This window comes from Strongylocentrotus purpuratus, unplaced genomic scaffold, assembly GCF_000002235.5.
Source record: "Strongylocentrotus purpuratus isolate Spur 01 unplaced genomic scaffold, Spur_5.0 spur5_scaffold_9, whole genome shotgun sequence".
NCBI classification, from domain to species: Eukaryota; Metazoa; Echinodermata; class Echinoidea; order Camarodonta; family Strongylocentrotidae; genus Strongylocentrotus; species Strongylocentrotus purpuratus.
In genome coordinates, this window is record NW_022145615.1 from 10,987,844 (window position 1) to 11,103,253 (window position 115,410).

Here is a 115,410-nt window from a genome sequence, read left to right on the forward strand (position 1 = left end):
TTAGCGACCCCTTCGCATGACCAAGTTTTTATTTTTTATATTGCCCGATTACCCATTATCCGATTCAATTACCAACATTTTAGTTGAACGTAGAAAACTCGACTGTGCATGGCAAATGCAGTGTGGGAAATGTGACCAATACAGAACAAGATCGTAGAGACTTTCGAGAAATCAACTCAAGGAGCAATTTCAATACCCTATCCCATAGAAATCAAGTTCGGATTAATAATAATAATAATAATTGGATTTATATAGTACAAGGCGCTGATTACATCATCATCTAAAGTCCCTCTGCACTAGTTTGGCATGGAGGGATAAGACCACCATGCAAGGTCACTGACAGGTGGTTATCTCATCAAATCAGCTCTCAATTAACATAAGAAAAAGAGGATCATGTGGGACCAATGGTCACCGATTAGGCATTGTTTGCTATATAGAGGGCGCAAGTAGCTATAAGTAGTGCAGTGGTGAATTAAGAGTTGCCGTGTTCCAGTTTGATGTTCACTGACCGACCGATTATCATAGTTATGACTACAAAGAGAGCGCAAGATTCTGTAAATAAATTACAAACATGTACCTATAGAAAACCTTCCACTTCAAATCGTATATGGAGGGGTATAGACAGTGGCGTAGAATTATTCCACCCTTTTGAGTTTGAGGTGAGGGGAGGGGGGGGGGGGTGGGTCTTGTGTTTTGGGGAGGGGCACCTGTTTAAGTAGGTGGATGTAATTAAAAGACCTCCGATTCCAAGGAAGAGCATTTTTAGTGGGAGGGGTCCTATTGTTTTCTTTTCAATTCCTTTCCCCTTAATGGTTACTTCCTTGTTATTTTTTACCAACTCACTCGGGAAGGGGGCATCTTAAGGTTAAACATCCCCTCGATCCTGTATCTAGATCAGTGAATCAGCTCTTAACCAAATCAATTCAATCAGTTATAAATAGTCACTATGTGACCCCCTTCTCATATGAACTCGAGACCGGTTTAGTCTATACATCAAATTAGATCACAGGGGCATTTAGAACACCTTTCATTTTGGGATCAGTTTCTTGACATACCGTGATTAGTATAATGATAGAGGTTACTTTACCTCCCTTGAATCGACGCCCTTTATTATTTCGCAAGTACCCAACTGAACTAGTTAATAAGGGTGCATTCATTCTATAATTATAATAATGTTGATTGCTACGATGAATTTTAAGTTTGATTGTTATGGGATGTTACTGTAAATAGCGAGGGAAATAAATGAATACATTCATAAATTACAGGTCGCCCCGTCCCCCGGCAAAAATTTAAATAACCGAGAAGGCACCTGATTTATTCATTCTCCCGCGTAATCGAACCTGTGCACTCCCCCCCCCCCCCTCTCCCCTTCCCCTGCGAAAGAATCCTGAACCCCCACTGATGAATGTTTTAATCATGTGAGCTTTGCAATCATTCATTTATCCAATAACACTCAACTCCTGTTCTATTGTTCTCGATTCTCCCATTTTGCGTTGCCATGGCTACATGAAACACTGCTCTCATTAAAGTCATGACTTTGAAACGGGGTTGTATTTCAATCAAATGTTTATAAAAGCGATGATTTGTTGAAATTATGAAATGATTAAGATTTGAACAGTCGCTAGATGTTGTGTGATACGATTGGAACGTCGAGCGTTTTAGAAATAAAGTTCGATCCCCCAATAAAAACGTAAATAGATAGGTAGGTAGATAGATAGATAGATAGATAGATAGGTATAGGAAGGTTAGTATGTAGGTGGGAAGATAGATTGATAGATAGATAGATAGATAGGTATAGGAAGGTTAGTATGTAGGTGGGAAGATAGATTGATAGATAGATAGATAGGTAGGTAGGTAGGTAGACAGACAGATAGATAGATATATAGTTAGATAGACAGACAGACAATAAAGGAATAAATCAATCAATCAATAGATAAATTAATTGATAAATAGATCAGGAATTAACGAATGAATGCATGAATTAATATTTACACAAATTAAAAGAAAAAATTAAAAGAACGAGCACGATCTATCATCAAAAGTATACCGTCGTAAAACGGAAACTCAATATACCGATCTCCCCAAAACATATTCATTATGAAATGACCTTGTATACATATTAAGTGATCGAGGTTGCAAATGTAAATTAATTTTCATTTATAGAAGTGATCAATAATTCAAAGGCGGCTTTTGCACTAAAGTATTGCTTTTTAGATGACTAACCAATCATACTGACAAAAACCCATTTAACCTAAGTGATCCAAGTTAGTTGTGATAAAAATGAATAGCAAAGTGAGAATATTTAATGAAAATCATAGGGTCTCATTGTTTTGGGGGAGCCTATAATTAGTATCATATTGAAGAATACGTTTTCATTTTGTAATAGGGCTACGTAGATGTATACATAATTGGAAATAATGTAAATTTGGTAGAATACTGTGTTTAGCCATTTTTAGTCTACATCAGTTGAGAAAGAAGCATTTTCAATATTATTTGATATTTCATGTTTAACATTATTTGATATATCTTCTCCCAGTTGAATTATGTTGCTACGAAGTGGTTGTGGTAGTGGTGGTGGAGGTGGCATGTACCCCAATTGATGACATAAAAGCAGGACAGGGAGACATATAGGATAGAGGGGAGAAGAGAAGGAAGAAGAAGAAGAAGAAGAAGAAGAAGAAGAAGAAGAAGAAGAAGAAGAAGAAGAAGAAGAAGAAGAAGAAGAAGAAGAAGAAGAAGAAGAAGAAGAAGAAGAGGAAGGAGAAGAAGAAGAAGAAGAGGAAGAAGCAGAAGAAGAAGAAGAGGAAGAAGCAGAAATGAAGGGAGTGCAATGACAGGTAGATCACCGATCACGGACCCTCCCCTCCTTTCCTCGGTCGCTTCACTCAATGACATTCTCCTCCACCGAGTGATGCTATCACCCCCTGCCCTCCCCCGCATCTCCCTTCATGTTCGGACATCTGTAATTTTACTATTCCACATCCCAAACGCATTCCACAAGAAATTGGTCCCAAAACTTGCCCGAGATTTGCCCGAGATTGCAACAACATATTTATACATGCACCCCATAATTCCCACCTTCCAGCATTCAATAGATCCCTGACTAAAATGAGTGTAATATTTCATTTCCACTCAAATTAATAATTGAAAGTTGAATAAATTAATGTAATGGTCTATTGGCTCAAATTGCCCTAGTCAATTTCACAACATGAATTTACCAAAGTCAAATATAATACAGCTAAGTAATATAACCTTTCCTTTTTGTTTGTGTGCGTGAGTATGTGTGTGGCTTATACATTGGGCTCTAGCTTTGACGCCACTTCAATGTATTATTCATTACTATCCAGCTGACTCCATTTTCCAGATAAACAACAAGCTTCCATAGACTACCAAAAGCTCCTCAGGTAGCATGCTCTTTATCATTCCAGGGTCCCATGACATTTCCATATGCCTAATATGTGGAGTATACTGCCCTTGGAAAATGTAATTATGTACATTTATATAGTTACCATGGATCATTGGAGATTGTGATATGAATATGTGTAGAAATGGGGTGGATTTATGTACAAACTGATACCTGTTACAACTATATTGTCTACCTTCTGTTGACATTTTGTCCTAGGGTTTGCCGTTCAGCAGAAATACAGGCAGATATTGGAGGGGGGGGGGGGAGGGAGCACATTACTGGTTATCTAACCCTTTTAAAACCCAATTTTGCATACCTGTTACAACTATATTGTCTACCTCTTGTTGACATTTTGTCATAGGGTTTGCCGTTCAGCAGAAATACAGGCAGATATGGGATTATGGGGGGAGGGGGGAGGGGAGGGAGCACAACTGGCTATGAAACCCTTTTAAAACCCAATTTTGCATTTTTGTTTTAAATGATAAAAAATTAACATACAATGTGCCCCCAAAATGTGTTCTTGCACCCCAACTCCCTTTCAAAATTGAGACCAAAAGAAGTATCTGAAAATGCCTGTCAAAGATTTTTCAAAACTTTGCCCCTTCCCAATTTTTGAAACTGTAATACAATCCTAAATCCATCCGTGAATGGGGGATCATAATTGTTTGGAGGTAGTTGTCATAAGGTTTCAGTCAGGGAGTCATAATTGTCTACAATGTTATTGAGGTTATTTGTGAGTGGCCCAAGAACTATATTGGAAAGCACTGTATGATCAAACAATTACAAATAAACTTTGAATAGCACAAGTAACCTTGCCAATTCTCACACAACAAATACATTTCAGAAATAGCATTTAGACACAATCATGTGAATAATAATTTATTTACAGTCATTCATAAAACATTCTTTTTTATTGCTAACATTTGAAGTTAAAGTACACTCATTGAGAATCCATACACCATAAACATGCATGAAGGTTTATCTGTTCAGGGCCAGAGGGTCATTAGCTCTGCATTAACATATACAAGTTAATGCCCTTCTGGCTCCAAAAAGATGTTATATAAATATCTCTTTCAATGTCTTTGACATCATCATACCAATAATAGAAAATAATGTTAAGACAGCTTTATTAATAATAATAATAATAGCTAGTTCTTATATAGTGCTTTTCAGGACCGAAGGCTCTCTCAAAGCGCTTTACAGATATATATATTATTACCCCGGTCATAGGATTCAGGCTTACCCGCACACAATGTATGCACATTCTCCACTCCCTGGGGAGCATTTCAGCCAGGCGTCTCAAACAACACTTTGATGCTTTTGCAATTATCCCATAAATATATGTATCTTTTTCTTTCTTTTTTCTCCATCTTTTGGAAAAGCAAACCGGCATCCATATTACACCTGTTTGCAAGTCCTTATGCCATTGTTAAAACCAATTTTCAGCCAGCCTGAGAGATTAACAATCTACCAAAACAAATATATCATTATTTCCTGTCAAACAAACAGTATATTCCTATGAATCCTCCTTTGTTTGAAAGGTACAAGACCAAAATAATATGACTAATTCATCACAACTTATTGAAAACAAGTCCATGCAAACAGATGGCCAATACACTCAACATGATATATAGCAAAATGGGTAAATAAAAAGACGAATTATAATTGTAAGATCTGTAGATGTGTACTGTGTAATGACAAGTGCAGCTCCTGTCCTCTGCTTTAAAGGTACTATGTCCCTTTTGCAGCCAACCTCAAATGCTGTAGAACTTTGCAGGAATTATGAATATGTCACGTATGTCCTATCTGTGAAATTTAAACGTTAGCAGTGTCCTCATATTCAAATTATGCAAGGAAACCCGTTTACTTGCTAGACTTCACTGTCAGACACTATTGAGTGACTGACTGGCTTTTTTTTTCTTCTTTGGTAATAACATACATGAAAAGAGTTGTAAAGGGTACATGAGCATTTGTCTATATCAATAACCCACTTCTTGTGATGGCCAAGATTAAACTGATTGATCTTTGCGCAGCATAAAACGTATGACCATTCGGTACAATTGTCTGAAAATCAAGACTATTACTTTTGGGCTCTATAGCCCTAAAGTCGATTTGACAACTTATAGTCATTATTTTCCCACTTGAAGACATTTTCAAGCCCCACCTTTTTTAGGAAAGTTCTAAATTAGTATTATCTTTCAAATGCAGTTGGAATTTAACTTTTTCATTTTTTTGGCCGGCAAATGGGACATAGTACCTTTAAAGAGGAAGTTGAGTATGGAAAAAATAATTTGTGAGATTTTTCAAAATTCTTTTTATAATACTATGGAAGGATATTATAGAAAAGATGTCCCCTCAAAAAGGATGGCTCTTCAAATGTCCTCATATTTGAAATATGACGAGTAATGTCTAAAGTGTTAGGACCAAACTTTAATACCACATGTAGGTGTAGTCCCATGTACCTCTTTCTGTGTACAAATCATGTGACTTGCAGCAAGAGTGAACCAGTTTTCATCATTTTGATTCCGATACCGCAAAGTATGCATCAATTCTTAAGCTACAAAATCAACCATTTCCGATTTAACAGAGTTTCTTTCACAATGCAATTGTGCAATTAACAACTCTACTTTATCTTTCAAGATCCTTATATGGAAGCACAGCTAAAGCCAATGTAACATTAAAACGTGTAGATCATGGTTTGAGTACCTGTAACCTTCAGGAAGATTTGCACATTGCAAATGTTGCTATTTCATTCTCTTACATAATTGTATTATACATGTACATCTGCATATTCAACAAAGAATCATTTGTACAGCCAAGGGCGCATAATACTTGCACTGGTTTTGATCTTTCTGTGTATTTTGTGAAATAACTTATGGTTTAATAAAAATCAAAAGATGATGCATGTATGTGCTGAATCTTTGCCACAACTTTGCCACTGTGAAAGAGTGAAGAGATGGCTTATTCTGCCAGAAGGACTGTCAGCCTCTTACAGAAGTTCAGATATGTTGTTCGTGTTCAATTTCATATCGCACAACACAAGAGATGCGACCATCCAAGACATCCTTCAAAGGTTGAACGACTCGTGCTCTGGCGACAATTGCTCTGCCATCTATATCCTACACTAATACAGTTCCTAACTTCCATCCTAACCCTACCCCTAAAAATCCAATTGCAACCCTAACCATACCCCTATATATTGATGAAATAAAGCCTGAAGCAATTGTCGCCAGAGCAAATGTAGAATCACCCGTCCATAAGGGTTCAAGTCATCCTTCTAGGGCTACAGCCCACTGGACCAACAGCATATGAGGCAGACAGCCCATGAAACTGACAATGTCCGACTCATATGCTTTCTGAAAAGTCATCAGAGTGTTCAGGTGACTGATGGTGATGAGAACAATGAGCAGAATAAACAGGGGGGTGTTTCACAAAGATCCTAAGTTGGACTTAACATTTATGGAAATCCATTAGCATCTACAATTTTTTTTTGTAAAAGTTATTTTAAAAGGCATAGAATGTTGATTCAAATCATTCATATTTTCTATTATCAAGGAGATTTCATATTCTTGATGTGGAATTTATAAAAAGTCTAAAATACTTGAATTTTCGCTTTTGAATATATTTTATTTTAAGGCTACAGATGGCTCTCCATAATTTGAAAGTCCAACTTAGAGTTAAGTTAGGATCTTTGTGAAATACCCCCTGGGCTGTGAATCTTATGTGACATCTGTCTCCTGAGATGATCTCCCTTTTAGGTCCTTATTGATGGGTCTCCTGCCCTCCTGGTGTAGGCAACACAATCTTGATAATCCTGGATTTGGAAGGCATAGCATCACAAGATGTTGACAGTCTCTACTGCTCCTCCAATTCTATGAGGACTCCTCCGCAGTCCTTGGGGTGCAGGAACATGACCGGTTTGCCATGGGCGCCGATACGGGGCTTCTTTCCCAGAGGTCTGATGTTGTTCTCTTTCACCGTCTTCACTGCTTCCTCTATGTTATCCACCTGTATTTTGGGAAGAAAATGTTGAAAAACAAATAAGAATTATATATTTTTCTGTGTTATAGAAAATTATCTCTCAGTTAACAAACCGCTTTGGTAAAGGTATATTGGTGAAGGCTGTTGACTCTCATACAGAAGGTCCTGGGTTCAATCCTTGCTCAGGGTTTACATACATCCTGAGACAAGGTGTCTTACATGATACACATGAGCTCCTCTCAACCTAGGTGAATTAAATGGGTACCTGTTAGAGTTTCAGGTAATAAAAATTGATGTGCCCTCAGTTACTCTGGGTAGACCTGGGCCCCCATCTTGTATACAATTGCGATTGATGTACATATGAGATAGGAGACTGCAAACTTGCGATTTTATTTGAGAACTTGCAATTCATTCAGATTAATTGCAACTCTTTTTAAGACGGGGCCCAGATACTATTTGTGATAGAGATAAAATGGAACATCTAAAATGAAATAGAAATGTTTATGAGAAAGAAAAGAAAAATTATTTGAACTTAAAGGTGATAAGTACACAATACTGGCAAATGTCATGAATTCAGCAAAAAAATAGATATAAAAGGACAATAAAATGTAGGTTGGGGTAATATCTGTCCCCCTGGACGAATCTGTTTTCCCCATCAAATACACAGTTTTTCTTCAGGAAATTTCCATTCTCTCTCTCTTTCTATTTTCTTTTTCTTTTTTCTTTTTATACGAGTGGGGGGGGGGGGGGGGGTTGAGATTCATCAACACAAAAAACATTACCTATAAACTGAATAATCAGATATCTCATCCATGAAATATTCAAAGTTAAGGGATTCTGCCACAACAAGTAATTTTATCGAGGAGGAATCAATCCTGAAATTCATCACTGGAATCGGGCTTTCGAACAGAAGAAAAGAGTGTGCCAATCGATCGTTCTATTGTTCGCAACATTGCCTCGTTTATGATGACTTTTGGCTTTTTATCTACAGACTATTGTGAGACAAGATTGCATGAAATGAAAGGGCATGTTTCAAATTTGAAAACCCTAGAATTTTCTGCTTCTTTTCAAATATGTACATTACATTTGTTTTGTCTTGACAGCCCAATCAGTGCAGAATTATGTGAAATGAAGACATTATATTTAGTAGCTGTAGTAGTACTAGTAGTTGGTATTATTGTAGTAGTAGTGGTGGTTGTGGTAGAAGTGGTGATAGTAGTTATAGTAGGAGTACTTAGTAGAAGTAGGAGTAGGAGGAGTAGTAGTAGTAGTAGTAGTAGTAGTAGTAGTAGTAGTAGTAGTAGTAGTAGTGGTAGTGGTGGTAGCAGTAGTAGAAGTAGTGGTAGTAAAAGTAGTGGTGGTGGTAGTAGTAGTAGTAGGAGTAGTAGTAGTAGTAGTAGTAGTAGTAGTAGTAGTAGAAGTAATTAGTAGAAGTAGTAGTAGTAGTAGTGGTAGTAGTGGTAGTAGTGGTAGTAGTAGTAGTAGTAGTAGTAGTAGTAGTAGTAGTAGTAGTAGTAGTAGTAGTAGTAGTAGTAGTATTGGTAGTAGTAGTAGTAGTGGTGGTAATGGTAGTAGTAGTAGTAGTAGTAGTAGTAGTAGTAGTAGTAGTAGTAGTAGTAGTAGTAGTAGTAGTAGTAGTAGTAGTAGTAGTAGTAGTAGTAGTAGTAGTAGTAATAGTGGTAGTAGAAATAGTAGTAGTAATAGTAGTGGTACATGTAGTAGTGGTAGTAGTACTAGAAATAGTAGTAGTAGCAGCTGTTAACTAGTAATAAACGTAATTTCCTTTCAACATAATTATTGAGAATACCTTTCGAAGAGTTAAGCAAAAATATATTATCAACTTTTAGATCAATAAATATTGTATCCAATTACGCGGCTTCAACATCATCCTGTGAGTGATTTGAAAAGAATGAAAGGCAATTCATATCATATCACTGGGGCGTATCAATAGGATTGGTGGACTACAACGTGTTTGTATCTCACAGCTGCGTCGTCCTTTGTTCTTCTCGAGCTTGTACATTCGAACGATGCACGCATACAGGATAGCGCTTGGCCGAGAAATCAGCCAGCGGAGGTGCAGAACCTCGGATGCTTGCTTGCCTACTTTCAGTTTCATTATCTCCGCAGCAATATTTGTGTTGCTTTCCAGAATGAGTGGATGGGATACTGATAAGAAGGAACAAAGGACTTGAAACAAATCAGGAAGTTTCTGGTAGAAAGTGATCATTCTAGTGTGTCTGTCCAGCTCCCAGTTTTAATACCTCTTACTACATGTACATACATAACATGTGCAAATCCAGAGTTGGACACTAACAGAAAGTAGTTAAAAACTTGAATATCATCACACTTCATAAGGCTCAAAAGTTCTTACTTTTAAGACAAAAATTAAAAGGAAAATTGTATTAAAAAAAAAGAAATTAGATGGATTGGTGCAAAATGAATAGCCGCTTACTTCAAAGTTGAAGGGAATTTGCAATATCAGCTGATTTGGTACATAATGAAGGACATATAGTCATGGGTGCCATTTTGTTTCAAATCTATAGTTCAATACAGAAGTGCAAGTACAATTAGGTTGTCAATTTATTTTTCCCTATTATCTCTTGGAGCTTATAACTTGTCCTAAAACCCTGGCCCCCCCTCCCCCCTCCCCCCCCCCCCCACTCAGTGTTATTTAGGGTACGCATATGCGTGTTCCCTCCTTTTGAAAACACCTCCCTAAGTCCGGTGTGTAAAGTCAATACGGGCCAGATTTTTGTGTACTACCAGCTGGACTTTGGTGCGTGGAAAGTACCCCTTTACCGGACATTTTGGGAAAACGGATGCGGTCCCTCCGCCCCCCGAGTGAGAGGGCCGGGCCTAAAACACAATTAATGTATAGCACAATAGTAGACTACATCATAAGAAAAGCAATGGACATGGTTTGTCATGTCCTATGAGAAATGCAATGCAATTAACACACAAGTACACTGTACATAACATTTTAGATGTTATAATAGTTTTATCAATTTACTATTCTTTTTTAAAATGCACGATGACAAAAGGGTAAAAAATATTATAGGAAGTAAGGTCACATGGGATGTGACACGGGTAGAGAATTCAATCAGAAGCAATTCCTCTCATACTAATTCCTTAAAATGTAACACTTGCATATTAAAGAAAAAACAACAACACTTACATCTATTTGTAATGTGATACAAATACAATTATCATTATTAGTCATTAAAAATGAACATTAACCTTTCCCCTTTGATAGATTATATATTTTAAAGAAATATCCACAGATTTTCTATTGCAAATTCCTAGAGAATTGAACATTTCAGTAAGTTTTGTAGCCAAATTTTAAATAGTACCTGTAATCATGCTTTTAGGAGATAATTTTGTTTAATTATCCTCAAGAAGAACTATTTGCTAAAGTTGGTGGCAGTGGAATGAAAATGGACAAAACAAGGCTGTCATGAGCAATGCTGCAAGTCCATAAAATTCTTGATAGTTCATGAATAAATAGGAGCTCATAAAACCTGCAGTTCTTTGCAGACAGTTTTTTTCCTGAAAAATCAGTACACTATCATATTTCTTTATTTAAGAATAAACTTGAAGAATCTGTGTTCTGTTATTGGACCAATGCCATGAAAACATAAAAAATGAGAAAGTATTCTTGTCTTAAGCACGGTACAAAAAGTGATAATCTTATAGTTTATTGGGAGAATTCGTCACATGATCTAAGAATGCCACATGTACAGTCTGTAATTATTTATCTCTTTTAAAAATCTGTGAATTCTCTATCCACCCTGCCAGCATTTATTTCAATGAGTTTAAACTGAATATGCCGCATCTCACCACATAGTAAGATGAATTATCACTTGAACTCGCAATAGGACTGTGCAATGTAGTTTGTGGTTTACCCATGCCGAGGTATACCGTTTGTTTTTTCTCCATTAACATGTTCGCCTTTGAAATCTTAAAGGTAATACAAAGTTTTGGTAAATTTTGAAAATTGGCTGGATAGTGATTCTTTACAATTTTGATATATCGGGATGCCCCTATGGATGTATTATAAGCACTCAAAAAATTAGCCCCTAAAACACTTCTGCTTTCGAGAAAAATTGAATATACAAATTTACCGGTGCTCCCGGTAAATGTTGATAAATTTCAAATAGTGCCTACGACCATACGATGGTAGCTGCGACCATGAAAATCTCAGAATATGTAGCTGTGATATATATATTCCAAACGGTAATAGCAAATCGGTCAATTTTATTCAAAGAACATCGTTTTATAGCTAAATTAATATATTGACCTTGAGAAGGCGCTAAAACATAAAGAGTTTATTATTTAGTATTTCATCACTTTAGACTCGATTTCATCCGCGACAACGATCACTGAATATTGTGGGATCGTCTATGCTTCCAATATGTTCATTTGAACCAAATTCATGACCCCATACCAAAACTTTGTATTACCTTTAACTTATGCCTAACATTGCCAGATGCGTAGGACACATGCCCCCCTCCCCCCTCCCCCTCCCCGCCCCCCTCCCCTCCCATTCCCTCATTCCAACTCCTGACCGATAACATTTCAAAATTAAAGTGGGGGCTCATGCACATGCAGGCAATAAAATCTGGATCCAAAGAAAATGGTTAGCTAGTTTACTGTAGACCTCTATCTTAAGAATGAAGCAGAACATTCCCTCTGATTTATTTTCAGTGAAACAGAGAAAATTAACCCTGCCTCCCCCCCCCCCCCCCACCCCCGAAGGAGCCCTTGGTGAAAACTCATTTATCAGTGGGTTCCATAAACTGAATTGAATTTGCTTGAAGAGGCTACAAAACAACATTTCCCCCTATATCCCTCAAAATTTATTCCCTCTCCTTTTCCCCAACATATCTTAAAGAGACAGGTATATGAAAAAGCTTCCATAAAAAAAACTCACAACCTGTTTGGAAAAGATTGGAAATGCAGAGAGTTTCAATAGCCAGAAGACAAATCATTATCCATGCATATGCACATGCATACAGATAGCTTGTAGTGCAGTGCAAACCATATTCATATATGCTTTCATATTCCTCAAATAGAATAAGTGAGCTCCTGGAATTTTCAGAGTTCATTCTTAGGTTAGACAAAGCTCAACCAGTCCAGTGAAGAAGAATCAACGTCAATAGCTTTTGTAATTTTCTGCTTTCAAAGAATTTGCCGACTGCTGCTCTACACTGCTGCTCCCGCGGTATACAAAGTTGGGCCAGATAACCGCACAGCGCTCGGCTGAATAGTATCTCTTTTCTTCTTCCATAATGACTCCACACAACAAAACGAAGCTATGCATCATCCAGTTTCAATTTCGGTTGACAAGTTTCAATGCTTCGTATATGGTGTGGAGGGGCCCGGGGAAAGCTAGGCCTTGGTTATTTGTGAGAAAATAGCACGACTATTGTGTTTTTGATCCATGAAATACAGTCCCTATATCCTTGGAATATTAATTTGTGAGGCCGACCTTTTGAAGGGGGTGAAAGAGCCTTTAAATGGACAATATCTTTTACATTTGATTGTTCACTTTGAGGGTCTTTTCTCCTCATTTCTATAACTATCTTATCATTATTCATGCTTGGCATGCATAGTATTCACAATTGGTGATGATATGTCATAAATGTATCTCTACAGCTTCCTGGCAAAAATTTCCCATCAAATTTCTGAACTCAGAAAAAAGCTAAAAGAAGGCATGGCTATGGGTCTTGGGGGGGGGGGGGGGGCTGTTAAGGGCTATATTTGCAACTATATCATCTTCCCCCCTTGCTCTCACCTGAATTTGCATGCATTAAATATCTATACTATACACAGGCGGAAGAGGGGGGGGGGGGGGGGCAAGAACGTATCATTTGCAATAACTTTAAAGGCAATATGTCACAGATTAAACAAGAATTTTGCTTTTATTTAAATACTTTAAATTGATGAATAATCCAATTTTTTGTATCCCGAAGCTTTTCTGCATGCTGAAGGTAGTTATTCTCAAAGTATTTATACCGAAGTGAGTATATCATCTGACCCTATAAACGATATTTTATTTATTCATAATTTCTTTCAACATGGTAGTTCCATCCAGTTCCACTGAAAGCCAATAGACCTGCTTTTCAAGAAAGCCTGCATATCTGGATCAATTCCTCACATGATCTAAGAGTACTACATGTACAGTCCGTAATTATTCATCTGTTATAAAAATCTGTGAATCCTCTTATAGATTTTTTCTGTTTTCTCTCAACCCTGCCAGCATTATTTCAATGAATTTAAACTGCATATACCCCACCTCATCATATGGTACCCTGTTGAAAGAAATTGTGAATGAATAAATTAATAAAATATCTTTTATAAGGTCAGGATCATACATTTCAAGAAAGCCCTGCATATACTGATATACTGATCACTCTAAACACAGTGCACACAAACCCATTCCATACATATTTGAATGTATGCGCTTTACTGTATTGGCAGGAATCAAACAAAGAAAGTTTGTAATTTGTTACATTGAATTATTGAATGATAAATTAAAATTAAACATGTTACTCAATTGAAGGTTTTGAAAAAGATTACCCAGTATGTGGTATAGTATTGTATTGATTAATTTGTCATGAATGGCAAGGCGTGATGGCTCAGTGGTAGAGCAGTGGTCTCGTAACCGAGAAGTCCCGGATTCAAAACCAAGTTGATGCAGTAGTGCTATTTGGCAAGGCATTAATCCTCATTACCATGTCCCTTGGAGAGGACTTAAAGATTGGTCCCCTGGTTGCTTACTTACAAGCACATACATGCTTTCTTAGCAGTACCGTAAAACAAACAAAACAACCAACCCAAACCAGCCAACTCTTATTTCAGCATGATATCAATGTTATATTAAATTTAAACAGGGAAAATCTCACCCCATTTATACTTTATAAACAGTACTAACAACACTTAACACTCAGTGGCCTCAGTCATGATAAAATTTTAAGAGACAAAAGAGAACTGATATATTTATTGAGGTAGTGAATTGTCATAACCAATATGGTACAGAAAGTAAATTGCTAAATTGAAAATTAAACCAACAAAAATCTTTAGATACTTTTATGATGCTTTGTGATTAAAGAATTTGCTTTGGGGCATTCTGGCAACTTCTGGTATATAACCCCTTGCCCATATGTCACCTTTTAGGGGGAAAACAAGAAATATAAGTGATGAAATAGACCATCCGTGACCCACAACCCCTTTCCCAAATTGGCTTCTCTACTGCTGCTGCCTACTTCTCCAGATGACAAATCGATGTGGATGGTTGCTGGGCTGAACTGCGGTCATGAGTGTTGATGCAGGCAACTGCTACACCTACAGTTAACAGCTAAGTTTTTCATACCCCTTGTAAAGGTTTTATGTGTTGTTTTTATTCTTCGTAACTCAATAAAGAGAGAGGTGGACTGGTTGAATTACGACCTTTGTTGAATACTCTGAGATGTGAGCTTTAATATGTCACATTCTCAAGAAACATAAAATAATTCAACTTTTCACATAGTTAGAAAATTACAAAACTTGGTAAGGGTATGAATAACTAAGATGTTAACTGCATGTCATGCTCTTTACTGAACAATATACTGTAAGACACTTTCGAGAAGCTTTTGTGATAACGGAAAGCCAGCTTGGGTATGCTGGTGACTATAAGAATCCCTACCATGTGTCATCTCTTAAATTAGTTTTGTTAAAGTAGAAGGAAAAAAAAATCAAGGATCTAATATAAATGTCCGTGACCCACAGCCCCTTCCCCAAATTGGCTACTCTACTGCTGTCTATTTCTCCAGATGCCATTCGCTGTGGATGCTTCACAGGGGTCAGGAGTGGTGATTCAAGGGACTGCTGCTATCCGTTCATGACCCGCAGTGTGATGGGTCTAGCAAATGTGTCCTGATCAGCCCGAGATGACTTAACTGCCTTGGTTGGGGGCTAGTCTACAAGAACAGCCCCTTAGACGGTGACCCCCACCATTTCATTGAAGGTCATGGTATACAATGCTAGACATACATGGGGCTTGAGGCAATCCCCCTATAAAAAGCTGCCAAAATATTGAATCCCCTCAAAATATATCTTGATTAGTGTTTCTTGGGGATGGATTTCTAGGGAGATAATTAGGAAAAAGCCCCCAGAGAGGGAAAAAATGATGGGTCACAGTACTACTGTGTATGATATGGCATCTCGCCAACAAGGAGTTCATTCACAAGCATGTCCATGTTGTTATAGGATTAGCATTTTTTCATTATGAATATGCCACGCAATCAAGGCATGTTCTACTAGCTGCAAGAAAGACAGGCCCTCCCTGCCCCTTCTCGATGTTTAACCCATTTCTCTTACATACATCCCTCTTGGTTGGTTGGATGCAACATTGCCTGCGGCCTGACTGACGAGGGGGCTTTACAGCCTAAACTATGCTGGTAGCATGACACACATTCTCCCGCAGGGTCAAGTATAAGTGGCAAGGTAGGTAGGGCCTCAGGGTACGAAGGGTCCCTGCAACTGCTGTGACAGCTAGGCCTGTGAGTCTTGGGCGCCACCAAGTCCAGGCTTGGTGTCGACACACGTAAGGAGTCAGAGAGTATTGCCCTAAATATAAGCATCCATTGACAATTTTGGCGATGGTGATGTAGTCATCACATGATCATCTTCGCGTATTACAATGCACAATTTTTGTTTTCTTAGAAAACAGAATGTCACCTTAAGACAGTTCTATGACACATGATCCGACAAAAATTGTTCCATGGTCAATTTCCTGCATTCATAATTTTTTTTACATCAACCCTAGACTCAGCACGACACCTAAATCTATATCTCTGACAAAATCAATTCAAAGCGTTAAAGAATGAATTTTCCACTGAATTTTCAGGTCTTTTAAAGAGGAATAGTGTAGATGTTGTAAAAAAAAAAAAAAATCCCCAAATTAATGACATCACATATTATAAACTGATATGAGGTTCTTCACAACAGATGAATTTCCTTTCAACCATTCAATTGATTCATCAAATTCATACAATATTGAAATTCATATACTACAGCTTTGCTTATAGGAAAGACCAAAAATATGACCTTCTATGTCATTATGTAACAAAGTATATGAAATTCAACATTTGTTGTATTTGATGAATATTTGATAAGAAACCCAAATTTTGTAAAAGCACCTCATAATATAACATAATATTAGTAATGTAGTTTTTAAAATAAAATGTTGATAATCTCTCTCTTCAAAATAAAAAATTCTCTGGAATCGTCAGTCCGTAACGCTTAAAATCGACCCAAAATAAAGTCTGGTGTGAATGTTGCAGGAGCAACTATCAAAATCACACATAGAAATAAGGACAATCATAGTTTGCAAGAGACCGTAGCTCTAATAATGTCATGTGCAATGAATGTTTCCTTTTGCTTTCAAATATTCATCCCAATGAAGAGTAAGCAAGAGAATAGTAAATTCAAGTAAAATTATAATAATAATAATACCTTATTTATACTTATTTATACTTATTTATAGAATCATTAGAATGTTATCTACATTTATGAGCTGTAACAAAAAGAAAAGAAAAAGAAAAAAAGTAAGTCCCATTTAAAAATAAAGGAGTACCGGTAAGTAGAGACTTCTGAGAAGATTTAGCATTTAATGTAACCCATGAATCTCCTTCACTTCTATCATTTAATATTTGTTTAAGAATGACAAAAACAAATTCACAGATGTGTCCCTTTTTTCCCCAAAGAGATTCCCTGACAATTTGACTGAAACACCCCCTCCTACTGCTGGAGATGTGCTAAGTGGGTTGGTTGTATTGTATGGGCAAAGAAAGGGAAGGTCTGAATCTAATCAGATAATTGTTCACAGCTGCTTTGATATGTATGATATCCCCAGCCACTGAAAACACCATCGCAGTTAATTAATTAGCTTTGTATGATCTATTAGTGAGCTATTAAAATCACCATCAAAAGGCTTTCTAAACCACCCGAAAAGAGATTCCCAAACTTTAATAGAAGAATAAAAAAACAATATATTGTGTCACTCATTTGTTTGTCTGTAATTTTTTAGATAAATAGATAGATAGATAGATAGATAAGTAGACAGTTAGACAGACATTAAGATATATGGACATGCAGATAAATAGATGGCTGGATAGATAGATATATAGATAGATGGATAGACAGATAGATATGTAGGTAGATATAGGATAAACAGATAATGGATGGATGGATGATGGATGGACGGATGGATGGATGGATGGATGGATAGATGGATAGATGATAGATGGATGGATGGATGGATAGATAGATAGATAGATAGATAGGTAGGTAGATAAACAAATAGATAGATAGATAAATGAACAGATAAACTATCATAGAACACTATAGGAGTTACATGAACGAGGGAAAAAAAAACCTAAAGCACAACTTGATTAGGGTATGCCTACAGTGACATATTCCTGGATCACAGAATATTAATACAATTTAAACGGAGAATACAAACACTAGCTAACGTGGCAAGACCAAATGGTAATGATAATGGTGTTGTTTTTCAAAGACAAGTACATGCATAGACCTGATGGAGCTATTTTTTTCCATATCTGGTACATTTTACACAAAATACAAAAACTGACCTTGTGACCTCGTCCAATGTAGTTCAACATGTCTAAGTTAATCATATCAGATCAAGCATGAATACACTCCACTTAATCACCTTCACTGAGTGCAAAATGAATAAAACCTTACTAGTACACACTTCTAAGTGTTTCTTTTGTAGTAAGCCTAGGCTATTGGGAAAATATTGTGTGATGACTTGAAATGATGATGATGATGATGATGAGCCTTGAATTTTACTAAGGTAATTCTACATTTAAAGGGCGATCCAACCCTTGTAATAAATTAAGTTGTATGAAGGCAGAAAAATAAGATCAATAGAATGGCTTGAAAGTTTGAATAAATCGGACCAATAATAAGAAAGTCATGAATGTTTGAGATATGAGATCACTAAATCTAAGCAAAGAAAGACTTGAAATCTGTATACCTATACAATATAAACAAAATATTTATATTAATAAAAATATTTTAAAAAACAAATGAACAAAAATTAGTGGCTTCTAAAGACTTAAGAGTTTGTGGGAGACTTGCTAACATACAAACAAATAATGTGGACATGGACTCCACCCATAGACATTGTTATTTGACTTTTCAGAGGAATTTTGAACAGCATACTTTCCTTGTCTGAAGATAATTAACTAGTCTATTATGGCAGCTCATCTTTTCCTTTTTTAATCTTTAAATATTAATAAAAATCATTTCACCTTTCTGGGGTCAGGATCTTTCTAAAGACAGAACAATATTACAAGTGAACATTACCTTCTACAGTCCAAACAACACATTTTGTCAGGAGTGAGAATAACTAGTCATTGTCACATAAACAGGTTATCATACCAATAAGCATCACTAGAATCAAGATAAACTGAAAAATTAGACTACAATTTTAAAAAAAGATGCTATTCTATTCTAAACTGGTTGAAGGAAAAAAAGTATCACAAAACGCACAAACCGCATAGAAAATCGTCAATCTTTCTTTTTTTACATTTTTTTTACTAATATTTTCTGGATGTTCTATTCTATCACACCTTAAAATAATTTTGAAAATATAATCTATAAAATCGCCCCCAAAAAGTACAAAGTACAGAAACGATCTACCGGTATATCAATGCAGCACCGTAATTTGCTTTGAAATTTCAGATCTAGGTATTCATGAAGTGATGCAGGATCTTGTTTACAAAAATTAACAGTTCTTACAATCAATCTATTGTAAGAGATACCATGTGGGGATATCAGTTCTTAAACAAAAACTGTAACCATTGAAAGAAAGTAGTAAATGTAAGGGATTAATAATTGATAAATGTCGTAAGGTGATGATTTATCTCTCATTGACATCCACCTGCTTTTTGTTATGTTAAAGGGTACTGATCAGTCTACTGGTATATTTCTTTTGATCTGTATCTTCAGGGTTTCGTATTGATATCCTAAATTCAATTATCGATTAAAACAAAAAAAAATTCTGTAATTAAAGGAAAAAGTAACACGCCATTGGACTGTTCAATAAATTTGTGTTTAATGTGATGCGCAGGGAAGATCCTATATTTCTATACAGAGGGGGGGGGGGGGGGGGGGTGTTTTTAAGGATTTTAACTGTACATAAATCAAGATTTTAGTTGTTGTTCCTTTTTAAATACACAGCATGAAAGACAGAAAAATTACAGAGGTTATATATAGTTCACAGCCCCATATTCATCGCAGGTACATGTAATTCGTACTGGTATTATGGAAAATATCGTTTACAAAAGTGCAATTATACCTATGCATTAAATTACCAACAGGTTCACCTTGTATTGTAATTGGAAGCAATAACTAGACCGCAATTTGCATTAGTTTTGCATTGCCACACAATGAACAGGCTGTTCACTAGGCCAGGCATTGCATTACTGAAATGCAATATTAAACTAGTATACACAATGCATGCACTTGCAATATAGTCTTTTTTCCTTCCGATTCCCCATTGAGCCATTGGCTCTAGGTTAATCATGAAAAACCAGTGAATTTTCAATATGTATACACTGGCGTACAATAAAAATGGAAGGGAACCATAAATAACACAAAACAAAGACGAGAGGCAATGATTCGATCAGCTAATTAGCATGGATGTTTTTCATATCTGCGCAATTTAAGGGCTAAGCCTATATCCCCGGCCTGGAGATTGTGTGAGAGAATTATTCGTCATCTCCACAATGGCGTGCAAGGGCAGTGAGGGACGAAAATGGAAATTACATAGGGGAAAGTACAGTGACCTGGTTCACCTCGCCCCGTTGAGATGCATGCTGGTAGAGGCATGGCAGTGCTTGGACACTAGAGGACAGCATGCTGCTTACACAGTTGGCTTGCTTCAATGTTCATGTGAATCATCAATATTTAAAACCAAACAAAGTTCCATTATGCAAAAAGGCAATAGAATTAATCATTCTTTTGTCATGGATGACCATTAGTAGGAATAGAAATTAATCAAATAATGTCTTGCAAACCTTGAAATTACGTGTATCAAAGTGGAGTATGAATTGGTCATTAGATAAAAGCAAGTATGATTCATGCCTACATAGAATGACACACTGGTGATTCATCAATCATTTCTTATGAATGAATACAAAATTCCTTGAATATCCATCAGAAATAGATGTCTCATCTAAAATAAACACTTTATTGTTAGGATGACCAAATGTATTTTCTTTTGTTTTTAATGTTTTTTTATACACTTGTTATATAGGAAGGCGCCTTGAAACTAATAACAGAAGAGTATCATTAAGCTGGAATAAAATAAGTTAATTGGGAAAGCTCTGTTAATTGTTGGGAACACAATAGCATAATACATGGTGCTATCTGTATGGAAGAAAAAAAAGACTCAATATCAGGGGTGATAGTGAGCACTAAAAAAAAAAAAGGTTTTTTGTTTTCCCCTCAACCACGCCCCCCTTGAGTAAAAAAAAAAAAGAGGATTCGCGGGGGAAAAATGGCATCTAACAACATTCCCCCCATTCGAGTAAGAAAATTGGGAAACAATTGGGGGAAAAATAGGGCAAAATAGGGAAGAATAGAGAAAATAAGAGGGAAATTGGGAAAATATGGAAGAAGAAAAAAAAATTGGTAAAAAAAAAAAAAATCTGGATTTTTTAATATTTTTTATTTTTTTATAAAACAGGAAAAATAAAAAAAATTGGGAAACTGATTTAAATCGGGTTTTTATCAGGCCTGCAATATAATGGATCTTTATGATGAATCAAACTACAAATAATGAAGAGCTGCCAACCTTGTGCAACCAAAGAAAAAGGAATTTCAAGCACAAAAAAAGAATTCATTAAAATGAAACTTCCAACCACGCGCGACACACTTCCAATAACATTCTATTCCTCATGCTGTTATTTCCATATTAGGACCTATAGTTTATTACAAGTAGGTATTTTTTTGTGGGTATTATCAGTGTTTCATTCTTTTTGAGAATATTTATGCCTTTCACAATTTTTTTCTCTCTTTCTTTTTCGTTTACTATTTGTAAATTTGTACTGTTCATAAATTTCTATTGAAGTAGTGATCATCATTTTAGGGCATTTGTTTGATATGCAGTATGTGCAACAACAAAAAATAATAATAATAATAATTTTTTTAACATATCTTATGAAGAAAAAACGTACTACCAAAAATTTGAGGGAAAAGTGAATAATTCCGAAAAAAACGTAATGGTAGGCAGCTCTGAATAATGATATATTCTCTAAAGATGGACCAGCATCGCTTCATACTGATAGAGATCTTTCTTTGTTCAATGCCATCAGGGGTCTATCAAGGTCAAAATGTGTTCAAACTACCAGGACTTAACAGAAGAGGAATGATAATCATGATAATATTCCCCATGTTCATACAGTACCAGCAGATTTTAAACTGAAAGCATGCGAAACCTCAAGCTACATCCACTAACAACGATGAAGGTTTACACATTACCGAAACGAATATTCAAAGTTTAAAATTACAAACTGCGGGTGGGAAGGAATTATTTTAACTACAAGATAGCATAACCTTGAAGTTAATTGCCTCTGCACAGCACATAACTTCGTAAGGGGACCCTTACATGCTTCACTATACAAGTCACAACAATATTTTACGGGTAGCATTCTTGTCTGCCAACTATCAATGAGGATATCTTATAATTTTGCTGTACCCTGTCAGAAAATGCAGCATGTTAAAGGGAGTGCAGCTTGGCAGATACTGGTTAATGCCATCTACGTCTTCTTTTGCACAACTGCACATCAACGAATAAACTTGATTAAGGGTAGTCATCGACTCAATCTTTACATGGTCGGCGTTCGCGAAACAGACCAAACTTTTCCCAAGGCTTCGGTTTCGCGTATGTTGAACGCACATGATTGCTGCAGTTGGGTCGTCCGTAGTCGTATTATATGCGATTGGCCACGAGTCAGACCACACTCCCTTTAAGCACAAAACGGTAATCTGAAGTAAAATAAATACTGCATTAATTACTATTTACAGGTGCTCATTGGTATCCTCCACTGTCCTTCTGCAAGACATTTAGCTACAATTGACACTCTCCACCCAGGGGAAATAACAGGATAGCTGGTCAGACAAAGTTCCTTGAAATGCAGAGCATCATAATGTCATCCATGCTATTAAAGGTACTATGTCCCTTTTGCAGCCATCCTCAAATGCTGTAGAACTTTGCAGGAATTATGAATATGTCATGTATGTCCTATCTGTGAAATTTAAACGTTAGCAGTGTCCTCATATTCAAATTATGCAAGGAAACCTGTTTACTTGCTAGACTTCACTGTCAGACACAATTGAGTGACTGACTGGCTTTTTTCTTCTTTGGTAATAACATACATGAAAAGAGTGGTGAAGGGTACATGAGCATTTGTCTAGATCAATAACCCACTTCTTGTGATGGCCAAGATTAAACTGATTGAATCTTTGCGGAGCATAAAACGTATGACCATTCAGTACAATTGTCTGAAAATCAAGACTATTACTTTTGGGCTCTATAGCCCTAAAGTCGATTTGACAACTAATAGTCGTTATTTTCCCACTTGAAGACATTTTCAAGCCCCACCTTTTTTTAGGGAAGTTCTAAATTAGTATTATCTTTAAATGGGACATAGTACCTTTAAGCTGGAGGAATAACAGTGGAGCATCAGGAATTATTGTTGGTCCTTGGCCTTATTTGCTGTACATGTTATTGTGGAGTAGATCATTTTGAAACAATAATTTAACTGGTCACTTGTCGTCTGCTTGCAAGAAGGCCGTTACTGCTACTGACAATACATCGCTCATACAGCATTCTTGCTTGCAAGCGATGTTGTATATTACATGTTGGAAGAAATGGATGAACCCAATGAATGAAAAATTATATAATGAACACAATGCAATATAGATAAATGAATAAATGAACAAATGATTTAACAAAGGGAATAAATGAATGAATTGATAGATGAACTATGAATGAATAAATGAATGAATGAATGAATGAATGAACGAACGAATGAATGAATGAATGAACGAACGAACGAACGAACGAACGAACGAACGAATGAATGAATGAATGAATGAATGAATGAATGAATGAATGAAAGAATGAGTGAATGCATGAATGAATGAATAAAGAAATTAACAAACAAATGAATCTCTACACCCACCTCGATACAAATATGATGCATACCGCCCTCTGGCTTCTTATCCAGGAAACCCTGAATGGGACTGTCATCTCCCAGAGGGTGCAGGAGCTCTAGTTTGGTATTACCTAGCTCAATGAAGATAGTGTAGACACCATGGTCTGGCAGGGGCTGTTGATCCGAAAGATGAGAAGAACAGAAAGAAAGATGACTTAAAGAAAAATGTGCCTTGGAATCCTCAACAAACCAAATAACTTTGTTTTCATGAATTATTTTGATATAGACAACACCTAGTAAAGAAATGATTTGGTTATTTTAATACTTGCCACGTCAGACTGAAAGTACGACTTATTCTTTGAGAGTTGTCTAAATGCCAATGCCAATGCCATTCAAAGGCTTACACGTTACACCCCCACCCCTTCTCCCCAACAAACACTTATGACTAACAGGTTGTCTTGTTTTTATAAAGATGAAGATAATTCTAACTAGAAATCATTCAAAAGTTGGTCTCTTGAACTTTATGGTTAAAGATATTGTATATCAGTGTCCTATCTAATGCTGTGAGCATACGAAAGATTACCAGTTTTGTATGCAGGGACAATTAAACACAGGGTTCACACCCTACTCTTTGCGAGAAGTGTAGCGTATTAACCTGCATAGGGTGTGACTCTCCGACACACAGGGCCTCCAGTTTAAGTTTAAGTCCAAGGAATAGAGTGTTTTCTCCTGAACCAAAGCCTGTGACTGAATTTGAATAGATTCATCATTTGGACCTTATATACCCCCCTCCCCTGAGCGAACCTTACACTGGAACTTACCACAGTTTCACTGACTGTTGCTCCCAGTACATCCCTGTACATACTGGCTGCCTTTTCTGCAGATGTTGAAGTAGAGGTGAGAAAAGAACAGGATGAAATAATTTTTGTTTTTACTATTAGGTCAACTCTTGTCTTAAAAGCATAATGAAGTCCATTAAAAAAGTTCCTTACTACTAAAGAAAGGGGATTTTACACTTCATGCATTTCAGAGTCGTTATGTTGTCCTATACCAATTACCTCTAATAGCACTTATTTCCCTATCACCCCCTCCCCCAAGATAATTACAAAGAAAACACAAGAATACATGTGTATGTATCACCTCTTGCTAGCATTCCCTGCTTCAATAAATTATATCCTGGTTATTGTAAGGTCACATCCAGAATATAATGTCTGTACAAGTCTTATCATAACAAAACAACTTGGGACTTGCCTCAACCTCCAAAATTTCAGCTATTCTATATTTCACTTCCTTTACAACACCCCTGATATAACACCCTGGTATCATTCTCATCTCGTTCTTTTTACATGATGCCTATTTCATTCCCTTCCCCTTTCTGTCTTTTCCTTTCTCATTTTCTCCTTTCTCTCCCTCCCACCACCTCTCCCTTTCTCTGTCTCACCCCCTCTCACCCCCCCTCTCTCTCTCTCTCCCTCACAGTTCACAACCTCTCCCTTTCTCCCTCCCACCACCTGTCCCTATCTCAGTCCCCCCCCCCCCCCCCCCCTCTGCCATTCACACTCTTCCTAGATCTCTTTCCTCCTCACCCTTCTTCGTCTCATTTACTTTGAGATGTGATTCAAACTAAAGTTAACAAACCTAGATCAGGAACAGCAATAGCTACATGGTTCAGCTTTCCAAGTTTCCATAAATTGGACACACCATTATTACTTTGGTATCTCCTGGTTACCAGACCCAGTCCACCCTGTGAAGAACAAACAAAAATCAAAATTTTATATCACGTTACTAGAAACGAAAAATCTCTTGGGTAAACGCTGTAAATTTGGTGTTACTTGATAGCAATTTGAAGATTAAATGAAAGAAAGCTGAATATGAAACAGAAAGTTTTTTGTTAAATTCAAGATTTAAGAAAGTGAGTAATTCTGATTAAAAAAAACACTCAACCAGCACTCAACTAATATACACAAGTTTCATCTCTATTGTCATAATCTAGGGATTATATTCTTTAAACAATTTATAAGAAATTAGTGATATTATAAACTAAAGTCAAATTCAAGTAGACGAGCCTCTGGGCTATAATTTAATTCCACAAGACTCAAAATGCCTTCTTTCACATTAAAAAAAAAAGCAAACTGCATGAAAAATGCATGAAAAATGAACGAGTGTGAATAGACTAGTCTTAAGTCTAGATATACATTGCAGTAGACCCCTTCTATATTTTGTATTCTTTCATCAATATTCAACTTCAAACACATTTGTAAAATCTTTGCAGAAATGGGTCTTAAATGACATCCTCTTTCACATTATGATGAATTTACGTAAACATTTTGCCATCAAATTTGTTAGACTCCCAACACTTTAGAGGGGCTGAAATTTTAAGTTAGGGACTTTTTGCAATTTGCAATGTCAAAATAATTAACTTGGTCCTGACCTTGGACACATTTCCTTGTTTGGTAACTGTGAAAATTACATTTTTCTTGCTTGAATTTTGATGAAATTTTCGGCACACTTAGATTTCTACCTACTCTCTAGAATAGAAAAATTTGAGATCAAGCATAAGAGGAATATGATAGAAAATTATTATCAATTTAAAATGTCATATGTAGTGGGGTGCGCAGCGGCGCAGAGGTCGAGCTTCAGTTTCACATTCACATTTTATACACTTCACACTGCACTTACACTCACAGAAGACACTAATCTTTTTGTCTAGTTACATTCTCACCGAACATAACAACGATTTCGCAACGAGCATTGATCAAACTCGGCTTAAATTACAATTTCGTATTTTTAAGAAGGTATCAAAATAGCAAGACTTCAAATCTACAAGAAAATACTCACTCCAAGTTTTTGTAAAAACTTTGCCATGGAGGCTGCCATCTTGAATTTATAACTGAAGTATTCGATTTGTTTTCCTACTGTATCTGCAAACAGACTTTTTCCTCGTTCACTCAGAAATGTTTCTGCAGGTAGGGTGGGGGAGAGGGGCAATTCCTCGTGGTTGCATTGTAAACTCAAAAAAATTATAAAAGCATTCATTGACTTCAGTAAGCTAATTGAAAAAGCAGAAGCGGTCGAAATGGGGCGACGAAGGGATTAGCAAATGGAGCAAATGGAAATAATAACAAATAAGTTTTGTGTGTCATTTTTTTCATTGCCGCCGCCCCCAAGAGTTTGTTTTTTTATCATGTGGCCCCTGTAACTGTGTGAGTCACAATATTAATTCGGTCATAAATTCGTGTTCCTCAGTAGACTACCCAATTTCCACATTAGGAGAAGGCATTCAGGGGGGGGGGGGGGTACTCACATATTAAGACATAGTTACGGGGGTGTGCCGCTCTAATGGGTCACCTTTTGGGGGGCCATGCAAACACCCGAAAATTGTGAAAAATGACATTTACTTCGAGAAAAATCCCCCCAAATGACCCTTAAAAATGGGTAGGAGTTTCGGGGCGCTAGTAAGCGGCACACCCCCGTCCAAACCAAATCTGAGTACCCCCCCCCCCCCCCCCGCCCTTCCGGGCATTGAATGGCGTTCAGACACATATTTTAGTGAGGGGGCGGGAGCTGACACCTTTTGCAAAATACTAACTCTTCTGTTTGAAAATTTAAAAGTGCATACAATTTTAGACAAACTACTATGGGGCTACTAATGACCTGAACTTGTAATGGTAGTTGTCTTTATCTAATCGGGGGGGGGGGGGGGGGGGGGGGGGGCCGGATTAATATTTTTTGTATAGGGTGATTTTATTGGTCAGAACATAATATTTTTAACAAACTTTTGTTTCTTCATTTTCATAAACGTATTTGGAACATATGCAAAATATATGAATAATTGATAATCAGCTGATACATACTTTTTGTGAAAATACTGAACATAATAATACAAAATTGTGAACATAGCCAAGTGTATATAAATGGACATATTTGAAATAACCCTGTTCGTTATGATTCTATTTCTATGGTATACGCGCTATTGGAAGTTTTCCATAATGTCCTGGGGAGTAGTTGTCTTGGGGTTGGTATATGCCTAATTGTTCCGAGATAAATGAAAATCATGATTAGAAATTTCTTCAAGTAGCTTTGTTTAGAGAGAAAAAAAAAAGGAAAAACGAGGTATTTTATCATTCTGAGCAGTGAAACAACAAAATGTGTTCTCATGCTATATTTTCTTTTCGTAGTTTTATACTCGTTCATTATATTATATTGATAAAATGGCGGATTGAGAATTGTATCTTTATAAACTGTAGTTTGTAATTTCATTCTAAAACGATTATTTAGTTAGTTAAATTTATCCATTCAGTTATGATTTATGACTAAGTTTAGAAGTTATTGGAGAAAATACAAGCAATTTCTCGAAAATTTAGGTCTTCTAAAACAAATCTTTCAAGGAACTTACGTTTTAATCCGCCCTTTTATATGCAGCGAGAAAATTATGGAAATCGGTAATAATTCGTTATAGCTATAACATGAGAGTAATTGTTTCAAATACCAAGGAAAATCATTTATTTTCATAAAGAAAAAAATATATAGGCATAGATCTATAGCAGTTTATCGCAAGCGATTCAATTTCATGGCCGACTTTTGAGAAGAGAATAGGCCGAGAATAGGCCTAATAATATTTTGGATTTGAAGCTTTGCTTCACGCGGGCAATCTTAGAATAATTTGCCTATAGACGATACCTTAGACAAAATCGGGAAGAAAATCAATCGATTGGTTCAGTCAAATCAAATGATAAAGTTCAAGCCTCAACGGCCAAGGGATTCACAGAACTGGATTTTGTTAAATTCTCATAACCTTTAGAGCTGAAATAATCCAGTATGAAAGTCAAAGTCAAAAGTAAGTAAGAAAACAAGCCATATCTCGGTAGAATAAACTGTAGGAAAAGTGCTGTAGACCCTATCCCACTATTCTATCCCGGTTTTGATTGATTCGGATCGGCTGTCTAGTGTCTTCTGCTAGAGCTAGCGGAGTTCGGCCGCGCTACAGCCCGAGCCGCTCGGGCGCGGGTGCCGGGTGTGCCATGCTACTTTGCTAGGACTACGGTCGCCTCGCGGCTGATTTTGCGATCGAGGTAGTTAGTAATGGGTGGATAGGGTGGCTGGCCGCTGGGCCGTGGGCGGCCGTTGGCCGAGAGTAACCCCATAATAAAATGGCACTTAAATTTTTAATTTATTAGTAATAAATTAAAAATTTATTACGTTCCTGAAGAGTGAAGTAGACTGTCTCTAGCAATTATTAAGCATGGCCCATGCCCATGGGCATGAGTTGTAAGCATTCGTGCAGCTTCTTAAAATTGTTAAAAGTTACATTTGAGATGGTGTGTGTATTATAAGTTTGCCTGACTCAGTCACAGTGACTGTGAAGAGGAGTGTAAATTGCTATGTTTAAAACTTGAGCATTGTTAGAAAGTGGCTGAGGGTTTATTCCTTTTTAAAATCATTAGAGTAAAGGAGCCGGTAATCGGCCAGCTCCAGTTTTGGCCGATTGGTTGGATGCAATTGCAAGGTAAAATCGCTCTAAAATACATCGCATAATAGCATAACACATATCCCACACATACCATACCATGCCAGTGTCACTGAAGAACCACATTTGCAATGAAAAATATATCCTAAAATATCACATTTTAGCGATGTAATCGGTGGTCCCGCTACCCGAATCTGAAAAATCGAGTATTTTACGCGTGACTGTAAGAAATATGGGTACCATAAAATGAGCTTTATTTCAAGTATTTTTCAGATTTAGAGCCCGATTTTGTGCTAGTCGCAAGCTCAAAAGTATCTCATCGCATGTATTAAATCAATGCAGCCGCACACCGCAACGCACACACGATATCTCTGTCTAATTCAGATTCCAACTTCCGATCACCGCTGTGCCTGTCTTCGGCCAGGCGAGCACTCGGGAGCTCCGGCGTGGGATACCTGCTCCGCCCGCTTGTGCTGTACATCAGCGCGGAAACGCACGGCGCGCGCGAGCGCTTCCTATTGACTTTGTACATGCGGCCGTAAACTGAAACGCTCGGCCGATAACTGGCTCCAAAACAGTGAAAATTGAAATGAATATTGTCATGGCAATTCGTGATTTTTTTCTGGGATTCTTTTTTTGTTTTTATAATAATAATATTTGCTTCATGATTTGAACAAAAAATGAAATAGGAAGTAAAGGGTCCTAAAAAAAGGATTTTGTCTTAAGTGGCCGAAAACGGGCTCCTTTACTCTATACCCATTTGTTATAAATATAGGCAAATTCATGCAAAAAAATATATTAAAAAAATTGACTTGAAAACACATCAGACAATTAGTCTGAACCGAGTCAGGAGCAAATTTGAAGAAATTATATTTTTAAATGTTGTAAAACCAAAGATATAAGAAGAAAACTGACCAAGTATCTGTACTAAAAATCGTACATGTAAAATTGGTCGTATACATTCGACAGCTGAAAATGACGCGCACGGTTGCATTACGTGCGTTCTCGAATCCAAAATCATACTTCACACACACACTCTCGCCATACCGCGAATGGTCCTTCGTGGGGAGCTAGCCGGCTGAGAGTTTGCAGCGATACCAACGCAGCTTCGGAGCTCCGCAGAGCGCCATTTTAGCGGGACTCGGAAGGGTTCGCGTGGGAAGGCAGCGGCCTAGCTTTTTGCCCAAACAACGCTAGATCGGCTGCTGGCAAAATGAAAATAACTAAGATCGAGAACATCGTCGGTTTCTTAACTTTTCAGTGAGATAATTCTGAATTCTAATTGAGACTATATAATCAATTGAATCGACAAAGAAACCTCGGTAGAACTCTTATAACTATACAAAAGCTTGTTTATTTCTTCATTTGGCATTTTGTTTTCGACCATTTTTCGTGCGCGAGTCAATGCAAACTATGTATTACCAAACTTTCAACACGCAAGGAACGGGGAACACTTGCGGACCTTGTATCAAATTCGTGATTTTGAAGCAGTGTAGAATATTGGCGCTGCAATGCGCAGAAATATACTTGAAAGAAACTTAATAAATCATACCTGAATTTTCAGAAAATCGTATTTGTATTAGTGTACCTAGATGTGACTTGTTTATAACTCAGATTTTATGAAGATTTGTCGGGAAAAAATGTCGTTTGGTGGTCATTTCTAGGCTAATATTTAAAAAGTTACTTCAGTAATGGGCCCGATGTTTCTCTTATCACACTCGCATGTTATTTCTACATAGATTAAACATAGGATGGTTAAGGGTAAGACCGGATAACATTATAAAAAAGATATATCCTTCCAACCTCCCATATCCAAGTTTTGGGCTGATTATTGCCGACCCACCGCAGCAAGGCCATTCAGATTGTCGTACGCGAGCGAAGCGCCCTCTAGTGCCCCATGAATGTGCCTAATAAATATACTTTTCAGTCATGGGATGAAACTCAAGAATGCTTGATTTATTGATTATATCTCATGGCATAACCGTTGCTACGTAGACTATGTTTAAAACTTGATTTCCATTACTTTAGAAAGTGGGTTTATTCCTTTTAAAACGAAACCACATTTGTTTATGATTTTCAGTCATGGAATGTGCAAGAGAGCTAGAGGTCTAGATCTAGATCAAAATTGTGCAACTGAGCATTAAAAATTACCTTATTGTCTCTCTTTTTCAACAGCTGTTAATCTAGAGGCATGATGCTTAGAAAGTTGATGACCAAAGAGTCATGAATCTTGCCTGACTAAAAAGAGTAACAGAAGTAGTACTAGTAGATCTAGCGTATGTTCTCTGATTTGTCATCAATCGTGCAGATCGTTATGACTTAATGGTAGTGCAGTACATGTATGTTCAAAGAGGATATGTTTAACTTTGGGTTTTTCAACATAAACATAGTATAGTGCATGTATAGTGCATACATGTACATTGTACATAATCTACTAGTTCTGATTAATTCCTGTTAATTAACTGTCTCTTTGTATCTATTTTCCCCTTATATTCACAAACCTTTCTGTGTGGTCCCATCTCTTTACATTGGCTGATTGAAAAAAGGGTAAGTAGACCTATGCTTGATTGTGATCAAAATCAACCTTTGGGTGATTCCATACAATGTGTTCCTTATGACATATGACATTTATCCATATTCACTTTTCAGTGAAACCTGTATATAAAGACCACTCAGTGGAGACAAGAAAATTGGTTTTTATCTAGGCAGATGGTCTTCATGTTCAGGTTTCTTCAGTACCCACTTAAATGAGAAACTATTTCCAAGGGAAACAAAAATTATTGTATTTAATGCAGGTGGTCTTTCCATAAAGGTGGTCGCTAAAGCAGATTTTACTGTATTTCATCTAAGAATAAGAATATCTTGCTATGACTAATGGGAGTGATACCATGACACACCTTTTTTTCAATGGTCATATCAAGATATTCTTCATTTATTGGATAAAGTACCGGTAAGTGGAAAAAGGACTGTTGTCTTACAGGACACATTGCACAGAAGCCCCCCATTCCATATGTGTTTTAATGTTGAATAAATTGCACCACATTTGTATTGGCTGTACAACAAGATTTGATAGAGAAACAATTAACATTTAAATTATTTATTTTTTGGTCTCTCTAAAGTAACATTCTTGAACACTGGATCATCTTCTTCTATTTTCCTGTGGTTATGGACATCAAATTTGATTAATTGTATATGTAAATTTATACAATAAGATCTAAAAAAATTATTTAACAAATCATATCTAGCAACTTGTTGGTGGTTTCCAGGTGCTGGGTCACATACATATTATGTACATGGGCTAAATGCAGCATGGTCCGCAAGGTGTTTAAACATGTAACAACAACATTTTCAATTTTATTACACACTGTGTTTGAAAATCAGCAGCAGCTAAATAATGCTAATAACAAATTATTTATGAAATATTAATCTTAAAAATAAAATGTGTTATAAAATACTTATAGCACTTTAAGCAAGCCATGGCGCCCCACCACAAGAGACTTAATGATTCACACATGCAGTACCCGGGTCATACTCTTTGCAATTTTTTTGGTGTGGACCATCCTGATGTAGTTATTTGTTTGATTGCTTTTGTCTTTGCAGTTGGACAGCTGTGGCTACCTGGAGGTGGATAGCCAATGATGATAACTGTGGGATCTGCAGAACAGCCTTCGATGGTTGCTGCCCTGACTGTAAAATGCCTGGTGATGACTGTCCTCTTGGTAAGTCAAGTCACTGATTCACTCCTGTGGTAGGGGTAGAAATCTATTAGGATGAAGCAGGGAAGGTAATCACCAAGAACATGGAGGAGGGGGAGGAGGAGGAGGAGGAGGAGGGGAAAAGGAGGAGGGAAAAGGAAGAAAAAGGTGGAGGAGAGAATGGCTTTCGATTTAATAAATCATTGACACCCATCTATACCGAAGTAACCGTTTTGCTTTTAAGTTTCCTGCTTTAAACTTTCCCATTTTACCAGCATTTTAATAAATTTGTGCATTATCAAAAAATATATTCATATTCTCTTCCAAAATAGTTGAATAGTATGTTTGAATAAATTGTTTTAATTCCCATATGTTTGGTAACATTAGTCACATACAGTACCTCTCTCTATCATATTCAATCATATTAAATGTTTGATATGGATATGTTATGATCTTTGCAAATCACATACAATTCAGCCTCTGTCTGCAGTATAGTATTTATTCCCTCAATTTCATTCCATTCTATTTCTTGCAGTGTGGGGCCAGTGTTCCCATGTCTTTCACATGCATTGCATCCTGAAGTGGCTCAACTCACAGCAGGTTCACCAGCTCTGTCCGATGTGCAGGCAAGAGTGGAAGTTCAAGGAGTGAAGATGGAGACAGTTCTGAAGACAGTTCTGCAGACAGTGCCAGAGTCAGTTCTGCAGACAGTTCCGGAGAGAGTTCTGCTGACAGTTCCAGAGACAGTCCTGCAGACAGTTCAACCCTCAAAGACATTAGCAGAACTTGGTGAACACTTGTATGGATGGAAACATTCCCTTCCCTTCGTAAAGAAGATCTATCATGAGGTGGACGAGAAACTGGCACTTGTTATGACCACCAGGATGTTCTTACTACCAATTCTCACCCCGGTGGAGAGAGACAGTCAAATATGAAATGCCTCAAGAGCATGGGACACAACTGGTTCTTGGATGAGAAACTGGCACTTTTTATGACTACCTGGATGTTCTTACTACCAATTCTCACCAGGGTTGAGAGAGACAGTTATATATGAAATACCACAAGAGCATGAAACACATGTGGTTCCTGCTGCTACCACTGTCGTATTATAAGGGCTGCTGAGGAATGGTAGTGCCAAAAGCAATTAAGAAATTCTGCCAACCTAGTTTACCTGAACAGAGCTAGAGAGAACTATTATTTATAAAATGCCATTGCCTCATGGGGTTGATACACAAATGCATATTATTGCTACCCTGGTAGTGTTGAAGCCACAGTGGAATTATATTCTGACTACCTGGGGGTGTTTCACAATGATCCTAACTTGATTTTATCTCTAACTTGGACTTAACTTAACTATTATGGGAAGCCGTTAGCATTATTGAAAATATTTTGTAAGTTATTTTAAAAGGCATAATATGCTTATTCAAATCATTCATATTGTCTATTATCAAGTAGATTTCATGTTTTTGATGTGGAATTTACGAAAAGTCTAAATTACTTCAATTCTCGCTTTTGAATATATTTTATTTCAAGGCTTCAAATGGCTCCCCGTAATATTTAAGTCCAACTTGTCCAACTTCAGTTTGACTTGGGGTCTTTGTGAAACACCCTCAGGTCTTACCAGGGCTTGTTAGTACAATTCTACCTGTTGCTAACTTGCTGTAAAAGTACCCAAAACCATTCACAAACTTCATCTCGAACTGCTTGGAATTTTGATCATTTGTCAATGACCTGTGCAGTCAAAATGATATTCAAGTAGTACTGGAAGTGCCCTTCGAAGCATAGTGTGTTGAATATTATTTTAAGAAAAATAGTATTTTAACTTAACATTTGGAACGTCTATTTTATTTTTTTTTAATTCCTTGGATGTGGCTTTTATATTCACATTGGCATATTGTTTATTTAACACGTACAAGTATTAAATGGAAAGGATGTTTTGGTTCATAAGTACATGTATAACATTTTAACCTCACACTTGTTATACTTCACAAGTAATGAGAAAATACTAAATATGTATGAGCCAGAAACATAAGATTGTAAAATCAAAAGAAATATATCAAACTCTTGTATAGCTCCTTGCCATCCATTGTGTGTGTCATTTTGTGATTTTTCTTTAAAATGCGTAATTGAGAGATGTAATGTAACTTTGTAAGGTAAGACAGAGCAAAGGGGGAGGTTATAAGGGAGAGATGGAAGAATAAGAAAGAAAGGAAGTAAAGAGGGGGCATAGAGAGAGAGAGAGGGAGGGGGTCGAGGAAGAGTGTGAATAGAGTGAAAATAGAGGGTGGACAGAAAGAAAGACTAGGAGGGGCAAAGGAAGGAAAATATTAGACTTTGAGTGGAGTTAGAAGGGAGAAGATGAAACACTTTCACAAAGAGTTTCAAATACCCTATTGTATTGCCTTTTAAAAAAAATGATGTTATTACGTTAAAGGGAAAGTCCACCCTGAAAATAAGTTAGTTTTAATAGGAGTAGAAAAATGAGAGAAACAAGTCAGTGAAAGTTTGAACAAATTCCGATTAAAAATAAGGAAGTTAGGATTTTTGAAGTTGTGATCAATCAAACACAAATTGGCAACTCTATGACGTATCATGCGAGCTCAACTTCCATTTGCTCAGTACTAAAAAAATCTAAAATTTTCATTTTCCCTCAAGAAAAATTTCAACCATACATGCACCCTAAATATATAGTAATTGCAAATATGTTTCTATACTCCCCCTGCAAGGAACAAATATATATTCCGTCATCAATAACGAAGAAAACATGATTTTATGGAATATTATGCACAAAGCAAATGAAGGAGAGCTCGTATAATAAGTCACAGAGTTGCCAATTTGTATTTGATTGATCACAACTTCAATAATTCATAACTTTCTTATTTTCATTCAGAATTTGCTCAAACTTTCACTCACCTGATTTTCTTATTATTCTGCCTCTTTCGAAACAAACTTATTTTGGGGGTGGACTTTCCCTTTAATTAGAAGAAGAGAGAGGGGGTGATCCGACATTTCCTCTGGCGACAATTGCTCCAGGCTTTATTTTGTAAAAGTATAGCTTTAGGTCAGGGTTGAATTAAGTTTATACCGAGGTAAGCTGCTTGGTACATTGTACAACCGAAAGAGAAGGGGGGGGGGGGTGATTGAGGAGGAAAAGAATATGAGGAAGGAGTATATCGATAAAGTAAAGAGGAAACGGGAATAATATGAAGGGATGTAAGGAAAGATAGGGAACAAATGGGGGGGGGGGGGTGGGCTGATTAGAGGGATGGAAGAAAAGAGGGTTTAGCTTAGAAGAAGAGAAGGAAGAATGGATAAAAATTGTGCAACCTGAAGAGGGGAGAAAAGGAGAATGTTTGAAGAAGAGGAGGAGGGAGGTAATAAAAGGAGTGGTCAAGATTGAAAATAAAGGGAAAAAGATGAGGGGGGATTGGCTTGGAAGGAGGGAAAGAGAGAGAGAGAGAAAATCAGAATATCGGAAGAAAAGTGAGGGCGAAAGGGACTGGAAAAGTGAAAGGAGAAGGGAAGTCGGATGATTGAATGGGGAGACTTAGAAGGGAAATGAAACAAAAAGCTTGGTACGTGAAACTGGCAAGAGGGGGAGAGAGAGAGAGAGAGAGAGAGAGAGAGAGAGAGAGAGAGAGAGGGGGGGTAGGTAGAGAAAGAATACACATACATCATCGCTACAAAGATCTATATGGTTTTTATAATAAAATATACTTACTCGCATCTCTGATCGTAACTTTATGAACAGAAAAATCGTTATTCGGAAAACATCTACCCCCGTGCTAAAATTACACCTGTAAATCCATAACTACTATTTTAATATCTCCGCTTGACCAAAACGGTCTTCACGGAGATGAAGATAAATATAGTATACTTTTGTCTCTACAACTTCCGAGACATTGTCAAAACTATGAAAATATGGCTTTTAAAAAAAGTGACAATTTTCTTAAAGATTCAATAAATTGAATATAGTGATAGTAGATGATTCGCATCATCGCATGTATATTATTTAATTTATGACAGAATTGTGGCTGGTGTTTCGTAATGTCGAATTCAAAATTAATGAAAAGGATGTTTGATCTATAAGGAAATAGGCCTAGGCCTTGGGGGACTAAAGCACAATAGGGCCATTTAGAATGAAAATGAAGTTCAATAACCTTTTTTTGTTAGAGTAGTCGTTCATTATACAGTTACAATGCTAAAGAGGTCGGGCATTGACCCTTTATATAGTTACCGGTATAAACGAGTACAAGTTAAATGTTCAAAACAAGAGAAGCTAAACACAATCAGATGGATGCATAATAAGCCCAAAGGTTTTCAAATGATAGGTCATTGACCTAGCTTGCATTAAGTGTTCGAGAGTGGCGCGGTTAAGCTCTGTGGGCCGGGTCAACGCCTAAAAACTGCTTTTCAGAGAAACGTCTGGTGGTTGTATAAAGCCGTTTTAGGATTTTCTTCACGTTCATACAACATATAAGCACAAGGAGCACCACTCGTTTTCTGGACATTTTATGTATCCATGTACATTCAGAGATGGAAAAGTGTACAGAAAAAAGAAGGGCTTTTAAATTGAATTTGGTCCCCGTCGCTGAGTCGCTCGAAAATCTATATCTAGGGTCTATTGTCAATTTCGAAATTTGAATTCGCCATAGGTTTGATTTTAACGAGCGCCATCATTTGTTCGAAATATACCGCCCATACAGGCGCTAACGTAACCCATGGCATACATTACGTACCCGATGCTCTCCGCCGATCCGCAATATTGCAGATAGCGTGCATATAAACCTATGGGCGTGTAATAATAAACTTCTGTTCTGACGATAGGTTTCTAGATCTACTTCTTCTACGTTTTGATGAGCACAACATGTTCTTGCTGTCCCGTAGCCAATACTGTCTGATAAGCAGTGGATTTTATACCGCGTGTATTCCATGAAATTTGGATCTTCAAGAGAACTCAACCTTCTTGCATTCTGGTGAGTGATTTCATTTTAAATGTTCGCCTAAAAATAAATCATTCATGAAGACATGATTGATTGATAATGATATGGGGGATTGTCATCGACATGATCAATGATCAACCATCCAATGATCCATTCAGCTAGGCCTACAGAAAGTCAAAAGTCACTTACTGGCTTACTCTGTAGATTATCCCTCTATTCCTAAGGGAAGGGCTCTCAAATTGACTCTTAAAAAGGGCCTAGGGCCTAGTAGGACTACATTGTAGGTGCAGATTGCAGAAACAACTTTGTCTGGTAAATTATTCCTGGCATGGACATGTCGTGGTTGGACCATTGAAATTTGAGATTTCATGTTACCAGGTTACCGTACTGAAATATGTTAGATCTAAGACTTACGTGACTTTTGACATTCTGTAGGCCATATAAGTTAACGACATGCGGAATACCGCCCTGCTGACTCCAATTTCAGAAGGTTCAGAAGGTACACATAGACCCTACATGTAAAAGATGATTGATAATCGTTCATGATGATGATTATTATAGGCTAGACGGTAGACGTCTATGATCCAGGCAGGCTTTCTATTTATTATTGTTAATAACAATATTGTCTTTTCATTTTGGTTTCAAGTGTGTAGAAAAAGGCGTATGCACGAAGAAATTTGTGCATTGAGTGCTGTACAGTGAGTTTATGCACTCTCATTGGCCGATACGCATGAGTTGCTTTGAATTTAAGTGAGAGAGGGCCTACATGTACTTAACTTAAGCGCAACTTAAGTTCAATGGCAAAGTCAATACGTAATATTACGTCACACCATGGAGATTTTGACATGTCCTGCTTTAAACAGGTGACGCACTTCACACATTAAATTGACGCACAAATGAAATTACACAAACATAAAATAGAAAAATCAACGAACATTTAAGAATAAATTTCCAGTTTGTACCTTAAATATGACAAAAATATGTTCAACCTCAAAAACGTAACTTTTAAACTTACATGTAAGTGAAATACTTAACCTTTTAAGGATGCTGAAAAAACGTAACAAATAGAGGGTTTGACTGAGATATCATAATTTTGGTATAAAAAAAGAAGGAAAATCGCGAGCTAGCTCCTCGCACAAATATCTATAACATTGAGCAAATTGCAGCCAGTGATAGCTAATAAGAAAGAACTTTAATTCTAACACATTTCTAGCAAATTTAGGAGACCAGTGGGGCATTGCAATCGATTGCAAATTTTAATTAATCAAAGGTGCGATTTACATGACAGAAAATGCTGACTAATAAGTTTGCGATGTCAGTTCCGGCTGAAATGCAAAGATATGTGGTATACTTAAAAACAGTTTTTTGCATTGCCAATTTGATACTTTACAATAATAGTGATTAGTGTAAAAAAGACGTGCGTGCAGGGAGCTTGCTAAATTTAGCAAACTCAATGCATTTGCCTTCGTAGATATGGAGTAGAACTCCAATTCTATCAATTGAACTTTTTTTACCAAAAACTTTTTTCTGTGAATCTGTCATAATAATCCGTCTCTCTGTCCTTACCACGCGTGGGCCTAGCCATTCATTCATTCATTGGCTAAGCCTCGTAGGAATGCAAAGAGAATAAATCTTCTTTGAGAGAATTTAAATCCCTGTAACTTTGAAAAGAAGGTGCTTGAAAAGAGAGTTTAAAAAGGTAACTTACTGTTATGAGGTGCCCAAGCCTACAACTTTGCTGAGATTTGGTCAATTCATTCTTAAATAAGAAGAGCATTTTGCTTGCTTTTTAGAAGAAGAAAGAGTGAATGTTTTAGAAAAATCAAAAGAGTTTAAGAAAAATCTTGCAGACAGGCTTGGGAAAATGTGACATTTTGATATTATTCCCCCATTAAAGCCCCTCTAAAGTGTTGGGAGATCCAAATTTGCCAACAAGTTGATGGCCAAATTTCTCTTAAATTTGTATCATAATGTCAAAGAGGATTTCAATCATGTCAAGACACACTTCTGCAAAGATCCTCCCCCCCCCAAAAAAAATGTGTTTGACGACAAATATTGATAAAAGAATAAAAGAATACATATACATGTACAATGTACATGTAGGCGTATGAACAGGTGTACATGTAATTTGGGTTTGCTGTTGACTGTTGTACGCAGATAACCTAAATGTTGTATTCTTTCATCAATATTTGACTTCAAATCCCTGCACAATTGTGTCGTAAATGACATCCTCTTCCACATTATGATACAATTTAAGTGAAATTTTGCCACCAAATTATTGGGGCTCTCAACTTTTTAAAGGGGCTTTAATGCACATATTGTACATGTCATCATAACTATCAGACTTTGCTTGAGCACCCAAGCCCCCCCCCCCCCTGTCATTCAGGGTTGATATTTTACAAATGTGAGGTCTTATTTTTGGAATGTGAGTGGGCCCTATGTGCATGTAAGTTTCTGCAATGCTGAGTGTCCACAATAGGTTTTTCGAGTGACCTACATGTACATAATATCTTTCTTTGATAGTGCAAGGTTTTATGACTGTTTTCTTTATTTACTAATGGATGTTCTCAAGGAATTCACAGAATTGGAACTTTTTTTTTTGTCCCATTCTAAGATGAAATGTCTACAAGGTACTGTACATACATGTACTGTGCAACAATGTTCTGTATTACTTGCACACTGTACAGTGATCTGTGTTTACAGACCTGTACATGTACCTGTACATGTATACAAGGGCACAGGCATAAATAGACACTTTGCTATTTGTGGGAAAACCAGACGACCAAGGTAAACAAACAAAAAAATGGAAAAAAAGATATTATAAAAGCAGGAGGGAAAAGAAGAAGAAAACCTACAAGTACAGTATGTAATCAATCATGTCTTTTCACTTGTTGCAATTTGCAAATGTTAAATACATTTGTGAATGCATTCAACAGTAGAGCTAGCGGATCACATGACCTTCTAGATGAGTCACCTGATTGATTATTCATAAGTGTCAATCAATATACATGCAGTGTACTGTATTGTACGTGTCGTTGTGTGTTGTACACATGGTGACGTGTAGACCTTGTATTCTAGACACTATTCTGTACATGTACAATTGATGCCTTAATGATTGCATGGTGCTGGGTTTAATTTATCTATTGTAGTATGCATGCAGTCCTATTAGAGTTTGTTTATACTTGAGTGTTTTAGAGAGCATGGACAAATTAGTGCACAATCTTTTATTTACATGAAAGATGCCGTGACAAAATATTGTATTTGTAGTTCTTGAGATTTGTGTAGCTTGGTGATGTCATTCTGTAAATATCAATGAAATGTGGACAAGCCTGTACTCCTGTAGAAATATAATTGTGTAACACATTAATTTTCTCAGATTAATTTACTAAATAAAATACTTTAATTGTAATCCGAAATCCTGGTATTTCAAAATATACATGTTTGGCCTACACACAGTGGAGAGACATGTACATGTACATGTTGTACGTACATGTAGGCCCACAGAAAATATATTTTGGAAACCATTGCAATATACAAATGCATTATACAGTAAGTTGGGGGTATTAGGTCTGCATGCACAAAACATGTTTTCATGTACAGATAGGCCTGCAGTAGTCTCAACTACATGTACTGTACATGTAAGCCTTCTTGTATACTTCAATTATGTACATGTACATGTATGATTTACATGTACATGTATGATTTACATGTACACTGTACATGTATGATTTACATGTACATGTATGATTTACATGAAGATTTACTAATTGAGACACAAAACCTTGAAAATGGTTGATTTCCTTGAATTGTGTCCATTGTTGCCCATTTAATAAGGAGCAGTAAATTTGGCCTCTGTAAAATTAAAGACTGGAGGCTAAAATGTATGATTCACTCCAGACCTCACACTAAACAAAACAACCATAATATATTTCCCTGAATCAAACTCCCACACATGTGCTGGACACAAAACACGAAGATAAGTGTTTTTTTTAATGGAGGGGCCTACATGTATTGTTAACATCCCCACAAATAATGTTCCACACCCCCTCTCACTGTCTTATTCAGTTATTGCCACTTGTGTTGTACTCAAAAAAATATCAGAAAAGAGAAGACAAAATGTTTATTGTTTACACCCCCACAAGTCATTGTCCAATGCCCACACCCCCTTTCACTGTCCTTCATAGGGGATGCATTGAGTAGAATAGAGTGTGTGTGTAGATAAAGGGATGAAGAGGACAAAGGGTTTGTCTCCCACACAGACACCGGCTGCAGTAAGGGCTTGTGTGAACAAAGCCATTAAAGGCCTGCTTTTACAGTTAGTGTGAACAAAGCCATGGCCCCTTTTATCTCTGTGTGCATTATGGAGCCCATGAACTTGCATGTTGTAGGATGGGGTGCATTACTTGCTTTGTGTGTTTTGCTGGGGGGAGGGGGGGGGGGGGGTGTCTTATGTGGCCTCACCAGCTGGTCATAGAGATCTTTGTTTACTTTAAGTTTACATTACATGTTGGACAAACAATAACTTAGTAGTGGTACTTGGATAGTGCATGCATATATTGGCCACATGTCATTACTAACGTGGACCTACAGTGTATGTACAGCGTATCTTACAGCTTGTTTTTTCCTTGTGAGTAAAGCAGTTGGTAAGCTTATTTTTGTTAATGTTTTGTAAAATTGAAATATATTTCCATAATTATCAGATTAATATCATGACTTTCTTTGTAAATCTTCAAAGTGCACACTTGTTTTAATATGATAGTTTTACGTTTATGTAGTTTATGCACATTTCAATGCACATATTTAAGAATGTATTGATCAATGGGAAAACTGGTGAACTACCCATTATAATGCAAACTACTAATCCTGTTAATATTTGTCTCCTCTCACTATTAAACTGCGAACATATGAAACCATATGCTGCAGTGTGTGTTCATTGTACGCTATATACATGTACATGTACATGTACAGTAGGCCTTGCATCTATAGACATTGTCTTGCTCACTGTATATTGTGCATTGAAAATGCAGACTTTCTAATGGCATGTAAACAAGGTCCATGACGATCTTGGTCACCCATACATGTGCATGTACATGTACAATGTACATGTAAACATGACAGTACAACAACTCTGTAGTTAAACCATTTTTTTTAATGATAACAGTAACATGTACATTTAATCTTACTCTAATTTTATTATTGAAATGTCAAAGTCCTCTAAGATGTGATTAATTGGAGATACGCTTGTACAGTATACATTTTGCATGTAAACAACAGAAATTAGTAGTCTGCAAGCACAGACTCGGCTGTTTATTTGCAAATGCAAACATGTGTACATGTACACTGTACAATACTGTAGAGTACATTATGTAGTTATGAATGTGAAGGCTACCTTGCCTGAATAACTGTGTATCCTTGAAAAAAGGCATCAATGTACAATTTAGATAATGCACAGAACATGTCAACAAGCCATGAGCATATTGCAAACAACCCTACTTGTGTTTCATGGGTCATTTACATTGACTGTACAGTAATCTAAGCTTATTATCGATCGAAGGATACACACTTCACTGGAAATACATCAAAGAAAAATGGTTGTAAATTACATCAAGTTTGATTATAGTGTACGTGACTGTCGTCACATGGCTTTTACATGTACCTCTTGTCTTGAAACATCAGTTATCTCTTTTCGTGAGTCCAGATACTGTGTTTAAATACTGCATGTACTATTGACCTGGGGCAGTAATTATACAAACGCTTCAAGATTCTTATCAAATTGAGAAAAAAATTAGAAGTGTCCATGGAAATAGTCGTAAGTTTGTTGACCTCAGTTTACAATAAGGGCATTTCTGTCTACTTGTACATAGTAGTCGTTGTTGTCTGCCTACTCTTGACTACAACATTTAAAAAAAAAATTTGTTTACATTCTTTTCATTGTAGATTATTGTGTATTAATTTAATATATACATGTACATTAGGGCATGAATGTCCTCGGCAAGAAACTTCTTGCCCCTCTCAATCCAGATGTAGTACATGTAAATGGATAGGCCTACTGGGTAGAATTTATAATGCTTATTGTACATACACTGTATGTAGGACATGTAAGTGATGTAACAGTGTATGATATCATTACTTCACTTGTAGAGTTATAACAAAAAATACAGCACCCTTTTCAGGTTATGAATGTGAAATGTAGTTCATGAATAGGTTCAGAGTACAGTAACTTCAGAAATTGGACTTTCAAGATTTGCTGTTACAGAACTTTGTACCAAAATTATTGGCTTTCATTTTCAATTCAAATCAGGTTAACCGAAGGGGACTTGACTTCCTGGGGTGTTTATTTTGAAATCAAAGTGAAATACTTTTATGACAATGGGACATTTTTGGGATTCTGCTAAATCAAATTTGACACTGTTGGGTACAGGAGGTTCAGTGACTCTGTAACCCTTCTCTCTTTTAGACAGGAGTACAGGCATATATTTCAGGACAATCAATCATCATGCAGTTTTATAAATGAAAATACATTTTCTCAGAATATCTTATCAAATCTGCAGTTCCTTGCAAAGTCTTGAATGTTCAGTTTGTATTTGGGAATGGTTGTGCAGTTCATCATTCATTGTATTTTGGATACCGTTTAAACATGCATCTTGTTTTTGCAAAATATCCACTCTACAAATACAATGTACAGGTACACGTGTTTTTTAGCCACTTGTTTAATTTCATGGACTGATTCATTTGACTCTAACAACGACAGGCCACTTTTTGAGAGGGATTATTTACATTTGACACAGTTTCATAATTTTCCATCATAACATCACTGACCTTCATGTATTTAAGTAGGTCATTGTACTTTACCTTCACAATGTTCAGTTTTGAAGGTCATGGATCATTTATACAAACGTGCAAACTAAATGTCTTGGTCATAACTTAGGGCCAAGGATACTGTCATTAAACAATGTGTATTGACTGTATTCTTATCTCTCTGGATATACTGGTACATGTACAGTATAAATCATCGAGACTCTTTCTCGCATTTCTCACTTTTGCAGGTACATGAAGTTGCGATCACTGGTAAAGCATCGCTGTTGATTATGCAGTAGACTTCGGAGCATACATTCTGGATACCTAGAACTTGTTCATCATCACTTACTGATCAGAACCGGTCTCGCATAAAGACCAACCAGCAACCTGCTGTATTTATAGATTGTTTGTTATTTTAAGGTGAGTGGAGCATTTGCGTTGCTTCTGCTGAGGCACTAAGCGAGGCTTTTAAAATATTTTTGTATTGTAGTTAGGCTGTAGTGTGAGATTGCATTTGAACATGTTTTATATTGGAAGGTAATAATGTAGGTGCATGTGCATCCATCTAAGGCCAACTAAAAAAAAAACATGTTTAGCGTCCTGTTTTTTTGAAAAATAGGAAGGAGGAGGCCTTTTTTTTTCTTTCAAAATGGCCGCTCAGTACATTTTCCCTAAAAGTCAAGCTGTTTTTCAAGATGGCCGCCAACATTTTTTTTTTTTTTTAAATCCAGAATACAGTGTAGATCCATTTTAGCAGTGTTTTTCATGGTTTTTTTCTTTAAACAAAAAAAAAATTCCAAAAAAAAAAATTTCCCCCCCAAAAATAGAAGGCGGCCCCCAAAAAGGAAGCGGCAGGGACGCTAAACATTTTTTTTTTTTTAATGGCCTAATGGGATTTAATCTGGGATACATGGATAGTTTGATATTTTGTCCCAATGGAAATCTAAAGGGATGAATGGAATTCTTCCTTTTTTTTTTTGTAGAGGGATGATTTAATAAAAATATGATTTAATAAAAATTTGAATTTTTAAAATTCAAATTCATTTGAATCTACCGGTACATAAAATGTACAGTGTATGCCACACTTTGGCAGATTGACTTTTCCATTTTGAGGGTCTCTTGTTTTACGTACATGTAGGCCCGTACATGTACATTTTAGGACAGCTCCCTCACCCTGTTTTGTTATCGAATCTACTTCTCCCACTCAATTTTTTTTCAAACGGAGAGATTTTGTAGTTTTTGTAGAATTTTAAGAAATTTAAAATGTAAACAGCGTATTGTCCGTAAGCTTAAAGGCACTGACATGTCATTGGTAGGTCTGCATTCTACCATGGTTGCTTTTGGTTTAATACTCAGTCATGTTAAAGAAATTAAACTTCATTTACATGTACTGTACATGTACTCATCACATGTCTAATGGCCCATCTGTGTCTCGGAGTATGATTTCATAGGCAACTCATACATCTCTTCAGCTGTGTTTCCAATATCGTCGCTGTTTTCACGAAGTGACGGTTGTGAGAAAAAATTGCATTCACTTTGCGTGACGATTTTCCTCACTACCGTCACTTCGTGAAAACAAGGACGATATGTCTACCAGTACATGTATGTGTAGGAGCTTTTGCAGGGTGCATGCTGGGATACCTGAGGAAGATATCATTTCATTTGTAAATATAGCCATGCATACACGAAAGGAGAGTTAACCCTCCCGGCTGATCGTGCCGTGATTGATAACTTCGAACACACTCAACCTGGCAGCATTAGCATCGGATTGCTATAATCTTATGCTTTGCTTGGGTCATGTTTTCAGTTATCAATCATAATCTAGCATGCTGCAGTATTTATTTGCTTCCTCCCTGACAGTATTTTGTGCAATATTTATGATTTGATTTGATGTCCTTTTTTTTTTGTCCTGTCTTGTCTTGGCCCAGCCCAGGAAAGGAAATATGTGAGAAATTTGATGCTGTTTTTTTCACTGTACACTTAAAGGGAGTAATCAGCATTTGTTCTAATTCATGTTTCTTGCATGGCAGTCAAGACTAATTATTTAGGTTTGCCAATACAAGTCAGGTGTATGTATAAAATTCTTAGTAGACATTGATAATATTTATTGATTGGGTTTTATTTTTGGTTGCTGCTTGGGCCACAAGGGGATGCCAGCTGGGATTTTACTAAAATCCAGTAAACTCTGAATGATCACTTTTTCGGTACCCGACTCTAGAATGATTATTTCACAGCCTTGCTGTCTCCTTTCACTGTCTAGGATCCACCCTTGAAGTACAGTCAGAATCTAAACAGTCAACATGCTGCTCATTGTACATCAACATGATATTTTTAAAAGAACGATTTATGGTCGTTGTGCTCCAAATTTTATGTTCACTGTGATAAAAATAGCCCAAACAAGGACAGATAATGGATGATATGGTCCCATAAAATATACATGTACATTACAAGAAGTCTCTTTTTAGTTTTAAGGCATTCCAGAAGCACAATATTTACTGACTGCTCGTTGATGACTTTTGTTCTGTTGACAATGCAGAGTCAAGTTTCTCATAATAAATTGTAAACATACTGTACATGTTATTGTACATGAATTGATATACCGGCTCTGGATTACAAGCTCTCTATTTACGTGAATGGTCGAGGTACAAATTGTAAAATATGAGCATTGTTTAAATTCATATTAGGCACAGGACAATTTGCAAGAAGCATACATGTAGGCTCTGTAGGCGTCTAAAGAATTTATTTGAAGGGGGAGGGGGGGGGGAGGTACCCTTCAGATATTTTTGTGGAGAACTGCTAAAAAATTTGGCACCTCGATGTTCATTGTGATGCCATACAGTATTATGAAAACCTGGTATTATGAAAGGTAGTATGCATGTGTTTCTTGTTTACATTTAAATGAGTAGATTTAAATTATTTTAAATTAGTAGACTAAAGAAGGGTGCCACCCCGACCCCCACCCCCTCCCATGACAGAGCTGACCCTACGCCACTGATTGTACCCATGTGCAACGTGTTGTCCCCTAATGGCATCCTGATGGACGCGGCTTGGGAATGCATCCATTAAGAATCTCTGTTACTAGACAGCCTGAGTCTTTATTAACCTTGGAGCTAACAAGACCGACAGACTACTGACATGCACTTCACCACAAGCTAACAAGCTCTCAGCTCCTTACTCGCATACAGGGGGCCCCCGTCAAATGAGCAAGGGAAATTGCATTTTTTCAAATGTTTTATATACACATCCTTTAACTTTTTATTTTGATATTGACTAGTATTTTACGTTACTCTCTCTCATATCATCGGTCTGCACCCCGAGAAAAAAAATGGGGGGGGGGGGGGCATCACAAAATAGCACAGTACATCTGTACATGAACATATACATTATACACACATACTGTACATAAGGTGCAAGTATTACTCCAATCCATAGTACAAGTAGGCATGCGTGTGAATATTTAAAAAATACAGTTTGCTTTACGTGATGTACTTGCCTAAGGGGCATTTTTGACATTAATCATTTACAGTACTTACCTCATTTAAGAAATTATTTTGAACAAGAATCATATACATTTATCTAATACCCACTGTACATTTTAAATGTAAATAAACGTGTCTATTACAGTACACCCTGTTTATGTAGAGTAGTTCTCTTGACTAATGAGGTCAAGTGTTAATTGATTGTTTTTAGACTGCTTTTTTAGTTGTGGAATTATTCATGACCATTTTCAGGGACCTTCCTATTTTGCGTTACCGGTATTTAATATGCTTAAGTATTTGCCTTGAAGAAACACCCACTTGTCTTTGTTCCTGTGTCTGATAGAGTAAGATGGTTTGTAGCTGCGGCTCTCAGCGGTAGTCACATCTTATTACCCTTCTAATCAGGCATGCTCTTTACACCTTACCTGGCATGCCAAAAGGGGGCCTGTCTCTCGGAGGAGAAGGAAGATGCTTGAGTAGGAAGACGACATGTTTTAAAGCAAGTACAGGAAGGACAAGCAGCGGCATCTTTATTTTTCATTGTTGTCTTCAATGTCGCCATCATCATTATTATCATCATTATTAAATGTCAAAATTATTACTACTACCACCACCACTACAGCCATTATCCTCATCATCATTGTCATCATTATCATCATTATTGTCATTAACATTCATTAGCTTTTGTTTTTGTTTTTGTACAAAACCATCATCATCAACAACATTCATGATCATCATCAATTCATCATCATTAATCATCGTCAGTCATCAACTGCATTGATTCCTGCTCTTTTAGATTTTATTATCAGTTTTGCTATTTCGGCTTCATGATTTAAAGCACCGTCTCTGGTTCTCTGCTTTTTTTCCCATCGACCCTTGAAACTTTCAACAGTCTCAGAATTTCAGAGCGGAGGGTTGTCACTTTGTGTGGCTCTTGAAAGGTCCCTGGTATGTCCGATTTGACATCTCGGTCCAGGTTTGACGGACTGGCCTGTTCGGAGTGTGCTAATCAGCCCTCTTTATAAGCACTCGACTACAAGTAACAACAGTGGCTTGACTTGACTTGAGGGTGGGATTATTCAAGGTGTGGGAAGTACATGTACAAGTTGTGTTTGCATCACTTTTCAGATTTTAGCATGTTATCGAAAGTAGTTTTCTGGAAAAGGTACATTTACATGTACATGTACATACAACTGTAGGTGGACTGCAGATAATTAGAGTGGCTACTGGCTACTGTAGAATCTTTCTGAAATGTAAAAAAAAGATTAGGATTCAATTAAATTAATTAATCTTGCTGAAAACTACACAGCTGCAGCACAGATTTATATGGGACTGCTGTACACTACCATATGACCCAAACATTTTGTCAAAGATTTCAAACCATTTCCAGTCATACATAAAAAAGCATTTCCAAATAAATCAGTTTAATGTGATATTGGTGCAGTGCACCTTATATTTTTCCATGGGAATCAATTAATCTAACACATTTTTTATCTCACATTTACCAGAACCCAGCCTTCTCTTTAACATTGAATCTGAAAATCAGCATGTACATTCGATAGGTAGATTAATGTGCATCAGTTCATCCATGAGCAGTCCCTCCCCCGTCCTTTTTCAAGTTCAGCCATACACCATCGCACCTCTTCCAATTTACCGGAAATATATTCCTAGCACGGCTATTAGACCAATGAAGTGATGTTGAGGCACAGTGGAGCATCGCCGTTAACCCATTGGATTTACAGTGTTTTTCGAACACATGCGTTTTTAATTGAATCCAAATCGTACATCCTCGGGCTCAGTTTTCAACAGGTTTTATAATGATCACATCAGTTTTGTAACTGATGTTTATTGGACTGGAAAAGATACAGAAGTGGCGCCATGTAAACGCATCTGGCAAAAGAGGACAATAACAGGGAATGAAATCTAATGACTAGTGACTACTACATGTATTTACAATATGCATACAGTGTACATTTGTAATTGTACATGTACAGGTCTGTAGATAATTTGATAGACTATTGCAAATTGTTATCTTGTATTTTGCAATGCTACTCGATTGAGACACCATCTGGTCATTTTATTGGGAATCTCAGATTTTTAATATGATTTATATTGCATAAACCGGATATGATTATCAAGTCGATCAGGGCATGGAATAGCCATTTTTTCTTCTCTTTTTTTTAGTTTTTTTATTAATTTTATTTTTAGAAGTTGTGAGTATGAGGATTCCGAGGAGAATGACAAAACCAATGCTTTAGAAATATTTTTTTGACTTGAAAATCATATCCGGTTTATGCAATATAAATCATATTAAAAATCTGAGATTCCCAATAAAATGACCAGATGGTGTCTCAATCAATTACATTTGCTAACTTTCTCCGAAAAACAACTTGTTTGACATTGCCATGGGACATATACTTGGAACTATATTCCTAATGCTGTAATATTATTGAGCATAAAGTAAATACCTGTCTAGTAAATACCTGTCCAGTAGTGCGCACAGATGCAATTAGGAATCCAGAGTGAATTTTCATGGTCTGTCTCGTGTCTGTTATGGTTGAGCTGATGCTATTAGCTGGAACTTTTCTTTTGCCGTGGGATGTTTTTCAGCGTGGCTGCATGGTTTTCTCCGCTAGAGAACATTTCTCCTTCTCCTCTTATTTCTATGTCCTCGCTCATTTCTTCCCCAATTTTAGAATCTTAAGTCTTATGGTAATACATTTTTTAAGGGAGTGTGTTGTTGAAAGAGCAATTGAATTGCATGCATGGCTCTATACACATGAGTGGTTTCCCCCGGATGCCACTGACCACCTAAAATCCTATCTGGCAACTTAACAGAATAACAGTCCCTGACTTTGTTGCCCAGGAAACAATTTAAAGCTCAAACTCATGTTATTGTTTCCTGTGAATGTTCTGCAGATCACTATAATTTGAGTTTTTAAAGCTAACAGTATGATAATTACACTGTAGCCGAGGTAGCTGAATAGCAGATGAAGCATGCTACATTACATGTGAGTGGGAGCCCTGGCATGTTTAATATTTAAAGAGAAGGTTGAGTTCTGGGAAGAGGTGAAAAATAATTTGTGAGCGTTACTCATTCTTATTATGCAAGTGTGGAAGTACATCAGATAAGACATGTTCCCTGAAAAGCATGGCTCTTCAAATGCCTTCATATTCTAAATATGCATGTAACATCGTAAAAATCGGGGGCCGGCTTTTTACGCCACGTGTTCGTGTAGTCCCATATACATCTTTCTGTGTACAGTGTTTGTAACTTTACCAAGACTTGGCCAAATTTCTTATCATTTTGATGATTCCAGAACCTTGCAATACACACAAATTCTTATATGCTAGATGATCAACCTTTTCTGGTCGGTTCCACACCGTTTCTTTCACAGTGCAATCGCATGACCAGAACTCAACTTCATCTTTAATGCAAGAGGAGGAGACAAAGTAAACATGTGGTATAAAAAAAAAAAAAAGCTATTTATTTTGATAACTTAGGTTAAACTACACTGTAGACAGGTGTTGCAGGAATATCATGTTTATCAGGGGGTAGAAGACTTTTCCTGTATTAGTCAGCTGTAATTCTGTATATTATCAGGTTTTGTAAGCCTTCACGGAATAGAAACTACAGTGTACTGGAGCTTCTCTTGAATTCTCAGATACATATTTTTTTTCTCCAAATTTGCTGTTGTGGAGTTTTTATAACCTACATGTACATACATGTAACTTGTCCCCTGCTCCGGAGACTTTTTTTCAAACTGCCTGGGATTCATGTTTTGTTGCATGAACTTTTGCTCATCTACTGAACTGCCTTCCTATCTAACAAAGCCCTTCATGATGTCATGCACACATACATGTACCCTTGATCGTTCCTTGACTGTCATTGGTCTGTACCTGTGTAACTTTCAACATCCTTGAACTGTCTTGTGTATTATTTGATGTCTGAATCTCAAAGTCAATACAGCTGGAATCATTAGTTAGATCTGTAACTCACGGGAATTTCTAGAGAAGATTATGACTCGTAGCTTGTACCAGTGCACATGTACACATAGATGTTGAAGTACATGTACATTTAAATACACATGTACACGAGTACAGTATGTACATGTACCTTTGAACCTTTGATAGAAAGAAAGAAAAGAAAATAATAGTTTTTTTTTTTTAAAGTGAATATACCGGTATGTGTATGAAAGATCTATTTGTGCGTGCTCTTTCTCCCCCCACCCCCCCTCTCTCTCTCTCTCTCTCTGTCTCTCGCTAGGTTCCGTTTTGAATTGAGAAACAACAATATTATCTTTTACATGATACAAATGTACATGTACATGTCATTAAAAAATTAATTCAGGGTCTGCTTGGATAAGGGGTTGCTTCAGTAGAGGTATTGGCTTAATATGACCACAGGCAGGGCTCATAGCATTTGTAAAGAGGCTAGTTGTGTGATACTACAGTATTACTTGCAGTGAAAGCTAACAATTTGTTTAAATGCAGTTCGTAAGTAACACTTAGCGGTATCTACAGTATGTTTGCCTGGAAAGTGCTGAAATATAGTACCTGTAGTCTGCCGCATAGTAAGAACAAAAGGACATTAATGGAGTCAACATCTCTCTGTTTTATACTTCTGAATGCTTGTTAAGGTATCTGGTGTGAATTATGTTTAAATTGCACGGATGTTCTTACATGCAAGTCCAGATGTTTGAACATTTCAATTGCAGGCTTTATCCATTCGTGAATGAACATGCTAATCAATACATTTATATTATCCACAAGCACATAACCCTGCATGCTTGTACCAAAACAACTAATAGTTTTGCAGCAACACACCAAAGCACTGTGACCTTGTGAAGTGCATCTTTTGTAGACCCGCGTTTCAAAAGCAACCTGGAAGCCAGGCCATTATCCAATTGAACTGTCTGCACCATGCAGCCACAATCAATAGCTCAATGCTTGCAAAACCTTTCTGTGACCTATAAAAATGGCAGCAGCGTTATCAATGATGCGTTATCAGGTTTGCAATAGGGATATCATGCATGATACATGTAGTACTGGGGTTGGGCTTTGGTGCCGAGTTTTGTTTCCGAAGTATAGTCCTGCGCTGGCATTGCACGTGCGCTTCAAGTAATGAGATACACGTACATGTAGATATATTGGTGCATCTTCTATTTACACTCCCACATATTGTTTGTTTTATGACATACCTGTACATGTATCTTGTTACTTCACTATTCCACCTGGATGGATCAAATTTCCAATTGACGCTAAATTACAGCAGGATTAAAGTGTTATTATTTGCCAAGGCAAGTACAAGTTCATTTCCATTTTGAACAAGAAAAACACAAGTTATGTACACACTGTACAATGAATAAAATTACATAAATTACCAACATTTGACAAAGTATACAAAAGTATTTATACATGTACAACTGTACATCTTATTTTTCTTTGCATAACAAAAGACATCGTTTATATAATTCATAATTTAGTTGCAAGGAATTATATAATAATCATATCATACAATCTAAATCAAGAAGAAAAGTAAAAATGTTGCTGTATATTTATATGTCAATGAAAATGGAGGGATCCATTAAAAAGCATAATTTGTAGAGTGTGGACCCCTCAAAAAATGATGTTTTAACAAATAAACACTAATAAAAAGTTTTAAAAACAAGTCTTGTCTATGGAGACTACTGAAGAGAACAGGCAGTGTGGAAGCACAAGGGTAGAATTATGAACTACATGGACAGGATTATAAAGAAAAGGGGTGAGTGGGTGTGGACCGCATGGCTGAAGGACAGTGAATATGAAAAAGAGGAAGTACGTACTGTAGGAATTATTAAGAGCAAGATGAGAGAGGCTGAGCTAGCGCACCAATTGAGATTAATCTTGCGATGACCTTTTTGTTATTAAATATAAAAAACAGAAGCTGCAATATAGCAGAAGCTAGAAGAAGAAAGAACTGGACTGGTTCATGTTGTTCTTGTTGATACTTTAGTTTTAATTGATGCACAACAGGTACATGTACGACTCCTTTGGAAGCCTTGCTACAGTGTACGTGTATCTGGCAACAAATATTTTCCCACCTTCTCCTGTAAACCCATGGCTGAGTCCAATTGTTTAATTGCCCATTATAACTTTTAAATTGCCAACTGTGAATGATTTTGCAAGACATTTAATCAAACAGTAATGAAAATCGGCTTTAATTACTTTCACGAAAATACTACAGTAGTTGAATGGTTAAACAGGAAAAAGAAAAACAAACACTCATAGTTTTGTAGTACCGGTTTAGTGTTTCATTCCTCAAAGAAACTTCAGTCCATGGGTAAGACAATCAAAGTTCATTTGCTACACATGAATTGTAAATATTTACAAATTTTGTCTCTACTTCTTGTGTTGTTCTCCCATGTACATGTACATGTACATGTATTAGTCTTTTTTGCTACATATGATTAAGATATATCCAGCTCAGTCAGATTAAAGTGATTTATAGGAGGAAATGAGTAAACGGTTGTCTCTAGTTCTTCAAGTGTTCAATGAAGGAGGAATTGCAGTCTAGTGATTTCTCTTTTGTGACAGACAAAAACAAGTTTCTGTCCTAAATGTACACTGTATGTGATGTAAAATTCTATTTATAAAGATCTTTTTTTTTACATTTTAAGGGCTTTTAATCCCTACTCAGACATTGTAAAATGCTGTTCATAGAAATGGATCTTGTGGTGTCTCATATTTGATTACATGTACATATTGTATACAGTAGTCATGTCTTATTTCAACTGAGGTCTTTTGAGACTTTTCTTCAACTTGAGATTGTATTCATGTCTTTCAGGAGAAGGTGTTTTTTAATTCCGTCCATAATTACATACATTGTACATGTAGCTTTGTTGGAACCCATGTAAACATTTATCTCTCTTTTTACTAGAGTAAATTTTATAAGGACATGTTGGAATTGAAATACTACATGTACCTTGCGAATATGGCTTCCAATTTCTTTGCTTTCAATGAGTTTTAGATACAAGTGATGGAAAATAATCTATAATTTTTACATGTACATATGTCACTATATTGTTTTTCTGTTGCAGTCATCATTCATTACCATCTAATTTACTGAACAATATTTATCTTTTTTTTTCTTTCCAGAAATCCATTTCACCTCTTTTGTCATGCTGACATAGAACAGTCCGATTCAAAATGGAGGACGGTGGCGGCAGTGGCCGAAGGGTCGCTGATTATTTTGTGGTGGCCGGTTTGACGGAGACGTCCCGGCCGCTGAACGACGATTTATTGGGGGAGGCACCACGAAAACCGCCCAAGAACCTGGCCCCTATCATAGACATAACTGTTATCATCAAGAGTCAAGGAGAGAAGGTGAGTACAGTATTCATGCGAGAGAATTTTTTGGGGTGTTGAGATTCAGAAGAACCTACCGGTAAACTCATACAGATGGTTTTAAAAAGATTTATTTCCCTTTTTACGCTCTCAGCAGTTTGTTGTCAACGTAATCTCTTCTGATAACAGAATTCCGTTGCAGAGAAACTGGTTAAAAATCATTCCAACTAGTTCAATCGATTGATCAAGTTGTTTTTGTGAGCACTACAATGTACATTATAAACATAAGATGCAATGCATGTTCTACAAACTACTGTACTGCTAAAAAACTCAGCAATGCACTAACGTACAGATAAATATATGGGACTGTTTGTTAAGTTGTAAAGACTACCAGCATGATTTGTCAGTCACTTTCTGTGCATTTTAGATATTTATTTTACAAATGTACCCCTTCTACTATTGTCAGGGTCAGTCATAAATTTCATAAGATATTATGATAATTATTATTTTCAGTTACCGGTATATTATTGATTCAATTATATCTTATTTCATAGCTCTTTGCTATAAAATGTTTTTTATTATTTGTTTATGTACAGTTTGTATTTACTCATTAATATTTATTTATTTATTCAATTGTTTATTTACGTCTTTTGTTTTCTGGGGGTATCAATGCTACATGTAGAACTCTACCTTTTACGTGTATGATTATGACCCGCATTTGCTTTGTACTGTATGTACTGTACATAGTACCTTCATACATGTACATGTATGGCTATGTGTACAATGTATGTATTTGTACATTGTACACACATATGAGTATGAGTCAGTGTTTATTTAATGTGTTAGGGCATACATGTAGGATGGGTAGGGGATTAGGCAGATGAAGGTATCATTTTCATTTTTGTGAAGGCACTTCCGATGTCTTGATTCTGTACTTCCTATCAGTGACAGTATCAGAATCATCAGATAAAGAGTTAGTGAACTTGTGAATGTATATAGTTCATGAACCTGTGGAACTCAATCAACACCATGCAGTAGAGATAAGAGACTCCATCAAATTGTTGCAATGACTCAATTTGATGTGCAGAAGGAACTATATGTAAATGTATTGTATGGTAGAATTATTTTGTTTCCCTACTCTGCAAATATATAAAATATTCAAACATGTAAATCATGTATTTGTCGTACAAGATTATTTGCTAATTTAGTGTGAAACATGGTTATACAACTGCAGGTTACAGTATCTAATTCTTGTTATTCCTTGTTTTGTACAATACCCTTCTATAATGTTTCATAATAAAGAACTTTTTGTTCCATTCTAGAAGCTTTCCCATCACTTTCATCCCTGAACATTGCATGTGATTCACAAATGTAACTGAGGATAGAAACTTACACGTACATGTAGCTATCATATAGTTGTTATTAAAGTTATCATGCACTAGTGCAGTTGTATAAATGTAGATAAAACTACAGTATTTTTTTTTTTTTTTTGTTGTTGTTGTTTTGTTGCCGAAAACACACGCGGGGAAGGACCTTCATTTAACATCAAGGTGCAGTTAAAGGCACTGATTTGTGCTTGTAAACTTGTGACAAATAATAGTAACAATGTCGTTTTTAGAAGAATGTGTAAGATCATCAATGTAAATTCAAAACAATAGAGTACCTAGGTCCTAGGATAGAACCTTGTGGTACACCATTTGTTATATAAAAACAAATTGAGGAATTATTATATAAACTACATATTGAGATCTATTAAAAAAAAAAAAAAGTGTGCCTTATACGCGGAGATTTACGGTATGTACCGTAACCATTTGATATAAATGGATATTTTTTTGCACAGGTACCGCCTGGATTCACCTGTGTGGAGACCACACCCAGCGGTCTACCAGCCGATCTCAACCATGGAAGCATAGCAAGCCCTTCAGTCTTCATCTGCATCCGAAGGGGCTATGAACAACCCCCTCTCACTGATATTGGGTAAGTCTACAACTAGCCGGTCGGGCAGTGACTGGGCCATTGTTTCACAAAAGTGTCAGGAGTACAAATTCACCGACATCCCATTGACACCTACAGGTGTAGTTGATTTTGATACTCCCACAACGGGATGTCGGCGAGCTTAAACATGTACAGGTACTATTAATTGCACAGTGTCATGAAAACTGCCCCTGACATTGGCTCTGCTGATAGTTATGTACTTAGGGCTTCATTTCATGAAAGATGATAGGGTTAGGATAAGGTTTGCAACTGGGCTTTGGACTAGGATTAGTATTAGGGTTAGGTTTAAGTATAACGCTTGGAATTCGGGCTGAAGTTTAGAATTCAGTAAAGATATTGACCGCGGACCGATAATTGTCACCCAAGCATTCATTGTAGTAAAGGTTTTGCTCCTTTTATTGCCTGTATTCTGTCAGCCACAACAAGGGGAGAAAAAATGGGGGGGGGGGGGGAAGGGTAGGTTGAACAAAACATTATTCATGTGTTGGTGTTGTATATGAACCTGAATGTAGTTCAATCATCTGTCATCATGATGTTGGATGCCCCCAGGTACATTCACGGTGGACACAAAGGTTACAGTGTTGTTAAAAGAGAGTCATTCACCTCTGGAAGAACTACGCCCCCCCCCCCCCCACACACACACACTGAAGCTCTGAAAAATCTAAGGGAACTCTTGATAATATTTTGGCAACAAACTTTTTTCCCACTTACACATGTACTTAACCTGTAGAAAAATCCCCAAGAGTGCGCCCATAAAACAGAGTAATTTGTACATCAAACAGAGTAAAAGGTGATGAAGAGAAAGACTATCAAATATACATGCAAATACTTCATATAACCAACGGACCTTTATCCTTAACTTTCACAAAGAAAAAAAATAGCCAGTATATTGGAGAATAGTTTGGCTCTCTCAAATTTGGAAGAGTCTGTTGGAAAGCAACAGTTTGTTTTTAATGGGTGGCATCTGATCTTGTGAGAGTTTCAAGTACGCTATCACTTTCTCATCTCATGTGTCACTCCTGAACTTGGACTATAAATCATTTTCTGATACTTTGGAAGTTCTAACCCATCCAGAAGTATATGTAGGGCAGGCATGTTATTGAAACTTGAAACTAGTAATGAAAAACCAAAACTACAATCCTATCTCCTAGTTTGTACATTTTCTCTTATACCAATATTTTAACTATTCTTAGGAGGGGGGGGGGGGGGAGCTTGTAATATTGCAAGCATACCTGTATGTGTGTAGGTAAATAACAAGGGGATATACATGTAACTTCAAGTTTTAAATATCTTCAAAATAATTGATTAATTGATTAATGTTTTGACCAAGGCAAGGGCGTTACGCTCTGACATAGTTTGAACTCTCCATACACCGTGAAAAAGAAAATTACACAAAAGCAGTGCAATTAGCTCTCCAAGGATTTAAAAGAGCTCAAAAACGCTTCCAAAAAAGACACAACAGTTGTGAAGAGATCTTAAATTCATTTAGTACGTCTAAAAGATGCTCTCGGGAGTGAAAAGCATTTTTATATTTCCAACAGGAATATTATGCCCCATACCAGTATTAAAATGTTTTGATGAAAGAGTCATTAATACTAATTATTTTACACATATTCAAACCAGGATCTTGTACGAGGGGAAGGAGAGGGTGATGCCGGGGTGCGAGATTGTCAGCCACACCCCCAACGGACACCCGGCCAACGTGAGCAACCGAATAGGAGTCAACAACCAGAGGGCGTACATCACCTACCGTCGAGCGTCCGAGAACGCTCCTCACAACGCGTTGGCAGTGATAGACATCTGTGTGATCCTCATGAACAAGGTAGGTGAAAACAGTGCAAAAATACACGGGGGCTCGGGGCCAATTAGCCCCCGAAATGCTAAAAACAACCCCCGAAAGTCATAAAAGAGCCCCCCAAAATTTGCGTAGAGTTCAATTCAAAACAAATTAAAGAGTGTTATTTTTATGCAAGCAAGCTTGAAAAATAGCCTTTGATATTTTTAAAGTATTTTTTTACTATTACGGTCAATATATTTTCCTGGATTGAAGCGGCAGAGTTCTGCAAATTTTGCGCTGGAGATTAAGGTCTTGTTCTTGAAATACATTAGCCACAACACTCGGTATTTAAAAATTCACAAGTTTCTTATCATGAAAACCTCTATTTGAAGCCAGAAGGGCAGTAACTAGTGTACTTTATCACAGAGTTAAGCCCTTTCGGCCCAGAACATACGATAATGTTTCACAGGAGTTTCTAGTTTTTCAGTATAATAATAATAATGATAATAGTGGGTTCTTGTACAAGTACATGTACATTGCTTATGTCATGTCTGTCACATTTGACACTCCTGGTGCTCCATAATTGATGTAAATAGGAAGTGACTGGATTGGGTCTTCACACCATTTGTTATTCCAACAAGCAAACCCTTCATACACTTGTAGCAAATGGGAGAGACTTGTCTGTTTTTTTTAAATGTCATAATTTATTACAAACAAATCAACTGAAAATTAAGGTACAGTATGTATGAGGTAATCAAATAGCAAAATAATCCATGGATTTTCTGCTTGAAATCCAAATTGTTTGACTTTTTCACTACATTCTGTTGACTCTTCATTGAATCAAATCCAAATTTTTCTTGGCTCATGTATGTTACTTTTCCTGTACTGTGAGGGAAGAAGGATATGCAGAAATATTTCCGTCTTCCGCCAGAAATTATTTTGGTTTGGAAATGTAATTGATGTTGTTGGCTTCCCTCCTAAAAAAATCAATCTGTTTATAAAACAATGTAGCTCAGAAGGCCTGTTTTCATCAGCTTGAGTTGGCCAAATAACCCGCTATTTCTGTTTCAGGAAATTAGCCCGATCACGAAATGACGGGCTATTTGGCAGGTGAAGACGCAAATAGCGGGCTATTTACTCAGGAAATCTGCCCAAGATATCTTGGGCTAGTAAATGTAAAATCGTCTGCTATTTGTCTGGCCTGACTTCACCAGCCTTAAGACTCGAACATTGAGCAAATTTCTCGAGCTCGAGTTTTAGAGCTGATGAAGACGCGATTTGTAACTTCAGGCTAATTTCATGGATCACGTTATAGCCGGCTATTTGGCCAACTCAAGCTGGTGAAGATAGGCCTAGAGTGTGTTGAAGTTTTGGGGATGTTTGTGTACTTGCCGGTGACCTTTAGGGTCTGGTAATGCCATCAAGCAACAAATGTTGTGATTATGGTTGACGTGACATGGAAACAAAATAACAAAAATATGATAGTTTCATCATCCAAAATTCATGTGGTATTTTTTCTTCCCTAAGCCCACTGTCCCAAGACAAATGAAAACGCACAATCAATATTAAACCTGTATGTTGCAGACCTCTGGGAAAAAGATTGATTTTATAATCCAATAAATATCAAATAAAAAAATTGCTTGTCTCCCAGAGCTTGCTACATTCTGCATTGTGTGGGAATTTTTTTATTCAGCAATCGTGGCGTAATTAATTCAGTATTGTGGTCTAAATTCTAAAGATTGCTGCTGTAGATTTCCATTGTGGCTTCTTGTTGTTGTGAGGTGCATAAAGCCTGCAGAATACTGATTCTTTCTGTACCGGTTGTTTGGATAGTAGTAGAATTCAGTTGTTGAAATGTCAACTTCAGCATTTTACATTATTATTCGATATATTTTCAAGACAGACAGGAATGAAACTTGCAAATTAGTGATTACAAACTACAACTGTTTTGTTGATAGAAAATAGAGTGCCTCTATATATGGCATTTCAGAGCTTCTTTTATGAAAAATATATTATTGCAAAGCATGCCTACAGTACATATAGTGCTATGAGACTTTAACATACAGTAATACATGAGTAGTGTACTGTACAACAATACACCGTATATTACAAGTATGTAGGCTTACACCGTATATGTGCAGCAGTAATACCTTTGCTTGAAAACGTGCGGTTATGGATGAAATGGATGAAATCCTTACCACACAATCGTCCTTACGGATACTTAATTATCTGTATCCTTGATTACTTTGGCATCGGAACAAGAATGGGGTCAGATAAAATTAAGGAACAGTGCACAATATGTTGGCATCGAATCAAGGGGTCTTGAGATTAGGGTATTGTGGTTGCTGTGATGCAGTATCATGAAACATTTCCTCATTTCAGTTTTTTTCCATGTTAATGGTCAATAGAAAGTGGCCATTCTTTTATGTCCTTCCAATAGAAACTGCATCAAGAAGTTTTCAATGCATACAGTCTTAAAGGTAACATTTAGCATGTGAAAAAAGCGGCTGGAAAATCACTCAAAAAGACGAGAAGAGGCAAACTTGTATGGTTGGCCAGAGTTGTATATGTACTGTACATGTATACAGAATTCCCTTTTAAATTACTATTCTAGTTCTCATGATACATGTATCTTTGATGTTTGTCTAGATATAATTCAATCCATGGTATGAATAAAATACTACTGTGCATTATATTCTTCTTAAAGGTGAACATTGGTACTTCTCTCACCGAACAATCATTAATAAAACAAAAACATATCAGGGATGCTCTCACAATCAAGTCTTTGCAAAAATGAACTATTTAACTCCAATACTGTACATTCACAAACACTTCAAAAACCCAATACCGGTAGAACAAACCGTACCTTTAAAGATGGCTACAGCTCATGCTGTTAATGTATCATGGTTTAGATATGCGAAGTTGTTTCTTATTACTGCGTTACCTAGCAACAGCAAGTCATGTGACTCGATACATACTTGAGAAGTGTGCATGATGTAGGCCTCTTTCTCTCTCTGTCTTGGCACTAGGAAGAGCATGAGGTAATTTGAGTCATGTTACTGTCATTCTCGGAGGCATCTGTCCACCAGTTGTCTCTTCCAATTCCAAATGTAATGGGAACTTAAAGGGACCGGTCAGTCAGACCTAGCTTACGACACATTTGGAAGGGTTTATTGCCACATACATGTACATGTAGCTGCCAACCATTCCTATTCTTTGGTCTTCAAGCTATTTTTTTTTAACCCTGGAGGCCTGGAATCCTCTCTTTTTCTGAAATATTCTTGTAAAGAGGATGTATGTATTCATAATTTTGCCTTGAGAGATTCCTAATTTTGGCTGTGAAATGTTGGCAGGTATGTTGCCAATGTAGAGTAGATGAAATATACACATGGGCCTCTGACATTGCATGGAATGAGATCTATTTTATATTGAGTGCTGTATACTGTACATGTACCATACATACATCTCCTTTCTAAATGGAATATGAAAATGCTGTGATCTTGATCTATTGTTTACATGCAATACATGTAGTCATACATGCCCATGTAAGAACCTGTAGAGATCTTTGTTTTAATAGATATTGTTTGTTTTTTCTCTTTTATCATGCATTGGACAAAATTAATTCCATTTTATGAGCAATAACATTGAAACATGGACTGAATTGAAGTATTTAAACCATTGAAGGAGTTTACTGGAGAGTTGGGTGCGTAAATTATGCGCAGACATTCCCTCAGAAAAGTGATGCACTGCTTTGCCTGCATTTCATTTCCAGATGACATATCAAAGCGATGTTCAGTGCATTGGGCCTATGAGCTAAATTTAGATTTATCACTATGCACTGGTACAATTTCTAGCCATCCTGCCTACCTCTACATAAATTGATGTCTCTTCTACCAGCTGGAAACTGGTGTACCGGTAGTCTATCCAGAAAAAAGATGAGAGAGAGAGAGAGAGAGAGAGAGGGGGGGGGGGGGGGGCAGAGTGAGAGTGGAAAAACGGATTCAGGGTTGTACTGTTTGATGAATGTTTTTTACATACTTGAAATTAAAGGTGTTGCCTTCATAGGAATAGATCATTGATTTTGTAAGAGGGGGGGGGGGGGGGGGGGGGGGGGGGGGGAGGGGAGAAATTTTATCATGAAATTGATGCCTTTTTATCCATGAAGTGTCCCTTAAATCCAGCTGTTACTATTTCAAATGTACATGTTTCGCAAAATAGTGTTCTAAGTTGTGGCAATATGAAATGAAATGAAATTAAATGGATCAATTTTTTTCAACTTCAACGTAATTTCTCTCAATCAATGAGCTAAATATATGTTGCCAATTGCCAGATCATTTGTTTTCTTCTGAAGAAACCCAGTGCCAGTCTTTTGGATTGATTAATTAATTCATTTATTTGCTGCATAGAGTGTAGAAAGTAGCTCAAAGACCAAAATGTTGAGTATGTTCTACATGCTGTTGATGCATTGCTAGGCACACATTTTAATAACCATACCACTCCAGACGACCGGAAGTATTCTTTCTTTGCATTTCATATCCTGTTCCATGCAGTCGCTGTTATTTACTCAGTGACTAGGCACTTTAATCTTCATCTTAAAACTGTGTAAACATACATGTACATCTACACGTGGTTCAGGTAAAGGTTAGATTCATCAGCATTTGTTTTAACTATATCATAGATCTTGCTTAACACTAATAATTCTTAAATGAATTGATTTGTCTACTGTAGATATTAAATGCAAATTATGTTATCTGACCATTGGAACATGAAGAAGCTAAATTGATAACAATTTATTTATAAAAAAAAAGAAACTATCGGTACTAATGCAACTTGAAATTATTCATGTGTGTAAACCCGAGTTGTCCCAAAGTAGTATTTCGTTATCAATTTTTGACAAGTTTAAAAATTAAAGTAAAAGAATAACTCTGAGAAAGAAATGGAATAAAAGGAAAATAGCTTTTCAAAGTTTCTAAAAAATTAACAGAAACCAATTCTGCCTTTAAGCTGCATTTACATGAAGTTGCATGAAAGCAATATTTTTATTTTACATTTGAGGGACATTCCTGTCATGAATATTTGATAACAGAAATCTCTTGTATATAATTAACATTCTGGGTATCTAATGCATTTCCATTAATCTACTGAATATATAGCCTAAATGATTTTTAGTAATTGTCCATGAAAGATCTGCCATACACAAGGCATACAGCACAGAACCGCATTGGTTCCATTGCTCTACCACAAAGATAGCACTTCATCGACGGGACTGCATTGATTCTACCATACTATTGGCTTTGATGAAGCCAGATTGAAGCAGTAATACACTGGCAATGCCAAGCCAATAATATCCCATTGTCAGTATGTTGATTCAGTCTGGCCAATCATAATCTCAAGAGCATTAAACTCCACAATGTGTTTGAGGTATGACTCACTAAGCAATCCTTCGAAAAAAGAAGAAAAAAATTATCCGGTGTACGTGCACTCTACACCAGTTACAGTGAACTTTCTTTCAAAAGATTGTCTTTTGCATTTCATACTGGATTCTGAACAGAAAAAAATGTATTCGCTTGTGGGCTTCAGGGCACTTCCATTCAAAGGCTGGCAGAAGTCGGTATTCGATGGATTTCTAAGGAATTCTATATATACAGCGTAAATGGGGTACATTGTATGTGAATGAAGCATTTCACCTCGGGCCACTTTTGATTAATTTGAATTTTGCACAATATGGTATAGTGTTGCTTCCTTTGCTTTGAGAAGCTACTTTTTGCTCATTGTAACAGAGAAGGAGTTTCAAGGACCCCCATTACAATATGAGTTTTAAATAATAATAATAATGATAGTAGGTGTAGAAAAAAAAACAACCACAGGTGCTGGACAAGCAATCATTTATTGGAATATCGTACAAAGTAAAGTACTATCCATTACAGTACCTCACCCGCGTCCATTATGGCAACTTGAATTAAAATGCCTGCTCTCATATTGGTTCCTTCTTGTATAAAAATTATATTTTGTTTTGTTTTGTTTATTTTAAGAACTTTTTTTAATGAGCTAGTCAGCTACATGTAGGTGAAAGTCTGATATTTTCTGCATCAGATGACCAGAGTTCTTTTTGAGTTCCCTGCTCTATATGTAGCTGTTCCCTGTCATATACTATACATTATTAGAAAAGGCCTGTACTGAAGATGTGAATAAGTTGCACAAACAAACCTTTGTACAATTTCATTTGTATCAAAGCAGAAAAGAAAAGAAACAAAACAGTGAAAGTTCAGAATCAATAATCATTGGCCCGAATTCACAAAGCAAAGTTTGAGCTCAAACCTCCTTTTGTTTCGCCAAACCTCCTTTTGTTCTTTACAAACCAGGTTTGTAAAAAACGCGTAAAACGCGTCATATGACGTACGAAAACCAAGGTTTGTCGACAAACCTCCTTTGTGAATTCGGGCCAATGAGTTCGGAATCAATAATAATTGAGTTCTGAATGTTTGAAATATGAGATCACTAAATCTACATGTATGTAAATTTATAATTGGCAATATTGTCAGTGGATTATGACTCAATCATTTACAACCCTCCTGTTTGTCATGTACACACAAAATTTTGATTTCTGTTTTTCTCCTATATGCACCAGTCTGCTTTGTGTAAAGTAGTTGTCTAATAAGATTAGATTTTTCCTTTAAAAGTGATTCGTTGACTGGAGTTTCCATCAGTTGCATGACACGTCAACTCCGGTGCAAATCCACTTACAACATTCCAAGAAAACAAGGCAACTGTCGGAAAATAAAAACACTAAGCTTACAACAAAAGCTCATGTTCCACTGCTGCTCCTAAAATGGGGGAAATTTCCCACGGATTGATATCAATCTAATTTCAATCACGGACGGTTAGCAAGCTGATATATTGCCTCCTTGCCCACATTGTACCCCTGGGTTTCGCATCCACTCAGGTTCAGTGTCAATACCGGAGCTGATAGCCGATAAATTTAATGGGGTCGGACCCTGAAAGGTCAGAGAGTGTCTTCGGAGGTCGTCTGTGTTTGACCAAGCATACACGATCCGCATGTACACAACCGACTATACCCTTGCGTAGAGGTACATTGTAGAATATGAGCTTTTATTCTATGTGAAATTTTTATTTACACAGTCATATTGCAGTTCATGCAGTAATATTTTATCTCTTGGTTTTTCCAAATTCAGTGTTTACCAACTCGTCTATATTTCACCTTGATTCTAGCTGCTGATACTTCTCATTTTATTTTGCCTTATAACAGATAAGTACAGTTCATTAGAAATTAATAATTGCAGACTGGAAAATAATAGATAAAAGTCACAAAACCATTGAAAAAATCAACTCAGTTTACAGTTGTGCTACAATTTGCTTGACTATTGTTTTTTTTCTTTTCTATTTTTTTTTAACGTGAAATTTAATAAATGATGGAGGAAGGAAAGTGATGACATATAAAGGGCAAGTATGGTCTATAGGTCAGCTACATTAGATATGTACTTTTGTAAACATGATATTGCTATCTACAGTAGTATCTTTGGTATTTCTTGTGAAAGATGTGAACTTTAGGTATCCCCATTGAGTATGGGTATCAGCCATCAATAGTTACCAGCAACTTGCAATGGATAGCTTATCAACGTCTTATATTACAGTATCTCTCTCGCATAAATCTCCACAGTCACACGCGATAGACCAGGCCACTGTCTAGTCATGGAGATATCTCCATGGTCTAGTGTATACAGCTGTGAAACCGATACCAAGGACTGTATAGGCCTACAAGTACTTGTACATTTATTATCATGTTGTTATTTTGTACGTGCCTACGCACATGTATGGACAACATCTCTACGCTCAGCTTAACAAAGATCATGTTTCAAAACATCAGGTGTCAACACTCTCTTTTGGCTCCATGTGCATTTCTCAATAGTTTCTCAGATGCAGGTCGATCAGTCGATATTTACATTTTTTTTCGGGGAGAGGAGGTTGGGGGGGGGGGGGAGATCGGCATAGGTTTTCTATTTGTTATCACGTTTATTACAGTGATATTTGCCTGAGCGTTAAGACGATCTTAAACCGGCCGCCTAGCTCATCCCATTTAGAAAATGGCCCATTTCATATATAGCTCTCAAGAGTGGCGTTGCCTTTCTATCCGCCTATTTTTAGACTGCTATTCAAGAGGAGATGCTAGAATTCTATTTCTTGAGAAGTGGGTCATTCCTTGCCCCTTGATGATCACCATAATGCATGGAATTGGGACAGCTTTATTTTCATGAAATCTCTTTTGCCTTTTGGGACCCCGTGGAAGAGGTGGAATTCTAGATGCATGAAAATGGAAGAAGCAAGTGAATTTGTCAAGGATTTTGTCATTAAATAAATAAATGAATTAAACAATACGGTAGTTGTTTTATCAGTCCTGGGAAATAAAAAAATAAAAAATATATAGCTTTGTCAGAATTGAGACGACAAACAGCCACCCACCTTGTTTGTTAAGTGATTTGTTCTGACATTTTGTTCTTCAATTTTGCAAACACAGGAGAAAAACAGTTTTATATCCTCCCTTATAAAAACTAAATATATTGGTATTTGCCTTGAAGCCATATTTTTTATTTCATAAAAATTAAAATTAGAGTTGTCAATAGGATTCAAGATGGGATTATTAAAATACAGCACTATTCCACAGGCCTATGGCATTACACAGGTGGAAGTACATTTATATACTCTGCTAATATATTACAGTTATCTTTAAATATTAAAATTAGCATTAAAAGCCACCAATTTTATTGCCTGTAGCAACTCCCTGTGACTTTGCAGTAGAGGGATTTTTGTGAAATATTTACAAAAACATTGAAAATAAAGCAATGGTGCTGTTTTTTTTCTTTCTCCTGTGAAGTTGACAGCTGTTTGTTGATGAAATCTCTAGAATTTTCTGACTCATTTCTTGATGAACCACCTGATGACACCAGTAGCGACCTTTATTAGTCTGATTTCAGACCTAGTCTCTTCACTGTCATCCTTGTTGTATTGAACCGTGATAAAATGAGGTAGAATTTTAGAAAGGGATATTTCTTTCCAAGTGATTACGGTAGCTAGTTTGGTCTAGTAGGCAGTGAATTGTTTTGCCCAAATACACTGTCATCCTTGTATTGGACCGTGATAAAATGAGGTAGAAAGGGATATTTATTTCAAAGTGATTAGCTAGATTGGTCTAGTGGGTAGTGAATTGTTTTGCCCTTATAATTTAAGCAGAATGGACTCTTTGGCAAGTGTTATCTTTGTTGGAAGCAGAAGAATCAGAGAATCAAATTTAGTGAAAGTTTAAGCAATAAGAATTGGCATATTATTGGAAATAATCGTGTGGTTTTTTTTTTCTTCCTTCTTTTCCCCCCATGTTTTTAAGTCAGGTTTAGTGACAATTTGGGGAATTTCCTGTTTCACAATGAGGCTGTTCACACCGGCAGAGATAGCGCGGTCTAGCGCGCGCTATCTCTGCGGTGTGGAAGGTACAACGTCGTTTCGGTCCGCCCAACAGCGAGCCACGGCGAGCCAAAACGGCGTGCCAGTACTGGAGCACCTCTTGGGGGTGGTCCACGAGAGATAGCGCGGCCTAGCGCGCGATAGAGCGCGCGCTAGACCGCGCTATCTCTGCCGGTGTGAACAGCCTCAATGTCAGTTTCAACTTTCAAGTAACTAGAACAAATAGACATACTGTAATTGTAAACAACAGAAAGATGGTAAAATATTACTGACATCTAGGCCTTCATAAATTTTCTGCGATATATCCTTCCCATCTTTCATTCCATATCGTTTGAGGACAAGGCAGTGCATTCTTGAAACTAATAGGCCAACATTAATATAGCTGTAGCAATCTGGTATCAATATGTTTCCTCTTCCTTTGCAAGCACCAAACTAACAAGACACGGAAGTGCAAACAGCAAAAAGGCCATTAGGGAAATCCTACTTCCATTTTGTGGATAACCTGGGAAAGTTGATGACCCTCAGTCAGAGTAGAGGGGAGATACAAATTTACATTAAATACGTACATTATACATGTATGTGTAAATCTGTACATTTTTAGTTTTAGAATTGGAATACTTGTTTGATTTTTATGAAATTTTTTGGGGTATATTCTCTCAAATTCTCTGATGTTTTCCTACATTCTCAGGTTATGTAATCAAACAAATCGACTGATTTAACTAATAAAATATGAAAGAACACATTTAAAGAGAAGGTTGAGTTCTGGGAAGAGGTGAAAAATAATTTGTGAGCATTACTCATTCTTATTATGCAAGTGGGGAAGAACATCAGTTAAGACATGTTCCCTGAAAAGCATTGCTCTTCAAATGCCTTCATATTCTAAATATGCATGTAACATCGTAAAAATCGGGGGGGGGGGGGGGCGGCTTTTTACGCTACGTGTTCGTAAGGCAAGTGTTTGTAACTTTACCAAGACTTGGCCACATTTCTTATCATTTTGATGATTCCAGAACCTTGCAATACACACAAATTCTTATATGCTAGATGATCAACCTTTTCTGGTTGGTTCCACACCGTTTCTTTCACAATGCAGTCGCATGACCAGAACTCAACTTCATTTTTAAAGCAGTCTTGAAACTCTCCTAGTGTGCCCAACACTCCCATCACCTGAAAATATGACACAGATAAAATGAGGGATGCGAGTTTTCAGGCCCTGACACCTTTCCATATCAGGCTTTATCAGGCTTCATATGTACAGTATGTACATAACATATGAGGCTCCATCATGTCTGGGTCTCTTCTCAGGCTCATCTGGAGAAACCGACTAGTATCCCTGTTACAGGGATGCCAGCTTTCAGGCAATAGCCTGTATTCAGGCCCTAGCGAGTTATTTTCAGACCATAGTTTAGGCTTTTTTGTGTACAAAATAGCTCATTCTAGGTGATTTTCAGGCCCTCTGATCAATTCTAACTGGTATCCCTGCTGTTACATGATTGAGGAGCCTGGCAGGTAGGCTAGCACTCCTCCGTCTGACATGTCCCGCTGTGTCATCCAGGGACGCAGAGAGTACAGCTGCAAGAGGCTTGGTTGGCTGGATTGAAATTAGAGGAAAATTTCCATTACTGCCAATTTGGTTTGGCATTCGAACCTCATTCGTTGCTGGTAGATCATAAATTGTCTTTTCGATTGGGAATCCCTTTTATGTTTTAGTTGGTCACTTCTATTGGGTCTTGTAAATGTTCATGTACAGTATATCATAGTATGCAGAGTACCGTAATTAATGTTGTATAAACCGCCCTCATGTATAAACCGCACCCCTCTTTTTCGCCCTAAAAACTCTGTCGGCAGCAAGTAATGTAAATAAAAAAAACAGTATAGGACCTAGGATAAAACCTTGTGGTACACTGTGTAATAAAAGAAAAATTGGAGGAATTATTATTATAAACTACATATTGAGATCTATCAGAAAGATTACTTTCAAACCAAGATGACAGACAAATTTGAGTGTTGTATTAGTTTCCGAGTGGTGAGTCAACACACCAATTGCCAAACTGGGAGACATTGCCAGGCATAGCGCCAGGTGGAAGGGCAGAAATCGAAACTTAACTTTTGTGTGTACTGTGTATAAACTGCACCCACGACTTTGAATTTGTTTCGGCGGCAAAAAAGTGTGGTTTATACACCGTTAATTAATGTACATGGATCATGATCTGGGAGGTTCTTTTAGAACAGCGCGCAATGCATGTCGAATAGTTGCAGTTCTGCAAATTTATGTGGGAGGGGAGGAGCACAGGGCATTAGCTTCCTATATTTGTCGTTCAATTTGATAACTTTTTACCATTTTGCCTCAATTTGTTTGTAATCTTGTCCATGCCTTGGAATTTCATGGCCTTTTATGAAACATAACTACAATAATTATATGCTTTTTATTGGGAAATTGTGTCAGAACATTTAGTACATGTATGTACTTGTGCAACGTCATCTTTTTTCTTTTTTTTTCTTTTTGCGGTGCTTGGTTTCAATTTAATGAGAGAGCTAGAGTGATTTGACAATACTCATGAAAAAAAACACATACACAGGACAATTCATTACTTCTTTCATATCTGGATATCGCACTGATTGAAATTGCACTGATTAAAATTCCATGAGATTGCCTGCCTGCATGCATCGCGGTCATGCTACATGGGATTCATGTTGTGCGAGGGACCGGCCCAGGGAGAGCCTAGTAATTTAGGAAATGGCTTTCGAAGCGTGCCACAGGTGGATGGGAACTGATAGAAGAGAGAAGTCATATTATTGATCGGATTGTGATACAGCCATAGATAGAGTAGAGGGTAATACTTCCATGATAAGCTAGACTGGGAAAGATAGATTTCATTTGTAAGCCTTTTCTATCAGCATGGACCTACAGTCCCTACATGTACCACTTACAGCCTTTTCACACACAGCTAAAATTCATCGTATCTAGAGATGATTAGTATAAACGTGTTTAACTCAACAGTTTTAAACATGTTTATAGAAAATTTTCCCAGTGTGAACATCGTTTATACGATGTTGGGATAGATACAAAGTCGCGATCCATACGCTACTAAAAGCAGGCTGCAGATACGAAGTTCGTATCTAGAGAGCTTGACATTTTGTGTGTGAAAGGTTATTCATGTTTAAACGTGTTTCAGACGTTTTTAAACTGGATGGAGCGTGCGCTTTGATTGATATGACATGACCTTCAATGCGCAATGGCACTACTGCGCACTTTACGAGCAGTAGTTAATCACGAAACGACTAACGATCGCACCAAAATTTCTGTGTGTGAAAGGCTCGTGTTTAGTTTAAACACGTTTCAAACACGTTTATACTAATCATGTTTATAGAATTTTAGCTGGGTGTGAAAAGGCTGCTACTATCCTTATGTATAGCTATATAGATTTCATGCTCGAAACATACATTTCTGTTTCTGAACCATGGGTAATACAGCACCCTTTATACATGTAGATGATACAGGCTTAGGGTCTCTAAACGAAATATGATCATACCAAAATATTTTTTTTTAAATTGAAGTAAACCTAGATCCTATTATTTTTATATCTTTTGCTGTTCACAAAATGCCTCCTGGAATATAATCCTACATGTACATGATATGGTAACCACATATACAGCATTCATACAAAAAAAGGGGAATTTTGTTATTCTGTGCAGTTTCGGTAATCTTTCTTCACTGTCGATAGGAGGGGCTTTCACACCGCAAGCAAAAACCTGGGTTTATCTACCGCAGTTTAGTAGGAAGTTACTTTGCAACCAATAAACCCCTACAACATCTGAATTGAAGAAAAAAAGAAGCATATCTGAATTTTTTTTTTGTGTGTGTGTGTAAAATTTGGGCCATAACTCTGCTGGATTTTGCAGTGTAAATACTTGGTCTCAAAGCACGGGTGGATTGTTCAGGTATTGCTTTATACATGGCTTTCCAAACTTCCACGTTATTGCGGGAGAAGCAACAAGTTCAGGCCTGATAAAAACCCGATTTAAATCGGTTTCCCGATTTTTTTTTTTTATTTTTCCCAATTTTTTTCCCCTTCCCTATTTTATCCTGATTTTCCCTCCCTTCCCTATTTTATCCTGATTTTCTCGATTCCCCCCTTATTTTCTCTATTCTTCCCTATTCTGCCCTATTCTTTCCCCAATTTCATTACTCGAAAGGGGGGAATGTGGTTAGATGCCATTTTTTCCCCCGCAAATCCTCTTCTTTTTTTTTTACTCAAGGGGGCCGTGGTTGAGGGGAAAACAAAAAACCTATTTTTTTTTTAGTGCTCACTTTCACCCCTGCAAGTTGTACATGCGTATTCCTGACTAACACCATGGCTTTATACTGGTTTTGCCAGTAGTGTAAATGATAGTTTAAAAAAAAAAATTGTATTTTATAGTGTAAATGGGCCTGCAGAATAGGTTTGATTTTGGAAGAAGAGTTTTGAATGTTTTGGCTCATTAAGCAACCCTCGGAAGCTAATATTGATTTTTATAAAAGTTTTCTGCATTTTCTGCTTTCCAATGAAAACTAGAGATTTCAAGGAATACCAGGAAAGGAGAGCTTGATTTCCAATCAAATCAGTGATTTAAGAAATCTGAAGTGTGTGTTTTCTTGCCCTTGTTAATAACTAGAAGGAAAATATTGAGAGGAAGCAGGGGAATTGTTATTTTTCATGGTTTCACTCATCCGTTACTTCCCTTTAATATGAATGTGAAGCTTCAAAAAACATTTCAATCAAAGGTAGTAGGATTATTGTGGATTCATAGGGGTACTTACAGGAGGAAAACAATAGAAAAAGACAATCGATGCAAATCTCATTACTGAAGTAAATTCTGTTGCCATTCAGGCGTTGTTGATTCAATTTAGTGTGCATTGGTTGAAAATTGTTTGAATTCCTGCTTTTGCTTAGCTTTCCTTACTTCAACTCTCAAATGAGCAGTGAGCCATGAAATGAAAATGGATTAATTTTGCCATAATTCTGACTACTTTGTATAGTACTCCTCCAGGTATGTTTACCATGCGAGACAAAGCAAGAATGTAATTATGTTTACACTATTTTAATTTCTTTTTTCTCTATCCAATCCAACCAAGTGCCTTGAAAATAGTTATAATAATAATAATAATAATGATGAAAATCAGAGGCTTACATGTAAAAAATACAGTTACATCCACGCGAAGTTGAGCTTTAATATTCTGGCCTGACTTTTCAGCAGCCAATTGCATTTGAAATTTTTGTTTTCTGTATACTAAGTACCCATGATATACTGTACATGTATGCTTGTTTTGATTTTGTTCAGGATGAAATTACAAATTGCTTTAATTCTTCATTTTCTACAGTGAATTTATCAAAGTTATTTTTTCTTTTCAACTGGAATGATCTTCCCAGTTTTCCCGTGCAACCAGCTGTCTCTCAAACCCTCCACAAATATCTAAAAACTTGCCTCTTCTGTCGACAACATAATTTAAAACGTATTTGAACATGTATATGGAAAGTGTGCTATGTAAATACATTATTATTAATATTCAGGGGGAAAAAATATCAGGGGGCGGCGGGCGAATTTGCCCCGGAAATACCAATAAGAGCCCCCGAAATAGGTCAACAATCCGATTATGGGGGCGACATCAAAAAGGAAGTCCAAAATCGCCCCCATAACAATTGCGAAACCTTAATCAAAGATATACATGTATAAGTATTAAGTAATAAGCCAGGTGCCTTCTAAATAAACTAACAAATTGTATCCTTTTATGAATAAATGAAAAAGTAGCCCCCCCCCCCCCAATTTCCCCTAAATTGGATATGGAGCCCCCTGAAATAAAATAGTTTGTTGTTTTCACTGTTAATATTATATTCCCCTTCCTTTTCTTTTGTGTATTTTGTAGAATGAGAGTCCACCTCATGCATTCTGTCTCATCAATAAGAACCTGAACAAGGGGAGCATGATGGGCTCTGATGTCTACCTGTGCTACAAGAAATCAGCCATCAGGGGAAACTCAATAGTGTACCAAGCAGGTAAGAAATCTACAGAGGATCCGTGGTTGAGTGGTTAAGCAGTGGTTCAGAAACCTCAAGGTCCAGGGTTCAAAGTCTGGTTATCTCTTTACATGATTCAATAGGCCTGTCTTCATCAGCCTGAGTTTGCCAAATAACCCGCTATTTTCTGACTCAAGATATTATCCTGGAGCTTGAAATTATGTCTTCACCAGACGATACGCTCATCACAAACTAGTGCGGATGGGCCCAAATAAGCCCGCTATTTCCTAAATAGCAGGATATTTTGGAAACAAGACCCAAGATTTCTTAGGATATTTTCTCAACCAAATATCCCGCTATTTGCGATCAGGATAGTTAAAATATTGGGTTATTTGGCAAACTCGAGCTGATGTAGACAGGCCAAGTATTGATCTGGGAGTCGAACGTGTTGGAAAAAACGAGGCTGAGTCAACCAAGAGAATGGAATTGATTGCATATGCCTGATCGAAAGTTACCAGTGTCTTTTAGAATACCGATTTCAAGATCATTTGAAAGGACTATATAAAATATTTACATTGTACTAAAAAGGTACACTGTAATGTTGGAAATTTCAAGAGGTGAAATTGTACAAAATTGACCCTGACATACAATGTACCGTAGGTCTACAGTTGGACCAGATCAGGTTTTTTCTCTGAACCAAATAAAAGATGAATAGGGAAGTACTCATCTGCTTGATCCAAATTATAATAATGAACTGTTTACCATTCATATGTCAGAATATGTAACAGATTCCCATCAATCTATTATATATTCTCTCTCCTTGTCTACCTTTATATTCCCTTCAGAATATTTGTATGAATTGGAATCTACTCCCCCCCCCCCTCCTAATGAAATGTATCTTTGGGATAATAATGATTTATGCCTTGAATACATTCAAGGATCAGTGCACACAAAGAGCACCAGCCAATTTGAAATGCCCATAAAAGTTGACACATTTCCAATGACCTAAAGAGTTGAGTTTGTTTCTACCAGATTTCTTTGGTCATTCTTTCATTGTAACCCACCCTCCACCAATCACCCTCAAGAAAAGTAACCCCGCTCTTCTCTTTAATAATCCCTAATAATCAGAGTCAATGATCTATCCAGTTAATAACAATAACCCCAGAATCTGTCCCCATAAAATTGCAATATAAAGGGAGCACCTAGCCCTTTGAAAAAAATGTATAACAATTGACCCACTTTGAGCTACCAGTAGGGCTCCAGTAGGCAGCAACAATCTGTTGTCATTCTGAAGAGAGCAAAGGGCCCCTCTCAAGTTCAATTAGATTCCTATTGAATGTGGGGACACAGGAAGTCTATTCATACCACAGGGTATTATTTACAGCGTACAGGGTAGGTGTAAAATACCGACTAGTTCTCAACTAGGTGATAAATTCCAGAGATAATGGGGGAAGCAGAGAAGTGAGAAAGCACAGTTTCATCCCTCATATACTATTAAGGATTTAAGTACATCTTTTATCAAACAAGCTCCTGAAATATTTAGATAACAGAGCTCTGTGTGCTGAATAAAGTTGCTTCCGTGTACATAAACTGTATAATGTCCGTGTACTGTAGCACTTCAATATTATTAAAGTGTATTTACTTGTGCAGGTTTATTAAACAATCAAAGCTTCCCCCCTATACTTCCGCTTTGTTGTTATCGTGTAGTTGCCAACTAGGTTAAGTTGACATTTATATCAATCATTTGCCCAACCATTGGCAGTCCGTTAAAGATTTGAATAAATATACCCCTAGTCCATTTCTGTCAGCATGGTAAACTCCACCACTACTTCTAATAGTATTCCATATTTGTGTAACGCATATCACAAAGTGTCCCTATGTGCTTTAATGAAGAGAAAGGCTCGGCTGAGTCAGATGATTATTATATATATCAGTTGTTACAATATAATAGTTCTCTCTAATATTATTATCACAGAGATCAATACCCCTTTTACACACACAAGACTGAAAGACTAAAAGCTGCTGAAAGCCAGGATAGAAATATGATTGCAGGGCCTTCAAGAAGAATAGTGTTAATAAAAAAGACTATTTATATTGATGAGGCTACCCTGGGTAGATAAGACCATACAGGTGTATTATTAGCTTCATGATTTAATGAAATGTATGATCTCTTATTTGCTTATTTCCAGACATGCTAAGCCGTTACCCGTTGGAGGACTACGATGACTTCCCCCTTCCCCAATCCACCCCGTTCTGTATGCCCATGGGGGCGGCCATCGAGTGCTGGGCGGAGACCAGGGAACACCCCCTCCCCGTCTTCTCAACGTTCGTCCTTACGGACATTGCCGGTGGAAAGGTACAAAGGGTGGAGTTTGACAAAGTAGAAAGTCTCTAAATTTGTGACTGTCGAGAACTGTTTCTGCTGAAGAAAGATCCGCAGTCAATTTCAGGAAATGATATCATTGTATTGAATAAAACAAAGGATGCTGATATGGTCTGCTCTATTTAGACAGGCCATGCTGAAAGTACAAACTTGATTATACAAAATATAGAGGAAAGGTGTGTTCAGGAAATGTTATTTCTTCTTTCTTGAACCTTGATGAGATAATCCCTGAAGCAGCTTTTCCAAATTGAGAATCTTTCTCAGGGTAATATATGATCACTACGTCAAGATGAAAGATAAAAGAGAGTAGTCTACTGATTTACTCTGTTATATTTCTTAAGATGATTTTCGTGTAATGATTTCATGATGGTATATGCACATCAAAAAAATATTTCATGAAGTTGAATGATTCATTTTTGTTATACTTCAAATGAATATCGTAATGTCACATTTTACCTTGTATTCAACGTTTGAATTTGTTGACTTTTCCCCAAGACCCAACCAAAACACTTTCCTTTACACTTCTTACCCCCCTAACTAGGTGTACGGAGCGGCCGTGACCTTCTACGAGAACTATCCCGAGGAGAAACTTAGCGAGCAACAGAGGGAGGCCTTGCAGTTGAAGCCTACCGACACCAAGAACGGGCCGTCCGGCTACAACATCCACGTCAACAAGTGCGTCTGTCTCCTCTCCCATTGGCCCTTCTTTGAGGCCTTCAAGAAGTTCCTGGCCTTCATCTATCGGGTCTCCATCTCGGGGCCGCGTTCGATACCCATCGAGAGGTAGGTTGTCCATTTTTTTCACTCTTTTAAATTCTGTTTTTATGAACTTAAAGCGCCCCACTGCACTATTTATAACTACTTGCGCCCTCTATATAGCAAACAATCCCTAATCGGTGACCGTTGGTCCCCCATGGTCACCTTTTTCTTATATTGAGAACTGATTTGATGAGATAACCACTTGTCAGTGACCATGCAGGGAGGTCTAATCCCTCCTGGCCAAACTAGTACAGATAGGCTTTAAAGTAATGTTGAGTTCAGATGATAGCATCTTGAGGAACTCTATAGAAACTGTCGTTTTGAGTTAGTGATCATCTGGTTTAAAAAATAAAAAATAAAAAATAAATTCATCCTGTAAACTGACGAACGACAAGCTGGTGTTGATCCTTCAATATTTTGTCTTGTGAAGCGATTGAATGATAAAACTGATTTGCTATTTGTGAAAGTTTCTGGCCGTGAATATTCATAAAAGCTCGGGTTCGTGAAAGATTGTACAATACTTAATAGCGGTAAGTAATAGGGTTCAACAAAATATTTCAAAAAGTTATAAAACATCCTTATTCTTCTTTGCATGTGTTGTTGAATTTCTGTTCAATTTGGTCAGTAATGTTTTTGGTTTAAATCAAGGATTCAAATTCCAGTTCTATTTTCTAAAATGTGTATTTTGTTATTAGAATTCAAAGTCCTTAGAGCCCCACTGCACTAGTTTGGCCAGGAGGGATTAGACCTCCCTGCATGGTCACTGACTGATGGTTATCTCATCAAATCAGCTCTCAATTAACAAAAGAAAAAAGGGATCATGGGGGACCAATGGTCACCGATTAGGCATTGTTTTGCTATATGGAGGGCGCAAGTAGCTATAAGTAGTGCAGTGGGGCTTTAAAAGTAAGCCTCAGAGTTGATATAGGTAATCAACTATGATAAAACTGATTTTACGTGCTACTTACATGTATATGTGGTGGTCTGTGATTTTGGCCTACACTCATTCCCAACACAGTCATGCATGTTGAAATATCTGTGTATTATGTTTTGGTAGAGACAGCAATATTTTTAGTATCTCATCAACTGAATCCCTGAGGGAGCACATAAATGTCAATGTACCAGCTGATGGTCGTCAATGTCCATGCAATGCAATTACCATGTCTGGCAAACGTCAGAGTGTTCATATTCTCTGATCCATCAACCCTCCTGCTACTCAAATTGGCAATCCCTTTTCAGAAATTATTTTGGGAAGTGATTTGCCTGCATGTCTGTGCTTTTGAGCAGGACTCTTGAAAATGAAGATGACAAACAGTTCAATCTCATACAGTAGGCTTGCGGGTGCACCATGTGAGAGAGAGAGAGAGAGAGAGAGGATTGAGGAGTCCTAAAAAGGACCCTCTGTAATCTTTCTTGAGGGTGTGTAGTCCTGAAAAGGACTGTTTGTGTAGTCGTGAAAAGACTGTTGGTTATCTTTCTCAGCTCATAGTGCAATCTTACAGCACCGTGCTGCTAGCTAATGTTTGATCCCCTATATCATATATTGTTTCTTATAACCTAGACAGAACTTTTTATTTTCATGAATAATATTTACTGTCAGCTTGATATAATATATACTCATAACTTGTTCAGTAAACTCTCAGTACAAGTACTGTAACTGTCTTTATATCTCCTAAATGTGATGCATACAACTGTTAAGCTAGTAACAATATTATAATTTTTAACCTCATTTTCAAATGCATCAGGCTACAGGCAGTGTTAATTAAAGACATAAGCTCTACAACATATACAGGATGTATACCTGGTATACAAAAATGTCTATGAAACCATATAAGAATTAATGTTTAATATAAGTGCCAATAAATGAGGGGTTGCGTTCTAGGAAGCCTTCTAATTTCATTAGTTTCAGTCATCTCTGGCTAGAAAGAGAGTACTTCAAAAACCACTTTCATAGGCACAGCCACAAAGCAACATTTCTGTGGATTAGATATACATCTACAGCTTCCCGTATTTGATACATCTGTAATTTCTGTGAAGTGAACGATGCTATTTAAGGAAGCAATGGAAAAAACACAAGAACTCTTGTAGTTTTAGAACCCTCAAGATGGGCTAAACTATGAAAAGAGAAACCAGAACACATAAGTCCTAACTTGTATTAGGAATGGATGTAGGAACTTTCACTTAGAAATTAATGGGAAGGTTGAGGCCAAGCCAGCAAAATTACAGGAAGGGAACTCCTTGAACGTTTTGCAAGTGTGGCCATACCTAATTTTTTGGGGGGGAAATGAAAACGTCAAATTATAGTAATTTTGTTTGTTTAGAAATAGGATTTTTATGAAAATATTTTCATTCTTAAAATTTGTCTTTTCCATTTTTTCTTCAGGCATATCTCTCATTTCATGCACGAGGTGCCCTTCCCAACACCTCAGAGACCAAGGATACTTATGGAGGTAAGTCATATATAAAATATATTGTCTGTTAAAGAGTCAGATGGGCATTAATGTTTGGTTAAAGGGATTGGGTCAGATTCTAAACAAAATCCTTGATTTTACTCATGCTGCAATCATATTTATAAACCTTTAGGTCAGTCTGGAATCCCATGGCTTTTACTGATTATCAAGATATTTATGATTGGAATTCAAAATTTCAAAACCTGTTTTCCTAACAGTTTTCACAGTACAGTCTATTGGAGAAAATGAATATGGTAAAACCTGTTACTCATAAATTTTTACTTTTTTAAGGAACTTCATGATCTAGGGGCTAGGGACTAATAGCCCTCATCAGGGATGCCCTTTTTCAGGCTCTGAAACCTTCCCCAATTACACCTCGGTCACACCCGCCAGACCAACTCCAAACTGAATCCAAACTGACCAATTTTTGGCCATTCGTGGTAATGTAATTGCTGATTCGGTCTGCTGTTGGTCTGGTCTCGGTTTTCGTTTGTGTGACTGAGGTATTAGGCTTTTCAGGCTTTTCAGGTTTCATTTTGTAGAACACATATGGGACACGAACATGTAGGAGTCTCTGTTCAGGCTCGTTTGTTAAACCAACAGTTGTCTTTGCCTCAAGACTGGTCAGAAGGCACTACAAAGAGCCTGTAGCAGATGAGAAATGTTGTCAGGTCCTGAAAGTGATTGTATGAAATCTTTCAATGCTGGTTCTGCACTATTAAAAGGGAGGGATGTGTTTCTATCAAAATTGTGGCAAGCGTTTACAGGCCAGCTAATATCAAGGACAAACACAGAAAACAGTGTTTACCATAAAGATGAATATCTCACAGTGCTCGAACTTTGAAATGGGAGCTTTCTACAAGATTCCAGAAAGAAAATTATCTAAAATAATGTAAACAAAGGTACCTTGGTACTGTTAATAGTCTTTGACCTTTGACCTTATAACCGGGTACTTCAGCTGTCGGAGACTAAATATTGATAAGTGTGTTGTTTTGTTCATCATACATGATAGCAGGTGGGGAAGTTTGTAGTTTGTGCAAATATTTTTCATGCCGTAGACAAAGCTTTTCTGGGTCAAACGTTCAGCTGTTGCGCTAAATATTCAACTAGCAGGTGCTATATTTTACATGTGGATGTCTGTGTACTTACTAATACAGACATGTAAATGCATAGCCATATAATGTAGATGACATTCATTGAGGAAGACAAAATAAAATAAAAAGATTACAAGAAAGAATCTATTACAAGTTGATGTTATTTGATGTATGATCAAGTTTTGTAGATTTTATATGATAACTAATTCTTGGTTAACACGTTAAAGACAATGATGCCTAAATTAATGTATGATTTAACCCCATTGGATAAGTGTATTTTATAAGGAAAATATAAATGCAGATATACATAGAGATATTTGAAAGTAAATATTTGAAAAACCATTAATAGTGCTAATATAAAGTGTATCTTGTTTTATTGTCCTTGATTAATCCAATTAAATACCATTATGGGGTTTCAATTTTACACCAATTTATTTTTAATCTTAAAAAAAAAATTCTTGTGAGTTTAAAAGATGAATGAAGAAATCAAATGTAAACATTGCATAACTTGCATTGTTCCCTGTTACTTGCAATTGGGCAAGTCCAAGCTATTAGGCCACATGGGGTCAAGTATGTTGCCAAATTTTCATGAAATCATGAAAATGAATTGGTATGAAAGTATTATTTTTCATGATATGTTGTCAGACCCACACTCTAGCATTGCTACAAGTACATTGTATGAACTGAACATGATGATGTGATAATAATATATGTCTTATACAGTAGGCTTACTTGCGGTTACGGTAGCCTACTGTATATCTACATCACCATGCAAGCCGATACTTACAAGCAGCATCTAATATATGTCTTGTTAACCTAGAGTAGCCTCATCAGTATTGATGCTGTTCTTCCAGAGAGCTCTGCAATCACATGTACTAATATCTAGACGTGATCGGTAACATACAACACAAAATACACCATACTGAAGCTTGAACTTCCCTAGCAGGAATTAATTCCTTGAAATGCTGGAGTGCTGTAATGGCAGCTAGGCTAAAGCCGGGGTTATAATTAGTGCGCCTCGGAATAGAATTTCTAGATAGACGGCGATATAGAAATGCCTATTATTATTATTATTATGTTACACTGTTGTTATTTCAGTTGGGCCATGACCAGCTGATCCTGGCTACGCCCCAGACCTCGCCCATCCCTCTGAGTGGAGCCAGCTACTGTGCCATGCTGAGGAACCTGGGACCGGAGAAGACCCTCAACGTCTTGGCCTTCTTACTCATGGAACACAAGCTGGTCCTGCACTCACTTAGACCAGCCCTGCTCACTGGTGTGGCAGAAGCGGTCTCTTCGGTAAGTCAGTCTCCTGGGGGTGTTTCACAAAGATCCTAAGTTGAACTTATCTGTAAGTTGGACATAACATTTATGGAAAGCCGTTAGCATCTATAAAAATATTTTGAATTTTTTTTTTTTAAAGACATAAAATGTTGAATCAAATTATTCATATTTTCTATTACCAAGGAAATTTCATGTTCTTGATGGAGAATTCATAAAAAGTCTAAAATACTTTAATTTTCGCTTTTGAATATATTTATTTTAAGGCTAAACATGGCTCTCCTAATTTTTATGTCCAACTTCAAGTTAAGTTTGACTTAGGATCTTTGTGAAACACCCACCTGGGACGTCCATTTTGTTGTTGTTGTACGTGTGGTTTTTGTAGAGGTGTCGTGGTCTAGTGGATGCGTCACTAGACCGTGGATCACATGGTTTTGCGGCTCGAATCCCACCGCAGCCCCAATGTCCTTTGGCAAGACATTAATCTACATTTGCCACTCTCCACCTACTGTAGGTGAAGTAGATGGGTACCCTGTAGGAAGGAATTCCTTGACTGATTTGGCATCTTGATATGGTAGCTCGGCTACAGCCGGGGTAATAATATGATACTTTGTATTAAGCGCAGTAGAGTATATTCAGATAGTAGCAGCGCTATAAAATAAAGGGACCTATTATTATTATCATTATTATTATTAATTAATTCATTTTTCTCTTTGCAGTTAATCTTTCCCTTCGTGTGGCAGTGTCCCTACATACCCCTATGCCCACTGAGTCTGTCTGACTACCTGAGTGCCCCAATGTCTGTGGTGGTGGGGATCGACTCCCGCTACTTCGACATGTATGACCCTCCCAACGACGCCATCTGCATCGATATCGACACCAACACAATCTTGCAGTAAGTTGCTAATTGTTACTCTCAGGGACTGTTTGTGATGCTGATGCAGGGCTTCATACTTACTTCATACTAGTTTTTGTTTCAGGGACTACAAATTTAAGGGTCGGTATACAGGGGCCTGCTTATAAAATTTTGTAGTTTTCTCATTTTTATGTCTGATTTCTTTCAAATTTTCATCAGTCTACTTGTCTGATTGAATATGAATATGAATATACCCAACCCTAACCCTTAACTTAACCTTAAGCCCAACGACAACCCCCATCCTTACCCTAATCTTATACATGTACCTTCAATGAAATAAAGCCTGGAGAAATTGTTGCAAGGGCAATCGTCAGATCACCTTTGGTTCCCAAACTTGTATACAGTTTTCTTCCAAGGAGGGAAGTGAGCATAGCATGGTTTAGTAAGGCAACTGTTTAGTATAGCAATCAGCAGTGTGAAACACGTGCAGTATATACATTGATGCCTGGATGTAATGAGGAAATGAGATAGTAATAGTAAATCTGTTTGTCTGAGGAGCCATAAAGTGTTGATATGATACTTTGTACTCTTCAAGTATGCTTAATGTATGTTTTATGGATTTGCAATTACATGTACATTAAAGGATCTGAAAGTGGTGTCAGTAAGAAGAGAAACCAATTAATGGTGATTATCACGTACGTTAATAAGTCAAGGAAAAAAATTAATAATGGAATAATGCTTGTTTCAATTTCAGACTCGATGACAAGAAAGGAATAACATGGAAGATACTACCAAAGGTGAGTTTTTGTTTGTTTTGTTTATTCAGCACAGGAACAAAGAAGGACTTATCCTTACAACCTACTTTTTAATAAATCATAAAATATTTTAATATCTTTAACCCTAAAAGGGCTAAGGATATATTGCGCTTTAATGATTGTGATGATGATGATGAGGGTGGTAATATTAATAATGAAGAGGAGGGTAATGATGAGGATGACACTCCTGTAGGGCTATTTTGACTTGATACAATGAGCAGAAAAATGTATCATAATACAGCGCAGTGCTGTATGTTGCTGTCCAATATCTTGGACTCACTTTCAAATTCTCAAATAGACATCTTTATGAACTTCTACAAGGACATGTAGATCTATTTTAGGTAGAAAGATACCCCCTCGTCCCTATGTAGAGCTATCAACAGTGCTGTATTTTGCCTTCCAAAATCTTGGACTCACTCTCAAATGCTGAAATTTTAGGTAGAGAGATTGCTGTGTAGTGTGCATGAGTGACTTTTGACTCTCCTCGTTGTTTTGTTTGTGTCTTAGAAACCAGCCAAGAGACTGTACAACACCCTGACAAAGATATACCAAGACATCCAGGAGTCAGCGGTAGGTGATGGCATCTCTGATGAACTCGCCGTCGAGGTGTCGCCCATCACGCTGGATTTTAGCCTGAAGAAGAAACAGGTGAGTCGTCCACTAATTGCTTGTAAACTATCTGATAATTGTTCAGTGCGCTTTAATGATTGTGATAATTATGGTGATGATGATGGTGGTGGTGGTGATGATGATGATGATGATGCTGATTTTGAGGGTGGTGGCGATGAAGATGATAGTGATGGTGATGGTGATGACGACGACTAGTCGACGATGATGACTTTGAAGGTGGTGGTGATGTTGATAACAATGAAGATGATGATCAGAGAAAGAAAGAGAAAGAAAAAAAGACTGAAAATGTGTCCAAATGAATTATTGAGTCCAAATAAATTGTGACAATGATGATGATAGAAATATAGCAAGAAAAAGAGAGAGAGAGAGAGAGAGAGCAAATGAGAATAGTGTAATATTTTCCTAGACAACCATGTGGCCTACTGCCTCATTTCACTTTTTCTGTTAAAATGATTTGCATGAGTTACTCCTTTTTTCATATTTTTTAACATTATGGCTTTTAGTGGCCACATGCTATTTAGCATGAAACGGCAGAAGATCTTGATCTTCGTACATGTTACAAATTTTTGGGAACAATAGAAAATAGAAACAGCAGACAATTTTATCCTTGAAATTCAGTTGACCTGAAAACCTGGACACAGCAAATTCAATTTTTAATCCTCACTGATCTAAAACGCTAACAGAAATTGTTACCTTTTGAAGTACTTAAGCAGAGCTGCCAACCATTCCGTTTTTGCCGGAATTACTCCGTTTTTCCCTCCAAATTACGGTATTACGTTTTTTCTTCATAAAATACGTTTTTTAATAATTTTTATATTTTTTTTATTTATTATTATTTTTTTTTACAGACCGCACGTCCAACAATTGCCCTAAAATGGTGATTTGATCACGAATTCAATAGAAAACTAATTTTAAAACATACTTGAAGAGAAAAATATTCTCAAAAGAAATGAAATGCCGATAATACCAAAATAACCACCAAAAAAATTACCTGCTTGTATGGAAAAAACAGCATAATGAATGAACATTTTTGCATTGGAAGTGTGTCGCGCGTGGTTGTAAGTTTCGTTTTTATGAATTCCTTTTTTTTGCTTGAAATTCCTTTTTTTTGCCATCATGATTCCTTTTTTTGGTCGCACAAGGTTGGCAGCTCTGCTTAAGTGGCTCAAGTTGAATTTGTCCCGTTGTCTTGTACTCGGTGTATGGCTCTGGGACCCGTTTCACAAAGCCTTTTTTCGATGACAAATTTGCTCTCAGCCAATCAGAAGCGAGGATTTCAGTAGCTTATAACAACAACTGCCATTTGTCACCGATGGCAAGTTTTTATTAAAACAGGACCCTGGTGTACTTATTCCTCATTTCTTCTTTCTTACTTTGACAGATGCAACTGGAGATGAGGATTCAGGACGCATTCCTAGCCTTCATGGCGATGATGCTGAAGGGTTACAGCCATTATCTACTCCCTATCACTCAGCAACCCAGCAATAGAGCTCTAGATGCTAGCTCAAGATTCGACTACCCAGGTTAGTCAAAACAATTTTATTTTTATATACAAACCTTCAAGCATGTCCATAGAGGCCACTCAGAGAGAGAGAGGGAGAGGGAGGTAGAGAGAGAAGGAGAGGGAGGGAGGGTGGGAGAGGGGGAGAGGGAGGAGAGAGAGAGGGAGAGGAGATGAGGATTCAGGATGCATTCCTAGCCTTCATGGCGATGATGCTGAAGGGTTACAGCCACTATCTACTCCCTATCACTCAGCAACCCAGCAATAGAGCTCTAGATGCTAGCTCAAGATTCGACTACCCAGGTTAGTCAAAACAGATTTATTTTTATATTATACAAACCTGTCCATAGAGGCCACTCAGAGAGGGAGGGAGGGAGAGAGAGGGAGGAAGGGAGGGAGAGAGAGAGAGAGAGAGAGAGAGGGAGGGAGGAAGAGGGAGGGAGGGAGGGAGGGAGGGAGGGAGGGAGGGAGGGAGGGAGGGAGGGAGGGAGGGAGGGAGGGAGGGAGGGAGGGAGGGAGGGAGGGAGGGAGAGAGAGGGAGGGAGGGAGGGAGGGAGGGAGGGAGGGAGGGAGGGAGGGAGGGAGGGAGGGAGGGAGGGAGGGAGGGGGAGGGAGGGAGGGAGGGAGGGAGGGAGGGGAGGGAGGGAGAGAGAGGGAGGGAGGGAGACGGAGACAGAAAGGGAGAGAGAGAGAGAAGAAGAAAAAACAAGAGACAGAGACAGATAGAGGGAGAAAGAGAGAGAGGAGGTCCGGGGGGGGGGGGGGGGTTCAATGATGATAGGCAGGCATTTTACTCATGCTATGAAAAGGCGAAGCACAGTGCTGGTATTTTTACCGACAAAGGTTTATCAAAACTATTTACCAGAACCAAGGTGTGACAAATGTTGGCATTATATGCATGCTCTTGACAGCTTACTGCAAGACATATTATGGCATATCAGCTTTAATAGAGCAAGGGTTTGGAAAAATATTTTGATAAAATCACTTATCACCCAAATGTTGCTATAAGAAATAGTAATCAGCATTCATGTGAGAAATCACTCCTTTTCCTAACATTGTGCAGTGTACATATGTTTAGGGAAATATTTTCACACGATCATCAATATCAATCGCCTAATATTTTGATAAGGGCAACAGAATGTAAGTATGGAAAAAATAAAAGTAAACAGCATTCATGTGAAAACCACTTCACCTCTAAATCATTGTATAATTTAGTATAAATACAGTAGATTTAGATCAATATTTTTACAAGATCATCAGAATGTCAGTTGACTGATATAAAACCACAAGGTTAAGGATAAAGTTCTGTATGGAGTATGAATGAGTAGCAACGATTCTTTTCATTGCCACGGAAGCGTTAGAGGCACATATTTAAAAAAGTGCGAGATGGGTGGGCGATCCCACTGCGTAGGTGGTCTATTGAACTGTCTAATCCCCTCGTTGTGTGTAAACCATGCTTGGATGCTTACTGTCCGAGTCAAACCACATGTTGATTTAAGCATTGTGTGTGATTGCACGAGGGTGGGAGGTCATTGATTGAGCAGCTTTTACCTTGGAGGTTAGGTCCTTGAATGGATATCATTAAGGTGACGGTGGATTGTTCAGATAGTTGATATTGCTGCGTCGGTTGTGGCCAGAGATGCATGAATACACATTAGTATGTACTTGTATGTGGATCGCAATCCCATGATCGTTGTTATACAAACAATACATGTTTGTGAGTGCATTAGTGAATATGCAACAAATTTGTAGAAGTAAGAGGTTTAATCGGTGATAAATCTTCTTCATCTTCAATTGTGTTCAGCATTTTCAATTTACCTACGTTAATTGAAATGAAATTAGAAATATTTTTGTTTTGCACGTTTGTCAGAAACCCCATACATGTACCTGCAGTAGAACCAAACTCTGCTCTGAAGAAATCATCAATGTATTCCTCTCTCTCAAAGATGTTATACACATATCTTTTAATTTTAGTTGTGAAAAAGATGCATATAAACATAAAGGGTTAAAAAATTTGCATTTAAGCCCCACTGCACTACTTATCGCTATTTGCGCCCTCTACATGTATATAGCAAACAATGCCTAATCGGTGCCTGTTGGTCCCCCATGATCCCCTTTTTCTTATGTTAATTGAGAGCTGATTTAATATTTTAATATTTGATTTGTATTTGTTTGCCTCAGGTTTCTTGAAGACTCGAGACAAGGCATCCCACGTGTTCTTCAAACAGTTCCTGAAAACACAGATGTTCATCAAGTTCATTGAAGAGATCTCGTTCGTCTCAGAAAACGATGAGAAATTTGCCTTCTTTGACGACTGTATTGATAAGGTAGCTATTTATTCATTCCAAGTCTTTCCTTAAATAGCTCTCCTTCTCCAAACTGCTAATCAAATTGTTTATCGCTGAATATGTGCTGCAATGCATTGTTTAATTTACCTAGCATTCTGTCTCTGTAAATGTCTTGGCATAAGAACATGAAAACATAGAACACAACTTGTCAGTGACTGAGTTTGATGGTCACATTAGTAAAAAAAAAAAATCATCAGCTGTACACAAGAAGGCTTGCACTGCGATGGACAGTACATAGTTCTTGCTGACGGAAGAAGAAATATCTTTTGTTTTGATAATGATAATTAAACCAGTTGTATATTTTGATAGACCAATACGAGCTACCTGCAGCTGCAGCTTTTGATATCAGGAGAATAATAAATAAATAATAATAATAATAATTGGATTTACAAAGTGCCTTTTCCAAGGGACACAAGGCACTGTCTCTTAGACTATCAACAATTTAAGAGGAGTTGTACAGGTACATGTATGTTTTCAGTTGTTTTTTGAAGAAATCTAGTGAAGTACTGTTTCTTAAGAACGAGGGGAGTTTGTTCCAGAGATGCGGGGCTAAGAATACATTATAAAATTCATGAATAAATGAATCGATGCATCATTACCACTCCTTTTCGACATGACGTTGTTTTCTCCAGGTTGATATTGACTGCAAAGATGACATTCATCTGATAGACACTGAGAGTCAGGTGGATAGTGAGCATACAGTCTTTGTCATGCCTCCTGATGCGGATGGTACTGGCACTCAATACGAGTAAGTCTAATTAACCCTTGGACTACTGAATTATCTAATTCCCATGGGCTTAACACAGGCACCACCCGGGTCCCGTAGACAATAGGTTAAGTACTCACACTAACTGGAGTGATTTTCCTTCATGGTAAGCAATTAACTAATTTTATTGATTAAATTATAAATTCTGAAATTCTTTATGTGTAAGAAAGATATTACATGGGAATTTTACATTTACATGTATTTACATGTCAAGTTGGTCTAACCCGGTGTCATACCAGAGTTCAAACTAGAAACTATTATGATAACCTGAGTTATATTGGCAGGATAAGGATTGCATTATTTTTAAAACACTAAGTCAAAGCTTATTTATTAGATAACAATTCTGAGATCTTTTAGTCTGTTGTAAAGAAATTTTATATGCCACTCTACACGACTCTAAGGTGGCAGAAATAATCTGTTCCTTTAGTTTATAGGAGTATGATTAATAATTTCTTCTTTAGTTTATAGTCTGACTTTTCAAGATAATTTATGAGCTGTTAATCATGTTACAAATGAAATTTCATTCTTTGGAATACAAGACTCATAGGTCCAAATTCACAAAGGAGGTTTATATTTAACCCATGGTTTAAACCATCATTTACATAACCCATGGCTTCAAATTAGCACAAATAAAGCGTATCTTGCCTTGCACGTGTGTAATAAATATTGGACCTCTGACTGTGTCATGCTTATTTTGCGCTAATTTTAGACCATGGGTTAAATTTAAACCTCCTTTGTGAATTCGGGCCATAGGGTATACCATATTCAGCCCGACTCATCTCAATTCATTTATCCATTCTTTTTTTCTGCAGCTACACCGATTTCCCAATCCTGAAACGAGAGCTGTTCCACGCTCCGCCGACTGCGGAGGTCCGAGACCAGCTGTCGACGCCCAACATCAGCAGGACCAAGCAGGGCGTGGCCCAGAGTCCGTTCCCCAGGAGGACCAAACAAGAGATGAGGAACTCTCAGAAGATGGCCAAGATGCAGGCTGCATCACCAGAACAGTGGGCAAAGTGAGTAGCTGCGATTTCTGCAGAACGACAGGAGTAGGCTGGCATGAAGCCTTTCCATTAAAAAATGCCTTGGTTGAACTATCTTGGCAGTAGACTACACTTATAGGCCTTATCTTATACTACATTTGGGCCCCGTTGCATAAAACTTACCATTGATGGTAGCTTTGCCATCAATGGCAAGTACCATGGTTACAGGGCTCAACGGCCAATCAAAATCAAAGTTTCCATGGAAGTTACCATCAATGGTAAGTTTTGTGCAACAGGGCCCTGATCTAAATTATTGTGTAAACAAAATTTAAGCTTGGCTTGGGATATTGAGTGTCAACATGCAGTCCATTCACTAATATAGACTATAATTTTTGTTTTAAAGAAATATACATGTAGGGTGGTATTCCCAGAAGATCTGAGTAACCAGGGTGGTCTTTGTGATAACTCTACGCCATGATTTTAAATTAATAAAGTTTATGAGTTGCTAAACAAATCATAATGCCTTGTGAACACCCTTCTTACTAACCTTCTCTCTTTTTGTTCTTTCCTACATAGCTACCTGTTAGGCCAGTCCTATGCTCTGTGGTTCATCCATTTACCGTCCTACGTGAAAGCAACTCATTCCAAGACGAGAGCTCTCAGAACGGCCTTCGAGGTGCTCAAGAAGATGCAGGATAAGAACATTTCGCTCTTTGATGAGGTCAGTAAAAAATAAATGAGTGAGGCAACTTTTCCAACCCCCATTGAATGACTGACATGTACAATGTACTTAAACCTACACTCTAGTAATTTACTTGCAATGGAGTAAGTGTTAAAGGGATTGGGTAACTTTGTCTCAGATTCTAAAACAAAATCCTGGATTTGGCTCATGCTGCAATCATAATTATAAACCTTTAGGTCAATCAGGAATCGCACAACTTTTTACAAGCCGATCGCCTGTCTGATTATCAAGATATTTATGATTGGAATCAGAAATGTCAAAAACTGTTCTCCCAACAGTTTTTAGAAAACTACTGTCTATTGGGGAAAATGAGTATGTTAAAACCGGTCACTCAAAGATTTTTTACTTTTTGAGGCACTTCATGATCATTTTGAAGTGCAATTTTTTTAGGGCTTCAATATTATACCACATCACAGACACTAATAACACATACTGTAGGGCCATGCATCTCAGATTTGTAAAACTGGAAACATTGTTAAACAATGCCTTTAACCTACACTCTAGTAATTCACTTGCAATGGAGTAATTATACAGACATGCCATGTTATTCTGTTTTCCTTGAGGTGCAAGCATTTCATAAATTTACATCTAAAATTGTAGCTTCATTTTCTTTTTTCTCTTTATAAAACTTATGAAGAAAAACTTTTCATTGATGTATAGAGCATGGTAGGAATTTTACAATATACAAATCTCAAGGATATTTTAGACAGTAACGCCTAAAGTTCAATCCCAAATATTAAATTCCAAGCACCTACATTTGCAAGCTCCCTTTGAGGCATATCGTTTTATTTGCTTTTAGTTTTGTTTCATTTTCCACTCCAAACACTTCATTATTCAGGGTTCTTAACTTGGCTTGACATTCAGTGTTTCTTATATTGACAAACAGGTAGCCTGACACTTACTCCAGGTTTCATTTTGTCAAACGAATAGGATCGGTTTAGAGTTTCTATTGGGTCTTAGGTTAGGTTTATGCTTAGGGTCAGGTTTTTTGTTTGATCTGGAGTTGAAATTAGGAATTTAGTTAAGGAATTGACTGTGAAGCACTTGTTGCCCGTAGCATGTGACAAAGGACTTTGCAGACAGACTGTACAGAGTAAGTGACAAAGATTGTCTCTTCTGTTCTCTGTGTAGGTGTGTTATCGTGTACTGATGCAGCTGTGTGGGCAGTACAGGCAACCCGTCTTAGCTGTACAGGTCTTTATGGAGATGAGGAGGAGAGGTATCAAGCCAAATGCAATCACATACGGTCACTATAACAAGGTAAGCATATGATTATGCAGGTATAAATAAGCAAGATGTTTTTATTTGCACCCTGTTCTCCTGGTATCCCATGTCTTTCTAATGTTTTGTATCTGTGATCGCCAACATCCCCCCTTCTCTCTCTCTCTCTCTCTCTCTGTCCATCTCCCTCTCCCCCCCCCCCCCCTCTGTCGTTCTGTCTCTCTGTGTCTCTCTCTCATTTCTCTCTCTCTCTCTGTCCATCTCCCTCTCCCCCCCTCTCTGTCGTTCTGTCTCTCTGTGTCTCTCTCTCATTTCTCTCTCTCTCTCTCTCTCGCTCTCTCTCTCTCTCTCATTTCCCCCCTCTCTCTCTCACTCTCTCTCCCTCCCTCTCCACCTCTCTCTCTTACCTATTCTCTTTCCAACCTTCCCCTGCTTTGTCTGTTGTTCTCTTTGATTATCCGGAACCTTTTAAAATTGAAATGCTTTCCTTATTGTACTTTTATCAACTACATGTATGCATTTGCTCTGCAATCTTATTTATGCTTAGATTGTTAGAAACACTTAAAAGTATGAGGACAAAATCTTTATTTCCATCTTATGTAACTGCTGTTGACAACGTATAACAATAATATGTCTTGTCTATCCAGGGTAGCCTTATCAATATTAATACCCTTCTCCCGGAGGGCCCTGCAATCATAGTGTTACCCTGGCTTTCGCCAAGCTACCATGATAAGGCGCTTAGGCATTCAAGGAATTCCTTTTAACAAGGTACCATTTACGAAACCTGGGCACACGTTGAAAACTGATAGGTTTTAAGTTTGGCTCTCAATCACAGAAACCACACTCTTCTCAACTAATAGAAAGTGTTCTACGGTAAGTGTTACAAAGTACTAAGATGTGGTCTTTGATTCTCTTGCAGGCTGTCCTGGAATGCCAATGGCCAACCTCGTCCTTCAGCAGCTACCAGCAATGGGTGAAGCTCCGGAACACCCTGGCTGCCGTCATCCAGTTCCGACGCGGCATCAAGCACCGCGGCAGCTCCTCAGACACCAACAGCGATCTCCTGAGCCAGGGGAGCGGGGACAGCATGGAACCACCGGGGGTTATGCTTGAACCAGAAGGAGGAGGCAAAGATGAGACTGACCTAATCAAGCTGATGGAGGGCACGGCGGCAGTGAACCTCACCAGGGAGGAGAAGAGCAGTACTGGTGAGTTACAAACAAACACCAAAAAGATGGCATTGGACAAAGCTCAAGAATGCTCTTTCATGATTACATTTTTTCATAGTTTGTTGTGAGAAGCATTTGGCATGGAGGAAGAGAAGGAATGGTATTTGTGACTGTGAGCAAGGTTCTTGTCAATGAAGATAAGCAGTTACAATCTAGAAGACTCCAAAAGAGCCCTGGAACAAACTAAAAAGATCTCTTGCAGAACTGAAGCAAATACAAAAAGAGCTCCAACAAACAAGAAAGTGTTGAAATAGGTTCTCTTCAGTACGGAAGACACTTAGTACTCACACCAAGCATGAGGGATTCCAAACAAATACCAAGTGTGGGTTCTCCCTGTCAAGGGTACTAAGGAGGGTAATAAACAATTCCTGCCACAAAGCTTTGGTCTTTCTAAACCGTTATCCCCTGGTTGCTTGAAGACCAGGGTGGTGTTTCACAAAGCCTTTTTTCAATGACAAATGACAAAAATCAGTGACAAAGCAAGGATTTCAGTAGCTTATAACAAAAACTGTCATTTGTCACTGATGACAAGTTCTGTGAAACAGGAACCAGGGGTAAAGAAATACCTGACAAGAGCTCTGCTGATGATCTTTTGATTTTGTACAGCCTAAGCCAAATATCATGCTGCATCTTGCATTGCATTCTAACAAGCATGTGTTACTCACAAAATAAGGAAACAGAAAAAAAGAGCTGCATGGCAGGGCAAAAGCTAACTTCATATTTCATACCTTCCATACAAAAGAGTAGAAATTAGCAAACATGCATTTATATATATCATTTTTTCATATACATACATGCAAGGACAACAGCTACAGCCATTTCTTTGTTATATTTATTCTTACATCATCTTATAAATCTACTCCATAATTTTCTATTTACTCTCATACATTCTACTTTCATTATTTAATGTCCACACGTCTGTCGTTCGATTCCGAGTGAGGAGTTCAGTATGTATCCATGGTTTACAGAGTGTATTCGTCGCTAGAAGGATTTCACGCAAATGCATTAGCCTTCATTTAAAAGAAGCGATATATGATGTGACTAGGCATATATGTGTACCTCCTGTTAAGGTTCTCATTCATGAAGCATCACATTTTTACTGTTCTACAATATCAAAATCATTCAAATTAGCAATTGAATTCATATATATACATACTTTCATTTAGTTTGTCTGTGATATACATGTAGATTATTTTATTAACCTTAAAAAGAAATTAATTAGTAATAATATATGTCCATATGTGCATGATCCAAAGATGCAGTATATATGCTGTACATGGAGGTATTAAAGGCAATTATAATTCGGTGTCATGATTTGTAACTATTGTTCTGATAAGGGACCTGCATTCCCACAAATAATGGATAAATATGATTCTGAATGTAGTTTGTACAAAGGAAAAATGAAGAAGAAAAACAAACTCTGCATAGTTTTAATGGTAGTACATGTATATAATGAACACATCACGCTACTAATTTTTGTTTAAACCTCACAAAATGCTGCATGGTCAAAAAGAAGTAATTACCCCAACACAAACAAACAAAAACAATCTATTTACCGGTACCCAAATTTAAAGATATTGTTTTATGCCTTTTAAAAAAAATTGGCAATATGGAATGTCTCTGTGACTGGCTGACAAAAAAACCCTGTTGACATGTATATCACACTACTTGTGCTCTGATAAATATGTTTACATGAGATTTTTTTTGTAATAAGAATCTGCTTATAAATGTAATATCATATATAGTGTTTTGCAATTTTTGAGCATTATTGCTTCTGTAAAAATTAACATAGAAATACTGCTGCACATAAATGTTTTCGATCTGTGCTAATTCTTCTCTTCAAATCAATCACTCTATATATAATTATTTTCATGTGTATGCTCATAATACCTATATTTCAACGCAATGTACATGTATATACTTGTCTTGTCATTATACATTTTCTGGGACTTGAATACAAACTTTAGTGAAGACAAGGATAACAAAAGATGCATTGGTCAACCCAAGTTTGTCAAACAATTATACAGCTGGTTAATGGTGGAAAGTGCTCTTTGGCAATGCAAACTGGATTAAACTGCCTTTCCTTCTTATTTATAAAATGCTGTAACTCAGTCATGCTCTCTGACCTTTTATCTGAGAAGGTTTATAAAGCGAAAATATATCCTTATGAAGACTGGGCAGTCTATCAATATGCTTCACAATTCCTTGTTTGTTGGAAGATTTAAAGGTAAAGACCAGTATTGGAAATGCCCCAATTTCAAAAAAATGAAATGTAAGCTTTCATTACCAATCATGTGAAAGAATATGTTTTAACTAATACATGATGATAAAAAATTTGCCGGGAAACCGCCTACTAATTCATATATTTGGTAAATTTATTTCTCTCATGGTCTGTGAGAGATATAGGGTAGTCCCATATATATCTTTCTGTGTATAGTGCTTGTAACTTTACGAAGAATGGGCCAAATTTCTTATCATTTTGATGATTCCAGAACCTTGCAGATGCTAGATGCTAGATGATCAACCTTTTCTGATCGATTCCACAACATTTCTTTCACAATGCAATCGCATGACCATTACTGGTCTTTACCTTTCAAGAGAAATTCTCACTATCATAAATATATATGTATGAGAGTTTGAAGTCGAAGATATACATTTATAGTGGCAAAGAGCAATATGCCTGTGGTGCTAATTTCTGTAGTACTTCCTGTAGACCATTAAATAACTACGACACATTTTGTTGAACATGTAATCTATAAAGGGCTGATTTTCTATCTTAGAATTTTAAAAGATTTACTCTTTCAGCGTTGATTTTCACACCTCCTATGCTGACTCCTGTGCAATATTCCTAACCTTTAACCCGAGCGAGAAAACCCCCCCTTCCACTTTCAGGCAACTCTGACATGGGCTATGCTTCCATGATCATGGACGAGACCACGCCCAACGACCTCTTGACCTCTCCCGAACTCTCTCCCACCAAACTAGCCCGCCAGCGGGACTCCCAGTGCCTGGACGAGGAGGACGAAGAAGAGGCCACCCAGGACCAGGACAATGACCGCGAAGCTGATGTCGTCGGGCGTGAGAAGATGACTGGGGTAGATGGAGAGGTGAAGGGGGTCGTGGAGAGGAGAGGCAGGGAGGAGGAGGAGGATGAGGAGCAGGACGGGGTGAAAGAGGGCGTACATGAACGTACCTTTGTGGCAGATGACGACCTGTCACTTGTTGGTCACAGAAAAGAGGGTAATTGCCTTTTTTTGTGTAATTGCATTTTTTTGTGTAATTGCAAACAGCTCCCCTATTTGTGCTATATCAGTATTCTTTACCCTGAATTTCCAGTGTATTTATATTGCAAACAAAACCATATGCTGCTTAACAATTTTCTTGGTAAATTGTGTATTCTGATCTCTTGCCTATGTATTCCTGTTCATAGCTGATCCCTGCTAACGCAAAATCTTGTGAAGTTCTTTCATTCGTAACCTGGTATATGGTGTCCGGAGTGGCTTTGTGTGCAAAATATAATCAGTACAGTGTATGAAAATCATCATGTGTAGTAATTGTAGTTGCCATCAGTGGTTCAAATCTATTTAAACTTGAGCTGATCAAAACACTAGATACTTTCATATTTTACTTAGGATTCAGCCATGGCATTGCGGACGTTATTTGTTGTTGCATCATACATTGCTACCTCCCCTGTTCTCTTTGTGCATGCTCAGTTCTTGTAGTAGACTGCATATTTAATGTGCATGTGGTATGTAGAATGTGTAGAATGTCTAGTTACAATAGTGCATACACCAGAAGTTCACTTATGTTTTCAGAACACTTTTTCAGAATTTGTTCATTATATTATATAAAATAAAATATGAACATAAAATCTGCAGTATTCCAACATGTCTATTTCTCCAGGAATTGTTCAGAAATATAATATATTCTGTCCTACAAACATCCTGAAAATGTCAGCTAGGAATTCTGTTCATTTCTTAGATACCTGTGTCCTGTATATTGTTTCGATATTCAGAAATTTTTCAAATGGGATGTTTGCCTGCATAAGTAGGAACAAACTCTCGTCTACCTTAAATGTGAATCCTATTCTGAAGACTTCTCAATTTCAAATTGGCAACACTTTAAATGCATTTGCCTTCTACAGAGCTGAGTGCGGAGATCACCAACATCAAATCCCGCAGCGCCCCTGTGAGTGAGGTCTCCACCCCTATCAGCCGGAAGAGGCTGGACCTGGGGGGCATCGACACCCCTGATGATGGGCTGTTTGGTATCACCGATCTGAATGAGGAGGAACCCAGAGGGCGTGGGAGCAGTATTCTGCGGAGATCGAGGAGTAGTGTTACCAGTCGGGAAGCAGTGCATGGTGAGAGCCACAAGAAACAATTTGATTATAGATGACACAAAATCCAGGATGATTTTAATTTCTATTTGCCATGAGTGATAATAGACACTAACAATACTCATCAATAAATATAGGAATTACGCTATCAGGGATGCCAGTTTCAGGCAATAGCATGAATACAGGCCCTGGCAAGTTATTTTCAGACCATAGTTCAGGCTTTTTTGTGAACAAAATAACTCATTCTATGTGATTTTCAGGCCCTCTGATCAATTTTAACTTGCATCCCTGCACTATGCATTACATAAGATTTGCATTTCAAATCGTAGTTGGCTGTTATGATAACTCTTCTGTCACCTGTACAGAGTCGAATTTCCGAAATAATCTGGAAACCTTTGATGAAACTACCCATGAGAAATGCAGTGTGGTACAGGGATATCACTTTTAAGTTAGTCGTACGTGAAGAGAAATGTGACAATGATGGGACGTTTTTTTTTTTTTTTAATGAGAGATTTCTTGTTTTTGTTTCCACTTAACAAGTCATAATCCTAAGCTAAGTGTTGTACAAAGTTGCAATTAATCAAAATCGATTACAAATCCAAGTCTGTTGTTATACTGAATACCTCAAAGGTAATAAAATAGAAATAATTGATTATTTTTAAACTATCAAAGTTAGTATTTCATCAGAGTTGAAAATCAAAGATCAGACAATGAATGCAAGTTAAAATTCCTTTCCTTTTGTTGTTTGATTCCAGTGGTCCTTGATACTTCCCACTCATCAATGAATGGCAACACGTCACTGTTAGATGCCAATAATCTTGAGGAGGACAATCCATTTGATGATTCGCATCTTTCAGACCCCAATGACACGCCTCGAAGGAGGCACAAAAGCGCAGGGGAACACGCCTGGTCATTAGCGATCAGGAAACGAAACAGCAGCGGGGGTGACGCCGCGGCCACCATCACCGACAGTCTTGCCACCAGCGATAGCGACGTGATCAGCGAGGACAAGTTTGGTTGTGACGCGAAAATGCTCGAGAAATTGCGGACTAGCAGCGAATCGAGCCAGTCTGGCACCCACTCGCGGTCCCTGTCCTGCGGTAGCCGACCGCAGTATATCGACCAGAAGGGCGAGGAATTCCCTGTGCAGGTGAACGCTTTGGACGATGTGGGTAAGGAAGAGTTGTTGGATGTTTGCCATCAGATTAAAACCTTGAATGCAAGCGAGGACAGGGGGAGCTCAGAAGGGATGACAGACTCTGGTGATGATCTCCTGGTATCGATCAATGAGAAGAACTCACAAGATACTAGGGAGAGTGGTAGTGGTGATTTGATAGAGGTAGTCGATGAAGGTAGTAAACTGAAAGCTTCCAGTATCCCAAATGGTTTGCATGACATACATGTTAGTCCTAAACACACGACGGACAATGTCAGTACTGATGATGATGCATTGGATGACGTTGAAACACCGCTAGAGAATGGCTTGGGTAAAACAGAACTGTACAAACTGGAAAGTATGGAATCATTACCTAGTAACTCGTCATCGAATGACACCAAAGACTCTAAGGAGAACCTGTCATCGAAGCCTCGAAAGACGCCCAAGCGGACGCCAAACTTCCTGTCCAACCTGTTGACGTCGCCGTTCACGCCCCGCATGTCGAAGCAGTCCATCAGCCGCACCATCCAGTCGGCTTCGTCGCAGATGGAGACCCTGAGGACACGTGCGACGGACTTTGCCTCCAAGGTCGGGGAGTACACCAGGCAGCTCTCCTCCCCAGCCATCAAGGACAGTCTGAGTAATCCAAACCTCATGGACATTGATGACACGTACAGAGGAGATTACGGTGGCAAGTCAGAACCCAGAACCATCGCTGGATCATGGGGTGATAGCAGCAAGATGGATAGCTTGAATCCAGAGGAAATGGGCATCCACATGCCTGGATCGCAATTTGCAGGTACAGTATTCTTACTCTATTAGTAACAGTGGTTGGACAGTGAATAAGGTGCTTTCCTCCACCGTATACCGTAGCTGTATTCTCATTCTGTTCTTATTTTGGTAGTCATGTTTTCAAGCAGAACCACTGTAAAGGGAAATGGCATATATTGTTCCATTTTACAGTTTTACAAGAAGACAATGTTTACTTTTATATTGGAATGTATATATAAACTTAATGGACCATAAGACACTCTTTGCATATATTAGGTTTCATAATTCTTTTTTTGTATTAAGCAGGGGGTGAGATCTGAGGCAAAATATGTGTGCCTGTGATAGGTTTGACTTTTAATTCAACATTCACAAATTACCAAGTTTGATTACTGGTATGAAATTCTTTACTTAATGAATGAAACTTTGATCTTTCTGTAATTTTGAGATTTGAAGAGCAAGCTTATTGTCTTGGCTATGCCATATATTGATGATCACTAATCATCTGAATTCTTATTTTTTCTGCTATCCATACTTGCAGGTAGTACACAGTCTCTCAATAACCCCATGGCTTCAGATCAAGAAGATGGTTTTAACAGTGTCAAGCGGCAGTATGCCATGCATGTCTTCATGACTAGCTGCTTCCGTTGTGGTGCTTGCCGATCAGCCCTCTATGATGAACACATCATGGCAGGATGGGCTGCTGACGATTCCAATCTCAACACAAGGTTTGTGATTGTAGCCCCCTTATCTGTCAATTCTTATCACACAGACACAGAACTGCCAACCATTATGTTTTCCCAGAATTATTCTGTTTTTCCTCAAAAGGACGGTAGTACATTTTCTCTTCATGAAATACATTTTTTTAATTCTTACATACCCCACGTCAACCAAATACCCTAAAATGTTGATCACTACTTCAATAGAAAACTCCAATTGAGATTTATAATTTACAAAAAGTAAACAAAAGGAAAGAAAAAAAAGTGAAAGGCATAAATATTCTGAAAAAGAATGAAAAAGAATGGATATTTCTGGATTGGAGGAGTCTTGCAGGTGGTTGTAAGTTTTGTTTTAATGAATTCCTTTTTTTTTTCTTCTCGTAATTCCTTTTTTTGGTTGCCATCATGGTTCCCTTTTTGGGTTGCATAGCAAAAGGTGTTACGTGTCATCAAGTCATATTTTGCTTTGCTATCATTAAAATGTTAGTGATAACGTGTTATCTTCCTTTGTGTACCTACCTATAGTTGTGCATTCTGTGGATCGCCTCGGGTACCATTCCTGACTGTGACCATCAAGGACCTGCGTGAGCCTGGAGGGCTATGCACCCTGACCCCTAGCCCATCAGCAGAGAGCATGCAGAGCATCCAATCGGCTCCCTTCCTCAAGCAAGGCGACGCCCTCCCGGGGGGTAAGACGGACGAGTCCGGCAACGATTACCAGTCCAACCCCAGCGTGGACAACCTGTCCCTGGGTAGTGAAGGGGAGGGCGACCCCAAGCCCGCCCTGACGGGGAGGACCATGCCGCCCATGAGGGAAGCGGGACTGCATCACTCCGCGGGAGATGCCGTGATGAGGGAGCAACTGAAGAGAGGCAGTGGAGGGGGGGATAACTCACCCTCCGCAGCCAGGAGGCGGACCGTCAGCGAGTGCCATACTGCGGATTTGCTGAAGGAGGTAGAATCAGTTGAAAGGCCAGGGAATGGGTAAGTACTGTAATTCCTCCCTCTCCAGCTAAAAACTGTATTAAAGGTAAAGACCAGTATTGGAAATGTCCCAATTTCAAAAAATGAAATGGAATCTCTCATCTCATTACCAATCATGTGAAAGAATATGTTTTGACTAATACATGATGATAAAAATTTTGCCGGGAAACCGCCTACTAATTGATATATTTGGGAAATTAGTTTATCTATTGGTATGTGAGAGATAAACGCACGTGTCGCGCACGTGTGCGTAGTCCCATATACATCTTTCTGTGTACAGTGCTTGTAAATTTACCAAGACTGGGCCAAATTTCTTATCTTTTTGATGATTCCAGAACCTTGCAGTACACACCAATACTTATATGCTAGATGATCAACCTTTTCTGATCGACTCCACAACGTTTCTTTCACAATGCAATCGCATGACCATAACAGGTCTTTAACTTTAAGGAAATCATTAGTTCTGACAATTAGAATAATGAAAAGAATGAAATCTCCTCAGATTTAATTACTCCTGAGGCTTTAAATTTCAAATATGAATTTTAAACATGATATCTGCAAGCAGATACAGTCAAAAAAGCTAAGCTAGGAGCAAAAGAGAACATGTGGAAATCATGCTTTTTTATTGAATTGGATATGTAGTCCCATTTATGCATAGGCAGGGCTCCTCACTAGCTTTTTTGTGTTCAGATTTGGATTAAGTCCTATCTAATTTTTTTGAAATTCTGGGGTTCAGGACCTAGATTTTAGGTTCCAATGTGCTCAGGTGCCTGCTAGTGTCAAGCCCTAACATATGCTTTAAGGTATTTTTCAGGACATTGATGATTGGTGTACATTGTTATTAATGCATTAGGTTTTTCTGGTTTGAACAATCCACCTTTGCATGATAAAGTGTTCAGATTGACCCGGTAATGGCCATTCAGATAATACTACTAATAATGATAATAATAGGCATTTATATAGCACCGTCTATCTAGACAATTCTATTCAGAGGCGCACTAATTATTTTTTACCCCGGCTTTAGCCTAGCTGCCATTATAGCGCTCTAGCATTTCAAGGAATTAATTCCTGCCAGGTACCCATTTACCTCACCTGAGTAAAGTGTGGCAAATGTAGATAAATGCCTCGCCAAGATACATTTAAAGCTCATGCACATGATGTCATCTTGGAAGGAGCAAGCATTGACCTCTCAAGTGTACTGTCTTCCTCTGTGCTAATATCCTTTAGGTACCCTGCCAACATGCGTCCAGGCACCTCTTACAGCCTTCCCCGCTGCAAGACCATCCAGGAGACGACCAACCACAACGCAAGCCTCCTGGCTGACTTCTCCACCTTCTCCACCATCAGTCTCCCCTCCAGCATGCGGGGCTCCAGGGAGTTCCTGGCCCCGCCTCCTCGCAGGGACGCGGATCCCGACCCCGTCAACGTGCCGTACCTCAGCCCCCTGGTCCTGCGCAAGGAGATTGAGAACGTGATTGATAATGAGGGCGAGGAGTGTCTGAGGCAACCTGCTTTCGTCTCCCAGCACCCCATTATATTCTGGAATCTTGTGAGTATATTTAAATCCATATGCTTTTTGGCATGGTTTGGTTGTTGAAATTACCTGCATCATTTATTTGGTTGCAGTACTCTTGAAGTATTAGAAATGATTTGCCCAATTTTTTTTTCTTCATTTGATTGAATGATTTAGCTGTGGATGCATCTTAGGGGTATTTGCTGAGAAGAAAATAATGACATATTTGGTTTCCCCCCGGATGTTAATAGAAATAAATTGATTTTCACTAGCTTTCCTTGTTCCAACACATGTTTTTCAATTTCCCACCTCAACACATAATTCATTGAGCAATGTCCTCATGTTATCAAGAATGTGAGCATCAATTTCATTTTTTTTTCTTTCCAGATCTGGTATTTTAAACGGCTTGACATGCCCAACTATTTAGAGGGTGCCCTTCTGGCTGCCTACAGCGATAACAGGGATCTAAATGTAAGTAAACCATTACCTTATCAGCCTTATCCATGTTCTACAATTGTGCACTGATCCAGAATAGCTGATTCCTTTGCCTTTGCTTGCTCGAGATGTCTCTAAGCAATGTCTCTAAGCGCTTTACAGATATACTATTACCGTATTTTCCGGCGTAAAGGCCGCAGTATTTTCGGGTGAGAAAAAATCAAAAAGTCGGGGTGCGGCGTATACACAACAACAACAAAATTCAGCGGTCAAAACATCACGTCCATTTGCACGTATGGGATTATAGGAACGGTAGCATGACTAGACAATGGTACAGGACAATTCTAGAATAACTCCACACAACTTACCGACAAGTTTATGTTGCATAGTTGACATGAAGACGAAAAAACTTATTTTTCTAATAAAATCTGCCGATAGATCTAGATCTAAGTCCATACCATTGCATCGCCAAAAAGTAAACAAAGGGACAGGCCGTTACTTACGGAGCTAGCTGCCGCGCAACGCAACTGCGCAGGTCGAAAAATGCTATTTCGGATTACACCGTACATCGAGGAAGGGGTATTGTAGGATACCAAATCTGCGTACGATACAGTACTAGCTTAAAAGTCGATGAAGATCTGCTAAATTATGATCATTTTTGAGGTTAACTTCTTGTTGATTTATAAGAATATCGATGAATTTGGTATAGTTTGTAAAAAAAAAAGAGTGTTCTACAAGAAAATTACGATCATTTTGTTTGGTCCGTTTTTTTTTTTCTCTTTTTATTTTTTTTAAATTTTTTTCGTCAACGAAATGTCAAAGTTGGGGGTGCGGCCTATACGGCAGTGCGGCCTTTACGCCGGCAAATACGGTACCTTGGTCATTGGATTCAGTGCTTGCCCACACACATCATGTACAAAATCTCAACCCCCTGGGGAGCTTTTCAGCCAGACGTTACTTGACGCTCAAAAACTATGACCGTCGCATCCTACCGGGTACCCATTTAACACCTGGGTAGAAAGTAGCAAGTGCAGGTTAATATCTTGCCAAAGAATATTAGTGCCGTGTTGGGATTCAAACCCTCGACCTTTGCATCTCCAGTCAAGCGCCCTAAAACACTCGACCACAACACTCCCAGATGGGTACCTTAGGATCAAATCTAGATGAATGACATCATCCATTCAGTCATTTTGTTTCTCTAGAAGTTCTAGATGCCCCAAGTTATTTCAGATTGAGAGTTCTAAAAAGGGGATTGGTCCATAGGAACCAAATTGGAGATACAAGGCTATTCTAAGTTCATCCTTTCTGAACCAGCGCCCTGTCTTATTAACTCTTATTTGTGATTGATATCAATCGAAACTGTGTACACAAGAGATAGAAGACCTGTACAGTTGTGATTGATTGGTGGACTTGCGATTGATTCGGGTCAATCAAATTATAAGACGGGGCCCATGTTTAACTTACACCACCTTCATGATTACAAACTAAACCCTCATTCCTATGTTTTCCTCTTCTTTTGTTGTTGACAGGATGGTGGTCGTTACCTAGCAACGGATTCAAGGTACGTGAAGGTGACGATCCTATGGGACAACCTGAGTCTGTACAAGGAGGATGGGATCCCGATGTATCTTCACTGGACGCCCAATGCACAAGCTATCAAGAATGCGATCAACGCACCGGATAAAGCAGACTTCTCAAGCTCGTAAGTCATCCTTGATTTGTTTTTTCTTCAATCTAAAAAAATAATCAGAAAGGAAAAATATTGTGATAGCCGATAGTATTTAGGTCATGTGGGTGGTAATATGTCATGGTAAATTTACTAAGTATTGTTGATGAGGGATACATGTGCAGAGCAAATAATGTCCTCCTATAGTACTAGGGTGGTGAGACGTCTCCTTGCCTCTGTGAATTCAGAGGGTGTTTCACAAAGACTAAGATCGACTTTAAGTTGAACTTAACTATGGCAGGCCGTGCCACTCACATGCCACTCACCATTTACGGGCATCGGTCTCTCAAGGGACGTACATATCATAGTCACAAATCTACAGAATTTACATTTTTGGTAAATCATTATTGAAGGAATTTTTTGTATATAAAGATCATAATGGTGAGAGCAAACAGTGGCATGACGGCCTGCCATACTAAAGTCCAACTTAAAGTTGAGTTAAGTCCAACTTGAAGTCGATCTTAGTCTGTGTGAAACTCTCCCCTGGGGCTATACTATCTTCACATCACATGAGCAATGATAGCAGTTTCGTTGCATTTGTATTTGGTGATTACTTGCTTACTTTCTCAGGGTTCCTGGAAATCAGAGAAAGACTATAAATGAGTGGGTTTTTTTTTATACCAGTTAGGGAAAGGTCAAGGAATTTGAGAAGAACCGCTCACATCAAGGACAAATCAGGGAATATTATTGGCCTCAAAATTTAGTAGTAGTAGGAGTAGTAGTGGTTGTTATTTTACTTGACTGCTAAGAAAGTATAAATGCTTGTTAGTAAGCAACCAGAGGACTGACGGCTTTGGAATGAGGATTAATGCCTTACCTAAGTGCAGTAGCGCATGGACTTGGTTTTGAACCCGGGTCTCCGGATTACGAGACCACTGCTCTACCAACTGAGCTATCGCGCCACCTCAAAAAAAAAATTAAGTGCATGTACGTTTAATCTTATATGTTTTGTCTAATATTCAAACAGTGTATTCACTGGACGGTTGGCTATAATGACTCTTTATGTAGAATGCTTTCTTATGGAATTTTGAAAATCAAATTGTAATGCTCTAAATGCTGTGTTCAAATGCTTTGTCTGATTATTCTGCTTGCAGATTCATGCTCCAGATCGTGAAGTGCATCCGATTCAACAACGTGTTCCTCCCGATCACCATGCTACTGGATGAGTTCAAGAGACAAGGCATACCCCTAGGGGAGCATCGTAGCATCTACAGAGAACTCCTCTTCCTATCCTTCCTGGCCCTTGGCAAAGATAATGTGGATCATGGTAAGACACAAGAACACAGAATCAGTATATTCAATATATAGTATACATGTGGTATTTTGAGCGATTGGGAATCTTTGTCTCAGATTCTAAACAAAATCTTGGATTTAGCTCGTGCTGCAATCATAATTAAGAACCTTTATGTCAATCAGGGATCCCATGACGTTTACAAGCTGATCGCCCATCTGATTATCAAGAAATTCATGATTGGAATTCAAAATTTAAAAAACTTTTTCCTAACGGTTTTCATAACACTACAGTCTATTGGGGAAAATGAGTATGGTAAAACTAGTTACTCAAAGATTTTTACTTTTTTGAGGCACTTCATGATCATTTAGATTTTTCTTTTCTTTTTCAATATTACACTATATCACAGACACTGATAACACGTAGGGCCATGCATCTCAGATGTGGCATTGTTAAACAATGCTTTTACTGTTGTGATATAGTTTTTACAATGGAGAGAGTGCTAAATGCTAGATATTTTTGATGCTCTTTGCATCATGTAGAAATTCAAAAGATGACAAATTAAGTTGATAAGAACATGATGTTGCTAACATCTTCTGCAGATCTCTTTAGTTTGTTAGGTTGAGTTCAATTTATCTGGTTTTGGACTAAACACTCTACCTAACCCTAAACCTACCTGTAATTTGTTCAACCCCTTTGCAATCCTAACCTGGACCTTATGGGTGGTATTCTCAAAAGTGGAATAACTTTAGTCCATGGCTTAATCTACCGACTAAGTATGGAATGCCAAGTGTCCTTATGAATATATTTTTGAATAATTTGATATATTCCTAAATTACCATAACATAATTATATCATATTTATATTGTTTATTAATTATGTTATTACATTTTATTTTAATTTAGTGACAGATTAAATTATTCAAAAATATATTCATATGGGCACTAAGCATCCCATACTTAGTCAGTGGATTAAACCATAGACTAGGTTAGTCCGCTTTCAAAAATACCACCTTATATGTTTGATACAATAAAGCCCAGAGAAAATTTAACGGGACAGATGTTGGGTCAATCAATTTAAGATCATTTCCTCCAGTAGTACTTAGTTGCATTTTCCACTCTAAAATTCTTGTTACCTTCCACTATTTTTCTTCTAGATGCTTTTGACCAGCAGTATCGAGTGGCATACTCCAAGCTGAGGGAGGACCAGAAGGAACAGATGCAGAAGAATGATCGTCCTCCACCCAGGGCCGTTCAGATGTGTCGCACCGTCTTCTCCGATCTCAGCTTATAGAAGGAGAAAATGAGGGGTCACCCGTCGGTCTACAGGCTCCTGCTGAAGAGGAGAATGGTCATGGCAGCTCATTGAAGTTGAGTGATTAAAGATGAGGAGTTGGAAAACGGAATGTTTGACGCAAAGGAAAAAGAAATCTGATTATTTCAAGAAATTGTCAATCAATCATGCGGTCACAATAATTTGACGAAAAGATACAAGGAGTGGTTACCAGTTTTATACCTTTATGTTCCTGTCTCATCTCGATACTCAACAGCTATATGCAAATTTACCGTTATTGTAGAATGTATTACTAAGAGCACCTACCAAGATGTGAAGATCACACCAAACTTCTCACAGTGGAAGTGTTCATCTGGTACACATGGACCCTGAATAAGTCAACAGGGGCTTCTTGCACTTTGAATCTCTAAAATTTCAATCTGGAAAGACTATGATGGGTACATGATGCTCTGACTTTAGGTATAATCTACACACTGTTCTCTTAAATCTTGTTTGTAATTCAATATCTGTATTATGCAGGCAAACACGATATGACGTTTTGAATACCGGTATGGAAAAGGGAAGAAAAAAAAGCTACATATGTAGACCTACATGTACAGTTATAGGCAAGCTAAGAGTTCTACTTTGATTATCAAAGATGAAACTGGTTGCGTAAATTCCTGGTTCTCTTGAACTTGATTTATGAATGATACCATGGTGGGAATCACATTAAGTGTGTGGAATGCTGGGGAATTCCCTTATGTCGAAGAGTGAGTTCCTCTATCGGGTGAGTGAGTGAGTTCCCTGATATTGTTAAGAACCGGATATGAGGTAAATTCTATGGGTGTTGTGTAAGGTGTTGTTTCAATATATCACCGTGTCAAGTTGGGAGTATGACATGAACCATTTCAGTTAAATATACAAGGTACAATTGTACGTTATTTGCCACAGGCTTGTTTAAGAATCCGATACTGTAACAATATTGATCTTAGAATTGATTTTCTTGATTGCATCTATCTATACAATGTCATCACTGCCACTGAATCAAGTCGATTTGATGTTTTTTCTAAAAACTATTGCCCGTATTTACAGGCCGTCTTGATGCAGACTGCAATTCTCATTGTTTCCATGAATGATTATCATGTATGGATTGCAGGGTTTACTAGCAACTTACATATTCTGAATTTAAAGGATGCGTGTGCTTGATTTGATCATACAATGTATCATCTTTAAAGCTGAGAGATGATTTTGTTGTGTTCATGACAGAAGTTGTGAAGGGCATGATGTCATTACTTGCATAGGGGATTCCCCTGTGCCCTTGCTTTCATGCTTCTCACACAACAAGATACATCTATAGAGCAAGGGAATGAATTGGCTTTACAAACTGGAATAATTTGATTGAAAGGTACAGTCAGGAGGCTTTTACCTGATATAAAATGTAGTGGATGAGATACATATGTACTGCAAATGTACACATGAACGTACTTGTATCGGTACTCTATGAAACATGCAATATGATGAGAGAGAGAGATGCCAATTGATTTTCAATGAATTATGATGGATAGACACTGGCAAAGGAAAAAGCTCCAGACCGTTGAACGAGAAGTTACCGGTAGAATCTTGAAGTCGGTATTAAAAAGATTTGATGATTTCAGTGAACTGATGGATCGAGTTTTGAGATGAAGTTCGTACTGTTCCGAGTACCTTAAACGTAGACAAATTAGGGTTTCCTACATGTATGCTAGCTGTTGTGCAACAACATGACTGACACAATATTTTGATGAAATTTTTGTAATATAACGAAAGATGTGGAGCATGAGCTTACGGTCAAGGGTTTATTATTGGTACTTTGTAAATTGCTTGTTGATATCCTCTCAGTGCAATGTAAAACAAATGATGTAAATATTTCAAATTTTTTGTATGTTTCAAAATGTTATCGTTGCTCACTTTCAGGAATACTCTTTGTATGTATATTGGGTAGTTTGTATATGTGTTTTGTCTTTTTGTTTTTCTTAAAACATGAAATGCCTAGCTATTTGATAAAGTGACTGTTTATGTCATACTAGTGTACTAAAGATACAACTCTTAATAAGGAACTGGTGTAGTTCAAATTTATAACTTTTTTTTTCAGTGTAGTTCATATAAAATCAAGTGTGTATAGAAGAATTAATCTTGTATCGGCCTGTATGAAGTCAGAGTAGAATCAAAGGAGGCTTGATAGATTTGTGAGGGTTTCCAGGGACGCCTACAAAATTTCACACTCAATTCTTTTGTTTGAATGATAAATTTGTTATTCATCGATTAATTAATTAATCTCAATCATAGGTTTGATTCTGTACAAATCGATATGCATATGGATGACAATGCTGTTACAATAAAACTGCATAATTTGATTTTTGAAACACTTAAAAATGAGAACATAGCATTCAAAAAGCATAAGCAATTACAAATCTCAAAACAAAGTATGATGAATAATGAAACAATGAAAAAAATTCACCTCCAGAATTTGTTTAAAATCATATTAATTCAAATTTAGAAAAAACTCAGCGTTGATTAAAACGATATCCTTCTCCCCACCCCCTCTCTCTCTCTCTCTCTCTCTCTCTCTGTCTCTCTCTCTCTCTCTCTCTCTCGGTAAGTACACATATCTGGTATAACTGCTATCATTTTGATATACTGGCATCATGACTTTATATAATGCTAACAGTACCTGGGAGATATTCTATTTAATTATGTTGAAAGAAATGTCTGGTAATGCTATGGACTTATGGAATGCTGGGAAATACTTAATTTGCATCAATCTGCTGTGTTCACAGTACAAGAAGATCCTTTGTGGCAACAAACTTAGAACAAAGTTGCAAAAAACATTCAGGAAAAATACTTGATGCGCAGGATTGAATAGTTTGATTTTTGTTGTATGTAATGGGGAAATAAAGGGAACTCTCTAAGGTTTTTGCGTCCTTACACTTTACTTTTTCTATGTTCTTTAAGAAATCTCATGACTTCAACTGAAGAAAACAAAATGTTAAAAGAAAGCCTTCCGATTCCTTCTTGCCCTTAGCTATTAGACAGTCATATAATTGAATCAGTCTCGTATATGAAAGAAGAATAGATTACATAAATCAATCATGTGCAATCTTAGCCATTATTTGCAGAATATTTCTGTGAATCAGTTTTAGGATGATCTTTGAATTTGATATTTTTTTTTATTGAGAAGGATTTTGCTTCCAAGAACACTTCATAAAGTAATTCATTTTGTGTGTTGTATATTTACGAGTTGGAAGGCACACAACATTTGATTATGGTCTGTTTACAAAAAATTATGTTGGAACACTAACACACATGAAATGTATTTTGTATATGTATGAAATGAATCTTATGTGGGGATATTGACAATTTCTGAAAAAAACATTCACTTGAAATCCACTGTAATTATTGCAAGATAATGTAGAAACAAGAAGGGTAATTTATATGGCTTCCATTTACTATGTTCACATATTACAAGAAACACTGGGTTTATTAAGAACCGGTACCGTTTGTATCCATTAAATCAAAATCTTATGATTGAGTATTATGAGTTGTAATAGAATGTCAAATCCTTATCCAGTAAGATTGCTATCTTAAGTAAATTTGTGCCCTCCTGAAAAACTCTACTTTTGAACTTAACATTAAAGCTATATTTCCCAATTGTATCACAGGAAAATATGTGTAATACAATGTTTATTGATTTTCTTCTGTACTTTCTTTGATTTAATTCCCTTATATTTGTGTGCTATTTGGGTCTTGTAGAAAATCCCTTTTCATTGAAGAGGTTGATGCAAACTGTCTAAGAAGACAGACCAAATGACATTGCATCCTTTGTAAACCTTTGAATTATTTTTAATTTAATTATTTTGAGAATAGCCCTTTGATAGAATTAACCCTTTGCGTATGGGGACCAAGTTGGTCCTTTGTAAAGTCTATGGGAATCCAAGAATTCAGGAGGAAACAGGTTAATCTGTAGTCTTTGCTACAAGATTACTGAATCTGCACCGCCATGTGCTTAATTGAAAGGTTTGTCATGTGACTAGGTTTCAATAACCAGGTTTTAGTTCCTAGCCTTTTCTTGATTCTGATGAGACCTAATGGTAAAGAGAATACATGTAACCCCATTTTTTCATTTTGGTATATGGTATTTTGGTTTATGGGATGAGACACAATCATAAACATATTGATGGTGTTAAAGTACCGTGAGGTGTTTTGTTGTTTATGTTTTTTTTTTTTTTTTCATTTCATGAAGTGGAACATGTTTCTTGATGATGGACAGCGCTAATGATGAATAGAAACTGGATGAATACCATGAAGAAACAAGTAATTGAGTAAAGATAACAGAGACAATTGAGTAATTGAAATAGAAATCTTATTGTATGTCATCAATGGGCACCAGGACTTGGTTAACTTTGTATCATTCTAATGGCTGGTTAACAACTTTAATTTGCTTTATATACTTCTTACGTGAGCCTGTGGTTTTATCTGTATATAAGGATGTCTTCAAGATGGTATATATATTCTCTCAAACATTTTGCACTGTACTGGAATTTTTGCTATAGAAAAAAAAAGGTGTAAACATGTAGGCCATTTGTAATATGTACAGACATCATGCATTTTGTAGCTTGGTATCAAGGATCATGTAAAGATCTGTTCTCGGAATTGCATAAATTACCCATGGAGAACATTTATAATTTTGTTAGGCAGTATTCTCTTTTCATATTTTTTGCCATTTGTTGAGAATGTGATGTATAATTATGTACTGTACCATATTAAATGACAATATCCCGTAATACCCTAATATTTGGAGCAACTGCTTCGATCAGAAGTTTCTTTTTCTGTAAAAAAGAAAGAGGTGGGTGGGGAAAGTGACATGATTGGAGACGCAAGGAGGGCAAGCGTGAGAGAAGGAGAAGAGAGGGAGATATAGGGGAAATCCGGGAGGGGAAAAGGAGGGAGAGAGAGAGAGAGAGAGAGAGAGAGAGGGGAGGAGAGGGAAAGAAGGAACAGAGAGTAAGGGAAAGAGAAAAGGGTGAGCTTGCGGAAAGTAAGAGGAAGAAGAGTGAGGAGGAAGAGAAGAAGAAAGAGGAGGAGGAGGAGGAGGAAAGAAGAAACATGAACGGACAAATAAGTGATATCACCCCACCCCACCCCTTCTTTATCCCCCTTTCTCTTCCTCTTTTATGATTTGTTGTTGTTGTTGTTCCCCAACAACAACAACAATTTATTTATCAATCTATACAATCATTGTGTCTCTCGGCATGCCCAGTCGGTCTGCCTGTCTTTACTCGAGTCCCTGCCTCTCCTCCTAATTATCAGCTCCCTCCCCTCTCTCCTTGTCTCTATTTTTTCTGTATGTCTCTTTCTCTTTTTCTATCTCTCTCCGTCTCTCTGTGTGTGTCTCTCTCTCTTTCAGTCTGAACCATCCATCTCCCAAGATTGCTACCCACACTTTGTGACAGAGCACTCAAAACCGCTGCTCCAAAGCTGCAATAACCTAACCTTATTTTCCTCGCAACCAGCAGTCTCTCTATACCTTGAAAAATATCTCAACACTAACCTCTTCTGTCAGTAACATTATAAAGCGCATTTGAACATGGGTATGGAAAATGTGCTTTATCAATACATTATTATCATTATTAATATTTGTCTTCTATCTGTCTTTCCCCTCTATGTCTCCCTCTCTCTCTCTCTCTCCCTCTCTCTCTCTCTCTCTCTCTCTTACCCTCCCTTCCAGTGATGATGATAATAATAGGTCCATTTATATAGCTTTCAAACTGGCTTCGATCGGAGTCACACCGATGAAAATACCGATTGAATTTTCCTGATGTAAACAAAGGTGAAACCGCAGTTTTCCCCCTGTCGCTTTCTAACTGCCGGTGAAATTCTCTTGCTGTGGCGAGCCCATGCCGGAAGTGAAGAATTATTGCGTAATTATTAAGCCCGCGCTCCATCTAGCTATAGCATGCAGCAACCATAAGTCAACAAACAAAGCTGGTTAGGAAAAAGCGCGCGTACACTGCGACCTTTGACCATTTAAATCGCGGTTTTAATCGCCTTTTTCTCCCGGACGCTTTCACACTGGCCGTTTCATCGGTGTCACACCGATAGAATGAGAATTTAATCGCCTATTTCTCTTCTTTTCATCGGCTATTTAATCGCCTTTTCTCCTCTGTTGCTTTCTAACTGGCCGTTTCATCGGATGCGTCCGGATGCATCCGATGAAAATCAGTGCAGTTAGAAAAGGGTATGATGAGCCGCCAAAATAAGCAGCTTAAGCATTCAAGGAATTACTTCCTACCGGATACCCATTTACCTGGGTAGAAATGGGCAAATGCAGAGTAATATGTTGAGAAGCGACATTAGTGCCGCAGCGGGACTCGATCATGTGATCCACAGTCCGCTGACGTATCCACTAGATCACGACACCTCTACAGATTATAATACACTTTTTCTCATTTTTTTTCTCTCACCAGGACACAGCCAAAATGTGGTCCGGTATTTATACCGCATACGAATATACGTGGGAAATTACACGTGGGAAATTACACGTATATTGTGCATTAAAAAAATTACCTATCTATCATCTTGTCATCACAGGTAATATTATATTGGCGGCGCACGTAAAGTAGGCCGAAACAGATCAAACGTGACCAGTTATGATCGAAGCTTGAATAATGAACGTCATCAGGGGATCACAGGAAAACAGTCAGGGCGAGCGATGTGCGATTTTTTTTACTTTCTTCCATTTTTTCGTAATTATGGGAGAACTCGATAAGTATTAGATAGCTACTGTGAATATTAATCGCCGGTAGGTGAACGAACCCCGTCTAGTCAAACAAAGATTGGGATGCAATTTATGAGATACAATTCCCTATATCTTTTTGAACGAAAGAGCAGCTAGCTTGTTAAGATAAGCAGAATTCTGGCCGTTCGATGACAGTGAATAAGAAATTACTGTCTCGAAAAAATATACCCTTTTCGTATTGTAATAAAATTTAATGCACAGATCTTTGTAAGCCATTACAAATTATTTGATATACTTGGTACGAATAATTGTATACATTAGTCAGAATGGAATGGCATACATTACGTGTTGTTCGGTAGGACAAGCCATAATACTGTCGTACGTACCTAAGCAATTAACATTCTGACTATTGAAATACAATTATTCATAATAGGTGAATGAAATAATTTGTAACTTCGCACTTTACCAAGTGTTGTGTATTAAATTTTATTACATTTCAAAAATGGTCTATGAAATGGGCAAGATTGATTATGTAGTGGTAATAAATAATTGTCCGTTGTATTTTAATCGCATGTGGGAACCCTTGACGTTCTTTTGTATTCCTATGTTTTTTCAACTATTACGATAAAAACCTTTTTAATGGATTTTGTTCAGATTGGAGTTTTCAGAATATTATTATAAACTTCAGCGAATTTGTACCGCGAAACAAGACAACTATTGAATCAGTGTGATGAATGAACGTGAGAGCATGAGGGTTTCTCCCGCCCCCCCCCCCCCCCCCACTCAGAGGTCGGAATGACCGCATGCGTGTTGCCAAAATGTCCGGTAAAGGGGTACTTTTCGTGCGACAAAGTCCGGCCCGAGA

General features: G+C 37.5%; 3 protein-coding genes and 1 long non-coding RNA gene across 8 annotated transcripts; 2 read left to right on the forward strand and 2 right to left on the reverse strand.

Annotated features, from left to right (window-relative positions):
* Nucleotides 1-4,705: 4,705 nt before the first annotated feature.
* LOC105439661 lies at nucleotides 4,706-6,920 on the reverse strand. The gene is made up of 2 exons (XR_971359.2): nucleotides 5,664-6,920; nucleotides 4,706-5,126 (listed from the first exon to the last, which is right to left on the reverse strand). It is a non-coding gene; the product is annotated as an uncharacterized LOC105439661 (long non-coding RNA).
* Nucleotides 6,921-7,076: 156 nt separating this feature from the next.
* Nucleotides 7,077-26,514, reverse strand: LOC576505 (methylmalonyl-CoA epimerase, mitochondrial). Its single transcript, XM_030976956.1, has 5 exons — nucleotides 26,458-26,514; nucleotides 25,258-25,363; nucleotides 24,441-24,496; nucleotides 23,647-23,793; nucleotides 7,077-7,414 (listed from the first exon to the last, which is right to left on the reverse strand). Exons 1-5 carry the CDS (start codon nucleotides 26,494-26,496, stop codon nucleotides 7,262-7,264), a joined length of 501 nt encoding a protein of 166 aa, XP_030832816.1. The 5' UTR covers nucleotides 26,497-26,514; the 3' UTR covers nucleotides 7,077-7,261.
* A 1,830-nt stretch (nucleotides 26,515-28,344) lies between these two features.
* On the forward strand, nucleotides 28,345-33,500 carry LOC576596 (anaphase-promoting complex subunit 11). 2 transcript variants are annotated; one of them, XM_030977361.1, is made up of 3 exons: nucleotides 28,345-28,458; nucleotides 32,688-32,805; nucleotides 33,317-33,500. In XM_030977361.1, the coding sequence occupies exons 1-3, from the start codon at nucleotides 28,438-28,440 to the stop codon at nucleotides 33,430-33,432; spliced, it is 255 nt and encodes an 84-aa protein (XP_030833221.1). In that variant the 5' UTR covers nucleotides 28,345-28,437; the 3' UTR covers nucleotides 33,433-33,500. The 2 variants fall into 2 exon arrangements, with proteins under 2 accessions (XP_030833221.1, XP_011675576.1); XM_011677274.2 differs by having other exon boundaries at nucleotides 28,345-28,455; nucleotides 32,685-32,805; nucleotides 33,317-33,495.
* Nucleotides 33,501-37,274: 3,774 nt separating this feature from the next.
* Nucleotides 37,275-108,554, forward strand: LOC590671 (C-myc promoter-binding protein). Of its 4 annotated transcripts, none has more exons than XM_030976825.1 (30): nucleotides 37,276-37,757; nucleotides 44,771-44,942; nucleotides 55,139-55,366; nucleotides 57,168-57,304; nucleotides 58,946-59,144; nucleotides 74,479-74,608; nucleotides 76,759-76,925; nucleotides 77,494-77,735; nucleotides 80,095-80,161; nucleotides 82,354-82,554; nucleotides 83,256-83,431; nucleotides 84,147-84,189; nucleotides 84,715-84,855; nucleotides 86,219-86,360; nucleotides 88,520-88,665; nucleotides 89,319-89,434; nucleotides 90,265-90,468; nucleotides 91,012-91,156; nucleotides 92,309-92,437; nucleotides 93,318-93,606; nucleotides 96,520-96,867; nucleotides 97,772-97,990; nucleotides 98,722-99,921; nucleotides 100,432-100,618; nucleotides 101,135-101,593; nucleotides 102,821-103,142; nucleotides 103,494-103,577; nucleotides 105,071-105,243; nucleotides 106,362-106,534; nucleotides 107,655-108,554. In XM_030976825.1, exons 3-30 carry the CDS (start codon nucleotides 55,190-55,192, stop codon nucleotides 107,789-107,791), a joined length of 6,153 nt encoding a protein of 2,050 aa, XP_030832685.1. In that variant the 5' UTR covers nucleotides 37,276-37,757; nucleotides 44,771-44,942; nucleotides 55,139-55,189; the 3' UTR covers nucleotides 107,792-108,554. The 4 variants fall into 4 exon arrangements, with proteins under 4 accessions (XP_030832688.1, XP_030832685.1, XP_030832686.1 ...); XM_030976826.1 differs by lacking the exon at nucleotides 37,276-37,757 and adding an exon at nucleotides 42,206-42,367; XM_030976827.1 differs by lacking the exon at nucleotides 37,276-37,757 and adding an exon at nucleotides 42,206-42,351.
* The last annotated feature ends 6,856 nt before the right edge of the window (nucleotides 108,555-115,410 follow it).

Excerpts from the sequence above, each read along its gene's own strand:
- LOC576505 (XM_030976956.1), bottom strand. The coding sequence starts at position 26,496 with ATGGCAGCCTCCATGGCAAAGTTTTTACAAAAACTTGGA. Across the intron at positions 23,794-24,440 it reads CAACAGTCAGTGAAACTGTG|CCCCTGCCAGACCATGGTGT; the intron begins GTAAGTTCCAGT and ends TCGGATCAACAG. Across the intron at positions 7,415-23,646 it reads TGCATCATATTTGTATCGAG|GTGGATAACATAGAGGAAGC; the intron begins GTGGGTGTAGAG and ends CCCAAAATACAG.
- LOC576596 (XM_030977361.1), top strand. The coding sequence starts at position 28,438 with ATGAAAGTCAAAGTCAAAAGT. Across the intron at positions 28,459-32,687 it reads TGAAAGTCAAAGTCAAAAGT|TGGACAGCTGTGGCTACCTG; the intron begins AAGTAAGAAAAC and ends TGTCTTTGCAGT. Across the intron at positions 32,806-33,316 it reads TGGTGATGACTGTCCTCTTG|TGTGGGGCCAGTGTTCCCAT; the intron begins GTAAGTCAAGTC and ends TATTTCTTGCAG.
- LOC590671 (XM_030976825.1), top strand. The coding sequence starts at position 55,190 with ATGGAGGACGGTGGCGGCAGTGGCCGAAGGGTCGCTGATTATTTTGTG. Across the intron at positions 83,432-84,146 it reads GACACCAACACAATCTTGCA|ACTCGATGACAAGAAAGGAA; the intron begins GTAAGTTGCTAA and ends TTTCAATTTCAG. Across the intron at positions 103,578-105,070 it reads GCGATAACAGGGATCTAAAT|GATGGTGGTCGTTACCTAGC; the intron begins GTAAGTAAACCA and ends TGTTGTTGACAG.